Genomic DNA, 144,179 nt, shown 5'->3' on the forward strand with positions numbered 1-144,179 from the left:
GTGTCGAATGGCCTAATTGTGAGCCTCCGAGAGATACCCGGACGAATGGTCCATCAGTTAGAGTCATGGAAAAATACGAGAGAGTAATAACATGGCTAAAAGAGAAAGTGCCGGTGCAAGACATAGACTGGGTTAAGATAGATCGAACTACTCAGGAACCGAAAGAGACAGTTCATGAGTTCTATGAGAGATTACTGAAAGCATTCAAGCAGTACAGCGGGTTAGATGTAATGGATCCTAAGGACATTGGACAGTTTGTTTCAAAGTTTGTCCTCGGATTGAGACCAGAAATATGCCTAATGATCCAACAGCATCTGATCTGTTGGCAGAACAAACCTTTAGATGAAATTCTGAGGTATGCAAGGTACTGCAGTGACGAGATAGACTCTAAGGCAAAGAAGCTTAAAGAAAAGTTAATGCTAGTGCAAATGCAAGCTGCTGGAAAGGATAAACCGCGCCAACAGGGAACAGGAACGCAGGCAAAGAAACAGAATAATCAGAACCGAGATGAGGAAGAAAGACCGAGACCGAGAATGGATATCGCGACACTGAAAAAGACGACGAGATGCCATCAGTGTAACGAAGTGGGACACTGGCGACGCGAGTGTCCTTACAATGTTGAGTCAGGGGAATTAGAGCAGGAGGAGGAAGAGGTTCAGAACAACGTGGTTAAGGGAGCCACAGTCCCGAAGGGCAAGTTTGTCAAAGGGGGGACTCAGACTCCTCGAGCCCCGTTTCCTCAACCACCTCGCATCTCAAACGGAGGGAAAACCTACAGACAGATGCCATTGTTTGTAGGAGGAGAGGAATGCTACTACGTTGATCCACTTACAGGGCAGCGGGCGAATAGGGAGGAAGATTGTACTCTAGGAGCCGCCTTGGAAGTAGATCAGAGAGGACCATACGTAGAGGCTGAAATAGCGGGATGTCCTACAACCTTTTTGGTGGATACGGGGGCCACTCGATCCACGTTGAGATCCGCGGTAGTCCCAGGTCTGCCAATATCAGGTGAAATGGTTCAGGTGGTAGGAGTCGCGAACAAAAGGATGACGAATCCCCTGACCGAACCAGTGTCAGTAAGGATAGGGAATTACAGTGACGAACATCAGTTTGTGATCTGCGATTCTAGTCCTGTGTGCTTACTAGGGAGAGATTTGCTGTGTAAACTGAACTGCACGATACATTGTACACCAGAAGGAGTAGAAGTGCAGACTAATGACGAGGATGCTGATTTTAAAGTCGTAAACTCAAAAGAGTGTGTGGAACTATATCCTACCATAACAGTGGAGGAGCTTCCACAGGACTTGAGGGAGAAAGTCTCAGCTGAGGTATGGGATTTTACAGGGGAAGAAATAGGATTGATCAAGGGAGTAGAACCGGTAAAAATCTTGGTAAGACCCCATGCTGAGTATCCAAGAACACCACAGTATAAGCTAACGCCAGAGACGATTGCAGGAATAAAGCCTGTGATCGAATCCATGGTCAAGCAAGGAATACTGAAGGAGATCGTGGGTAGTCCATGTAACTCCCCGATTATGGGTTTGCAGAAGCCTAGTGGAAAATACAGAATAGTGCAGGATCTTCGAAAGATTAATAACATTGTTGTCTCATGTTGTCCAGTGGTACCGAATCCATCAGTGATATTATTTCAGATACCGTTCCAAGCTGAATGGTTTACCGTGATAGATTTGTGCCAGGCTTTCTTTTCGATACCGTTAGATGAAGAGAGCCAGTATCTTTTCGCTTTCAAACTGGAAGATCGCGTCTTAACATGGTGTCGTATCCCTCAGGGGTATACAGAAAGCCCGTCGATTTTTAACCAGTTATTGAAACGAAATCTTGAAAGTCTAGTACTGCCCAAGAATTCAGTTCTGGTTCAGTACATAGACGACCTCCTAGTTGCGTCAGAAACTGAGGAAGCTTGCAGAGAAGACACCATAACCTTGTTAAATCACTTGGCCGAGAACGGACACAAGGTGTCTCCAAGTAAATTGCAATATTGTAAGACTGAAGTGCAATACTTGGGCCATAGGATTGAAAAGGGAAAGCGAAAGGTGTCTCCAGACAGAATAGAGGCGATTATGAAAATGAACGCGCCTACGACACAAAGAGAAGTCAGGATGTTTCTGGGCATGGTCGGTTATTGTCGACAGTGGATAGCAAACTTTTCACTGAAGGCTAAACCGTTATTACAACTGACGCACAAAGGAGTAAGTGATCCGGTACCATGGGACAAAGATTGTTTGATGGCATTTTTGCAGCTGAGGGAGGACTTATGTCGTGCCCCGGCTTTGGGAATGCCAGATTACACCAAACCCTTTTTGCTTTACTGCTGCGAGAGAGAGGGATGCGCTTTAGCGGTATTAGCTCAGATCCACGGAGATGCGCGCAGGCCAGTGGCGTATTTTTCGGCTACATTAGATCCAGTAGCCGCAGCGTTGCCCGGATGTCTCAAATCCGTAGCTGCAACGGGTGTCAGCATTGAGAGATCGGAGAGTGTAGTAATGGGACACCAGTTAGTGGTGTATGTGCCGCATTCTGTGGAATTGTTAATGACCAGGACCAAGACTCAGCATCTGACGAATAGCAGGCTCACATGCTACGAGCAAGTCATACTGGCTGCCGAGAATGTGACCCTAAAGAGATGCTCTGTCTTGAATCCTGCAACTTTGATGCCACTTCCGAATGAAGTGGACGATGAAAATTGTACAGATCATGACTGTCTTGATGTGACTGAACTATGTACCAAACCGAGACCTGATATCGTAGATGAGCCATTGACAGATCCAGACGAAATTTTCTTCGTTGATGGTTCATGCGTAAGAAACGATGTCGGTCAGCTGAGAGCAGCTTATGCAGTATGCACGATTACCAGAGTTATAGAAGCCGCTTGCCTGGAAGGAGTACACTCCGCACAGGTAGCTGAAATTGTCGCTTTGACTCGTGCTTGCTTAGCAGGCGACAAACTTCGAGTCACCATATACACCGATAGCCAGTATGGTTTCGGGGTAGTTCATGATTACGGGCAGTTATGGTCTCAAAGAGGTTACATGACCTCCTCGGGTTCTCCTATTAGGAATGGAGAATTCGTGAGACTTCTGTTAGAGGCTTTGCAAAAACCTATGGCCATAGCTGTGGTCAAATGTGTGGCACATACAAAGAACCTTGATTTTGTGTCACAAGGAAACCGCTACGCGGATGAGGTAGCACGCTATTGTGCAGAGCAGGGATATTCTCACACTGATGTAAAAGTGGGGGGAATCCAGGAAAGAACTGAATTGACAATGTTACTAGATACTGTAGATACATGGGATGAATTAAGAGCAGTACAAGAAAATGCACCAGATGACGAGAAAAGGAGCTGGGAAACAGCAGGTTGCGGAAAAAGTGAGATGAATTTTTGGGTTTCTGCCGACGGAAGGGCAGTATTACCAAATGAACTTGTTAGTCCAATGGCAAGGAAATTGCATGGATCAGCACACATAGGAAGAGATGCTATGGTGAGAGTATTCAGACAGACGTGGTTCAATCCTAAGTTTAGAGTAGCGGCAGAAGCAGTGTGTCAGCGATGTGCGATCTGTCAGCAACTAAATGTGGGAAAGAGAACACCAGTTACATTGAGTCACATTGGGAGGTCTGGGGGGCCTTTCAATAGGATGCAGATTGACTTTATAGAAATGCCTCCGTGCAACAGACTCAGATACGTTTTAGTGATTGTCTGCATATTTTCTAGATGGGTTGAGGCTTACCCTACACGTAGGTGCGATACACTTACAGTAGCAAAATTGTTACTTAGAGAGTTGATACCGAGGTTTGGGGTGCCATCCTCTTTGGAATCGGACAGAGGAACTCATTTTAATAGCGAAGTGGTGAAGATGCTGTGTTCAGCTTTGAATATCGATCAGAAGTTACACTGCAGCTATCGACCAGAAGCTTCAGGGATTGTAGAACAAATTAACAGTACCATCAAGTCCAGACTGGCTAAAGTTTGTTCATCGACATCCCTGAGTTGGCCAGACGCACTTCCAGTGGTTCTTATGAGCATACGTAGCACACCTGATAGAAGGACAGGCCTCTCTCCACACGAAGTGCTAATGGGGAGAGCTATGAGGTTGCCATCGGTTCCGACTGCAGCGCTAGTGGACATCACAGACGATTTGATCTTGGACTACTGCAAGGGACTATCTGATGCCGTTAATTCTGTGTCCCTCCAGGTCCAGGCTGCAGAGGTTCCATCAGTACAGGACTTGTGTCATGACCTGAGTCCAGGAGACTGGGTCCTGGTGAAGAAGCATGTCAGGAAGAACTGCTTAGACGTGCGTTGGCGAGGACCATTTCAAGTCATTCTTGTAACGAATACCACAGTGAAGTGTGGAGGTCTGCCAAACTGGATACATGCCTCACACACCCAAAGAGTGCCAACACCTCCAGAAGAAACAGCTCCTCTCTCGGATGAGAATCCGGCGGGAAGCGGAGAAGTCATAGAGGGGGAAAACCAAGCTGGGGAGGTGATTGAAGAAACTGAAACTGTGTTGGAACAGGACGACGAAGGTCAGAACACTAGCGGGACCGAAGTCGCCTCAGGAGAAGAAAGTAATTGGGAGTCCGACACAGATATCGAGCAAACTGAGAGTGACCAAGAGACAGGTCCTAGAACAAAGAGTGACGAAGCCAGTTGGCCGGAGAGAAGGAAAAGGCCAAGTACGAAAGAAAAGAAAGAAAGAACTCTTGTTCCGATCGCTGAAGAATCGGATCAGGAGGAAGAAACGACAGACTCAGGAACTGAGAGTCCACGAAGATCGAGAAGGGTACGTGTGCCCTGCAGAAGGTACGCCACCCCAGAGTGGACTTATCTAGCAGATGTATTGGGGACAGAAATCTGGGAGAGTGAAGAGCGTGAAAGTAATCGATCTCGATCCATTTGTGGCAGTGGAGATATGGATGTTGGCGCCTGGACTCGAGACTGAGGGGTTACTGACTTTCACACTTCCCATACCCCCACGTTTGAGTCAAATTCAAGATCTAGTACTAAAAAGATTACAATTTCCAACAGTTGGTCAGCAAATGTCAGAAGAAGAAGAAAAAGTTATTCGCTTTGAATTATTGATAATTGTTGTGAAAGCTGCAGGTCCGAAAATCATTGTTGATGCATAAAAAGGACTTTTGTATGTATGTTATAAAGAAGAAGATAACCTAGCGCCGAGTGGAAAGAAGAATAAAATTAGGGATTACATTTAGAGGACGGAGAAGGGCTAGGGTTGTCTGCTGCTAAAAAGAGAAATGACATTTTTGTGAAAGAAGAGACTTTGTTGATAAAAAGCACTTTAAAGACTGAGAAAGCAACCAAGCAACCAAAGACTGGAAAGGAAACCATTTGCTAGAGAACGAGGTACGCTGTTTGATGACATGGAGAACGGCAACCCAAACAGAAAAGCTAGATGTATAGTAGGTACACTTATAGCGGTAGTGATATTTCTCATAATTACAGTAGTGACAATATCTTACATAATAGGACATGAGAAAGATAAAGAAATAGCGAATGTAAAAACTGTAACGACTTTGAAACCTGCTCTTGTGGGAAAGAAGGAGGAGAGCACTGTTATACGTGAAAAGGCGTTACTTGCAGATGAAGCTCGTAGATTGCACGTAGACGAGTCACAGGGAAATTTTAGGTCAAACGCATACGCTAAACTGTTATATGAGTATATCGATGCCATGGAGGCCAAAGATTGCTACGTTTGTATGCAATTGCCGGCTTCTGTAGACGAAGGCATTAGATATCATCATCTCCCATTGACTTACGGGATAACATGTAGTTTACTGCTTAGTATATTTTATGGTAGAGAAGGATTTGAGTACTACTTTTCAAATTATGATTCGGTACTGCCTGAAGTTCCGAATTATAAGCAAATGAATAAGTGGGACTATTACAAAAAGGAGGATAGACTGGCTAAATTCTTTCTTCCTTGGGATACACTAGATACATCATATGCACGTAGAAATAATCTGACTTGCAAAGTGTCAGAGGTAGAGAAAAGGTTTATTGCACAAGTAGATGACCGATACAGAAGGCAGAAGATTCTAAAAATGTCAGGACAATGGAAAATAGACTGGACAGAAGAAGAGAAGGCACATAAAAAGAAAGGTAGCAATGGTCCAATAGCATTGGATAGAACGCAGAAGGGAAAGTTATGTTTAACTCGAAGCAAGACATATTATGAGAGTGAATTTGTAGGTGAAGTTAGTTGCGAGCACTCTTTTAAACTGGAGTACTACACGAAAGATTTTATGAAGGGGATGCAAGCTATTCCGAATGTGTATTTTGTATGTGGGAGAAATGCCTATGTAAAACTTCCTGATAATTGGTATGGTTCGTGTTACTTGGCAATTGTCTTCCCCAAAATATATCATGCAAAGGATTTGGCGATAATAGAAGAAAAGGCTTCGACGAGAACGAAAAGGGAAGTAGGAGATGCAGAGGTAGTAGGAGATGTATTTGGAGCGATGTTTCCATTGTTAGGCTTGATCCTCAACGATGTTAAAATTAGAAGGTTAGCGACAGTCGTGGATAGATTGTCTGCCAGTACTGCAAGGTCATTAATGTTAGTAGAAGGTGAGATGCAGTCGATCAGAGCAATGGTTTTACAGAACAGACTTGCTTTAGATGTAATACTAGCAAAAGAAGGCGGAGTTTGTAAAGCTTTGAAAGTTCAGGAATGTTGTACTTATATTCCTGATAATTCAAAACCACTTGAGAAAGTCATACGGAACATTACACAGATTCATCAAGAAATTGAAGATTTATCAAAAATAAACGTTTGGGAAAAAGTAGGAAATGGAGTGGGAAAGGTTGGAAGTTGGTTTGCTAATCTTGGCAAAGGTATAGTTTGGTATATTTTAAAGCCTGTATTAATAGTATTAATTTGCATAATTACATTAGTAGGATTAGTAAAATTGTATAAGTGGTATAGGTCGAACCAGTTACAAAGATCGATGAGAGACCAGGAAAGGAGACTAGCTGTTCTACAAGATCAACAGTATAAAAGTCTGAGAGCACTTGAATCGATAAAAAGAGGAACTGATGTAACGAGTTCTGTATAAAAGATGTATTCAAATTGCTTTTAGTGATGACTCCTAAAAGTCATCAAAGGGGGGAACTGAGAGAGCGCAATTTGAATATAAAGTATATCGTAGTCATATCTAGACGCATATGTTATAAACGTAGGAATGAAACGCATATCGTAATGTAAAGTGGACGATTATAGCATAAAGGCCAACTAACGTGATAACATGGTATAGAAAATGTAAATATATTCACGTGTTAAACATGCATTAGATTTAGAAGGCCCGTATACATAATGAGTAAACATAGAAATGTGTAGAAATGCGTAAGAAACGTAGAACGTGCACAGTAGAATTCGTGTACGTGTGTAACTTTATATGGAAAGACGTAGAGAAATGTAACGTGGATAAATGTATAAGAGAACTTACATAACGTTGTAACCAAGGAGAATGCATAAGTTATACTCTACGCAGTCGTATTCTATGTATTATATATTCTATGTAAAAATGTATTCAAGTAGAACTAAGACGAATATATAAATGTATGCCAAAGGTTATACTGTGTAGAGGGGTTTTAGGAATGCTAGAAGAGTTTAGGTCATTTGTGATTGTAACCTGACTGACCAAGAGTTCGAAGGAGCATAGTCAAATGTATGTAATTTAGAGGGCTTGTAAAAGTCGTAAATAGCTTGATGTGGACGTGAGAGCCAAGAAGTCTAGCATTTGTTAGATTTAAGGTGACAATGCCGGACGGAGCTTATTGCTCGAACGTGAGGAGAGACACTTTTGAATGTGAACTGTGTTTTGACAAGACCATTCACAGGATCTAGAAGGTTAAGAGTTGCAGGTATAAGTTAAAGACTTGTCTAAGTTCATATGACATTTGATCCGAAAGAGTCAGTAGAAGTCGCCAATGAGATGATGAAGATGACATCTAAGGAGAAAGGTCAACTTAACGAACGACGCAAGGAATGGACCAATGGAAGAAGCAAGAAGTTGACATCATCGGGGAAAGTCCGTGGTGGGCGTCAAGGGGCGTTCCACCCACACTGTGATTGTGTATTTTAGGGACAGCACCCCGGGGAGGAGGTATCAATTGGCGATTAGGAGAGGGCAATGAGAGAAGGGCGAATTGCTCAGAGCGAAGGCAAGGATAGATGCCTTGAGCAGATGCGCTGAGAGATCAGAGCGCAAGGGAGCAGTAGGCCGAGGACCCTTAGAGAGCGGATGGGTAGGCAGAGAGGGTACTGCTTCTGAGAACTTAAGATTCCTTTAGAGGCTAAGAGAGTTTGAACTTCTTTGGAAGTCAAACTGCTGACACCTTTTTAGGGAAGAAACTTGCGAAGTAGGGATGTCACATAGCATAGAGTAGGGACAGTTTTAACTTGATTATTTTATCTTACTGCAGATGACGCAGAAGGAACCACTTCACACTGAAGCTTTGATTGCGGATCTAGAGACTGATTTTGTATTTTGTGTACTTTGAGATTTTATCCTGAGTGGATTGTATTGCATTCAAAATTACTTCATATAAAACTCTTAAACTTTATCAGTTGTAAGTGGTTCTTCAGAGTGGCGTCAGTTAATGGGGTTTGTCTAACCTATGCGGGGGTGGTCCTTTCCTCAATGACAGATAAAACTCGATCCGAAATTGACGAATGAGATAAGTTATTAAATTGATCATAATCATAAATTGATATCAAAATCTCATTCCCCGCACCTTGATGGCCACCAATTTATTATAAACGTACTGGGTAAGCCTCTGCTAGGAAAGACATAAAAACAAAGTCGTGCCATGATCCAAGATCATTTTCATAACATTCGAATGTTAATTTACAGCTTATTAACAAGCGGTCATTGTGTGAGGCCAGCATATATTTTTTTTAGAATAATTTATGCATTATTTTCTGTGCAATTTATGGAAACGTCATAATTTTTAGCAGTTTACAGTTGTTTGCAATTTCAGTACACAAAATTAAATTTTTATTTCAATTGCATAACAGAAACTTGACTCAGAAAGAGCAGAGCTTTTGTAGAATTTAATATGAGCTGTAATGAGGGTGTCTAAATTTTTACCTGAAGTCACTGGCCAATCCCAATTTAAAAGCTACTAAAATGTGGCATTCAAGTAATTTTTCTTGAGGCAGATTTATAGGCCCATATATTTCAGCCATAGACGGCATTTTCTTACCCCAGCAGACCTCAACATAAATATTAAATAGCACGATAAATCATTACGCATTCCATCTTAAACACTGAAGAATGATAGTAATGTGGCAATGACTTCCATTGTATGCCCGGGGGTTGTAGCAACACACGTTTATCTACTGTTGTATGCCTCTGAAAATAAAAAATAATGTAATAAAGTAAATAACAAACATTGTCCCTTTCATGGCAGAACAAACAGCAACATTCTTCAATTTATGTTGTTTAGCATGCATGAAAAGAAATGTACTTGTTCTTTTTCAACCTCCTCTATCATATAAAAATTGATTATTTGGAGAAAAGTGGCGCTTTCTTGTCTAACACAGAGTCCATGTTATAGATGGCCCTTCGACCTCCAAAATCGTAAGTGAATTTTTGAAGTTACTCTGCAGCATATCACAATGGCACTTGTCACGTTTTTGCATGTTCCTCTGTGAAATGGTGACACTACAATAATTCGAAATGCTTGTCTAGTGAATCTTACTGCAAGTGTGTTAATTTATTTCTGACCGATTTTGCATGCCCTCAATGAGTCTAAAGCTAAATATTTGAAAAGTCATTTCTTCATAGCTTTCTAATTTAGTCACAAAATTTGATTTATTAGCAAATAGTGAAAATATTCTTTTCAATTTACTGACATGGTCTCCTGTAGTTATAGCACATCTAGGGCCTCTTTTTCAAATTTTAAATGAAATAGAGTGTATTGATGTCCTTCCTGCATGTGCCGGTGCACAAATTGGTGCCTAGCGCCAACACAGGCAGCCTTGCTTCCTGCACAAAAACAATCAATGAAAGTTGTTAAAATGAGTCACCGTACCAGGTAAGTTTTGCTCATACTTTGTTTCCACATCAGCCTCCACACCATGGTCACTACAAAGACAGGTTTGCAACTGTCACTGCTAACAGAGACATAGAATGTTGTTTAACACGCGTGACCGGAGCAGAGCAGGAGAGCAGGGAGAGTCCATAGATGGAGAAGGAGTGGGGAAAAGAAGTAATAAGGGACAGCGTACAGGTACAAGGTAAGAATAATAAAAAAGGAAATCACAACACATCTCCCTCCTATCAAAATGAGATGATAATACAGAAAATTCTGGATAACCAGAATTAACAAAGTCATTACTGTGGTATATGCAATAAAATGTGACAGTCTCGTAGTGCCATAACATGTCCCCACAATCCCTTGAGTAGTACGACTAATAAAACAAACGGGAGTACAGACTATGAAAGATCATGTGAGAATCTTGAACAAGGGTATTCCTACAAAACAGGAACTTGCTGATCAAATGTGGGATATAATCTCTGAGCCACCCAGGAGCTCTGTGTGTTCTCGTACTCCTACGATCGGAACATGACCAAGAGTCCCCCCTCCGGAAACTCCTCGAGATTATCCTTAAGTAGTGAAGGATGGCACTCAGACAACCTGTCCATGCTCCATGTTCATCCATCATCCAGGGTAACCACATTCTTAACCACTTAGACTACTCTCATGGGCTTGGAAAACTTGCTCCCTCCTCTCTGACGGAGTACAGGAAATTTGACTAGAACAGTGTCTCCCACCTTCCATCTGCCCACCTGGCATAATATCTCCTTTTGTAGCCATCTTGGTGAAGCTCCCTAAGCCGAATCATCTCCTCCCTTCTCACCGACTTAGGATCCCCACCCCCCAACCAGTTGGGTGACAACTTTGCTCCTAGTAACCTCCATTTTAATGCCAAGAACAGAGAGATATTGGTGACCCAGTCTGCAGGGTTGCTGGACGCAAGGGATGACCTCAAGCATTCCTTTATCATTCAATTAACTCTTTCAACTAGCCTGTTTGCCCTGGGGTAGTATAGTGCAGTCTTGAAATGGCAGACAGACCAATTCTTAAGGAACTCACACATCTCATTGGATGCAAACTGCACACCATCATTGTGCTAGGTCCCTTACATCATGAACACCTCTTTGAGAAAACCATTGAGGGACCTTGTGTTGACACACCTCACAACCTTTGTCATTATCCAATGGGAGTTATAATCCACCAGATCCAGCATAAACTTTCCTTCCCACATAGATATCTTGAGGGACCCAATTATGTCTAGACAAAGTTTATTCCATGGCTTGGAAGGGACAACAACAGGAGACGGGTGCTCTACAAGTGGACTTAGTTTTGTCACTAAGGCCACATGTTAAGCAATCTTTCACCTTCTTCTCCACAACTGAATCCATTCTAGGGAACCAATAGGTAGCTCTGACCTTGGTCTTTGTAATGCTTCTGCCTAAATGTCTCTCATGAGCAATCTCTGCATTCTTTCACACACCTCTCAGAAAGAACCAACCTGTCACCTCTCATGACTCTGTTGGTAATGATGCTTAATTTATGTTGCACAACCGAATAGTCTTTGAGACCGTCGGTTAAATTACCAGGTTTTATGTGCCATCCTTGAATGATTTTTACCTTGACTTTTTTCAGGATCTTGTCTTCTTCCATCCCCAACTCTCACTCCTCCTTAGAAATTCCTGGAACTTCCACTAGTGAAACAATCTCACCTTCCCCATATTTAGCAGCACCATCAATTTCTTTGCAAGGTAGCCTTGATAGATAATTACCACCCAATTCCTGTTACCAGGTGCATATTCCATGTAGAAACGTAACCCTTCTAGACCCAGTAGCCACTTAGCAACCCTGGGGTCATGGTGACCCTACCTTTAATTGAAAACATGAACACCAAGGGCTTGTGGACTTTGCGCACCATAAAAGGAAGACCACACAGGAATTTTTTTAAATGACCAATGACACCTACACAGGCCAAAGCTTCCCTTTCCACCGTAGAGTGGTTACGTTAAGCTTCCCTCAAGACCCTGGACACAAAAGCCACAACTATTCCCTTCCCATCAGCCATTTGCATCAACACAGCGCCAATTTCAATTTCACTTGCATCTGTGGTCAAAATCGTTTTACTTCGGGTATCAAAACAGCCTAAGGAAGGAGCATTTGCAATAGCTTCCATAATAGCCACAAAATTATTCCTGACAACGCTCCTCTCACAGAAAAAATACACTTTCTTAAACAAATTCCTCAGAGGGGCTGTTTCATCTGCAAAATTCCTGACAAACTTTGTCATGTATTTTATCAATCCCCCCCAAAAAACCTTAACTCATCTTTATTTCCTGGAGGGGGAGCTTCTCACAGGGCTTTAACAAGATCCATTTACGGTATGACACCTTTCTTAGAAAGTGTATGACCTAAGCAATCCACTGAATTCACACCAATTCTGCATTTATCCTTGCTCACTTTGAACCAAACCTCTTTGAGTGATTTTAGTACTTCCCTTAAAGATGTGGCATGATGTTGATTAGAATTTCCATATATCAAAATGTCTTCCTGGAAACAAAGGACATCAGCAATGTTCTCTAAAATGCTCTGCATCCCCCGCTGAAAACAGCACCCACAGATGCCAGGCCAAATGGCAGGGGGCAAAACCTGTACACTCCAAAAGGTGTTATAAAGGGTGTGAGCGATCTTGAATCTGGAAATTATTCATTGTGGTGGTAAGCAGGTTGATTACACACAAAAAATCTGCCTTCCCAATCATGTTAATCATTTCATTGATGCGAGGGAGGGCAAACCTATCCACACAAATATTTGCATTCAAGTCTCTGAGGTACACACAGAAATGCAACCCTCTACCATCTAATTTCTGAGCAACCACAATGGGGAAAGCCACAGGGAACTCTCCTTAGGCTCTGTAATGACTTGATAAACTAACTTGTCTAACTCCTCCCTCAACGGTTCTTGCATGAGGTTTGGAATGCTTCAGAGTTTGTGAATTACATAAATGGCATTAAGCTTCACCTTAATTTTATGTTGAAAACGTTTTAAGTGACCAAGTTCTATATTGATCACCTCTGGGAACTCATCACATATGCCTTGAGACCATGGTCGCCCTCCTTTACCACAAACACTGGCTCTAGTTTGTTCGGGTCGAGTCTAATGCCTAAATCTCTCTGGTGAGCCCACCCCAACAAGCAGGATCCCCTTTTTGTCAAATAAACTTTCCCCTGCGTTAAACGATCCTTGAGCCCAATTTACATAGATAACAAGCCTTCCATGAGAATAGGATCCTTATTGTAGCCACCTGTTTCTACACTGGGAGGAATAAAAGTGTAATTTCTTCCCTTGAACTTTTCCTTAATAATGTCTTAATCAATGAGGTTATAGGGAAAGCATGAGTCAACATACACATCGAATTTATTTCCATCTAGTAAAATGTTGCATTTCTGATAATCATTACCCATGCCAGAAGTGTCCGTGTTGATTTGAAAGACATACATATTGTCAACATCGTCAGCAACATTATCTATTGCGTGAACATTTTTTCTTTCTGCACTTATATTTCTACAAATTCTGGTGTAATGCCCCCTTTTGTTACATTTCCTGCACACAATGGATCGAGCATGACAGCATGGGTTGTTGGCTAGGTGATTGTAATTCCCAAAGCTAAAACATTTGAGTCTTTCACTATTTATTTTATTCGATTTATATAGCGCGTTATAACCCAGGGGTCTCTAAGCGCTTGTCAGGTAAGCACAGCAGAAATTCCTAAAAGAGCCCTACCAGGAATTATAGCCCAACCCAGGCCTTCTGGAAAAGAACAGTTTTCAGCTTCTTCCGGAAGGACATCAAATTAGAATCCTTCCGCAGGTCCGCCGATAGATTATTCCAGACTGCTGGGAGAGTATTGGAGATGGCGCGGCCACCCACTGTAGCCAATCTGAAGCGTGGTTGGGTAAGAAAAGTTGCTTCAGCAGATCTTAACAGCCTACCCGGTTTGTATGGAGTCAGGCGGGTCTTAATATATCTTGGCGCCTTTCCATAGAGCGATTTATGTGCGATGCAGAGCCCTTTTAAGAGCACCCTCTGCCTTACTGGCAGCCAGTGTAGCTCGCGCATAAGTGGGGACGCATGCGAGCTCCTTGGTTTCTTAAAAATGAGCCTGGCGGTATCATTCATCACCACTTGAAGTTTGTCCAAGAGTTTTTGGGGCAGTCCAAGATAAAGCGAATTGCCAAAGTCCAACCTTGATAGTATCATTGCGGACACCGCCCGTCTCAAGGTGGAGAAGGACAATAATGGCGCAATTTTTCTAAGTTGTCGGAGAAGGCCGACACAGGTTCCTACCACCGTGGTGACTTGCTTCCGCATGGATAGTTTATCATCCACATGGATGCCTAGGCTTTTTACCTCCACTGCAGGTTCTGGGGGTGGCCCAAGTTCCCTTGGCCAGAACCCGTCGTGCCATGGATTACCAGTGATGGTGATAGGTAGAACCTCCGTCTTGTCAGGGTTGATTTTTAAGGAGTTCAACGACATCCAATTGGCTGTATGCTTGAGGATATTTTGCAGCCTTGCTGACGCCCCAGGAGCATTATCCATTTGGATAATGATTTGGGTGTCGTCAGCGTAGTTATATACCTGACAATCCATTTGATTGAGGAGTGAAATCAATGGTTGGAGATATATATTAAATAAAAGGGGCGACAGGGCAGACCCCTGTGGCACTCCACAAGAAATTGGTGTTGCAGTGGAGAGCAATTCTCCCAGCTGTACTATTTGTGTCCTCCCTTGTAGGAAAGATGCAAACCAGGCATGAGCTGTGCCCTGAATGTCGAAATCCCTCAACCGCGACAAGAGTTGTTTATGACACACGGTGTCAAACGCCGCAGAGAGGTGTAACAACACCAGGGCACCAGGTATCTTCTTATCTGCCCTATTCCTGAGCTCATCCAAGATAGACAGCATGACCAGTTCCGTGCTGTGATTCGCACGGAACCCCGATTGATTTGGTTCCAACAGACCATTCCTTTCCAGATGGTCAGAGAGATTGGACAAAACATGCTGTTCTAGCACTTTGGCAAGGAAAGGAATCTGGGAGATAGGCCTGAAATTTTTCAGGCACTTCACGTCTGCCCCAGTTTTATTTAACAGAGGGATCAGCCGTGCTTCCTTGAAGGCTGTCGGAACCTTGCCTAATACTAAGGATGAGTTCAGGAGAGCCAGGACCTCTTCTTCTATTCCTGGCATAGCCAGTTTTAATACTTCAGGAGGGCATGGATCGGCCTGGGAGCCAGACTTAACTCGCCCCTTAAGCAGGGACAGTTCATCCTTCGTAATCAAGGGTAGGGTGTCCAGAGGTCTGTCCACCAGCTTCTTGGCCGGGGTGGTCTGTAGGGGGCAGGCATGCATGGGAGTACGAGCAATTTCCAAGATGAGGTCTGTGATTTTGCTAGTGAAGAAGTCCTGAAACCTCTGACAGTCCTCTAAAGTGAACTCCGGCCTCTGTTCTTTTGTTTTCCTGAGTTCATTTAGGACTCGAAAGATTTCTTTTTGTGGATCTTTGGCTGTAATGATCCTTTCCTCATAGAACTCAGCCTTCCTAGCTGTTATTGCCCGTTTATAGGTCGCTAGTTCTAGCATATAGAGACTTCGCGTATTAGTGTCATAGGCTCTGCGCCAAGCTCTCTCCGCCTTGCGTAAAGCCCTCTTCTTCTCCATTAGAGAGTCATTATACCAAGGGGATCCCGGGCCTCTGTTTACTAAGTTGACCCTTCGTGCTGGCGCCACGTAATCGGCCGCCCTTCGAAGTCTATCACTACTCTTATCCTCCAGATATTTTCTACCTGGAGGTTCCAAATTATTTTTGCTTATACCACCCTCCCTCTCAACAGAATCGGGCTCAGGTTTACTTTTCACAACATGCATAGTTTCACCACCAATACTTTGTTTTATCTCTTTTATGCATTCAGCTGTATGTTCAATACTTTTAGCGATTTCAACAGCTACTTTTAAATTGGGATTCTCTGTTAGCAACTTTCCTTGTATCTTCGGGTTGTTTGTGCAGCAAACAAGCTGATCTCTACTTAGAAAGTCACCTAAAGTACCAAAGTCACATAAGCTCCCAAGGCCTCTCAAAACTGCAATATATTATGTAACTTTTTCCATTTTTCCTTATGCTCTGCAATTTTATTTTATTTTCTCTAAAACCACATTCACTTTTTGACCAAAGTGTCTCTCTAACTATCACAGTGTTGCTGTGTAAACATCTTGAGAGCGTATCCATCTGATTCACTCTCAAGAATTGTTAAATTCTCGTCGACCTACCTGCCCTTAATACCAATGGTATGTAACAGGATATGTTGTTTACTTAAGGGAGAGAACTTTTCTCCTCCAACTGCGATGAGATAGGAGATAAACAGTTTATCCCAGTCCTTCCAGGCTATAGAAGGTTCCCCAACCTCATCGAGAAAAGGGGGAGGTTGATTCTAGTTAGACATTGCCATAACAACTGTGAAGGTAAGAATATTCAATTGGAAGACTAATTCTAAGGTTCGCGTTACACCCCTAAAGAAAATTTACAGGATAAAATTAAATATGCAAATAACACTGACGTATACTAAATTGTACTAAATCCTTCCCATCAGCTATGCCCAACAACATAATGAACACAGAATAAGGAGTCATTAGACTCAGGCTGTGCCCATCAGTGTAATGAACACAGAATGAGGTGTCATTAGATCCAACAAAAATCAACTTGGATCCTGTCACAATATGCACATGGATAGTTTTAAGCTGTGTATAACAGCGAAACAGGATCTAAATGCAGGACACTGCAACTCCTCCAAGACCATGAACATAGTAACAGTATGAATACTAACAACTGTACCCAGGTTAAAATCAAGACAAGTCAACAGCTGTTCCCTCAATTCGATTTTTTAGAAGCTGGGCCCTTCGTTAATCCATCAGTGTGACAGATTATTGTTGAGACAGGACAACAGCTGTTCCATCAAGTCAATTTATTGGAAGCTGTGACCTTCAGTGTGACGGGCTTCCAAGAGTAGGAAGATATGACAAGGGTGCCCTCCAGTGGCCAAAGGGAGGGATTTATCAATACCGTCCCAGGAAGGAACGTGCACGCGCTTCACCAGATGGCAAGCAGGGTACGTATGTGTTAACAATTGAGAGAGACCCCTTTAGGAAACCAGGGGATTAGGGTACTTTCAAACAGTAAAAGACGAGAATCACTTGGTGGTCCAAACTTTCTTAGACTATTCTGTGTGCTCTTCACACCACTTGTAGCCCACGTATTAGAATTGACACCTAGTACTAACACCATAAATTACAAAATGGCTAGTTAATAAAGATTCTTTATTTTTTTAATTAAAAACAACATCCTAAGCATTACAACCATCAATCCTAAAAATACATACCATTAAAAACATATACTGTAAGATTGCATTGTGTACAGCTGTATTTCATAAATGTAATACAAACACTATATTAAAAAAATACGTTTTTTTTTAAACTAACAAAACAATTGCCTAAACTAAATACTCATAGGCATTAAACCACAAAAGAGAGACAGAAAGCAGACACAATTTTTTGTCAAAAAACCACGCATCAGGGTTAAAGATACTTCTTAGCTTTTCCTCGATTTGCTCAATCTTTCATAGCTACAGTATAGGATGTTTTCCCTTGATTGTGTGCACTAGAGCGTCAGCGTGTTTCTTTTGGCCCTGAGTAATTCCCCATAGGGGATGCTCCATTTCAAGGGGTCTGGATGGACACTCAGGGCGTGGAGGAGACTATTCCCAGCCATCTCTTTTCTATGTAAACTAGAGATGAGTCTACCATTGACCACATTTATCTCTGTGTCCAGGAATTCTACATGATCTTCGCTTATAGTGTAGGTGAGCTGTATGTTGTATACATTTCTGTTAAGTTTTCAATGAAACTAATCGCTTCCTCTTTTGTACCACACCACACTATAAACAGATCGTCAATATATCTGATCCAAGTTTGTACAAAATCTTCTGTCAAAATGTCCTAATTTCTAAGCTCCTCTTCCCATTCCCAGAAAAGAGACGGCTGGGAATAGTCTCCTCCACGCCCTGAGTGCCCATCCAGACCCCTTGAAATGGAGCATCCCCTATGGGGAATTACTCAGGACCAAAAGAAATTGTAGTGACAAAGATGGGTTTGTTTTAGAACAAGAACGTATGCTATCTAGATTTCGGGAAAGAGGTTACCCCCGAATGGGTGTTGAGGAAAGCTGTGAGAAAATATGCAGAAGTAGAGAGATCAGAAACCTTAACCCCTAAATCCAACATAGATAGTGAGACAAACTCAATCAGAATTATAACTACTTTTCTCCAGAGATCAGACAAAGTCCGCAAAATCCTAGTGGATAACTGGAATATCCTACAGTCAGACAACATAATAGGACCAGAGCTGAATGAAAGACCCCAGATCACCTATAGAAGGGGGAGAAATCTCAGAGATATCCTGGTGAAAGGCGATATTTCTGACAATAAAAAACAACATGTGCAGGGCCTCAAAGGGTTTTACCCATGCGGACATTGCCAGGCTTGTAAATCAAGCTACATGGTAAAAGAAGTTAATTTACCTAGACACATAGAAAAACGCAAAATCAAACAATGCAATACAAGTTTTGTTATCTATGTACTCGAATGTCCATGCAAAATGAGATACGTGGGCAGCACAACCTGTATGGCTAAAAAGCGGATACAGGAACTTCTGAGAGCAATAACTAATGTGGATGCCCACTACCCAGTTGCTAGACATTTTCAGGAGTTCCTCCAATCTAATACCTCTCTGCTAAGATACTTTGCAGTTGAACAATTTAATGTAGGCAGAAGAGGAGGCAATCGGGTTATAGCAGAGAGAATCCAAATGGATCATGGAGTGATGAGCAGATTCCCTGGGGGTCACAATTTAGACGAAGAACTTGCAACTCATTTATATGAAGAGTAGTCCATAATTCATGGGGGGTTGTGTAATGCCCCAGGAGGATAAACAAACTAGTTATAATATTAGCCTGTTGATATATGTTAACTGTACTGAACTGCATATAATTAGAATGTTCAAGCAAGTCTTGCTTTATTTTAATGCATATTTTAACTATTGGTATATGTTTTTTTCAGGAGAAAAGGAAGGGAGACATCACTTTTATTAATGCACTGCACATCTTCCCTACCCTTTTTCTTCGGCGAATGATGAAGTCACCTCACTTGATTAAGATAAGTAATTCACTTTTCACTGTTTTATGTTGGACATTTTTTAGGACCCTAATTGTTTTAACCATTTAGGTTGAAACTTTGGGAGGAATGTGGCATGTGCCAAAATGGCATTGTGAGCTTGCTGGGACAAAATGGGAAGGTGGGTGGTAGATATGAGTGGACACATTTTCTTTTAATGGACTGGCTTGGGCCTGGGGTGTGGTGGTGGTCCTCTTAGCCTGCTTCGTCCTCTTTGGTCATCTTGAAAGGATGAAAGAATAGCAGTCCTCCCAATCAAAGAGCATTGTACAAGCAATCCAATCTACTCCCTAAATAACCAGTCCTGTTCCTCCCATCAACCTCCATTCTGAAAATAGTATCCTGTTCAACCCATTGTTTCCTACAAATGATAATGCTCATCTACACACTTCATGTGGTTTTTCTATTTTATCACTTAGAAAGCTATGGGCAAAGTCAGTCTACTTTCGTGTACTGTACCTAACAGAAATGAAGACTGCATTAGTGACTAAAGTGTCATGGAGGAGAGTTGACACACTTGATACTAACCTATCCCCCTCCAACTCATGAAATCATGCCATACATTAGCCAAAGAATACCTGGTTCATCATAGAAGAGAATTTGGTAGGGTCACTTGACATCCACTCCACTCCCATTCCTCCAATCCTACATCCTGTCTGCCCTTCGCCCTTCCTCTAGCCTCTGTAGGGCCTCGGGACCCCAACCCCCAAGGCTGTTTTTTTAATTTAAAGTGGAGGGGGCCCTGGAACCCAATTCTCAAGGCTGTATACAATTTTTAAAAATGGAAGGGGGAACCTTCCTTCTGGAGTCGTATTCAGACCCACGAACCCCATACTCCGGGGCCAACATCAATGTAAGGTGGGTGCCTGCCCGGGGCACCCACCAACCAAGCATTGGTGCAGCTCCAGAGCCCCTACAGCCCCAGTCAGCTCTCCTTATTCTGCAGGAACCGACATTGCTCCCACCTGCAGGGATCATATATTTATGCTGCTCCCACAGGCAGGAGCAACAACTTGATCTGATGTGCATAAGGAAACAGATCAAAGTCTGCTACCAGCTGGCAGGTACATGTTTTAAGCTCCCGCCTGCTGGGAGCAGATTTTGTGTTTTAAACACAAGTTTTCCTGCCCATGCCGGACTGGGCAGGGAGACTGCTGTGTCCCAGGGTTGGGGTCCCTGGGACACAGCAAATGAGCAGACACTGTGAGATAGGCTCAGGGAAGAGGGCTGGGCAGCACCTACTTCATTTTAAATAAAGTAACAGCCCTGGAAGATGGAGTCCCCGGGCCTTCCTACGCATTAAGGAGGCTTCTGCATGCCCTCTTTCCCTTTTTTGGATGTTTAAACCCCAGGGGTGGGCTCCTGCAGCCTATATTAACAGGGGCAGGGCCAGTCCTCTCCCATTATGAAAGGCAGCCCCAGAGGTGGCCTTCCCCTCCCCTTAATTAAGGAATGCAAACTTGGGCTGCCATTTTTCTTTTTTCGATCCCACAGAAGTCCATTGGAATTCCAGCAACAAGTGTTGCTTTTTTATCATTCTGGCCCGAGAGGGTCCATCTGAGTCCCACCCAATGGGACCTAAGGGGGAAGGGTATCCCTACACTGCCCCCTTATATATATAAATAAGTCTCTAAGACCTGGAATGACTGCCAGCAACATTTTTCTCTTGTTGCTAGCAACCAATCAGAGAGCTTGCTGGTGTGGCAGTCTGGGTACTGTGGGAGCAAATCGGCCTAAGGGAAATAAAGCTTCCTGGGCCAATCATAATACTTTGTATTTGAAATCGTGCTCCCATGAAAGTCGTGCCCACCTCTCCCGGACCCAACCATCCAGTCTTGCAAATATTTTTGACTCTTAATCTCCCAAAAACTGCTGAAGGATTTACACCAAATCACAAAAAGCACATCTGTGGATCTAGTTTCCTACCAAATTAAGTGTAATTCGTTCAACAGTTTTTGTTGTAGATCTGCCTAAAGATGCATGGGGATTTTGAGTTTAGAGACCCCCTTTTTACTCGGCACCCACTTCACGGATCAACCCGAAACATTCCAAGCACAAAGATCTATTTTATTTTTAAACAGGAACTCAAATCCGCGGTCCATTTAAAAAAAGAAAATTCTGGCTCCAATGCTTTCTAAAAAATAATCAAATCATCAATTGTCTGGAGGAGGTTAAGGAAGTCTAGCAGGCCATTAAAAGCACCCAGGAGGACATTCTAAAGAGGCTGAAGGCCTTGGAGGGATATTTTTTTAGGGAAGAGCTGGGACTGGTGCAGGTGGTGATGGTGGGAGGAACAGTTATGGACCGGGTAGGCAGTTTTTGATTGATTCATTAAGGGAGATGGGTGCGCCTGTTGCAAGGGGTGATGATGAAAGGAACAGCTGGGGATGGTATAGCTAGTTTAATTGGTTGTTTAGGTTAACTGGTTTTTGGTGGATTTATGAGAAGGAAGTGGACCTATTGAGGGAGGTGAGGGTGGAAGTTTAGATTTAATTTCTTACCTAAATAAACTGATTTTGTTTGGAATATGTTTGTTTTTTAATTTACTACTAGGCATTATTGGTTAATTAAACAGGACTCTCCACCAGCGTAGTCACCACAGAGGCTAAGCCCTGATCCTGGCCCCTAAACGTCAATTGCCAAACTGTATCAATCCCCATCATCCTCTCTTTAGTGTCTCTCTACCTAAGCTCACTCCTTGCCAGGTAAGGTACATTACCATTCCTTACCACCGCCAGTCTACACAGGTAGAACTATTTGAGTACTCTTGCTTCTCTCAGAAGTAGATAGGCATTTGTCCTTCTTCTGGCGGTTGTCAACTGTACTTAAAGATTTTATCCAATAAGAGATTGACCTGTTGAATGAAAAAATAAAAAATAAATTTTGGATTAGTCTAGTCCAGGTAAATTGAGTGATCTCATAAGAAGAAACTTGAGACAAAATACTGAATTAACAAAAGGACAATCGAATAGAGTACCTAGGTCCTGAAAAGCTGGAAACTGGATGGTACCTAGGTCCTGAAAAGCTGGAAACTGTAGAAGAGTACAGGTATCTGGGTATGTGGTTTCAGAAAAATCTAAAATGGAAAACCCACCTAGATGCTTGTAGGACAAGGACATCAGCATCTATAAATGGCCTTAAGAAATGTAATGGAATTTACGGAGAAAAATCAGAAAGGCCAGTTTTAAAGGCTTATCTAGCTATGGTCTCCCCGCAATTCCTGTATGGGGCAGAGTTACTATTCTTGGGTGGCAAACATGGATGGGATGTAGAGGAGGGAAAAGCTTTGAAAAACTTATTCTCACTCCCTAAAAGCTCCATGGTGCAAGCTGTAAGGTTAGAAACATGTGTGACCTCATGGAAAATAACAGTTTGTATGGCCATAGTGAGATTTTGGCAACGCCTGGGTACTGAGGACGAACTAAAGGTCTCGCAATGATGTAAAAGAGAAGTGCTGGTGAGTGAACGAATATGGGCTAAAGGGGTTAGAAATTCCCTCAGTATGTTTGGCAAACTGCTACGTCTTGATGTAAATCCTGTGTCTCTGCAAATGGAGATCACGGGAAAGGCCTTGAGGGAAGTAGGATATGAGGTATCTCGAGCCGAGGACCTAGCTTATCTGGCGACGAAAAAGTTGGTTCAGTTTATGGCCCAGGCCTGGCAAAAAGATACACACTTCCCTTATATGGATAGATTACCAAATAGATGGCTGAGGAGAGAAGTTCTAAGACTAAGATCTGGATTGAACTCCTATTATGGTAATATTAGAGAAAAATCGGAGATGATAGATAGCGCTCGAAACTGTAAGTGTATAGTGGGAACCTCGTGTGATATGATGCATATTTTATTGGACTGTTCAAAGCTCTTAGAACTTCGAAAGGAGATTTTATGTCCAATTTTTAAAAAATATGGTGTCCATAATAGACTTGCTGCAAGTATGTTCCTAACAGAAATGTTTTCTTTGGATATCGCTTGTGCTCTGGGGAGCTTTATGCAAAAAGTTAAACGAACTATGAACTGCAATTAGTCTAAGCCCTGTGCGATGAATTTTAATGAGTTATAGGTGTATATGGTTTTAAAGTTCTTATCTGACAATGAATTGTTTTTAGAATGTTTTATCTGTTTAAGGACAATGGTCCAAATAAACTTGATTTTTGAACTGAACTGAATAGAGTAACAATTCTAGTGAGACATAGAAGGCAACCATTGATATAGGATGATCATTCATACATTATAACATTAATTTACCTGTAAAGAAACTCCCAGTCATCACATGAATCATTATCATTTGGTATTTATTGGTGCAAGATACCTCTTCCGGAAGTGAGCTGTCAACTTACATACGTCTCTTTTTTCTATAGAAGTAATACACAATAAGTACAGTATTTTGAATCTTTATTGGCAGCCCAGCATAGAAATTAAACATGGAAGCCTCCATTGTTGTATATGGTACCATTGCTCTTTTGAAAGTCTACATATAAACCAAAGGTTGAATTAGGCTTTCTCACTGCTCACTGCTCAGTCATCCCCAGCAAAAAAACTGCTGAGTGCTCCTTGATTTGATGTATGCTATTTTTTAAATAGCTATCCCTATTGTTGTGTTACGTATTTAAACAGGAAAGCAGAACTTTTCATCTAACTCTGGCTTTTTCCAGAGGATGAGTGATAAATCATGTGCTACCGAGGTGACTTATTAATAACATTACCTTAGTGGCAATGGCATCAATGCTATGGCTGGTATGTATTACCCATGTAAAGGCATTGCAATTTGGAAAAGCTTTTATTACTTTATTGCTGACAATCCTGCTAGGTACACTGTGGTGATCACAGCTGGTAATCTGGCATAGGGTGGGCACTAATCTAATATTGTCTGTTGTGGTCTCGTTTACATCACTAATATTATTAGTAGCTAAGGACGATTGTCGTTGAACATAATCAGCTTCTATTACAGAAACGTTTAGAGACCCCTTTTGCATATTTCTTCCCAGGATATTTTTGAGTTGACGATGTTCTATGTACAATAAACTTGTATCAAAATATTTGTTCTTTGATATTTTGGTGGAAAAATCCCAAATAAGACATTTAACAGAAGATCCTTCCTTGACAGCCCAATCACTGTCTCTCTCCAGTCAACAAACAATGCTCAGCACAAACTGTTTGTCAGTTGATGATTTAACTTCCCAAAATATGGCTGCCACAATCACAATAGTCCTTCATGAACTTAACCCCATCTACGAAGATGACTGCTGTAGGTGCAAAGACACATAAATGAATAGTGTCTGACACATCTCCCGTCTTAATGGGCAGTAAATTATAGAAGTTCAAGTAAATGGTCAAATTACTTCTTGTTACTTGTATGCTCCTCATCGTGCACCACTGAGAAATCAGTTCCCAGTGGGATCAGATCTAATCAAAAGACCACCATGTGCCCTGCACTTGAGAAACAACTTGTGCTGTCCTACACAAAGTGCCACCCCCGACAAAAGGTGACAAACTCAGAACCAAATAAATAGCTACATTTGAAAGAGGATTTCTATGTTTAAATTGCATTTATATAGTGCTTACTGCATTTACAAAAATAGGGGATGAAAGTAAGTAAAAGTGTCATTGAAGGTCCATTTTGTATGCAGGATTTTAAGTAGTATACCAGGTTGTGAATGTTTGCATGCAATTTGTGTATGTACCCATTTTGAAAGAAACCGTTTAAAATGCTGCCACTAGGAAGGTAGCTTACACAATCTTGCTAGAGACACTTAAGAGGTGACAAAGACACGGCACGCTGTGAAAAAGGAGGCCCTGTGCTTGTTAAGAGGCCCTTACAAGGGACTGTTAAGCAGTGCAACAAATAAGCACATTCTGATGCCTGTACTTAAAATTTGTGAAGACCCTAGAGAGGCTCCTTTTAAGTACCTACTACAGCAATATTCAATACTATAGAGTATCATTACAGTTTATGCAAATCATATGCACCATACATAAACCATACATATAAAATAAAACATGTGTTAGGTTAACACCCACTAACTTAAAAATATATTGATAGACACATTGCAGCAATCATTAGTATATTCAATGCATGCATGTGACTCATCAATGCCTGGCTCAAAGATCCTGTCTCCAGCATCCACCTGAAGAGCACCCCCACAGAACAGACACCATGTCCAACATGATGGATGTGTCCAAGGATACCTTCAAGGATCCCCCTTGCCTCATAGTTTGAAACAAAACAAAACGCTTTACATACAAAATGTAAATCTGATACAGTTGAGAACATTTATCAGCATTTCATGTGCCTCAATTTGTAGAAAGGGGCAATGAAAACAGTAATCTGCATAAACAGACCATTCATATACTCAGCTAACAAAAGTCATGTATATCTAACTCTACTTTTAGAACATTTATAAAAATACAAAACCCAATTAAGCATTGAACTTATTTGTGACTGAGGAGCTACAAGTAGGTGGCTTTAGGTCATGTGGTTTTACACGTGTTCTAGAGAGTTTGACAGACTTGAGTCCGCTCCTTGCTGCTGCTCTGTATGAGAGAAATAAAGGATGTCTGCATAATATTAGTCTCAGTGTCTTCAATAAAATCATGATTTTCTTCCAACTATGCTGTGGGAATTCTGTATTTGTGAGGAGACTGCGTTCTAATGCTAAAGCTATATAGTTTCCAAACTCTAGTTTTCTCTGCAGATATTTCATCCCACTGATCTTTCGTTCCAATGCCTTTAAAATCACCCATTCACAAATCTAGTGATTATCAGTGAGAGGTTTGCCCTGCCCCTGTATTAGGTTAGAAAGGGCCTGGTTTACCATACCTTACGAGACGTGATGAAAATTATTGACAGTGGTTTACTCAGTTCAATCTCTCAAAACAAGGAGAGTCACCCTTTGCTGTTGAAATGGACAGGGTAGTATTGTGCTTAAACCTGAAAAAAAATCCCTTTCATGCACATACATTTCCTTAGGACCCCAGTTTGTATTATCTTGGCTCAATGGACATCATGCACTAAAAATAGGTAAACATTCATAAATTTGTTTAGCAGTAACTGACTAACTCAGTCTCCTTAACCCCTTCCATGCGGCCGCGATTCCCCTGGTGTGCTGTAAACAACACAAACAGGGGCGGGCCGTGACGAACCCCAGCCGTCATCAGCACACAAGCACCGTAGTGCATGACGGCTGGGGTTCGTCATCAGCATGGAAGGGGTTAAAGTACAAAATACTTTGAGCCTTAATCCCTGGTGGCAGTCCCACCACCGCCATACTGTGGGCCTGCCTGCAGTTGGACCACCACAGGACCGCTGTGACCACTGGAGATCAAGGATCCTACAGCGGTCGGGCAGCGGTCAGGAGCTCTAGTATGCTGGCAGTGCTGCAGCAGCACCACCAAACATATTAGGGGTTGCCTGTCTACCACCCTTTTCATGGAAGTGAGCCCACCATGATAAGGGTGGTGGAGAGGCAACAAAAAGGGTCCTATCAGGGGGCTCCTGGGCCTGGGGGTGCATGTGGTGGGGCACAGGTAGTGGCCCCTGGTTTTGCACCCTTGGTTCCTGCATGAAGGTTAAGTTGGTGCCCTGAGAGCAGCATCCTGCTTGTCAGGCTCTTCAATGAGCCTGATAGATCTCCACCACATACCGCTGCAGCATCACCGGCCAGACCAGGATTTAACTCCTAATCTGGTGGGAAACAGCACCATGGCTCTGGCAGTCCTATATCAGAGATGCGAATAAAGCAATTACACAACCCAACTTAATCAAACTTTAGTGCAAATCATTAACCATACCAGATAAAAGTCCTACTTATTTTAGTGCATTTGTTCATGCAAATTATGTATGGGCTAGCATACAGCTCTCAATGTATTACCTGTCTTGGATCCCACAATCTGGGTCTCATATATACATTAGGCCTACTCTTTATTTCCTGATTATCTCATTCTTTTTACTGAACTAGTTTAACAGGCCAGGTTATTCAGTAGTTACTTGGTGGACCCACTCATCTTTTTATTCCTGTACTTATAGCAAGTTATTAATGACACAATCCACACCCCTTTTTTGTGTATAGTTGACTTTCACCCGGTATGGCTAATGGTTTGCACTAAAGTTTGATTAAGTTGGATTGTGCAATTGCTTTCTGTGGCTTGACTGATTACATATCTCATTGTCTCCCAGAATATGTGAATGATTTTTAATATTAAGTTGTCCTGGAGAAGGTGGGGTGAATCATTGCAAGTACCACTGAAACACTGTGTCGATAGAATCTTCTTAGATTATTTTTTAATGTATATGTGTATATAATGCGTTTAAAAAAACATTTTTGTTTGTAATATAATATAAAATAGGTTCCTTTATGTGACTTAGGAGATCAAAAACATTCTGATATTCGTTTTTTAATCTGTGCATAATATGTGATATATGAATGATACACTTGATTGCTTTTAATATGTGGGATCATTAATAAATATGAAGTATTTTGTATTTTAAAAAGATCGAGTCAGTCAGTTATTTATGACAATTCGGTGAATGTGTACTTATTTTTTAATGCATGTCCATTGAGCCCTTAGTACAAACTGTGGTTCTGCGGAAATGTATCTGCACAAAAGGGAATTTTTACTCATTTCAATCTACATAAAAATTACATGTAATTAGGTGTCCTTAAAAAAATTCATACTGGGGCATCAGTATGTCTCTACTATGACAAAAATTGCAACTATATCATTTTTTCTGCACAGCAAAGGCTTAGAAGATATTGGGTGCAAATGACTTTAAATGAATGAAGAGAACCAATTAAAGTCAATCAACAGTGTAATTTACAGTTACTTACTGCAATATCTTTATATTTGCCAAGCTCAACCCGATAGTGTTGATTTCCTTTCCTGTTTCACTGACACGTTTTTTCCTAGTAGACTTCATTATATGCAAAATCAATTTTTAATCTACGTTGAAACCTGAAATTTTAACTATGCCAAAGTTGTAGCTCATGTGTACTGAATCTGTCAACATTGTGGTCTTTTAACTTTGACATATGCTGTTATCAGCCTATTCTTACTTCAAAAGTGTTGCAGGAAGAGCCTGGATATCAGTGAGCAATCATTCACACAATGAGACGACAACAAAAACAGAGGTGCCATTTTTTACTGTGTGCTTCAGTACTTTGCTTTATATAATAGATTATACAATAGATTCCTCCATTTGCTTCAGAATACATCATAGCAAAAAATGCCTGTAGTAGTGATATGTATAAACATAAAGACACACTTTGGGAGGAAAATATAATTACGCAGCACCTAATGAGCCGAAACCACAGATATTGTCTCACATTAATTTAAGCTTGGTGAGTCATGGAAATTCATAAATGAATAATGAAAAGCCCGGAGCCATCATGGAAAAAGTCAAGTTATAATGAGCGTCCATTCAGATTATTCTCTGTGTGAATTCAAGGGGTTTACTATAACTTGTACTTTTGTGGTAAAAGCAACTTGAACCTACGGATTAAGAGATGCGATTAAGCTGAAAAACACACATATTTCAAACCCAAAGTATCTTCTCAATAATGTCACAAAACTTAGCAAGCATATTACATAAAACATGAACATCATGACTAATGAAAACTTTGCACACTTTTACAATGGTGAGGTAATATTGTAACATTCGCAAATATAGTTTGATGCCCAGAGGCTTTCCGTTTTAATGCACACAGCATACCCAAAAAAGACCAATATAAGTAATATATTACATAGGCATGAAAATTGAAAAAAATAGTATTGCTGCAAAGTGTTTTTCAGCCCAATCATAGGGCTTTGTTGATGTATTTTTACTTGGGAATGTAATTCTTGTGTTTGGTAATATATTTATTGTATTTGTACCTTTAACTCTTTTCAGAACCTTGATGTACCTTTTGGTTCCTTATTGTTTGGAACCTTTAGCACGGGTTGCATAGCACAAGCTCAGTTTGACTCTTCTGGCCAGCCTGTATGCTGTCTAGCCATGGGTTCCTCCATTTGATCTTCTTCACAAAATAAAGGATGTCATCCTGCTTTCAGGTCACTGCTTTATGTCATTTCAGCTTCATCCTGATACCACACTTTGGTACCAAGAGTACCAAGCTATTCCTCTTAGTACCGGCTATTCCTCTTCTGTCGATGTGTTGGGCCGGAGTGGCATAACTTTCCATCCTTTTCTTTATATTTTCTTTAAGGATTGCTATTTTCCAAGACATCTCTGCCTTACTACTATCTAACTGTCATCTCTCCTTGCAAGCATCACCTGCGGATTCTGGTCATTGGGAAGCTTCTTCTATTGTCTCTGCACCCGCTGCTGTCCTCCTCACCCGCCGCGCTCCAGCTTGGGTCATCCTTTGGCTGTAGGAGCCTGTGTTTGGCGGGTTCGTCATCATTTTTCCTCAGACTAGTGACGCGTTCCTTTGTCATCTCTCCGCTTGGCATTCTGGAGCACGTACTATCGTAGCATGTTCGGTGGCCATCTTAGTTGAAGACATCCTTGATTTTCACACTGAGATTGCTTCTTACACCGGGATACGGTATCGGTTATCCACACACCAGCTACCGCACACTCTTTTCTGCATTTTAGTGTGAGATATCTTCAGTGATCCGCACACCAGCTGTGCAGTGCACCCTATACTACTCTTGAGCATTTTTATTTGCTCCAGTATTTTAGGCTGTGCCGCATCTGTGATCTGCACACCTGCTGTGCAGCTTTGGATATTCTTCAACGCTTGGTATTTTTTTACCTCTGTGGTTCGCACGACTGCTGCGCGATACTGAGTTACTTTTTTTTCCAAGTACTGCATCTAGCTTTTTCTCATTCCTGCATTAATTGTAAGCATTTTCTTCTCTTACTCTTCAAATATGTTTAGCTGTCATGGAGTCATTCAACCACCACCCTGTTTATAGAAAGCTGGTAAACCGGCCATCAAGTGGTTGCAGTGGATTCGCATTTTCCAAAATTATTTTGCAGCTATTGATGCTAAAGGTTATTCCCCTTCTAGAAAAATGGCTATGTTAAGAGTTTTTGACAATGTTCCTCATTATCCTGCACCAGTTTCTGAAGGCATTCCTTGGAATGTTTACTTGGAAGTAAAGGAATGTATGAGGAAACAATATCCAGATGCGTCCAATCTCTTATTCGAAAGATTTAACTTTGCTATGTGCAGACAATCCTGAGATGAGTCAGTAGAGGACTATATAGCTACGCTTAGGGTGCTGTCTGAAAAATGCGAATTTGGTGCTAATGTTGACACTCAATTTAGGGGCCAATTTGTTTTTTACTCTTTCTCCAAGAAGGTACAAGAACGTTTACTAGCGTGTCGGCATCCTACTCTGGCTGAGGTGTTTGATATTGCCTTAGGCATAGAAAGATGTATCGTTACCTCCAGGGTCCTGTCCAGTCACCCTACTCACTCTCCATTATCAGTCAATGTTTTAACTGATGATGATGCTGTCTGTGCGGTTAGCAATAAACAGGTTTTTGATAGGAAAAATCCAAAGGGTCAACCTGCTCGTGGATAGTTGGTTTGTTTTAGTTGTGTGTCAAAAAATAATATTGGGAACAACCCAATCTGTCCTGCAATTCGTAGAATGTGCAATCGCTGCCGCAGGTTGGGCCACTTTCGAGGTGTGTGTAGAGGGGGACCTAGCAGTGGCAGCACCTTAGGAAAAGTCAACATTTTGAATGTCTGTGTGGACGATTCTGAGTATGAGGTACAAGAATGTGGGAAATAATATCTAATGTTTTACTTACAGTAGATATTCCTGATTGTTCCAATGTTATTGTAGGGAAAAAGATAAAGGAACCTATTGTTTGTGCAATTGTTGATGGGAAGCCCATTTCTGCCATGGCTGATTCCGGTGCCCGGGTTTCCATTCTGCCTGACTGTACCTTTTAAAATGTATGGCCATCTGGAACTCTTGTGTTGACTCCTGACATTAATCCCAAATCATTTGGAGAGCAAGATATGAGCTTGTTGATTTTCTTCTGGGGCCTTGTGGAGTGTTTGGGCAGATCAATTCAAACTAAAGTGTGAATGGGAGAAATATTGTAGGGTGGAAAGATCTTGCACATTTGGGAATTAGTTTGTGCCCAGGGCAAAATTCCCCAATCTTTTTTGGACCTCCTTCAAATGATCTTTTGTCTCTGTTGGGTGCAGTGTGAGTGAGTCTTTCTCTGAGCTCTTAAATGATCTTGTTGGATCTGTAAAAGGGTTTGAGCACTGAATTAAGCTCCAGTATGGTGCTGTACCCGTTGTTCACAAAGTGAGACCCATTTCTCTCAGTATTAGGGATGATCTCAAACATTTATTGAATAAACTCAAATCTGAAGGTATCATTGCACCTATTGATGCCTTGGAATGGATTTCCCTAGTCGTTTTGGCTAAGAAGAAGACTGGGGATCTTAGATTATGCATGGACTTGAGGTCTCTCAATCGTAACATTCCTGTTGATTGTCATCCTCTCCCGCACAAGATGATAGCCAATATTGGTAGTTCTAAATTCTTCTTTACAATTGATTTACACTCAGTGTCGGATTCCCAACCTCTTACCATGTTTGGGTTTCTTTTTGGTGCTTTCAACTACCAAAGGGAATCATTTGGACTAGCATAGGTGGTGAGTGTTTTTCAGAAGCTTATGGATGGATTGTTTGGTGATATGCCACATGTCCAAGCATTCCAAGATGACATTCTTATCTTAACTGAGTCCAAAGATGAACATTTACACACTTTACGTGAGGTTCTGGAAATGCTACAATCTAGAGGCCTGACAGTCAAACCCAATAATTACACATTTTTGGTTAAAGTTTTTTTAGTACTTTGGACATCTCATCTTCATTGAAGTGTGTTAGAAGATGGTTCTGACCATCTGAGCTGCACAGATTTTTCACTTTTTGAACACCTATTTGTTAAGCTTTTACTGTGGTAGAGCCTCATAAGTTGGGACTCATCCACAGAGAATTCATGATGAAAGGGACTGCATGTGTATTTAACTGGTGTCCCCCTGGTACGAGGAGGCCGCTGCTCTGCAGCCAGAGTAAAGGGGCACCGGGCTGGTTACATGCAGACACATGTGTACATGCTTGTGCACATTTGTAAGGGCTGCGCTGGGGAGATTCCTTGTGTGCGTTGGCCAGGAGCAGCTGCAAAGTGAATGGTGTGGCAGGGCTTATGCAGATTTGGGTGGTGACATGGAATATGCTATCCACAATGGGAAGAAACATTTGAGGGAAAGTGAGTGTGCTCTACTGTTTTCACTACATTACTTTCCCATGAGGATGGGGAGCACATGGGCTAGTTTCACTTTCCTATGACCTACAAATTCCAGACATGCACTAAAGACCACTGTAACTTATGTGAGAATAAGTATTCTGCAGAGTCCAAAGTCCTATTTTTACTGCTTTTGGGTTCATCCAGAAATGTCATATTTCTTTGAGTCAACTCATAACCAGGGCCTGACTGGGGCTGACCCTGCCAGGCTGAATTAATGACCTTCCTCCCCAAGCTGTAGCATCAGAAGCCTAGCCCTGCACGACAAGCATTCCAAGGGTGAAGGCCTCCACTCCAAGAAGAGAGTATGGGTGGAGATACATGTTAATCCATCAGCAGCTGTCATCTGGCTTGGCAGTTCGGGCTGGACTGGTCCCATGAGGCACAGGGTCAGACTGATTTGCATATAGCCATGTCTGAACTGGGGTGGCAGAGTGGGCTAAAGAACGGTGATGGATTCAACCCAGATCTTTTGACTGGGTGTGAGTGTTTGATGATTGATTCAGATGCTCCGTCCATCACCACCCCTTTTGTGCCGCTTTTGGCCGCCATAAGTGTGGCGGGGTATGCTCAGACGTGAGTCCCTTGCTCGCTTTGCCACTGGATTCAAGTAGGCCGGGCTAAGGACGGCTAGAATGCCAAAGGCGGGTCCTCGGAAGCTTGTTTCCGGTCCAGGGAAGACATGGCTTGGCAGTTCGGGCTGGACTGTTCCCATGAGGCACAGGGTCAGACTGATTTGCATATAGCCATGTCTGAACTGGGGTGGCAGAGTGGGCTAAAGAACGGTGATGGATTCAACCCAGATCTTTTGACTGGGTGTGCGTGTTTGATTGATTCAGATGCTCCGTCCATCACCACGCCCTTTTGTGCCGCTTTTGGCCACCATAAGTGTGGCGGGGTATGCTCAGACGTGAGTCCCTTGCTCGCTTTGCCACTGGATTCGAACGGGCCGGGCTGAGGACGGTCGGAATGCCAGAGGCCGGTCCTCGGAAGCTTGTTTCCGGTCCAGGGAAGACATGGCTTGGCAGTTCGGGCTGGACTGTTCCCATGAGGCAAAGGGTCAGACTGATTTGCATATAGCCATGTCTGAACTGGGGTGACAGAGTGGGCTAAGGAACGGTGATGGGTTCAACCCAGATCTTTTGACTGGGTGTGAGTGTTTGATTGATTCAGATGCTCCGTCCATCACCACCCCCTTTTGTGCCGTCATCTGGTGCCAGGCACCAAGCTGCTCTGGAGGGAAGGAAGCGAGTGGGGCAGGGACTCTCAGAGACCATGTGGCATGAGACCCCTGGAGGACGCCATTTTTAGTAAACCCAGAGGCCTGGGCAGGAAGGAAGGAGCAGGGGCAGAAAAGTGATGTGTCACTGTTTAATAGGGCAAACAGAGGCTTCCTGCTAGCCCCCGCTCCATTCTTGAAAAGAGTTTGCATAGGAACAGGAGCTCTCTCTGGGGTATGGTCTGCTGAGAAAGATGGGTGCTGGAGCCTGGCACCATGGGCAGCTGGAAAGAAGAACCTACAAACTGGCCCAGGACCATGACTTGTGCCACAAGGGGAGACCAGGACCAGTGAGCAGAATCCTGGGTCTCTGCTCAAGGAAAAGAGAGGCCCAGGAGGAGAGTGATGCAAAAAACAGGTGCAGGGAGCCAGTGAAGTCTACTCCCTGCTGAGTTCACCCTCCTGGAGACCAAGAGAGTGGAAGAAAGTGCTCCCAGTGGCTGTGGAGCACGACCTGGACCAAGAAGAGGCCAGAATGGAGCCGATCAGTCTCCTGGGGGCCGAGATATGCCCCCCAGAGGTAGGCGGCCTTTGACCTTAGCAGGGACCAACAACGAAGGACATGGGGCTCCGCAGCCAGTCCAAGAAATGCCCCCGGAGGGATTGCCTAAATGTGTGGAAGGCTGTGCTGGGGATTGCTGGACAAGAGCATCCCCTGGAAGTGAAGAGGTGCAACTGCACAAGAAGTGCATTTACCAATGTTTTTTCTTTTAGAGGGACTGTAAGTCACATGTGTAATGTGAAGTACCTGTGTACGATGAAGTCATAAGCAAAGTGGGGTTATGTTGCCAGGAAATTCCTGCTAGGGTGTCTGGCTGTATATGCTTATTCCTGTGATTCAACTGTGATGCCTTTTAGGGGCTTTAATTGCAATGCATTACAACTGTTATCAGCTATGATGAGTACCTCATTTAAAGTGATTACCAAACATGTATTCTTGCTACTGCGTTAGGGGAAGAACAACCTAGACTGGTAGCCACTAAGATAAAGAGGTGTATACCGTATGGTCAGTATGAGATGATCAGTCAAGGTTATGTGTGCCCAGGGCAGGTGCGCCTATTTTAATGCTTGTTGAGATAATGGGGTCGGTTGCCACTGGGATGGTGCCCGTGGGCCAGGCCCTTGCTCAAGATTGTGTCGACCCACTGCATTAGGGGACAAGATGATTTGCATACATGGGAGTGGTGGTAGTAGACCCCATCTCCCATGTGGGAGGGGTGGAGATGTTATGCAGTGTCTCAAAGTAATTCCAACAGCTTATCTATATTTGTAAATTGGTGCATAATATTAACCCCTTCCCTGCTCATGACGAGCTCAGCTCGTCATGAGGCACAGTGGAGCTGTGCTTATGACGAGCTCAGCTCGTCATGAACAATGGTATATCTTACTTTGCAGCACAGGAGGGGAAACCTCTAGCAGCCAAGGTGTTAAGTAGTGTGTGTGTTTAATAAATGTTTTTTAAAGCAAGGTACAGACTGGACAATCAATTACTGAGTGTTATTTCTACGTACCTGCCCACACCACCTCCCTTGAGTGAGCCTTAGACTGCTCTGCAACACTACCCTCTGAGTGTCAAGCACTACAATAGGGTGGTTGGTTCCCAGTGAAGGGCAAATGTGACATGTTATTTGTGCAGGCCCCACAGATACTGCCCGTTTTCCAAAAAAGTGATTAAGCCAAAGTTTTGCAATGTAGAGGCCATCAAGAATGCTCCTTTTCCAACGGACTAGGATACGTTGTGTTGTTTCCTTGGTCTTTGTAAATACTACTTTACGTTTGTTCCTGGATATGCTTTAATGGTTCAACCTTTCAGATGTCTGCTCAAGAAAGAAGTGAAATTTGTTTGGCGTGTCTCTATTCGTGAGGTGTTTGAGAAGCTCAAATCTCTTGTTATCAATGCTCCCACTTCACGCTCATTTGAACCCACTGGTAAGTCCTAACTAACTGTGGATGCTAGTCTGAAAGGTCTCGGAGCTGTTTTTAGACAATGGGTAGATGGGCAAGAGAATACCTCTGCTTTTGCTTCTAGATCTTTGCCTGCAGCTGAGTATAATTACAGCACTATTGAAAGAGAGACTTTAGGAATTGTGGGTGCAGTGCAAAAGTTTAAAACTTATATTTGGGGTAAGAAATGCAAAATTCTGACTGATCACCAACCGTTAGCTTTTCTCTTAGCAGTTAATGGTTTGGGCAAGGCTTCTGCTTGCTTGATAAGTTACTATACAAAGTGCAAGAATATGATTTGGAAGTCAAGTACATCCAAGGATGAATAAATGTCAGTGCTAACTGTTTTTCTTGCCTTCCCTTACCTTATAATCCCAATGCTCTGAATGACTTTGAGGATGACTGCGTTGTTGGTTTGGTCAATGTTGCATGTGCCAGTGGTGGAACCTTAACTCAAGATAATTGGCTTATGGCTATGGCAAGCAATGAAGTATTGAAGAAAATTGAAATTTTTATAAGCAGTAAGTGGCTCACTAGTAAGGTGCTCTCAGAGTGTTAAGAAGCTTTGCGCAAATCAGTGGTTAACTTTCTTTTGAAAATGTTATTTGCATTCGTAATGGGTTGTTTGTACCTTCTCTCTTCTTAAGAGAAAAGATTGTTGCCATTGCTCATTAGGGGCATATGGACATTTCCGCTGCTACAAAGAAACTCAAACAAATGTACTGGTGTCCAGGACTGGATGCTTAAGTTGCCAATTTTGTTGCAAAATGTCCTCAATGTGTTGTCTCTGACAAACACTGGAAATTAAACAAAAAAAACTTTATTTCCTGGTCCCCTTCCTGAGATGGTTCGGGAGTAGATTGCCTTAGATTTCTCAGGACCTTTTAATCTACTTCCATCTTATAAGAGGTATGAGAGGTATCTCCTATTGGCTATTGACTATATTTATAAATGACTATATTACTCCTTTGTTCAAGTAACTAACTCCTCCACAATAATTTATTTTCTTGAAAACATTTTTAAAATTGAAGGCGCACCTTGTTCTATAGTTACTGACAACGATGCATCTTTTATTAAAAAGCAAATGACCAGTTTCATGGAAAAGCTTGAAATCAAACATTGTCAGGTTGCTTTGTACAGCCCATCTTCTAATGGACTTATTGAGAGGGCCAATCGCATATTAAAAGATGGGTTTCAAACTGCCATCACAGCCAACTTTGATGTTGCTGATTTCTTACAAGAGATGCTTTGGGCATCTCTCACATCACCTCATTCTACCACTGAAGTCACTCCTTTCAAAACTCTCAGAGGGAGGGAAACAAGGTCCAAATTGATTCCCGAGTGGTTCTCCAATTGTCAGAGACTCTTATTTGAAGTATCCAGAAAACTACTCAGGAACAAAATGACAAACTTTCCCCAATGCCCTCTCGAGTTTCCCTCCACGCGCCAAATGTTAACCTAACTGCGTGAAAGAATTACCGCGGGGGAAAGGGGATGGGACAGAGAAGAGACTTCTGTCTTCAATCAGATGTCTTCAAAGCTACTCTCTATATCTTCTTGAGCGCTGTTCACACTGAATAGTTACAAGCAGAATTAACTAACACCGCCCTAAGAATATTGCTCTTCAGATAAATCTCTTTCACTCTCTATAGGAAGTTATTACCTACCCAATGCTAGACCAGTTTTAGCCACTCCTCTCTATAAGGATATAGTAGTTAGATGTAGAGGTTTTTTTGTTGAACATTATGTATCTATGTATCTTTGTCCTGTAATTAAATGCAATTATCATTAGGACTTGTAACTGTTCTAATCTTTTCTAAAACTGCTTCTTTTATTAACACTGAAAAAATATTACTTATTAACCTTTGTTTTTTCTTCTTGCCTTGTTCTACAGGAAATGAATTTATTTTGGACAGACTCACACTATGAGGTAAGTATAAGTCTTAACTTAATCACTTTTCAACAACAAGAATCTTTCAGAATCGGAATATATTACTAATGACTTTTTCTTTTAAACAGAGTAGAACAGATATGAGTCTCTTCAGAAAGGCTGTAAGGTAATTATTCATTTGCATACTTCGACATTTTAAATCTACTTTAGAGCTGAAATAATATACAGATTTAACCAAACGTCTTTTAAATGACTTCTTTTTCGCTCTAGGTACTTGCGTGACCGGAAAATGCTGAGAGAATGGAGCTTGGAAGCTGAGGTCAAAAGGTTGCCTTTAATGTCTTCACACAGGAGCCTTTCTTTGAAGTAACCGACGTGTAGAGAAAAACTCACTACCGAAGGTAAGAAATTCCCATGTAGTACGCCTGACTACACTCAAACACTACACGAATGCAGGATGAAGTCTTCCGACCTCCATAGCGGTCTTGGTGAAATGCGCGGGACCCAGAGCCAGCGCGCGCCTCAGCTGTGATTTTGAGTCACGCGCAACTCACCAGAAGACTTCAGCGCTGACCTAGTGCTGCGCCGCCACCTTGGACAGATATTTTCTGACCAAAGCGTACCACCTCCCATGCCCTGGGGACTGGGAATAACTGTAGCCCCAACGGAATGTCTTCGGGGAGAATTAAGTTTCCTGACACCAATTTTGCCTCTGGATCTACCTTGATCAGTAAGAGGCTTTTGAGGGAAGATCAACATCTCGTCAGAAATAAGGTGCGTTCAAAACAAATTATGCAACAACAAACTGTATGACAGCAAGTCAGAAGTCAAGCTTGGGCACTTATCTGTCAATGATTGTGTCCTCATTAGGAAACAGACAATCTACCTTTTCTCTTCCATTACGTGTGATGAGAGTTAGTAATCCTTCTGTTCTTTTGGAAGGGAGAGGTTGGTGAAATAAGGATTGTGTCGTGAAGCTCACTAATGAACAAGTAGACATTTTTAGACTTGTACATGCTGACAGTCGAATTATTCCAGTTTGGTTTTTGATGTTCATCTTGCTGTCACATCTGAATCTACTATCATTGAGCATGGTTATTATGAAGCTACAGGTTCTAATTTTTCCCCATCATTTATTTCATTTGGGGATGGGGTTATTGCTCCACTTCCAATCCTCCTGTTGGTGTGGAGAGACTGGTTTCTGATGTGTTCTCTCACAGCCACCGTACCATCAGGCTGCCTTCTAAATTGCATGATTATATCCTTAGCTAATTCTTTATTATTATTTGTGTTTTTTTGTTCTTTTGTTGGAGGAAGGGGGTGTTGTGGTATGTTTTACTTGGGAATGTAATTATTGTGTTCGGGAATGTATTTATTGTGTTTGTTCCAATAACTCTTTTCAGAACCTTGATGTGCCCTTTGGTTCTGATTCTCTGGAACCTTTAGTATGGGTTGCCTAGCAGGAGCTTAGTTTGACTCTGCTGGCCAGCCTGTATGCTGTGTAGCTGTGGGTTCCTGCTTTTGATCTTCTTCCACAAAATAAAGGACGTTATCCTGCTTTCAGGTCTTAGCTTCCTGCCCTTTCAGCTTTACCCCAATACTACAGGCTTGCAATGAGACACTAGTCCCCTTTCACAAATATATATTTGGCTATAAAGATAAGTGTACAACCAAGTTTTCCCAATTTTGCCTTCATATTTATGACCAAAGTAATACCTGGCAGGTCTAATCCTATTCCAAAGGGCAGAGATTGTCATCATAAATGTGGTCTCTGCAGCTATAGATTTCACTCAAGTTGTGGGGAAAACAGACTTAGGGCCAGATGTACGACAGAAAATTGCATGCACAAACGGGTTTGCGACCTTTTTGAGCATACATTTTTTCTCTGGGCCATGTACAAACACTATTTTGCGACTCATAAATAATTATCAACTTGCAAAATACCATTTTGCGATTCGCTATTACGAAGGGGTGTTCCCTCCCTAATACCAGCTAGCAATTTACCGCCCTCTTCAAGGGGTGGTAATGCAGGGGACCCCTTTCCCTTTGAAAATGCAGGGGAAAATATTTTTTAGGGACAGGCAGTATTCTCAGGGAACACTACCTTACCTTAAAAAATTTTAACAAAAATGTTTTTTTTTAAAAATGCATTCTGTTTTCCTTTAAGGAAAATGGACTGCATTTTAAAAAAATACTGCTTTATTAAAAAGCAGTCCCAGACATGGAGGTCTGCTGAGCCCAGCAGGCTACAGCCAGGTTTTCCCAATGTGGTTGCAAATTGCGACTGCCTCATTAATATTCATGAGGCTCGCATTTTGCGACCCCATTGGGAATCGTAAAGTGTGTTTCTGCCACTGTTGTACATTGTAAATTGCGACTCGCAATCGAGCGCAAATTTTGAGTTGCAATTTACACTGGATGTATATCTGGCCCCTAGTCTTGAAACAAAGGGCTTTTTATTCGAGCAAGGGGCTGGAGTAAATATTCAGTTTGCAGGGCGTGGACCTTCGATGTCAATTCACCAAAATGCCTGGGTTAGTGGAAGTGACATCGCACATCATTTGACCTTTACTTTCACTCACACACACACACACACAAACACATGCTTACATATACACATACATACATTCACATATACACACACTCTCACAATAACACTCTCTTACCCACAAGCACACACACCATACATTTAAAAACATTTTGCTTACATCAGCTGCCAAGGAGGGTCATATTCCAGATAATTGTGCTTAAATGTTTTATTAAACCACTAGTGAATAATAAAATGTTATTCACTATTAGTGTAGAACATGAAAAGTGGGATTCAAATGACATCCATAAGTAGGAGCTACCCCTGTGTTCCTGGCAATGATTTTACCACCTCTGAAGCCAGGAGTCACAGAGGTAGTGCAGGGTAGGCAAGATGGAAGCCTGGGGCCTCATCTGCGTTCCTTGGTGGTCTTAAATGACATCCATGGTGAGGGTATGTAGCGGAAAAAGTGCATTTGAACAGAGGGGATCCTAAACACCATAGAGAATGCTGCGCAGTGGCATTTGGAACCTGAGGGGAGTGTCGTTTGACCTTTCTAAATGTATACTTGGTAACCAGAGGCTGCAAATGTTTCCAGCTACTCTTCTGGGAACATTTGTGAATTCCAGAAAGCCCAACAATTATGTTCAAGTGGAGGAAGAGACGTCTGACTGTACTTTATCAACTTTCTTGAGTTTGATAAGCAAAGCTTTTTGCATGTGTATTTAGCTATTGTGACATAATTGTCACAGTTGAGTATAGAACCACTTTTGACTACATCAAAATATGGTTTTACACTAGTAAACTGATGTACTCACAGAAAGGAAGCAATTGATAAATGTAACTCTGCGTGCTCAGATATACAACCAATCACAGAGAGTTATGCCTATATCTGGGAAGAAAACACCACATAGTTGCAATTAATAAACATCAAGTGGTGTTTTATGCCTATTGGTTTGCATACATCAGGGGGTATGCACACACATGACTCAAACATGCTTGTAAAATTACTACCAGTAACTTTATAAGAGTATTTTAGGGGTACATCTGGCACAGTTATTCATAGCATAGGCAAAGAACTACAAATTGGAAATGATTTGGAAAGTGGCATCACTTGATGAAAATCACACTTATCTGCTAATCAGAACAACTGATAATACATAAATAAAGTCTACACCCTGGGTTACTCCTTATGTTACAGACAAAGTAGAGCAGACAAATTCCATATTTATTTTGTGTGTTTATTTGGAAGTTTTGGGATATGCTGTGTGAGTGATGTGTCTTTGTGTAGTTAAATAGTGCTTGATTCTGTGATAAATTGAGTGCATTTTTAGAATTCAGTAAAAATTTGCAAACTTTGTTCAGTATCTGCATATTTTATGGTTACCATTTTTGAATGTAATCTGTACAGTTGTATGCAATGTCTAAAGTTATTATTTTTATTTTATTTTCATATTTGCCATTGTTTTGGTAGTGTTAATACTTGCATCAATACATTTCTATGCAATTCCTTTTCAGTACCTCAGTTGCCCTGCAGACTTACACAAAACCTCTCTGAAATACATTTGAGCCTGTTTGGCCTGTAGTACTACTTGAGTAGTTGTCGTATTGCATAAGTAAATTGCAATCAACTTACCTTTTTGTACATGTTTTTCATTTTCATGACCCTATCTGTGCACCCCCATATTTTTTCTTTACTCCTCACACTTTGTAGTAGATATTTCCTGTTTTCCACTCGCATATTTACACCTCACAAAATTGAACTATTTGTGCATAATGTTCCTCACTCTCAAAGGAGAACACTGCAAAAGAAAGACAGGATAGGCATAAGAGTAGACCTATGCCAGTAGTTTTGTGAATTCCATTCATTAATGCACAAAGTAATACTAAAGGAGTCCAAGTACACATACTCACTTGAATTGCACACAACCTATTGTGTTGTGAGAACTTCTGTTCCCGCGTTGGAGAGTGGGTGCTCAAAGCTGGAATGCCCTAATTGTTTGGAAAGAACTACAAGGAAGTATTTTGTCCCAGAACTTGAAAATGGCTGAAACAAACCAACAACTTTCAGATGGGAATTGGAATGGAACAGCCCTAAATTAGGCGAGGTGAAGAGATAAGGGTAAGTGTGCCTTCAGCAGGAATATATTTTCAAAGAGGACCAAAAAAGAAAATTGCTATTGCTCTCCTGTCACATATACAGTTGTAAAATATCTACAATTACAATTGTGGAAAGTCTTTCAAATAAAAAACTGTCGCTAGGTTCCATGAGTACTCTTGAAAACATTTGTGAATTTTTTATTTAATAAATCTGCACACATGAGAAGTAATAAGACTACAAGTGTAGATTTCAAAAATTGTGTTAAGAATTAAATCAGCTCAGTCAAAAAAAATGATCAAGAAAAGGAAATCAGCAACATCTTATAGCATGGAGTCCTACCAAAGTGGTTGGGGCAGTTGGATTTCTCTAATGTTCCATATACCAGGATTAGCATGGACATTTTTTAATGCTTTCACATTTTAAATTCTAGGCGACCTGGTGCCTGCACAACATGGTGGCTCTCCTTTGAGCTATGACGAACCCACTGCACCTGAATGCACTCATCATCAGAGTAGTAGCCTGGATGTGATCCTACAAGGATAAAATGTAAAGCTAAGGATGCATGCCATATCAAAGCCCTACAATGAAGACTGTAAGCCTGACCTTGATCAATTTGTAGACTCCCTTAACTGTCGGAATAGAAGGAAATATAAAAGTATCTCTGGTAATTGCCAAACTGAACGGGTCACTGCTGCTCTCAGTTCTATATTTGTGCGCAGAACTGGTGTCCTCCTATCTGACCGATACCTACCCCTAGTTTGTTGCAGCTACCATCAGCTGGAGGATAGTGCGATTCCCAGAGAGAGCCATGCTGATCCCCAGAGAGTGCCACACTGATCCCTCTGACCCCACCCGACTGCTTCTGACTTTAAAAGGACACAGCTTCAGGCCTCACATTACTTTTGCTATCTGACATTCTGGACTCTTGCTGGCCCTATTAGCAAGTACTACCTGAGTCCTCACATTAAACGGATCAGCACTAGCATACGTATGGCTAATAGTGACCTATCAGTGACTGTTAATGTGCTACTGCCAATCAATACATATTTACATTATATCCACACCATTTCAACATGTACACTATCTCAACTAGCATCACTCCATTGGTTGTTTAACGCTCCACTGGTCCTCTACGTCTACCTTCCCGGACGCCAGACTACTACATATACAGGATGCTCTTCAACATGCTTGGTCCATAAACAGTGAATCCCTTCCCGGTGGATTTGGTATTGTTTACCAGTATAAGTGGTACCATTTAGTGGCTGCTGGTGTGAAGAGTTCAACCCCTGACTGTCTTGGGTCTCTCTTAAGTAACTTGTTTAGCATATAAGGTGAACCTAGCCACAGTCCTTTATTGAGCCTCAGCAAGGTGTTGGGTAATGCTATCCTTTGTTGTTTTATGCCTATTTCCTACTTGGACAAGTCCCCTCTTGGTTTGTACTCTTTTGGGGCTTCTTTTGTCCGCACTATGGCAAAATCACAGAACCAAAGGGAAGAAGAAAGTAAAGGTATTTTGAAGAGAACTAACCACAAGCCACTGTGCTGGACTCTCCGGTCATGGACAAAGCTGACCATCCGACCACACTTGAGGCTATCTTTAAAAAACGTAACACTCATTACCCAAAGCATCAAAGGGAATATTGATTTATTGCAAGTGGAGGTTGCTGGTATCAGGAAGGATCTTAAGGACTTGAACATCAGGATCACAAAAGGAGAGATCAGGGTAAAAGCCTTTGAGGTCTGTAACAATGTCTATACCAAACAGATACATAAATCAGATTGTTTAACAGCCTCTGTCAAATGTGACATCATTGATCGAGAGGATCGCAATGGGAGGAGAAACATCAGCATATTTGGCCTATCAGAGGGCATTCAGGGTTCTGTGCAGTCGGTGATCACATTCCTTTAACGATGGATCCATGCTACACTGAATATTACCTTCGCTGAAGATTTTGAACTTGAGTGCACTCATCGGATCCCCAAAATTAAGCCCAAGAACTCCACTTCACCAAGGCCAGTAAATAATAAACCTCTACGTCATCATCATTTGGAAATAATTCTTGCTCACATGATGGAGGTCAAATCAATTTCATGGTAAGGTGCCAAAATTCCAAATTCTCGTGACTTTGCCGCAGACGTAGTTACCAAGAAAAAATACTTTATGGCCCTCAGAAAGAAACACATAGATAAAGCAATTCAGTAATCTTCCATTGGCCCATCTATATTTAAACTCATTTTTTATTTTATTTTTTATTTATTTATTGGCATTTGCAAAGACATACAATGTCAAACCATAATGAACAAACAGATCGTTGTACAACAGTACCCTTCGTCCAGATATAACTTATCAGTGTAATATATAAATACAATTAATATTAGCACAGTTTATACATCCAGTTACTCAATTTTATTCGTGTTCAGGTAATCTATTAAATATTTCCAATAATCTTTTGGTCTCGAAACTGCAGGTAATTCTTCTTCATATGTTTGTAGGGTGTCTTTACAGTATACTAGATCTTGAATCCAATGCTTGACCCTTGGAGCCTTATTGCTACCCCAATTCAAAGACACTCTACGCTTGGCCATTAATAAAGCGATGGCGCAAAATTTGCTTTTTACAGCACGTACATCTGGCACCAGACCCAAGAGACATGTACGAACCTCACATGTAATTACAGTTTCCACCATTTTACCCAGCACTTGTGTGATCTTCGCCCAATAGTTTGCCACCGCTACACAATGCCACGCAAGATGTATAAAATCTGCATTATAAACATTGCATCGTGTACACCTGGAGTCCGTGCGTAATCCATACCGGCAAAGTCGCTCTTGTGTATGGTATGTCTGATGTAGGTATTTAAAATGCAATATATGCAGGTTTCCATTGGGCGTCAATAAGATTGTCAGTGCAAAATGTGTAGCCCATTCTTCCTCTGATAAAGGAGTATCTAAGCAGACATTCCACCTCTCCCGTGCCCTATGCATAGTTCCCGCTACGTCCTCCTGTTAGGTAACATACATTTTAGAGACCATGTGAGTAGGCGTTGCCGTAGTGAGTAATAGTTGCAGTGATGCCAATTGTTGTGGTTCCACAGGAAATGCTGGGTAGAGCTTCTTTATCACCCCCTGTAGCCTGTGATACGTGAACCTAAACATTTTCGTTTGATTGCGAATGAAGGAAAGGTCATCCGTCATTTTAAACACACACTTATTGTATGGATCCCCCATGGCGCGAATGCCCACCTGTTTGAGTAACCCATACCCACCTCCTCCTGAGTGACTGAGATAGCGGGATGATGATGTAGTGGAAGTGCTTGAGCATACAGCTGGGTCTTATGTGCCTTACTGGCCATTGTGCGCCAAGCAGCATTTGTAGTGTTTATGGTATTAATGTCTCAGTTGTGTAGCGGGGGCCTGTGATGTGTTATAACTGCCTTTAGTAGAATCGGCTGTGCATCACCCTCTTCAATTGCAACATGAATGAGGAAGGGAATTCTGTGATACCAGAAGTGTGCGAATTGTGCTTGCACACATAAGTAATACAACCAAAAATCCGGGACCTTAAACCCACCCCGCGAGTAAGGTAATGTTAATACACGTGTTTGTATTCGGGCCTGTTTACCCGCCATATCAGACAGAGCACCATGGTGTTTATCCTGCGGAACACCTCCGCTGGTGGCTTAATGAGAACATTAGTAAATAAATAAAGGAATTTAGGCAGAATAACCATTTTCACGATGGCCAACCTATCAGCTAGGGACAGTGGTAGATGGATCCATCTCTCAATCTTATCTTCCAGTGTACTAATCGCCCTGCCATAGTTAGTGCAAATAACTACTTCTGAGTCTCTATGAAACGAGACTACTAGGTAATTTACTGGTTCCGATTGCCATTCTAATGGGTAATCAGTTGGATGTGGATGTGTGGTGTCCGTCAGTGGTATTATTAGTGATTTGGACCAGTTGATTTTTAGTCCTGACTGTTGCCCAAATGTAATATACTCCCTCAATAAAAGATTAAGATGATGCGGTGGGTCCCTAACATATAGCATCATGTCATCTGCATATAGTGATATATGCAAGGGACGTTGCGGGAATTGGAGTGCCGAATAGTGGTGCCCCTGCCTGATTTTACAGGCTAGTGGCTCAAGTGCAATTGCGAATAGCAGGGGGACAGAGGGCATCCCTGCGTGTCCCCCGTGCTATAGTTATGGCTTGGGATTTGTATTTGTTGATCTTGATATGCGCCACTGGGGCTGAATGCAACACTTGAACCCATTGTAAAAAAATCGGGGGGAATCCCATACAACGCAATACTGTATGCAAATATGGCCATTCTATCAAACCAAAGGCTTTAGCCACGTCTAACAGTATCGCAGCAGCTTTGGTGCTAGGGATTAAATAATGAAATAACACGGAGAGTGTTTGGTGTTATGAGCAGTTGACCTAGATGGGATAAAACCCGACTGATCAGGCAAGATCAAATTGGGCATCAGTGGCTGTAACCGAGTGGCGAGTAATTTGGACAAAATCTTTGTGTCTACGTTAATTAGGGACAGAGGTCTGTAAGAGTCACAGTACTCTGGACCTTTATTGGGCTTCAAAAGGGTTATTAATATGGCTTCCCTCAATGTCTGTGGCAAAAACAGTTTATCATGTGCATCTACATACATTTCCACCAGGGGTTCATAAAATTCACAGGTAAACCCGTCAGGACCCGGAGCTTTCCCATTGGGAAGAGATTTAATAATCTCAGTAACCTCTTCCACCGTTATCGGTAGCGACAGATATTCTCGTTGCGCATCAGATAGCCATGCTATTGACACGTCTTTTAGATAGTATACAATTTCGTCCGGGGAAGCAGTCGGTTGCGAAGTGTATAACTCACCATAAGCTGACATGAATTCTTTTAGGATACCTTTGGCATCTCGGTGCCTGAGTCCCCTCCCTTCCCTAATCGCATGTATCACATTTGGCAAGCGTCCAGCACATATTTTGTCTGCTAGTGCCTTTCCGGCCTACCGCCTTTGCCCTAATATCTTGCTATCTTACGTTTTGTAACATATTGAAGTTTGTTTTCAGCGTATGTCTGATATTCTGATAGTACCGACCTAATATCCCCTAGAATTTTCGCATCTTGTGTACGTTCATACTCATGTTCTAAAGTACGAAGCCTATCTTCGCGAAGGGATAGCTGACGTCAAATATCTCTTAAAATACCATCTGTAGTGCTTATGCAGACCCCCCTAATTGTAGCTTTATAAGCTTCCCATAGGGGACCTGGATCATCAGTAGTAGATGTATTTAGCTCAAAATATTCAGTAAGGGCTTTGCTAACGGTGTCAGTGTAGACTGGGTCATATAGTGCTTTCGCAGTGAATCTCCAGCTGTATAGGGGCTGTACATAATGCTGCATCAGTAGTGTGAGTAATACCGGATTTTGATCGGACAATGTCCTGCGTAGATGAGACACAGACCTTGTCGAGTGTGACATGGCATCAGCGCCCAACCAATAGTCTATGCAAGACCAGCTGTTATGTACGGCCGACATATGCGTAGCCTTCATGTCTGTGGGGTGCTGTGCTCTTCAGAGGTCCACAAGCTACATGTCTGCTACTATATCGTTCAATTTGCTCAGAGCTCGTTTATGGGGTTCAGTTGACGCTCCAGATCTATCCAGAGCATCATTTAGTGCAATATTAAAATCCCCTACCCAAATCAATGGAATGTCAGGTGAGTCAAGGATCTTCAGCCAAATATTATGTTAGAAGGTAGGGTCATCAATATTGGGACCGTATATATTTATGAAAGCGAGCCTATGTCCTCTCAAAATTCCAGTTACTGTGACATAACGGCCCTTGACATCCATAACTGTATCCTCTACTTGGAAATTCAAGCCCTTTCTGAACAGTATAAGTACCCCCTTGGAATATGAGGAATATGCATAGCCATGTTAGGATTCCGCCTACCGGTGGCCAATACGATTATTTACAGCAGGGGTGATGTGTGTCTCCTGTAAGAAGGCTATATCAATTCACAGCCTATCAAAGTAAGCTAGGATTTGACGTATCTTTTTCGGGGTTCTTGAGATCTCTGACATTCCAAGTCAGTAGATTTAAATGTCTAGGTAATGAGTTCTCAGTAGACATGTCTATTTTAAGATACCTGTTGCAGCCTGGTGTATCATTTGTCGCATGCACGTGACATATCTACTATGGAGTATAATAATGATGCATAGTGTGATGTTCCTCTGGACTACAGCGGTGCGTCTTAAGTGCATTTATTCGTAAAAACAGTTCCTGACTCCGACCCCCTCCAGCCACCCACTTCAGCATCCCAATTATGCCAAAGACATATCCCCACATTCATAAAGAACATAATTAAATCCCATTCGGGGAACTGCCATGTGGGGGGTCCACCAAATGCACATATCTGCATCCAACATAACGGATGTGGACAGGTGTACATTAGGTATGCAGACTAAGAAAAATTCAGAACCACCCATAAAATATAAGTGATACATTGAACATGGCAGGTAGTATTTGCAGTATGGCAATATACCCTCCCTCATGAAACATCTCAAATAGGAGGTCTCTATGAATCACATGCCAACTTCAAAGGAGCGATCCGCAATCCCAGCAACTTATGTATTCAAAAGGTAGCATGGCCGCACAACAGTGCGCCATCCGGGTGGACAGCATGTAGGCATTCAGTATTCACTAACTCTAGGCCCTGTTGTCTCGTGCAGGCCATCTCTTCTGTGCGAAAACAGTAAATATTGCAAAAGACAGAGCAGAACAACTATCAGAAGTTCGTGGGACTGTCCTCTTATATACATTGCACAGTAATCATGTAGTCCCAAGAACTCAGTCTACACCCCCAGATGATTGGATCAGCAATGCCACATATACTAAATCTGTAACGTTCCCTCCAGCAGCACGTTACAAAAGTGCCTTTTGGCTTACCAGTTCATGACGACAAGGGAACAAATGTCCTACCCTCACAAGCGGTTGTCAGTCAGAGTCCTGATTCTGCTCAGGAGGTTTGTGGTCTTGCCACCTTTGAAGCAATTTCTTCAGAAAGTCTTGTGCGGCTTTCGCAGTAAGAAGGATAGTGGAGTGGCCATTCATGAGTCCCCTTCAGCTGAGCTGGGTAGAGCATAGCGTATTCCACACCCAGCTCTCGCAGTTTCTTTTTAGCCAGAATGAACTCTTTGCGTGCTAGCTGAACTGACATAGTGAAGTCCGGGTTACCCTGATAATGTATTTGCTGCTTCTCACGGGCCATCCTCAAGATCACATCATGGTCTCTATACTTAAGAAGGCGGGCGATAATTGGTCGCGGGGGTGTGCCCAGTTTCGGTCTCGGAGCCAGGGATCTGTGGGCGCGTTCCACCAGCAACACTGAGGAAAGATGCTCCGTGTCGAAGATGTTGCGGATTAGTTCCTCCACGTAGGTTTCCATCTTCCCCGTGTTTGTGGATTCTGGAATACCTGCGATCCTGACGTTATTCCGGCTTGACCTCGCCTCCAAATCTTCTGCTTTGTTTTTTATCACATCCAAGAGTTTTTCCATTTCCGTGCACTTCTTAGTGGTAGTATGGGACTCATCCTCCACTGCAGATATACGGGTTTCTGCTTCAACGAGTCTTTCCCCATGTTTATCTAGTTTCGCCGCCATGTTGTCGCCTCATTGGGTAATGGTGTCCAACTTTCCGTTGATATCCTGTAAGCTCTGTTGAATGGCTTTTAGCACTGCCTCCATGCCGTTAAGTGCCACTGTTTTGCCATCAGGTTCAGAATCGGACCGTGCCGTTTCTCCCTTAGTGTGCTTCTTTGCTTCAAATGTTAGCTTGGCCTGTTGCTTATTCGTTTTCCCCATCTTGCCCGCATACTGGTGCCACCAGCACGGAGAAGTAGAACAGGAGCGTCCAACACAATGGAACGTATGGCGATGTAAGGCAAAGATGAAACAAACTACACCACTCACAGACGTTCAGCTGCAGCCACACTGATGGATGATTCGCCACACATACACCACCTCAGCCCTCCAGCCACAGCCGCATAAGTGCCCGGGCAGGATCGATCCAGGCAACTCAGGGTAGCAGAGCGCAGACACACAGCCCCCATCAGGACAGCATCTTCAGCAATGTACGTTTGTATGAGGATGAGGAACACCACTTGATAAAGAGACGTCACCGGCACCTGGGTCAGGGGGCACGAATGATTGCTTGTGGCATACACCGGTCCATGCCGTGTCAGATACAATAGGTACGGCCACCGTGAGAGGTAGCTGCCACTCTACACTGGATTCTTGCTGCTTCCCCTGTAAGCGATGAACACCGCTGAAAACCTGCTCATATCTCAGGCCTCCAAGAATTTAGTCGGAGCCAGTGCCCATGCGCCCAAATTTGGGAACACACCGGCACACCGACACCGTGAGCACCTAGTCGGAAGCAGTCCCAGCCAGGCACAGCGCAACGGAACCAACAATGCAGGCAGGCACCGACCATCCACCACAGGTATCCATAATCGAAGTAAGATGTGCAATTAGGCCACCAACGCCACTGCAGCCGCCATTTTGAATGAAGGAGCCGTTATCACACTGCTTGGAATCAGCTGACTGTCACTCCCGCCATTGTCCAATCTGTCATATGCCCCTCCTGGCGCCCCAGGTCTTCCTAACCACTCACCTGTGCCTCCCCAGTTACTGCCATGTAGTGCCCCACACGTTCCAGCTCGGGAGCAACACAGCACGCCGCCATTATGTTCAACACTGCTGCATCTCACCCCCAGCACCAGCTCGCAATGTTGCCGGTGCCCCCACGCTGCACTGTACCTCCTTCACAACTCCCGCGGGGATCCTGTATCCTCCGTTACTCACTGTTGGGGCAGGTTCCCACAATCTCCACCAATGCGGGCGGCCGAGAGCAGCTCCAGAACACCGCAGTATTACTGTTATCTAGGGGGCAGTCATTTTCCGTGCCTCCGGCTGACCGCGTCCTCGGAGCAATCTGCCGACCGGGACTCTGCCTCCGGTCTCAGCAATATCACTTTCCCTCGAGGCTCGGGCTGCGACGATGGTCCAGTGTGCTGGACTTTATTATCTGCAGGTCTGAGGATAACATGCCGACAGCGGAGCACATCGATCTTCTGTGACTCGGGCTGCCGCCATGTTATGCTACCGTGATCCCGGGACGCCGGACAGCTGCTCGTGGTTTCTCCGCCTCATTAACTGCTTTGGGGCTCCGACACCGCTCAGTTTATTGGCAAGTCGTTCCGACGTGCATGTCTGCCAATTTTACTCGAATCTGCGACTGATGATAACTTCACCTGTCCGGCGGAGCTGTCTCAATAGGCAGCCATTCCGCTGTGCGCCCTCTAGCGCCCCCTCATCTTTAAAGGCTAAATGCTGGCCTTCACCAAGTCCTCTGACCATGGGGTGTCCCTGGAGAACACCATGTGAAATGTGAAAGGATAAAGATAACACCTCTTCTGAAGACATTATCTATCCCTCCACAGTAGTCTCTCATGGGTTTTATACTCTCACTTGTCCTTCTTGGCATTTAAGGTCTTATTGATATCACTGAAAGTCTTTACCAAGTCTCAAATGTTTAATTTGTTGCTACATGTATCATTTGACGTTCATTATGTCCATACACCCACCTTTCGTCATAAGTTCCTATTTGAGGGTCTTCAATGACAGCTCAATATATCATATGCCCATTACTACTGGCTTTCCCACCACAGGTAGTTGGTATGAGATTTGGATAAACTGTGGCCCCCCCTTGGAGGGTTTTTACTAGATTTGCCTTTGCAATGTTTTTCAAAATAATTTTTATCAGAATAAAATTATGGTATGGTATAGATAACTGTTCCAACCAGCTAGGGAGCAACACAGCACGCCACCATTATGTTCAACACTGCTGCATCTCACCCCCAGCACCAGCTCGCAATGTTGCCGGTGCCCCCACGCTGCACTGTACCTCCTTCACAACTCCTGCGGGGATCCTGTATCCTCCGTTACTCACTGTTGGGGCAGGTTCCCACAATCTCCACCAATGCAGGCGGCCGAGAGCAGCTCCAGAACACCGCAGTATTACTGTTATCTAGGGGGCCGCCATTTTCCGGTCCTCCGGCTGACCGCGTCCTCGGAGCAATCTGCCGACAGGGACTCTGCCTCCGGTCTCAGCAATATCACTTTCCCTCGAGGCTCGGGCTGCGACGATGGTCCTGTGTGCTGGACTTTATTATCTGCAGGTCTGAGGATAACATGCCGACAGCGGAGCACATCGATCTTCTGTGACTCGGGCTGCCGCCATGTTATGCTACCGTGATCCCGGGACGCCGGACAGCTGCTCGTGGTTTCTCTGCCTCATTAACTGCTTTGGGGCTCCGACACCGCTCAGTTTATTGGCAAGTCGTTCCGACGTGCATGTCTGCCAATTTTACTCGAATCTGCGACTGATGATAACTTCACCTGTCCGGCGGAGCTGTCTCAATAGGCAGCCATTCCGCTGTGCGCCCTCTAGCGCCCCCTCATCTTTAAAGGCTAAATGCTGGCCTTCACCAAGTCCTCTGACCATGGGGTGTCCCTGGAGAACACCATGTGAAATGTGAAAGGATAAAGATAACACCTCTTCTGAAGACATTATCTATCCCTCCACAGTAGTCTCTCATGGGTTTTATACTCTCACTTGTCCTTCTTGGCATTTAAGGTCTTATTGATATCACTGAAAGTCTTTACCAAGTCTCAAATGTTTAATTTGTTGCTACATGTATCATTTGACGTTCATTATGTCCATACACCCACCTTTCGTCATAAGTTCCTATTTGAGGGTCTTCAATGACAGCTCAATATATCATATGCCCATTACTACTGGCTTTCCCACCACAGGTAGTTGGTATGAGATTTGGATAAACTGTGGCCCCCCCTTGGAGGGTTTTTACTAGATTTGCCTTTGCAATGTTTTTCAAAATAATTTTTATCAGAATAAAATTATGGTATGGTATAGATAACTGTTCCAACCAGCTAGGGAGCAACACAGCACGCCACCATTATGTTCAACACTGCTGCATCTCACCCCCAGCACCAGCTCGCAATGTTGCCGGTGCCCCCACGCTGCACTGTACCTCCTTCACAACTCCTGCGGGGATCCTGTATCCTCCGTTACTCACTGTTGGGGCAGGTTCCCACAATCTCCACCAATGCAGGCGGCCGAGAGCAGCTCCAGAACACCGCAGTATTACTGTTATCTAGGGGGCCGCCATTTTCCGGTCCTCCGGCTGACCGCGTCCTCGGAGCAATCTGCCGACAGGGACTCTGCCTCCGCTGTCAGCAATATCACTTTCCCTCGCGGCTCGGGCTGCGACGATGGTCTTGTGTGCTGGAATTTATTATCTGCAGGTCCGAGGATAACATGCCGACAGAGGAGCACATCGATCTTCTGTGACTCGGGCTGCCGCCATGTTACGCTACCATGATCCCGGGACGCCAGACAGCTGCTCGTGGTTTCTCCGCCTCATTAACTGCTTTGGGGCTCCGACACCGCTCAGTTTATTGGCAAGTCGTTCCGACGTGCATGTCTGCCAATTTTACTCGGATCTGCGACTGATGATAACTTCACCTGTCCGGCGGAGCTGTCTTAATAGGCAGCTATTCCGCTGTGCGCCATCTAGCGCCCCCTCATCTTTAAAGGCTAAATGCTGGCCTTCACCAAGTCCTCTGACCATGGGGTGTCCCTGGAGAACACCATGTGAAATGTGAAAGGATAACGATAATACCTCTTCTGAAGACATTATCTATCCCTCCACAGTAGTCTCTCATGGGTTTTATACTCTCACTTGTCCTTCTTGACATTTAAGGTCTTATTGATATCACTGAAAGTCTTTACCAAGTCTCAAATGTTCAATTTGTAGCTACATGTATCATTTGACGTTCATTATGTCCATACACCTACCTTTCGTCATAAGTTCCTATTTGAGGGTCTTCAATGACAGCTCAATATATCATATGGCCATTACTACTGGCTTTCCCACCACAGGTAGTTGGTATGAGATTTGGATAAACTGTGGCCCCCCCTTGGAGGGTTTTTACTAGATTTGCCTTTGCAATATTTTTCAAAATAATTTTTATCAGAATAAAATTATGGTATGGTATAGATAACTGTTCCAACCAGCTAGGGAGCAACACAGCATGCCACCATTATGTTCAACACTGCTGCATCTCACCCCCAGCACCAGCTCGCAATGTTGCCGGTGCCCCCATGCTGCACTGTACCTCCTTCACAACTCCCGCGGGGATCCTGTATCCTCCGTTACTCACTGTTGGGGCAGGTTCCCACAATCTCCACCAATGCAGGCGGCCGAGAGCAGCTCCAGAACACCGCAGTATTACTGTTATCTAGGGGCCCGCCATTTTCCGTTCCTCCGGCTGACCGTGTCCTCGGAGCAATCTGCCGACCGGGACTCTGCCTCCGGTCTCAGCAATATCACTTTCCCTCGCGGCTCGGGCTGCGACGATGGTCTTGTGTGCTGGACTTTATTATCTGCAGGTCCGAGGATAACATGCCGACAGAGGAGCACATCGATCTTCTGTGACTCGGGCTGCCGCCATGTTACGCTACTGTGATCCCGGGACGCCAGACATCTGCTCGTGGTTTCTCCGCCTCCTTAACTGCTTTGGGGCTCCGACACTGCTCAGTTTATTGGCAAGTCGTTCCGACGTGCCTGTCTGCCAATTTTACTCGGATCTGCAACTGATGATAGCTTCACCTGTCCGGCAGAGCTGTCTCAATAGGCAGCCATTCCGCTGTGCTCCCTCTAGCGCCCCCCCATCTTTAAAGGCTAAATGCTGGCCTTCACCAAGTCTTCTGACCATGGGGTGTCCCTGGAGAACACCATGTGAAATGTGAAAGGATAAAGATAACACCTCTTCTGAAGAAATTATCTATCCCTCCACAGTAGTCTCTCATGGGTTTTATACTCTCACTTGTCCTTTTTGGCATTTAAGGTCTTATTGATATCACTGAAAGTCTTTACCAAGTCTCAAATGTTCAATTTGTAGCTACATGTATCATTTGACGTTCATTATGTCCATACACCCACCTTTCGTCATAAGTTCCTATTTGAGGGTCTTCAATGACAGCTCAATATATCATATGACCATTACTACTGGCTTACCCACTACAGGTAGTTGGTATGAGATTTGGATAAACTGTGCCCCCCCTTGGAGGGTTTTTACTAGATTTGCCTTTGCAATGTTTTTCAAAATAATGTTTATCAGAATAAAATTATGGTATGGTATAGATAACTGTTCCAATCATTATTAGGTATATCCTATAACGATGCATGGATTACTTGTTTACAAGGTGCAGCTTATTCCCTTTGAGTAGATATCCCCACAGTCCTGTTGGTTAAACTTCATCTCTCTGGTACTGGCCTTTCCTTATTTGGTAGGGTTTCTATTTAGTGGTTCTGCATGTTTATTGCTAACTTACTTACCCATTTTTCTCCCTCCCTCACCCTTCCATGTGATTTATATTCAATTTGTAGTATACTATTCATCTACAGTAAGTATGGGCAAAATTTGCGAATTCGCGATCCGCGAATTTGTGCGAAAGCAGATTTTTTTTGCGTGTTCGCGGGGCGCTTTGCGTGTTCGCAGGCCTCTTGCAGCGCACTGACCACGAAGTTACCCATGCGGTCGTACATGGGCCCGACCATCTTGTCCGCTTTGCGTATTTCCATTTCCGGGCACAGTTGCATGCTCGCGTTGTGCGTGGGGCGCGATTGCGTAGTCGCGTGCGTTTTTGCGTGCTCGTGGGGGAAATATCGCGCAAACTTACCCATGCGGTCCTCTATGGGCGTGGCCATCTTGTTTTTCATTCATTGCTATGGTTCTGGGCATTGTTTTTGAATCCTTCCCTAATCTTTGTAATCCTTTGTTTCTTTAACCTTTTTTGTAATCTTTTTTGCTTATTTTCTATCTCTCTATTTTTCTACCTCTATATTTTGTTTTTTTTACTTTTGCTTACTTTAAAGCTACTTTTTTAAACTCTTTTCTTTACTTTTTCCCTATTCTTTCCTAATCTTTTTTTTAGCTGTCCAGGACCGATGCAAAGGGCGCCGGGAAGAGGAAGGGGAAGGGTCCCACACCCCGTATCCGGCTTCCATGCGGGCGATTGAGGGGGGAGGATGTAGTGGCCAGGGAGATTTTCACTGCGGTGGAGGTGGCCGCTCTTATATTTTTTGTTCTGCGCCACTTCCTTAAGACCGTGGCGGCAGGGGGCTGGCCAAGTCAAGGGTATGGCCTCCGGGAGCGTCGCCAGCGGTGGGATAAGGTGTGCCGGGCCATGCGTAGGGAGTCGGGGGTCCGGCGCACCTATGACCAAGCGACGCACCGGTTGGCCGACATCCTCGACTGGGAGCAAGACCTGCTCCACCTGCTAGGCGTGGAGATCACTGGCCTTAGTGAGTAGCTATTTAATAACTACTTTGTTTTCTTCTGCTCTGTGTTATATTGCTAATATATGTTTTTCCCGAAGAGCAAGAATGCTGCCAATTCGCTTACACTGCAGGTAAAATAATGTTTAAATAGCTTCTGTGATTGCAGGTGCTCGCCTCCTAAGTGGCATTGCTACTATGCTTACTTGTTTGCAACTTTGTGCTCATTTGGCCTGAATATGTATGAGTGTAGTACTTTACAGAACTGCGTAATGCTAGAGAAACTAGAGACTCAAGTCTAGTCCTTCCTTTGTACTCCTGCTGCCACTAAGAAGATGAGATAGTGATGAATTGATAGGTTGAGTATATTATGACTTGTTATTAGTAGAAGGAAATTTTTAGTAGTCTGCAATCATGATGACGAACTGTGTCTGTCACATCGCATGATGCTGAGTGCTCGCAGTCGTAGTAGAACCTTTTTGTTGTTGGCTTAGTTAGTGATTTACATAGCTTTCCAAGTAGAATCCAGCAATACTATACTAGTATCCTCCTAGATGACCAGATCAGATAGGTCAATACATGTAGTGCAATTGTTGCTAATTTGTTTCCCCTAGATAATTTTAAATTGTGGTCAAAGAAATCAAATATTTCAGAAAAACAATCATCCATGTTTGTGTTTATTTCATGATCATCAGCACCTCCCGAGGGCAAGAAGACAGCAACACCCCAGACTCCGGCGGAACAGAGTGGGCAGGAACGGTCCTCTGCAGGCTCTTCTGCTGGCCCCAGTAAGTTGTTCTGTTGTTAATATAATTATACTTCCCTAACTTTTACAGCTCCTATTCATTCCAAACTGTTTCCTAATTCTATTTTTTTTACAAAATAGTCTTTGATCTTCTTGTATACTGTTTTTACATTCTTATCCTGCCTCTCTACCATCACTCGCTGTGCTACTTCTATTTGGCGCTCTGTGTAGGTGGCTAAGCTTGCCCAGTCGGTGTTAAACAAAACTCTGATCCAGCAATAGCTCTAGAGGCACTCAGTGCAGTCCTCTGGGTTACCCTTGCTGTCTATTCCAGTCTTCTTTATGTTAGTGCTTTGACAATTTCCAACAACAAAATGTCAATGTCCACCAAGAATAAGCTAGTAGTTGGCTTTTTGATTTGATAGTAGCACATACCATACTGCTAGTGTTTCAGGGACTATTCTGCACATACAGAAGTATGGACAAGAGAAATAGGACATTGTTGATGATAGGTTCAGTTCGACTTTACATATACCTCAGTCAGAAGTAACAGTGAGGGACTCGGGAGCTCTCACCTTGTTGGAACTTCAAGTCCTCCTGGTGGTGATGAGGAGTAGATGGTTCTGTCTGTAATTATAAAAATGTCGCACGTTAAAGAGCAAGCATTCATCAGTTGTGCCAAAAAGAGTTGCATGTTATGGCTAAGCATATAAGTTAACACCCTCCCCAAAACTGGGACTTCTTTTCAGTCCCAATAATTAAAAATTGTTTAACATGTTCTCTTCCATTATGAGACAAAATAGGGGGTGGTGTATGGCATCTAAAAATATGACTTGTATTTTCTAGGCGTCACAACCTCGGACGCGGCACTTCCCACCACCAGTGCCGGGGCCAGCAGCACTGAGGGTTCCACTCCAGGGGCAGATGCGGCGGCGCCACAAGTGTCACCAGGAGGAGCTGAGGGGGATGGCTCAGCAGCGGCAGACAGTGGTAAGTTATTATTATACTCCTTACTTATTGACATTTTAGAGTAGGCTTGCAAAGGAGTGTATGATGTACTGTGCAGTAGCCAGTACACTACTACAAGTACACTGTACTGTTAAGAACAGTTACTGATTTAGAACTACATTTTAGCCAATCACGGAGAAGACGGTCACCCTTGGTTTAGCAATAGCATTAGCGGTGGTAGTTCTCGAGTAAGCAATGGCCCCCTCTATTTGACTTCAAATCAGCTGGGAAACTTTTATTGTGAAGCCAAGTCATATCAGATGAACTTGAGGGATGTGATGAACGAAAAGGTAAAGAACATAGGGTCAATGGAAAGACGAGCGAGTCGTAACAAGTTTTTGAATGCAGGCAGAGGTGGCTGATAGGAAGGAATCAGATGCATGGCTGCTTTAAGCAAGGATGGTTGGAGGAGAAAGAAAAAATGACTGTCGGTGTGGGTGAATCAGAAAATTCATGTGTGGTGTGCATTGCAATATATCATTTGGGTGAAACTCAAATGCAAGTCAAGACGGTGGTTTACCAAATTAAATGAAAAGGGTGTGATGTGGTTGTTTGAGAAAAGTAAAGTTGTTACAGTTTAGACATTAAGAAGAATGATAGACGTTTACTTTGGAAGCCTGGATGGTATCTTCTTCCTCATACATAGCAGAGGTGTATGTAGAGCAGAAGCTCAGTGCATGAAGAGTGTTAATTTGTTCGAATAGCATGTCCGTGCCAGAGTAGCAAAGCAGAGGAAATCAAAATACTACAAGTTGAGATTGTTCAGAAACTCTCCCTTGCCTAAAATAACAGTACAGTAGTTTACTTTGCAAGCACAGCATATATTGTGTATGTATTGTTGACAATTATATCAAGTCAAGTCCCTTCCTCCGGCAATTATGGTTACCACACTCACTCCCTATGTCGATAATTTTCTTTCTGCTGTGTTAATCATGGGTGGACTATCGCTGTTGTTCACTCAATCTATCACAACAAAGCACCTAAAGTCATCCATCATATAAGCAAAGAGATCATGTGATCGGCTGGATACATGAACAGAAATTAATAATCATCATTTTCCTTATGTAGTACTGAAGGCCCGGGGGGCAGTGCGAAATATAAATTACATTGAGCAGTAGCCCTTGATGTAACCGAGCATGGCCAGTGCCACCCCTATACAAAAGTAAGAGCTTCCCTATCCCCACCTGCATGTACTGCTTAAAGTAATGCATGCAAGTCTGCGTCATCATGGCTTGTGTCTCTTTTTCTTGGGTGCAAGCTGACTGAGCTGGCATTATGCCGGCTACCACAAGTTCACGTACAGGTAATTCTTTTTGCAAAACTAGAGAAAAAAAGAAGAATACTGGTGTACTCTCTGACTCACTGACTATGTATTGATTCCATAGTGCTGCCTGGTAGTAGAATTCCTGAAACTCCCACTGTTACAGGCCTACAAAGACGGCGAAAAGATACATGCCAAAATGTTATACTGTGCTTGCAAATTGCAAGTGTTACTGTGAGACAACTTTCTGTTGAATTATTTTGTGTTATTGTTAAAGAGTATTGGTTAGTATTTTTCTTTCTTTCTTCATATAGATGCTCCAAAAATTCTCACCAGACAGGAGATGGCTGTCTGGGCCAGGGCACGGAAGCTGGAGGCCATTTGTGTGGAATATCGCCGGCTGTGGGCTCGGGAACAGGAGGAGGGGGCGTCAACAACCTCCTCCAGTGTCCCTGTGTCCACCAGCCGGCAGCCTCCAGCATGGCGCTGTGCTCGGACGGCCTCCCGCCGCAGCTCAGCTACAACAACACCAGCAGCTGGCCCCCCCAGAGCCTGGATGGCACACCTGCGCCGCCTAAGCCTCAGAGTGGACTACCTGGAGCGCAAGATGGACAATCTTGAGTAACAGCTCCAGGACCTCCGCAAGGAGTGGCGGGACCATCTGTCCACACACCGCCGGAAGTGACTGTGTCCCTTGCCCTTTTTTTAAAGACTGTTGGGGGGGGTGGGAATCGGGAATTAGGGATTATTTGGGACTTTTCGGAAGACTATTTGAAATGGACAACTGTTTGGGTTAGGGAGGGGTGGGACTAGCTTATTTTTGTTAGGGTAAAAATAAAATTATTTATTTTACATACTTCGACATAGTGTACGCGTTGATGTTATTTTGTGGGGTGGTGGGCGGGGGTTACGGCACGTTTGGTTTCCTCAAAGTTACCAGCATGAATTATCTAAAACGTCCAAAAATGTTCAAAAGTGCCACTAATAGAGTTAGTGAATTCAATAGGCCTACTAGTACTTTACTAGTACTACTGTCAGTCTCTCCTCGGAGTCCTAGCCCATTATTCTACCTCCCCATAAGGCTTATCTTACCTGTGATTCACGTTTGAGAATAGAGCTAGGCACAGCGCTGGCTGCATGGCAAATGGCGATTACGCCATCCAGGACCGAAATTCCATTGTTGTGGTGTTAGTAGGAGTGGTACCACACTAGCAGTAGCAGCATACGAAAAACAAAGTAAAAAAAATGAGACATTGAGTGGCCTGAGAGGAGTATTAGAAGGAACAGTATCCTAAGCAATGCTGAAGATAAGTATAGGGAAAAAAAGAATTACATGGAGGATTATGGCTACTACGAGAACAGTGACACATCAGCGTTACAAGTTGTCTTGACATGTAGGAGGATGATGTTGACGATGGATCCAATAGATGGTGGGCATGAAATTCAGAATTTATTTTAAAATACTCATTGTTGTTTTTTTAACCAGAATTACAATATCCTAGGATTCATCTAGCTGCCTTAAAATTTATTTGAGGAGGTTGCTTGCACCTTATCCTCCCCATCAAGTGTGTGGAATTATTGTTGTAATTTACTCACACCTCAATGAAAACCACACAGCCCGGGGGAAGAGGGTTAGGGTTTGAAACTTGGATGGGAATGGGATTTGTGGGGAAAGTTTTGTGGAGAGAGGGGAAAAAACACAGCATGGACAAACAACAAATGAAGATAAACAAATCTTTGGATACAAAGCTATGGATAAATCTTTTAAGGGACATAAAGGAAGTGCATGCACTACTGCATGCATGAAGTTGTTTGCTAAATGGATAGGTTACTGAAAAGTAAGTAGTACATTCTACAATGTACTAACTATGAAGAAACAATGTGACAGTACATGGCTGCAGTAATTACGCAATTTCACTTGCTTACCTGCCCTCAGAGAGGAAGCACTTAGTACATTAAATTAGTTTAAAAAATAGCAAAGAAATAAGTATACAATGGCTGGAGGGATGAATTGAAGCAGAGAGCAATCAAATGCACAGAGTCACACTCATAGACGTTCACAGCAATAACATTACTTAAAAGATAAGTAGAAATGAAGATGGATACTGTAACTGTATGTTGTTGAAGTTGTCCTGTTGAATTTGGGAAGCTGCATGCATCCAGCCATTCCTGTTTTTCGTGATACTCCACCATTCCATCTGACGCTCAGTCGATCAATGTTGGGGACCAGAAGACACCTTGTCCACTGCCTGCCTGGCGGATGCTGAATTGAGGCTCACTAATGGTAAGCCTGAGTTCATCCTTATTCCCATTGCACAGGGTAAAAGCCGTCCTGTAATTGTTGATGGAAAAACAGGAAGTGATAATAAAACACCACAGAGAAAAAAATATAAGGTACGCTGTGTAGTGCAAAAATAACACTTTCAGTTTCAGAGTCGACAGTATTACAATACATACAAGCATCATTTTGAAAGTGGGTACTCTGAGTCTCCTTTTCAAGGATAAATAAGTGTGGGTGAATTTTGCTGATCTTTCCCCTCAAGCTAGGTGTAAACTGCAATTTTAGAACAAACTTAGACCTTCCCAGCAGTGCTCCCAGACTGCTCAACCCACCCCCAAACATCTAGAAGACCCCCAAGTAGCCCCCCAAAAACATGCGACCTGGCTGAGGCTTACTTGAAAATCGTGCTAAAACGCACTCTGAAAGTAGGCCCAAACACCCCTTTTCCACCATGGATTTTCTTCAAACCACTTGCAATCAAAATTAGACATTCCCAGGGGTGCTGCCAGACCCCTCAATCCACCCCCAAAAATATAGAACACCCCCAAACAGCCCCCCAAAAACATGCAATACTGCTAAAAAAAAAAAACTTTTCCACCATGGATTTTTAGAAATTAGACCTTCCCAGCAGTGCTCCCAGACCCCTCCACCCACCCCCAAAAATCTAGAACACCCCCAAGTAGCCCCCCAAAAACATGCAGTACTGCGACCTGGCTGAGGCCTACTTGAAAATCGTGCTAAAACGCACTCTGAAAGTAGGCCCAAAATACCACTTTTCCACCATGGATTTTCTTCAAACCAATTGCAATCAAAATTAGACAATCCCAGGAGTGCTCCCAGACCCCTCAACCCACCCCCAAAAATCTAGAACACCCCCAAACCGCCCCGCAAAAACATGCAATACTGCTAAGCCTAAGTTTAAACATGCCAAAACGCTCTCTGCAACTAGGCCCAAACCCCCCTTTTCCACCATGGATTTTCTTCAAACCACTTGCAATCAAAATTAGACCTTCCCAGCAGTGCTCCCAGACGCTTAAACCAAGTCAAAAAACTTTAGAACACTCCCAAGTAGACCCCAAAAACATGCAATACTACTACCTGGCACAAGCCCTAACTTAAAATCATGCCCAAACGCTCTCTGCAACTAGGCCCAAACCCCCCTTTTCCACAATGGATTTTCTGCAAACCACTTGCAATCAAAATTAGACATTCCCATGAGTGCTCCCAGACCCCTAAATCCAGTCGCAAAACTCAAGAACACCCCCAAGTAGCCCCTCAAAAACATGCAATACTGCTACCTGGCATCAGCCCTAACTTAAAATCATGCCAAAACGCACCCTGAAACTAGGCCCAAAACCCCCCTTTTCCACCACGGATTTTCTTCAAACCACTTTGTCTGTTTGTGTCAAAGAGCCTAGGTATGTTACATCAGGTTGCTTCACTCAGTGGTGCCTGCCTTGGCCCTCTGCATGGCCCTGCCGCAAGCATGGGGCAAAAATCTGTTACGCTCAAGAATTTGCGAATTTTCGGCAATTTCGCGAGATTCGCGGATTGCGAATTTGCCACCGAAAATCCACAAATTTCGCAAGCGTAACGGATTTTTGCGCCATGCTTGCGGCAGGGCCATGCAGACGGTTAAGGCAGGCACCACTGAGTGAAGCAACCTGATGTAGCATCCCTAGGCTCTTTGACACAGACAGACAAAGCATATCTAATTGTATGCACCAAGCCACATAGCCCCAATTTCACATGAACTGCTGTCTGGACTCTGCCTGGCATAATAACACTACACTGCCTCTACCACTCCATACTACGACTAGACAGACATGTAGCTCTGCTGCAGTAGTTGTTGTAGACTGGTTTACCTGTTTGCCACTCACGGATTGACCATAGTTCTTCCATACAGTAGCAGTTACCACTCACAAAGAGTCCCAAAAAGTTTATATTATTGTTTTTATCCTCACTTTTCCCTGTTAGCATCTTGCATAGGGAAAGCTTCTTAGTGACATACTCCTGAACATGATTGCTCTATTGGCATTACCTCCCTTGGGACACTATATCTCAATCATAAAGGAGCAATGATCCACTCTGGTGGTTCCAGAGATTAGGGTCCTTTAAGTGCAACCCACTGAATGTAAAAACAGTAGTAGGTTTGTATTATACTGTCTTTACAATGATGGCAATGATTACCACAGGTTGGACTCATAGTATCATGAGGATGAATGACAGTACTCTGAACATGACTGGCAGCACCAAAACGTTTGATGAAAAATAGTTTAGTTTTTTCTACTTTAGCACATTTTCTCTTTTCTTTCTACTTTTATATGCAAATTGAATGTATTCCTTATAAATGACCCCCCTCTTCCTCGTTGAATGGAGATCATTGCAAATATTGTGTCTCATTAAGGCCTTAACCTACTTTTTGCAAACAGGGTTAATCCTGATATTGATCTATATACATATTTGTGATGGTAATGAAGAGTTATGAGTAGCAGTGCGTAAAATGGGAAATTAGAAGTGACATTACTAATTAGGCTGGGTAGGCAGTTAGGGTCATGTCTGGGGGCGTTGCTGTGAGCCAGGCATTTAACAATAGCCAAGTTTTTTGGCGTGGATCAAAGGTTGGTGAAGTTTGAACCATTGAAACAGACAACTTATAGCACAACAAAAATTTAGAGATGTAGCACTGCCAAAAGGATGTTGTCTTGATAGATGTAAACTGTCACCATGAGTCCCAGATTCTAATCTTTCTGCCTCTGGAATTGGGCTTAAGAGGGAGTAAAAGGTAGATATCACTTCCAGCTCTGATTCTACATGTGTTCATGTGCCAGGGGACATAGCACATACACATATGAGCCGACCTTAAATTTTTTTTTTTCTACATATGGCTGCGGTCCTGTTACTGGGCCCAATTCACAGAACTAACTTAAGACAAAATCCTAAACTTACCACCATTTTGGTATTCACAGAAGGCACTTACTAATTTTGGTATTCACAGAAGGCACTTGCTCATTTCGGTATTCACAGAATTTAGGAGTCCTAACTTTAGGACTCCTAAATGCCTTCTGGGAATACCGAAAGTCTTACAGTTAGGATTTTTCTCAGCTTAGGAGTAGTAAAGGTAGGACTCCTAACTTTAGGACTCCTAAATGCCTTCTGTGAATACCGAAAGTCTATGGGGCACATGCATCAATCTAGGATTTTGCATTTCCTAAATAGCGAAAATTAAGGAATCGCTATTTTGGAATTGCAAAATCCTATGCATCAAGAAATCCTAATTTTTTTTAGGATTTCTTAAATTTCGGAATTTGCGATTCCTTAATTGCGAATCTCAATTAAGGAATGGCATTACATTGATTCCTATGGGCCTACAGGCCCATAGGAATCAATGCCGTTTTGCATTTCTTTTTTTAGGACATCGCAATTTGTTGATGCATTGCAAGGGTGCAGAGGGGGGTCCAAAGGACCCCCCCCCTGCACCCCTGAAATGTATTTTAAAGTGCATGTTTCACACACACATGTCCTAAGGACATGTCTGTCTGTAACATGACACTTTTCAAAATGCATTTTTGTGCTTTTTGAAACAATTTCGCAAATTAACACGAGGGTCAACCTCGTGTTAATTTGCACTTCCTATTTCAAAATTCGCATTTTTTTTCAAAATGATGCATTGCATTTAAGGAATCGCACAAATGTGATTCCTTAAATGCATTCGCATTTTTAGGAAATGCAAAAAAAAGCGAATTTTGAAAAATTGTTTCATGCATCCCAAAAACTTATTTAGGAAGTGCAAACGGCCGAATTTACCGATTTGCACCGTTTGCACTTCCTAAATAGGTTGATGCATGTGCCCCTTAAAGTTAGGATTTTTCTCAGTTTAGGAGTGGTAAAGGTAGGACTCCTAACTTTAGGACTCCTAAACTGAGACAAATCCTGACTTTAAGACTTTCAGTATTCACAGAAGTCATTTAGGAGTCCTAATGTTAGGACTCCTAACTTCTGTGAACACCGAAATGAGTAAGTGCCTTCTGTAAATACCAAAATGGGTAAGTGCCTTCTGTGAATACTAAAATGGTAGTAAGTTTAGGATTTTGTCTTAAGTTAGTTCTGTGAATCGGGCCCACTGTGTTCTGTGCCTCAGCTCACTACCTCCTTATTCAGCCAAGTCACCCAACACTCTTCTCCCAACACGTACATTAGGAGGCATGGCAAGCATCAGCTTCTATGCATACGTACAGGACCTAATTTTTGGCAGTTTGATATTGCGCAAATTTGGTCCATGAGCATTAGAGTGCTTTAAATGTCGATCAGAACATTTGCATTAAAGCTTACTTTTTTAAGCACTATTGGTTAAGTGAGTTGCCCAGAATCACAGGATGATGAGCCGACATTGGGATTCAAACCTGGTTCGCCAGTTCCACTGTCGGCAGCTCTGGTCACATCCACATTCTTGTTGCGATGCTAATTACAAACTTAAAACTGCAGGAACCCAGCGCACAAATACACTACCCGTTGCCTGCCAGATCAGCACATAAACACGCTCCATCTGAAAGGGTCATTTTCATTAGTTTTTGCGTTTCACGTACCTGTTCTTCAGGGCCTGAGCCCTGCTGGTTTTGGGAGTACCGGTGCTCTCCTTGCCCGAAAAGAAGTTCCGGTACTTAGGGGGAGAAAACTGATTTGTGCCGGCACTCAGTAACAGTGAGTACTAGCCCATTTAAAGCACTGATGAGTAGAATCTTTTTTTTTTGTTTTAATTGACCTCACATGGACTGCATTCTTTCCATGGGTCTGCACTTTGGAAAAGAAATGTGGTCTCTTGCCTGTTTCTGAGGTAGCCTGGGTCTTGCCTATACCATGTGCATCAAGACCCAGGCACACATGTACAGTAGGGGCCATGCCCTCATGGGAGGACACCACCAGAGCATTTTTTTCAAATGTAAATGTAAATGTAAATGTAAATGTATAGGCATTTATATAGCGCACTACTGACCCGTAGGGTCCCAAGGCGCTTCGACCGCTGCGAAACCCTTCCTGGCTTCCCTGAGAGATGGTCCCTTAATGGGTATCTCCAGGGTGAGACCAGGCATCCCCGGCGGTCTGGTGGGGCCGTTAGTGAAGATGAGGCAAGCTAATGCCCAGAGTTGCCGAGTGTGATCGCTGATCAGAGTGGGCACCGAGACGAGAGAATTATCGAGTCCGCTGACCCTGGTCCAGAAACCTGCCGCGCCGGGAATCGAACCCTGGTCCCGGGCCGTCCTCTGCTCTCGGGTCTGCCGCCTCTAACCAGTGAGCCACACTACTTCACAACGTCTTGGTAGTTTGCAACACTAATGTACATGGCGTGACGGGTATAGCAGGTGACAATACTGGTCCGGCTCCTTTCACAAAGTGAGTACCTTTTCCTCTGGGGGTTGGACACAGTCTTTGAAGGGTGCATTTATTTAATGTATTTTTGTTTACAACATTCTTTGCAGTCTATCACAACCTCCACTGCATCCTGTGGGGCCATAGAGAGCCCATTTTTCGGCAGCTTGCCAAATCTTTGCCATTCCACATCACCACTGCATGAATTGACATGTGTGTGAGGATGTCACACTATCTGCATACATCTACGTTTCTGGTATGCATGACATCAACTTGTTTTGCCATCTATACTAGCACTTCCTGTTCTCTGATACAGAAGGAGTCTATCTGCACTTGGCTAGCCTGATGCAAAAGAGACTATCGTGTGCATAAAAGGTGACAGGAACACTCAGTCCCGGTACACATTACACAGTATAAGGTATACTAAAAGGTTTTTCATGCTTCCTCATCTTTTTCTGGTTGTCAGGTATTGTACCCCAGAGGAACTGTAAGTGATTTTGCTTGAATATATTAGCACACTGTTATTCGAATGGCAATAGGTTGTTGTCCTTTGTCCTTACAATTTCATTGGGGATCAGTATGCTTAGATCCTGAATAAGGCCACATGCCCCAATTGGGCAAGGATGGCTGGAACATGTAGACAAGATTGACTTTAGATGTAAGGGATCATTTTCTCATTCCCATTTTTTACATTGTTTAACCTTACTAAAACTCTTGCAAATAAAAATAAAATAAATTAGGAGTTGGAGGTAATTTTAACCACATTAACCACAGACCCAAAAAACCCTTAAAAAATAGAAGTGCTCCCTGGTGAAGGTCAAGCCCAGTTTGAGACATTCGGTATCTGGAGTGCCTACCCAGTGTTGAAGCATGCCACTAGCAAACACTAGTAGATGAGGGTCTCTTAAAAATTCTCATGAAACTTTATATCCATACTCGCTTATCTACGTTCCACTCTCTTGTGATTTTGTTGATTAACCCAACAAGGGTGCCCGCTTCCCCCACTCTTACTCCTCCTAGCTATAGACCCACTATTAGTAATGATAAAAAAGTCCCCCAATAATAAAGGTGTTCACTTTCACCCTTCCAAACTCAATTTAAAAACATACTCTGATGATATTTTTTGGAACAACCAGATTCAGCTATACTAGCCATTTTGAAGATCATACATTCATTTGTTAGCTTCTCAGACTTCTCCTTAACTAAGGATAAAACAGAGGTGTTACCCCTTAACATCCATTGTCATCCCTCTTGAAAGGTGGCCTTCAGTTGCAATAGAAGTTTATTAAATATGTGGCCATCAGTTCTCTGGTGAATTATCAGTCAGTTTCTGATAGTGAACAAACAGCAGTCCATAAAGTTAAAGATTTACTCTTAGTGTAGTCTGCTAAACACATTTCATGGTGGGGTAGGTTGAAAGCTTTAGCTTTGAAAATGATGGCGACTCCTTTAATAAACTTTCTTTCAAGCATGTTACATGTTTGCCTGTCTCAGATGTTTTATTCAACCATTGATAAAGCTACCTTGCATTTCCTCTGGTGTAAAAAGAAAGCCAGAATACTCCTGTTTATGAGACTGCACGCTTATCTGCTCAAGGTGCCCACTGGATTGTTAAGTATCCGAATAAAACGACCCCGTGGCTTTTTACTGAATGCCATTTATATTCCCTCTTCTCATTGAATTTGACAATAACTATGTCCCAACATATTCTAACTCACTCACATTGTATTATACTTGACACAATCCAGGTCTTATGCAATTTCCTTATGGATTAATGAAAAACAGGAACAACAAATGTGATCACTATCAACCTCGTTTGGACAGCCAAGTGTATTATTTTGGTGTTGGATCGCTTCTCGTATACTGTTCCTCTGTCCTTTGCTGTTCTGCAGAAGAAACATTCCCTCATTAATCTCGACTTCTGTGACTTTTTAAAAATGAAATCAAAGATATCCAAACTGAGTCCGCTCCTGAAGCCAATCCTGCTCAAATTCCTTAGCTGGATCTGTCTAGGTGTCCAAAATATATTAAACCCTGAACAAGCCCAAAGGTAATTCCACCCTACCCATTCAGGAGGCGTGGTCTAAATATTTCCAAGATTCCGGTGATCTACTACCCCCCACCTCCCCGGAAGAGGCTTGGCCCAAAATCTGCTCTAACTTGCTCCAGAACAAACGTATCGCATCATAGTCCAAACTAGCTTTTTGCATCGCATTTTCTTTATGAGGAGCCCCAACAAAACTCTTTAAATTAAAACTGAAAAATTCTGATACCTGATTGTCATGGAAAGATGCCTGTACAGAGCCGGATTATATGTTTTTCACATTCAAATGGCTGACCCCATACTGGGATAAAATAAACACTCAAGTTAGTACAGTATTCAATACAAATGTTATTTTAGAGCTTTCATCTACAATGCTGGGAAAACATGCTGCCCCTTACTCCGTCCGTTTTCTGATGCAGATCCAGCTCTTCTGGACATCTGAATAACTATTGCCCTCATAATTACCCTTCTGAATTGGAAATCGACCAACAAATTATTATTCCAAATATGGTGTGCATGAGTCACATCTCATAGAAGAACACACTAAAATTGTATAAGATTCCAGGGATTCCTTTAACTGCACATGAAACTTAAAACACTCGATAATTTCATTTCCAACACACTAAGATCATTGCTTTCCCTAGGATCCCTCCTCATGAGATGTTCTGAAGATGTTCTTTTGCTCTTCTTATAGACTACATAGTTTCCCCCTTCTCAATATGGATTCCTCTTGTCTCCATACACCTCACTCCTATTTTGATCTACTTATTATTCTTTTCAGGTAGGGGTGCTTTTCTGTTTCTATTACCTTTACTTGTTCATTCATGGTTTCAGCCAATTCCTCACCTAATCTGTTTTATTTTTCCTCCTTGCAACTACAAAATATGAAATGTTGAAATATATCACTGGAACTTGCGTACACGACCTCTTACCACCTCTAAGAGCTAGAATTCAATAATAAACTACCCAATAATATTAACTGTTCTGATCATACAATCTGAATGTAAACACCTATGCTCTACGAGACCATTGTTTGTTCTATGCTTTACTTTTTTGAAAAACAGTAACATTCTTTAGAACACAGAAAACTCAGTTACTACATGCCAAAGCACCCTATCATGTGAAATTCATGTAGCTTAATTTACTGAACACTCAACAGTTTGTAGAGGAACCAACAACAGTACTAGGTGGTGTATACCAAAACTATTTTATCTGGCTGGGGTCATGTAGTTATTTAGTGCTGATGGTTACAGGTGGTGGTCATCAAAACTCATTTTATGAGGTGTAGGACTTATTTTCTATCATCAGACTTTGACCCACAGCAAGAGAGAGCAAAATAGATAAAGGATAAAGAAGAATAGGAAGAAATAGAGCACATGTGTAACATTCTGTAACAAAGGGAACAACTGGACAAAAACTGCAAATTTGAGATGGAGAAATAGAAAGCGTATGGTGGAAGAAAGAGACATGAGGTTTAATTAACGAGGAGCAGCATGAGAAATTGCAACTGCAATCCTGCCATTTTGCAGCACCCGAGGCTATCATGTGTCTTCTATTGTTGCTTGGATTCCCACCACCTGTCCACAATTCCGTTATAAGACCAGAAAGGTGTTTTTCTTATGTGCAAATGCTGATTTATTTCTGCATTTCTGCATATTATTGTATAAAAAATGTTGTTAGTATTTTGATTTCTGATATTGTGGTTTTGTTTATATAGTCATATAATAATGTCTATTGTTTCAATAAAGGACTAGAAGTTGAATTGAATTTCTAACATTGTATCAGAATGTTCTTGTGATTATTTTTATGCTACATCACCTATCACATGAACACTTTCTCACAGTAACTCTTAAAATTACCATACACAAGGCTTTGTCATCTCTCTCAGATAATGATGGCCATTTTTGACTTCCAGGTAACTTCTTGTTTCTCCGTCAAGGCTGTTGACGAAGAATACACAAGATTCTCAAACACAGAGCCTGATCTTGCAGCCTCCAGTCTGGATTCCTTTGGCATTGAAGTATGTGACAGATGAATGGAAAGTCTCACAGTGGCAGATCTTTCAGTGCTAATTATTATAGGCAAGGGAATTCATATAATGTAACATCTTTTCTTCCATTATTTATATTTACTTTTTGATCATTCATAATTGGCTAATTTTTTTTATATCTGTGCTAATATTTTTGCATATTATGCACTCTTTTCAGGTTCATATATAGCCATATATAACTCTTGTCCAGATTTTTTTAAAGCACTGTCTCGAGAGAAATTATGAACATAACTCATTTAAATTCCTGTGTCTCTGACAAGCAATGTATTATCCGAAAATAGGCTCTGTTCGGTTACAATAATAGGTGTTTCATGGGAGGCAAACTGTATTTCAGTGCTTTGAAAGTTACGTTGCTATACCTGTAATTCCAGGGAAAATCTACATTGTGTAGTCACTGACCCTGTCAAGCAAGATGGTGGAAAATCATTGGTCCACAGCACTTATTATTTTATTGTTAGACACTGGGCTGCAGGTATAACTAAAGGGAGGGAGGCTTGCCAAGGGAAGTGGCTCTGTTAAATACAATGCCATCACTAGTGTGACTTTCTTTGCTGTGGCCTTTGATTGACTTTAATCCATTTACATTCTGCAAAAGGCATTAGTGTCCATCTGGATTGCAAGGCATACTGAAGTCAAAAGAACAACACCTCTTTTTTAGACACAGTCTAAGAAGTGCCACCTTTTTGCATTTCTTAGTGTGATATCATTTGCCAACAAATTGATTTGAAACAGAAATTTTAAGAGTGTAAATAAATATATGAATCAAGGACACACACAGTGACTTCCAAGAGTGTCGTGGTGCTAACTAGACTAAGCAAAAACAGATGACCCAGGCTTAGTAGTATGCTGCAAATAGATGGGCTTTGGGAGCCCTTCCAAATTGATATTTTATTGAAAACGGCACAGGGAGAACATGGAAGCAGATTTGACTCACCGCTCACAAGGACCATGAAGGAACATTCTCCCATCCTCACCCTGCAAAACCTAGGGGTCGGGGGTGGAATCACTGCTAAAGCAGACCTGAGAGATCTAGATGGATGATCCTGAATGATCCTCTCATTAAGGTACTGTTGACCATTCTTGTAAAAGGCCTATGCCAGGCCCATGCAGGATAGTAGGGCCTTTAGAAAGGATCAGTTTCCTTGACTGGAAGTAAACGTAGATCATGACGATGATGTAAGATGGAATTCCTCTTTGGAATGTCCAAGATGAGGCAGGTGTTGTATTTTGGACAGCTTGAGGTTTTTTGATCTATTTATCAGGGAGACCGAGGTATAGTATATTAACAGAGCCCAGCCTCAATGTTATAAGAGCATTGACAACAGTATCACAAGTAATATATAGAAGTAGAAACTTTCTTCTTTTTAAAAAAAAAAATGTATGCCGTCAGGTACATCATAAGGCGAAAAAAAAGATATTTACATGTCTAAATGTATATATTATATTATGGTAATTCTCATTAGAAAAGGAAAGAAGAAAAAAGAAAAACAAAAGAAAAAACAGCAAACACAGATTAACCAATTCCTGTCCTACTTGCCGGTTCCCCTTGATTTCCTTTAAGCCAGTCTGTCATCGGTGCCCTGATCTTATCCCCTTGCACTCTGGCTCGGTGGCCCTTGTTCTTATAAAGAGCCATTTCGAGAATGTGTATATTCAATAATCGATGTAGCCAAGTAGTATATACGGGGGGTTCCAAATCCTTCCATGCAGCAGCAATTAATAGTCTTGCTACCACAATTGTAAAGAACACAAAGTCCCAATGTGCTGATGGTAGCCCAATTTGGCTATCATATCCAAAAAGCATCAGCGACGCGCTAATAATAATTGCATGCTTAATTGTTTTTTCCAAGAATTTCTCTATACCCTTTTTCAACAAAATCAGAGACTTACATGCGTAAAACATATGTATAGTATCGGCAGGGCTATGCTGATATCTAGGGCATTGATCAGTCTCTTGTTTCCCCAAGCTAAAAAGTTTTGCTGGGGTATAACATAAGTTAAATACGGTTTTGTAGTGTTGCGCTTTAAGGTTTGTTGCCAAAAATATATTTTTCCCTAATTCTAATGACATATCCAGATCAATATCATTATCCCCTATTTTTGACACCCACCTTGCTAAGTTTTACCTAAATCGTCGGGTATTGTTTCCATCAGTATATTATAATAATCCCCGATCCGCCCGTTCCCCAATATAGCTTTTCCATTAGGGGTATTGATCAAAGGTTGTCACATTTAACAACTGAATTTTTTAAACACCTCTTTCTTTGGATATATTTAAAATGTGATCTGTTGTGGATCCCACATTTTTTAACTAACTGCGGGAACAGTAGTATTTCCAATTTTTCACTCATTAAGCTTGCTACCTGATGAATACCAGCCTGTGCCTAATCTCTGGACATACAATCCGATAGCTCTGCTGGAAGAAACACAGTTCCCCATACCATTCTAGTTGCTTTCAAGCACTTAAAGCGGACCTTTTTATAATAACTAGGCTTGAGTTGTCTTATTAAAAGTCCTATTGCTTCCTCCCCAATAGCCAGATGGTATATAGATGGTAAGCCGTCCTCCCGTGCAGAGCTATCTGCTCCCAGCAGGGTACTCATTTGTTATATAAAAGCTGCCCAATAATAAAAAAGTAAGTTTGGAGCAGCCCAACCCCCTCTCTCTCGCGGAAGGGTTAATGATTTTAAAGCACGTCAAGTTGTTTGATAATTCCATATAAAGTTTGAAAAAATAGAATTCATTTTCTGGAATGCATTACCGGTCAGTTCTAAGGGGATGGAGCAGAATGGATATCAAATTCTAGGAAACATATTCATTTTTAAAACATTTACTCTCCCCACTATGGTTAGGTGCAGCTTATGCAACCGTCGGAGTTCGGGGGTAACTTCCTCTAACACTAGATCAAGAATATTTGCCCACAACGTATCTAGATCTGGACCTATCCTTACCCCTAGGTATGTTGCTTATTCAGTCTATCGCTGATCTCGTAGATTAATCGGTTCTGTACATATTATTTGTGTCTTTCTGTTTTCGAACAGTAGCCTGACCGGATCACAAATTTCTCCGCCATATGCTCAAGTTCTAATATTGCCGTTGCTGGGCTCGACGTAACCACAGCAATATCGTCTGCGTAGGCCAGTACCTTTGTCTCATAACCTTTTGTTTGAAAAGGTTTGATCACAGAGTTCTGAATTATCTAGTTTATGAATGGATCAAGATATATGGCGAAGAGAATGAGGGAGCACAGACATCCTTGTCTATTACCTCTTGCCACCACTATTGGGTCTAATGTCTTCTCCATCACCTGTAATCTGGCATAGGGTTTATGGTACATAGCCTGAACAGCAGTAATAATTTTAGGGCCCTCTCTCCACTAAGGCTCGCCACAGATATTGCCATGTCACTTTATCGAAGGCTTTCTCAGCATCCAAGAGGATCACAGCCAGTCCATACACCTAGCACCGGCTATATCCAACAGAGAATCAATCCGTTGTATATGGTCTGTAGTTCCCCTGCCGGGTACGAAGCCATGTTCCTATGGCAAAACCAAACTGGCTATGACCCTCTGAAGCAGAGTCGCTAAACATTTAGAATACACCTTTGCATCTGAATTTATCAGTGAAATGAGGTGATATGAACCAGGCAGTGTAAATGGTTTCCCCTTTTTATGAAATATTGTTATGTCTATTTCCTGCCAAGACTTGGGAGGAAGTCCTGGATATTGAACATCTGAAAAAAGATCATGGAGTAATACAGCTAGATCAGCTTGGAGTATTGTGTATATCTCCACTGGGATTTTATCTGGTCATACAGCTTTCCCAGAAGAGAGTGAGTTTAAAGCCGACACAGTTTTTTCCAGCGTGAGCTCTTCCAGCTCAGAACATATAGCAGGATCTAATCTGCTAAACTGTGGATACACCTCTATGGCAACTGGTTGATTATAGCTGGGATCCACCTGATTCAGCTTACTATAGAACTGCTCAAAACCCCCCATTATCTTGGTAGAAGTAGTTTCCATCTGCCCCTCTGAGTTTTTCATTTTAATTATATTAATGTGAGAGACCTTTTGTCTAGTCTTAAGGGCCAAAAGTCTACCTGTCTTTTCCCCATATTCATATAGCTGTCTACGATGTATTTGATGCGCGTGAGCAACTTGAATCTTAAAAAAAGCTATTCAGCTCTGTTTTAACAATGATTATCTGGTTATTAACTGCAGTTAGACTGACTGGTTCTCCCTCATGTAGCAAATTGATGTGTTCTGTCTCTAGCTGTGCCACCCGGGTCGTAAGGGACTCCTCTGTAGCTTCCGCTGCTGGCCTACAAAGCTTATTCTCCCCCCCCTTAAACACCCTTTATACATATCCCAGAAGCACTATATTGATTAATTAAAAAAAATCTCTAGACCAATTTTTAATATATTTAATAAAATCTTCATCTACTAACAATTTCCTATCAAAAGACCAGGATCGGAGTTCAATTTCCAAGCCTTGACCCGTTATTTCTAGCAAAAGTGGGTTGTAGTCTGAAAAGATTTGAGTCATCTTTGTTATCTCCACTGCCCCAGAATACTAGCTGAAGCCAGAAAGTAGTCTAAGCGAACATATTTTTGATGGGGGCATGAGAAATATGTATAACCTGGATCTCTATTGTGCTTGGCTGCTCACATATCTACCAGACCATGGCTGTTTTTAAAGTTATTTATGGCCCGATTGACCTGGGGTTTTCTCCCCTTATATTTCAGCCCCGTCTCACTTGAAATCCTGAGGTTGATATTAAAGTCTGCACATACTGTTAGAGGTGTTGGCCATGTAGCAAGCTTCAGCTCTAATTCTTCCCAGATCTCGGGATCGTCCTGGTTTGAAGCATATATTACCCCAACCGTCAGCCCCGCATTTAAAGTAGCAATTGCCCATCTACCCCATTTATTCGCCAATGTATGTTTACTAATACCCGCTTGCCATTTAATAAATATCGCTTTTCCCCTAATCATGGAAGTCTGTGTGAAGCAAGCTACCAGGTTGTATCCTATTATCTGAAGGACGACCCTATTATTCCAGGGGATGTGGGTCTCCTGTAAACAAATAATTTCAGGGTCAATGAAGCGCAGGATCTCGAATACCTTAGCTCTTTTTGCTCTGTCATTCAGGCCTGCCACATTGACTGAACAGATCCGTAGTTTATCCATACCCTTCTCCCAAAATGAGCCATCTGTTTAGCCTACAATTCCAATTTCCTTTTGTTTGTTTCTTTTATTTCTGACTCTTCTCATTTTGATGCACCTAGACTGGCTTTTCTTCCCCTTGCTCCTAGTTCTACTCTACCCCTCCTTCACCCCACCCCCTGACTCCCCTGCCACATCTCCCACTCTTCACCCCACCCTTGAAAAGCTACTAGTCCAATGGTCTAGTTCGGATGATGCAGCTCTTTCAATGATCCGTGAGTCACCTCCAGTTTTTTCCCTAATAAATCCCAAAACATCAATACTTCCCCTATTCATATATCGAATATATCTTAAACCGACTCCTCTATCATATAACACCCACCGCCCTACTACTGCCCACCATCACCACTACTAATCAAATGCAAAAATAATCAGCATGCCCAATAACAATAACTACAAAACAGAGAAAGGGGGAGAAAATAAGAGATCTCTTAGCAGTCTCATAGTCGATTTCCTGAAACCTATACAGACCCAGCCTCCCTAGCCTTTCCTATTTAATTCATCCAAAAACTCTTTCGCTTTAATTTCTGATGTGAAGTAGTGGGCACTATCCCAAATTACACCTTTTAATTTTGCCTGGGCCCCCCTTTCTTGAAAAGGATTTATCATCTGTCATAACTTCCATCGTCTTTCAACCGTCACATGACAGAGGTCAGGTCTTGTGAAGAACTCAACATCATCCAGCTGGCGTTTATGATCTGGTCTGGCCTTTTCAAAGATAATCTGACAAAGGAGATAATTTCCAAAAAACACAAGCATTGCTTGAGGTCTGACGTCTTCACCTGCTGTTTCATCACCAAGGGTACCCGTTGCCCTCGTTGGATTCCAACCTTCAACCTCGGGAAATGCCTTGATTAAAAGATTGACCATGTAGCAACAGATATCTGCACCCCCTTTGTTCTCAGGAAGGCCCAAAAACTGCAGATTGTTTCTTCGTTTTCGGTTTTCTTGGTCTTCGAGCTTCCACTGCACATGTGATATAGTCTGCAGCTGCGTTAACACCATTTCGGACTCAATAATACCAGTTCTTGTTTCAAGATCAGTTAGACAATCTGAAATTTCACTGCATACTTTGGCGATTTTTTTCGAACTGAGCCTTGAACTTTTTGAATAGCATCTTGAGAGCGCCTACTATCTTGTCTATCCTACTCACGATGGGCCATGACTGATTGTAAAATTGCATCCAACGTTGCTGTGGACACCACTTCCGTATTGAAGTGAGATTTGGTTGTATCCCCCACTATCAATCTAGAGGGTGAATAGTCCCAGTTCAGATCTTGCTCTCCTAGCTGAGTTCGGGCTGACGGTGCCGCGGTTTTCTTCGACCTCGGTAGAGTTGCAGTGGAATCCTTTCCACTAGTGTCATGGGGGAATTCACTTTCTTCTTCTGCTTTTTACCATATGTTGAGAATGCAGATCCTACCATTGATTCTGGGTCTTCTGACATTGAGTAAAAATAGTCAGTTGCTTCTATATCCGTTTCTTTTCCCTGCTGGGTCTTATGTGCAAAGTGTTTAGCCCGTATGTGAGGTAAACCTTCAAACATACCACCTGTTGGGAGGGGGGGTTTCTTCGCATAGAATTTTCTGAACCTTTATCTTTACCAATGGTTTGACCCAAGTGGCATATTAGCAAGAACCTCGTTAAATTTATTGCAATTTTAGAGGCAGGAAAACTGCCGCTAAAACGGCGATAATATGCGTTATAGAATTCCAATAGAAGCCCAGGTTAAATGTCCTATGAGGTTCTTGCTAATTTGCCCCCAAGTTTTTACTCAACTGAGCTTCTGTCGGAGTTGTCTGGGCTATGTTATCACTGTGCTGGGTTAGCATGTCCCCTACCTGCTGTGTATATTCTCCTCCATCCTGCCCTCCCTCGTCAATGGCAATAGCATTTGCCATGCTTTTCTCCACCCGATCCCACAAGGTCTCAACAGTCTCAACAGTCTCCATTAAACCAGATTTTGCAAGGTTGGTTATATTTGGGATATTAGATGTATCTAGTGCCTTCGAGAGTAGTACGCACGATCGGACCAGCTCCTCCCACCTCCTCTGTTACCTTCCCAGATTCATCCATTGTTAGGGGTCCAGCACCTTGTTGGGTTGAGTCACCTTCCGACACCCCTGTCACGACCTCCTTTGGCGCTTCAGTCGATTCATCCTTGTTACCATTAGCCCGCGTCAGTGCCTTCGTTTGCTCTGTCTGCTTCACGTAACTCTTCAATCCGGCAAAGAGATCCACAATTGTCCGACCAGCCAGACATTGCTGAGGCAGCGTTTTTCCCGGAGGATCCTTTCCGGGTCAGATTTTGACCTCGTCGTCCTGGTGCTCAAGTTGTTCCTGCTCCCAGATCCGTCATGGCCACGGTATCCTCCAATGTTTGGGGCTTCACCGGCATTGCAGTTGCGTACCTCGGAGGTGGGCAATCCGCTTTGAAGTTCTTTGCAGCTTTTGCCCTTGTTGTTGTCGGTGCCTCTTTTGGCTTCATTTCCTTTAGAACCCCGCAGCATTGCTCTCCCAGCAACTCGAGTGGAAATCCTTCCCACTCACATCCAGTAACGCCGCAGAGGCTCAAAGACTCCCAGATCCTCCAGCAGGTAAGGGCCACTTCTTGTCGTAAGTCCTCTTTTTCTGAGAGATATGTACCGTGCTTGATCTTATCTTCTATGATTTTGAGCAGCAGGTTCAGCATTGATAGGATCATCTGCGAGACATCATCAGTAGTAGTTATTCATGTTCACAGGAGGGAGCTCACAGGATCACACCATTGAGCTGCTACAGCACCCTACCCTGCCGCCATCTTGCTTTCCCTCGCGCAAAAAAATTGTTTTTCTATGTCTGATCTAGAAACTTTCCAATGGAGTGAATCAGAGCAAAACACTTCGCGACAACAGGATCTGATGGTTGGAAACACGAGCTTTACATCCAATTTGACAACAAGGTTCTTATCAGTGATGGTAGGCCCAGGAGGAGAAGGGAGGTCATTAGACCAGCAGCTGTCAAACCAATGATTCTTCACCTAACCAAATAGGAGAATGTCTCGTTTCTCAGTGTTTCATTAAAGATTGCTCTCCCTCAGCCAAGGCAGCACATCACACAGGTGTGATTTAAAATTAACTGCTGTGTCTGGGGCTGAATGATCAAAGTGGAGGAGCAGCTGGGTACCATTGGCAAAGGCGATGGTTTTAAAGCTGTACGATTTTATGAGTTGATCTAGTGGGGCCAAGTAGATGTTAAATAATGTAGGGCTTGAGAATCCCTGCATCACCACAAAAAGCGAACTACCTGTAAAATTACTCACCCCTAATGACAACCTCTGTCATGCATTCTAGCAAGATGGGATGGGAGATGATGCAGAATTATACTGACGTAATCAAACAAGAGTGCCTCCCACTAATCAATCACAGCCAAAAATCAAGGCAAGTTGAAGACGCTATTTGTCGTTTTCAACAAGGTACTTTTATTTATACCAGTTACTTTTTTAGTTTATACCATGTTTGTCGAACACAACATATGATAGGCAGAAGAGACCTATACATATCATGAATTTTAAACAAAGTTAGGTTATTCAATGCAACATAATGTCAAAATTAAATGTGGTCCTAAATGTGGTCACAACTGTACAAAAATCAATGTGAAACAGACAGAAACATTGGACATATATTACAAATACATGGTGCAACACATTTTTACATACGTAGAAGGTTTGATTAAAGCAAAAAAAGTGAAATGCAAAGAAAGGAAGAATTAGGAAAAGGAGCACGAAAGTCAATTCGAAACTCTTTTTGTCGCCAGCAATAGCTTGAAATTAGATTGTCCTTTTCTAATTGGCCGACGCGTTTCGAATCCAGAAATTAACTGTCCGGATTCTCATCAGGGCATAGTTAATCTGTCTGTAGAATTACAAAAAGGAAAAAGGGGTTTCAGTGTCATGAATAAGCGAAGAGGCAACACTCCTTACGTTGTGACAATCAGCTAAAACCTACCGCTTTTTAAAGAAGTTAATTCAGCGGGAGGATTTGTCAGTGCAGACTGGAGAATGGGTCCAAAAATTGGAACGCCTACAATCAAAGTGAGTGGGCATTAGCACAAAAATGAACATTTGGATGCTGATGCATAAAAACAAATGAAGAATGAGCGTACCGTCATTAATTTCACGGTTGGTGCTGACGGCTGTCTATTGCGGAAAGAGGGGCTCAGCAGCGTGCTCGCAATTACAGGAAGGCCCGTGGCGCTGTGTGTAAAAAAATATATTTATCGGTATTTGAACACTGCGGACTGGGTATGAAAACAGTTTAGTTCCGACGTGCGGAAATAGTACCTTTTAGGTTTTTCACAGGGATTGGTCCAAAAGGATCCTGATGCCTGGAAAGACTTCGACGTGTCAAAGGTTTTAAACGGGCTCCATCTTCAGCGGAGATGGAGCCCGTTTAAAACCTTTGACACGTCGAAGTCTTTCCAGGCATCAGGATCCTTTTGGACCAATCCCTGTGAAAAACCTAAAAGGTACTATTTCCGCACGTCAGAACTAAACTGTTTTCATACCCAGTCCGCAGTGTTCAAATACCGATAAATATATTTTTTTACACACAGCGCCACGGGCCTTCCTGTAATTGCGAGCACGCCGCTGAGCCCCTCTTTCCGCAATAGACAGTCGTCAGCACCAACCGTGAAATTAATGACGGTACGCTCATTCTTCATTTGTTTTTATGCGTCAGCATCCAAATGTTCATTTTTGTGCTAATGCCCACTCACTTTGATTGTAGGCGTTCCAATTTTTGGACCCATTCTCCAGTCTGCACTGACAAATCCTCCCGCTGAATTAACTTCTTTAAAAAGCGGTAGGTTTTAGCTGATTGTCACAACGTAAGGAGTGTTGCCTCTTCGCTTATTCATCACACTGAAACCCCCTTTTCCTTTTTGTAATTCTACAGACAGATTAACTATGCCCTGATGAGAATCCGGACAGTTAATTTCTGGATTCGAAACGCGTCGGCCAATTAGAAAAGGACAATCTAATTTCAAGCTATTGCTGGCGACAAAAAGAGTTTCGAATTGACTTTCGTGCTCCTTTTCCTAATTCTTCCTTTCTTTGCATTTCACTTTTTTTGCTTTAATCAAACCTTCTACGTATGTAAAAATGTGTTGCACCATGTATTTGTAATATATGTCCAATGTTTCTGTCTGTTTCACATTGATTTTTGTACAGTTGTGACCACATTTAGGACCACATTTAATTTTGACATTATGTTGCATTGAATAACCTAACTTTGTTTAAAATTCATGATATGTATAGGTCTCTTCTGCCTATCATATGTTGTGTTCGACAAACATGGTATAAACTAAAAAAGTAACTGGTATAAATAAAAGTACCTTGTTGAAAACGACAAATAGCGTCTTCAACTTGCCTTGATTTTTGGCTGTGATTGATTAGTGGGAGGCACTCTTGTTTGATTACGTATATATTAGGCCCAGCCTTCTCACTTGTCCTCTTAGGGCCAAGCTCCCCTTGTTCTTCGAATTATACTGACAGCAAATCCAATAGCATCAAGACAACACTTTTCCCTGTAACCCACAAAGTCTTAATCACATCAGTAATCTTCCATTTTATGTCAGGGAGAGAAACCAGACTAGATGCAGTGAAGAAGGTTGTTAGATAGGCTGAAAGCTGGGAACTAACCAGTTTTTCTAGTATTTTGGAGGCAGAGGGAATACAAAACATTAGGTGGAGTAGCGGATAGGCTGGCGAAAGGCTACTTTAAAAGAGGAGCCACTTTAGCCTGTTTCCAGCAATATGGTACCCCTGCAGAGTTCAATGAACTGTTAAAAAGTTGATAGACTACCAGGATGATAACTTCAGTAACATTGTGATGATCACTGGGAGACTTCGATCACATGGAAACCCAGATGCAGTGCAGGCTTGATTTCAATGGAAATAGGACCAAACTTGTCCAAAGAGCATGCAGGAGCAGTGGTCGTCTAAGCACATGTGTCATTGCATGGGGTAGCTAGGGATGATTGGGAAGGTAGCAAAGCTTCTTTAAAATAGTGTCCTTTAAATTATAGCTAGCTTCTTGGAAAAATATAAATAGCTTCTAGCACAGATCAGAGGAAGCTGGGATTTTAGGGCAACAGGTTCTGTGTTTTAGAAATAATTTGGCAATTTAAACAAATTCAAAAGATGACTTTTGGGCTGTGTGAGAAACCAGAGCTTTTTATAGTGTCCCCGAACGTTTTGTCCTCATTTTGGCTACTAGTTTCTGATTTGCTGACTCTGATTGTGCTCTAGGTACTGTTAACCAGACCCAGGGTCTGTGCTCTGATTAAACGTACATGGTAATTAGGTTTTGTAGGACTACGCCCTTGTCCTGGTTCATACAACATTTTCACTCCAATTATTGTAGTGTAGTTTCTATTTTCCCAATAGGCCCTGCGCATTGGAATAACATAAACAGTAGTATCGACGTAGAAGTGCGGATCTTCCAGGCCTCCACTGACTATGCTAAACTTAATTGGGTTTGTTACCAACTAGCTCAGAGGTCACTGGAAACTTTCTTCTCTGAATAGGAAGTGATCAGCTTCCATGGCACAGACAAGAAGGGATTCAGTTTTCCAACAACCGTGCAACATGACAACTTTGCTCCTCAGATCAAGTGTCAATCTCTAGGGTCGTGTGAAACAATAGACAGTTATTTTACTCAGTCAGGTTGGTGCAGATTACTTTCACAATATGTAGAGAATAGAGAGACGGGCGTTTGTCAATAAAGGGTTAACATTTATTGAACAGTCTTTCTTCTCATACAAGAGAAATGAATTGCCACAATTGCAAGACTTGTTATTATAAAGAGTACGTACAGTAAGATAAGTATTGCGAGATAATACTGTAAAAGCATTGATATGGTTTTTTAGCCATACAATGGTTTAAAAGTAATAAAACATATATACATTCATATATACATTCGGCTAAAATACTCAACTGGTGCTTCTAACTACGCCTACCCCAGTGTACCTGACCTAAGCCTAATACGTGGGAGGGGAGTAAGTAAGTAGCTTTAGTTTAATTTGGTTTTGCCAAGGTTTGCTTCAAGAATTCTCACTAAGGGTTTAGTCAACACCATACCTCTGAATAGAATGATGGAGGTCTGGTATCTCCTTCAAGGAAACTCGGTATCCCAGTCACCCGCAAGGGTAGACCAGAAACGCTGGAGCTGGATTTCTCGGCAGGAGAAAGACAGCGTCTCTTCTTCAGTGCGTCGAGGAGGAGAAGGAGGGGGGACAGCGTCCGCTGGCAGCTTGCATCTGCTGGGCTCTTGCAGAGGGACGGCTGTTCAGCTCCTAAGCTCACCACACCATCGTTCGCCAGTTAGCAGCGATAGCAGTAGCGATAGCAGCTATGATATCTTCAGCATAACAGCAGCTTCAGGCGACGGGCAACAGGGTGCTAGCTTCAGCGAACCACAGCTAACAACGGCAATTGCTTAAGGCAACGTTGGTAGTATTTATACCTGAAAGGTGCCATGTTTGACGTAAGTTTGCTGGACATAAGACGTCAATTAAAGATGTCACTAGGAAGTGATCGCCTATCAGTTGCTCATTAGAGTTCTATTACTAATCAAAACACAGCAAGCGGGGATTTCCAGGTTTGCTGAGTTTTTATCTTGTTGAAGAACTCGGAGTGTTAATCTAGGAATCTCAGATATGTTATGTTATGTTATAGCCGTACTTTTAGAGCGCACGGCTACCCCGAGGGGTGTCCCAGCGCTTTTGCAAAGAGGCCTGAAAAACTCAGAAAACACAAAGCAGAGACACAGCAGTCACAGAGATCATGTAGAGAAAAGCACGGTCTTCAGCTCCTTCCTGAAAGCCAGAAGATTATTGGCTTTGCGGAGGGAGAGAGGGAGCTCATTCCAAAAACGAGCCGCCACATATTGGAAGGACCGGCGTCCCATCCGGACTCGTTTCACAGCAGGAACTACCATTTTTGCCAAATCGGCAGACCGCAACATCCTCCGCGGAACATAGGGAGCAATGCGCTTCCTAATGTAGCCGGGGCCAATAGAATGAAGGGCTTTGAATGCCAACGTGAGGATTTTGAACCTAATTCTACTCGAAATAGGTAGCCAGTGCAGCCTTTTAAGCAGCACTGAGGCGCTGGCTCTCATTGGCAGGCCAAATATGGCTCTAGCCGCCGAGTTTTGGACGATTTGCAGTCTGGACAAGAGGTACTTTGGCAGACCTGCAAAGAGCGCATTAGCGTAATCTAATCTAGATCCCACACGCGCCTGGACTACGGTCTTACGGTATTGTAGGAAAAGCAGTGGAAGGAATTTCCTAAGCATCTTAAGGATGCCGAAGCATTTTCCCGATAGCCCCAAAATGTGGGGTCGAAAAGAGAGATCGTCATCGAATACAACTCCAAGGTTTTTCACTTGGGAAGATGACGTCTCAGGAGGAAACATATCCTGGGGCCACCACGACTTCCACCCAGGATCAGGGGCACAGCCGAAAAAGAGCAGCTCAGACTTATCTGAGTTGCATTTCAGGCTGTGCCGCTGAAACCACTTGAAAACTGCACTCAAACAGTCTTTAATTCTGTCTCCGTCAAACACCTCTCCCTTCCTGCATGTAAACAGGAGCTGAGTGTCATCAGCGTATGAGATGACCCGGGCCCCATAAGCCTCCGCTACCCTCGCCAGAGGGGCCATATAGATGTTAAAGATGGTGGGGCTCAGAATGGACCCTTGAGGCACCCCCACCTCTAGCGATGGCATTTCCACAGAGAACGGTGGAGCCCAGATCACCTGCCGACGGTCGGCTAGAAAGGATTGGAACCAGTCCAGCACCGTCCCCCTCAGTCCTATCTCCCTGAGTCTTAAAAGGAGGCCTGCGTGGGGGACGGTGTTGAACGCCGCCGACAGGTCGAGCATGACTAACATAGCCTTTCCCCCCAGACCGAGCGTCTCCCTGATGGCGTCGGTCACCTCCACGAGGGCTGTCTCCGTGCTGTAATTAGCCCGGAAGCCAGATTGAGAATCGTGGAGCAGGTTGTTATTCTCGATAAAGGTGGTGAGAGAGTGTTGAACATGTTTCTCAACCACCTTCGCCAGAGCAGGGAGGAGGGAGATCGGTCTATAGTTAGCCAGCTGCAGGGGATCTAACAGAGGTTTTTTGATCAGCGGCAGAATGAGTGCATGTTTCCATTCTCGAGGTACCACCCCGGAGCTCAGTGACAAATTGAGCAAGGGGTTCAGCAAGCTGTTCACTGCCGAAGCCACCTTGGCCAGCCACTTAGCTGGACAAGCATCCAAAGGTGAACCGGATTGAAGCCGGGATAGTAGCTCAAGTGAGGCTTCACAGGACAACTGGGGAAAAACCGATAGTGTGGGTCCTGGCTCTACCTCTGAGGTAGAAGCCGACCTCCAGTTGGAAACTGGGGCAGCGGCATCCACAGAAGGAGCCACAGGGAGAAAAGAATCCTGAATCTTTGTTATTTTTGTGACAAAAAAGTCAGCAAGCTGCCTAATCCAGTCTTCCGTGTGAGAGTGTGAGAGGGCGCCTGCAGCCGGATCTACAAACTCCTTCACAATTCTGAACAGTTCCCTGCTCGTGTTATCAGCTTGGTCTATTCTATGTTCGAGGTAGTCCAGATAGTGACTTCTGCTCTGTCATTGCACTAATTGGTTGCAAAGGAAGTGGCAGAGAAAACTGTTCTGGAATGTGGCTCTGTTCGTGTGAGGCCAGAGATGACTTTCTGAATATTGTACTTGAACGGTTATGCCAATATAGGGAATAAATGGATTTATAGCCGAATAGGGGCATAAGGTCACAGTATCGATCAGGATCCTAGATAAGCACGCAATACCCACTCCACGCATTCATGTCCATCAAATTACTAAAACTAGAGCAATAAGATGCATGTGTAACATTGCCCACCCCAAAATACATATATGCATTCGAAATAGGCGTATTTGTAATACGTGAAAATTATAGGTACTGTACGTTTTTGAAGCATAGAAATCATTCAAAAATTATAGCATATGAAATCAATGAACGATTATGCCAAAAGAATTACACATGAAATATCTCTGAAACAGAAGAAGGGCGAGATAAATCATCACATATAAATGCATTGCCATAAATGTGCTAGAGGCTGATGTAAAGTTATTATGTCTCTAGATGTGTTTAGAAATAGAAGTTGAAGCTTCTGTTCTCTAAGAATAGTTTTGACCTTAAGCAAAGAATTTTTCGTGCCAAAAAAGGGTGAATATTAAAAAGTGTTCAATTCAAAAGAATTAATGCTTGAACGGGGAAATAGAGTTCCAACGCTTTTAGCAGTTTTTGTTGTTCAAAACTGAAGGCCGAATTTAGAGTTCATGGGAACGCTGTGTGTCGGAATGCTTCTCAAAAGTTATTGTTTCTGTTCGGGTGAGAACATCATATCAGACAGGCTCTCAAAGAATTGGTCTACAAAATCAGGTGACAGTTCGACCAAATTTGATAGTGCTGTAACTTGGCAGGTGTGAGAATGATTGCTGTCATCATAGCCTGGGTCAGCAATGCTCTCAGATCGTTGTACCTGGATGATGTTGCTTTTGTCACTCGCTCCACTGTTACCACTTGGTCGTAGCACAGGAGTCTCAATGAATGCTTTCATCAGGATTGGTAGCCGCTGGGGACAACACAATGCGTGAGCCGTTATCGGACTGAGCAAAGTATCGACGTCCATTGGTACTGCTGATGGAAGTGAAAGACAGATGTCCAACACGCACTCATCTCCGCATAGCATACATCGTAGCACAGGTAAAATGCAGGATCGCCATATAGGTCTGAATGAAAGGAACCAGGTCATGTTTAGATCTCTCAGCCTGGTCAATCCAAGGACTCTAGTTATTCTGTCCCGGTAGCGCATTGCTAGGATTGTCTCTTCCATTCCCATAGGAGCTATGTCTGAGCTTTGGCTTGCCATAACAAAGCAGGACGGTCAAAAATAAAATCCCTGCTACGAGTCCCAAAAATAAGGGTATGCCGCCAAAAACAGAGTGGACAAAATTTGGAACGATTCCCAGAATTGCTTGAAATGGTGTTAGCAGTCCCGTAAAAATCGTCTTAAATATGCCTGGGATGCCTGTGGCACTAGACATGTTAAGGAGTTGGCTAAGCATTTCTACGAAATGCACGGGGCAATTTGTTGATAAAAGGTCATGAACTTCCGTAGCTGTCCTTGCAACTAGAAGATCAAACGTCTCTTTTGATGACGTTATGGGCACTGTTGTCTGTAAAAGCACAGACTTCATTTTGCTTAAAGTATCAATTCTTATAGAATAGAGATTCAGACGAGGCCAGATGGGAGTCTCTGTGTCTACAGGCCCGCTCGGAAACAATGCCTGCATACAGCATTTGACCATGGATGTTACTCTTACAAGATAACTTTTCCCTGGAACAAGGCCACAACATCTGTGATCTGTTCTAAGAATGTAACTCCCGTTTGCAAGTTCCATAAAGAAGGGCTCTATCTGAGTTGCAGGTGTGACAAGCTGGTGGCATGAAAGGCTGTTAGAATTTCCATCACAAGCTCCGTGTAAATTAATACCCTGGCACAAAAGTATACCGCTTAGTGAATGTTTACAATTTTCACCACTAAGAAATACATTTTTGTCGCTGTCACTATAGCAAGAATGTGTGTATGGTAATTTCCATTCTGATTTTACATATCCTTTACCCAATCGTTCATACTGGCCAGTAGGTATGTACTCAAGGCACTTTTTAAATCGGAAAGTTGTTATCGGAATAGTGATAATTCCGTGTATTATCCATTCAATGACAGGACTCTCTGACATTGTCAATGGTAATCTCTCAAGTGTTTCGATGCTCAGGATTGTATAGTCTGCTCCTTTCTGTGCCAAACTGATTTGCTTATCAGTAAGGTTAAAAATTGAAAATAATGACGTTGTGTTGATTAAACGCCAAGGCACATAGCCTGAACGAAGATTTTGCAGCGTCCAGCCTAATTGTACAATAGAACGTAATTGAGATGGGCCATGTTGTAACATTAGCAAGTCTCTGTCTATTATGTCAAAGGCAGAAGATACAATATTGTCTAACGAATATATTCTGGAGGACAGAGTCATTAACCCATTGTCCACTACAGAAAGTGATTTTTCCAAATTAATACGATCAATTTCTCGTATTTTTTCTGCTGTTTCAATTTGTGTGACTTTCCAAGCCTCGTTGTACGCAGCATAGATACTGGTCGCTATGAAACGCTTTTGACGCTGTTTGCGTGGTCCAAGAATGAAATCGCGCAAATCAGCACCATCTTTAAGTTGCTTAATTTCAGCCAGTGTGGATGATCCTAGCCATTCAAGGCAGAGCTTCCCTACACTGTATGTTGTTACTATCCCTGGATGTTGTCTCTGGGAGTATCTAGGGTCTTGTCTGGTCATTTTTAACCCCTGTGTTTTATTCAGGAATCTATCTTGACAGTTGTTTGTGTCAGTAGGCCAGATTAACCACTTTTTCCAATCAGGATGTGTTCTGTTAAAATGTAAAATTTTAGTCACGTCTAACTCAATATCTGTTGTTGCATTTTCAGGTATTGGCTTCGGAATAGACGGTGTTTTAAGGTCTTTGATCTTAGCTAGGCCAAGACAGGATGTTTGGTGAATTGTGTTATTTAAAAACATCATTTTTTCTGGTATCATGCAGGTTCTGAATAGTGCTTCAAGGCCTTGTACCTGCCAATCTTTGGTACCCCAAATGGTTTTTGTTTCAATATTATTTTTCCAATAATCAAAACCAAATGTAATCATTTTGTCATAAAATGCTTCTGAATATATCAATTTAGAATTTGTCAGCATTGTTTTCATTCCTGTTTCATCTAACAGTTTGTAATAAAACGTTTCTGCATCACTGGTGTTAAACCCTGAGAAGTATTTGAATTTCTCAAAAAATGCTTTAGAACTGCTTTTTGGTGGTGTAGCACAATGTTCCCATTGATTATACATAAAAACATTTCTAGGCTGTGCAGATTTATGCAAATAATGATCACCATAATGTGTATAGCAGAATAATTGCTCATAACTAGATGAACCTTGTAAATAATCATGATCTGTGAATCTAGCTGACATTACTAAATCAGACATCATGTCATTAATACTGTTAAAGTCCCAATCATCAGAGAATGTACTAGGTTTTACAAAGTCACTTAAGGAAACCTTCAGTTGATGAGGATACTTCAGGATTTCGACCGGACCATAGATCTCATAGTCAGTTTTCTCCCATACTACCCCACCAGGTATTGGAATGGCTGTGACATTTACTCTTGACAGTTCTCTTTTCTTCACGTGGGATGATCTGTGTGGTTTCAGGACTAAGTTGATGTTCTGACTTGCTGTGTCCATTGTACTATATTTTCCCTCAATGAATTTTCCCAAACAAAGTACCATGATGAGCCAAAGCAGGAGGAAAAATACACCTAGACCGAACCAGAACTCTAACCAAGGGGAAATAAGGTAGATTTTCTTCAGTTGATGAAAGAGTTCCTTTGCTTTTTCTTTAAAAGTCTTTTTTGTTTCTGGCATCACTTCGGGGTAGTTTTGATCTTCAGAGAAGTTGTCGAAGTTGATGAAATAACCAGAGGCAGTTCTGTCAATTGATGGAATTGGATTTTCAATCTGTCTTTCGGTAGCATTTTCTGATGCCACATTATTGTAGACTGGTGTTTCTTGACGAACTGTTTCAATCTTTGTCTCAAGAGGCACGAGTTCCATGGTATTATTGCATAGTCCTTCTCTGTGCACTGCAGGCTGATCGAATGTGATTAGTCTTTCAGTTTGAACCTCTTGGATTGTTGCAAGTTTGGGTATTCTGTTGTTTCTTGGGAGTCCACTGGGCCTACTGTTGATTATAGGCCACATGCTTGTGGTTTTACCAGGTCCATAGACACAACTCTGTTCTCCTTTTTACCAGCAAGGGGCGGTAGTACTACTGATCTTGTTCCGGTGACTGCCAAGACAGGTACTGCTTTTCTGTAAGAAGGCCCAAATTCCTTCTTCACCGCGATTTTTTCTCTGACTAGATCCCCAATCTTTGGAATCCAGACAGGCCTTGCTGGGGCTGTTGCTTGTGGTGCCTCGTCAGTGGTAGATGGCTGTTGCTTTAACTTTATGTTGCTTAAGGTTTTTCTTGTTTCATTCAGTTCCTGTAAAACAGCCAAACGATCTTTTACATCAAAGTCTGTTGTTTTTTCTTGTACCACTGACATCTGACTATCGAGGTCCTGAATGTTCATTCTAATTCCGAACAATAGTTCGTATGGGCTGAAACCTTTTAGAGATTTTCTTGGCAAATTGTTAAGACTGGACTGGACACTTATTAGATGTTTGACCCACCCAGCGCCTGAACCTAATACCTTCGCTGTTATAGATCGCTTTATGTCTCGTTTTTTTCTTTCAACCACACTATTCCCTTCGGGGTGCGACGGACAAGAATACCGCAACCCAATTCCCATGCTGGCCATGGCCTCCTTATAAGCTCGAGAGCTAAAAGCAGGACCCTGGTCAGAATGGAACGTGGTAATTGCGTATGTGCCGATAAAGACTCGCAGATCTTTTACAACCGTTCTAGCGTCAGCCGAGTGCTGGAGGCCACATTTTTTAAGTGTGTTTAGCCTTAAGGATGTACAATGGGACGCGCTTCTCTTCTTTGATTGCGCAGATAGACCGCCTTATGCTGTCTATCAGGGTTCCTGAAACTACACTGGCCTGTTCATTACTGCGATCTCTGTTGCAGTCTTCACAATTTTAAGCAAAACATTGAATATCTATGCTCATTCCAGGCCACCAGTACTCTGATTGTAATTCTTTCAGAGAGTCTTTAATTGTTTGGTGTCTCAGACCCAACCCCATGTGTGCTTCCAGTAAGAGGAAGCCCCTCCTGCTCCTGTTTGGAATCACTCTATCCCCCACTCCAGGGATTCGAGCAAAAGGAACGGAGTTTGCATCGATTACGTATGCATAATTGAGTGGATAGTTCGCGGGTAGTGCTGCACAGTCGCCTTTTAGGGTCGTTTTTACTGCCAGCATGGTTTCCCCGTCTATGTATTTTTCTGTACGCTTTTTTGTGACTACGGAAGCCGGTTTAGTTGCTTCCGCTGTGGCTGTATTAGCCAATGAATTCCCTGCAACGTGAACGCCATCACGTTGAAGACTCTGTGCGTGTATCACGTGAGTCTTTTGTAGTTCTTTCTGTAAAAGAGCTACCTGTTTCCAGAGCAATTTATGCTTTATTGTGGCACCTGTGTCATCTTTGTAATCATTTTCAATCCAGCTCTGCAGTTTATTATTGTAAGAGTTGACGCAAAAAATGAGAATCGCACACGATTAGTGTCGGGAATTCACGTTCTGCATTTTCGAGCGCCATCTTTAAACATCTGATTTCAGTTCTCTGAACCGAACAGTTTCTTACAGATTCAGTTTTTGTTACTTTCGGTCTGAATTTACCGCACAGCCAACGACCTTTAACAATCACACAGGCTGCATCGTAGGATTTGCTCTCTACGTTGAAATGCTGTACAAATCTATCTGTATAGATTATACAGGCGTATTGTGGGAGAGGCAGAAGTTCGATTGGCAGAGGATATATATCTTCGTATTCTAAATCATTCAGTTCTTCGAATTGAGGGGCGAAATAGTATTTCACGTCTTCCGCTCCTAGAGAATCTACACACTGTATCCATTTGAGATCCAGTGACACTGTAGGCAGGTTTACTGGGCTGAATAGCGCCTCGAAGGCGGATTCCGCTGTGAGTATATTAATCCGTTTGCCGTGTGCTAGTTCTCGTTCATTTGCTAATGCAATTTGCACTGCTTTCACAGTTCTTTCTGTGAGACTGAATGCTTTTTCTGCTTGTGTGTACAAGTGAGTTTTAATTGAAATTGGTACCTTTTCTCTTCTCATTAGAGGTCAGGTACGTGAATCCGCATCTTCCTGGGATGACTCGGATTACAAGATTGCCTGTGTTGTCACGTGTATCTAATTTTGTTTTTGCTAACATGTCTGTTTGCAGTGATCTCAAAATTTCTGTGTGTTTTTGAGTCCAGGTGATTTGTTTAAAATCAGGTTTAATTAGTTCGTAGAGAGGTTTAACCCTCTCTGCATAATTAAGAATGTAAATTCTTCCGAAATTCAGAAAACCTAATATGGATTGTAAATTCTTCAGCGTTTTTGGAGCTTGGAGTACAGCGCACTTCTCTAAGAAGTTGTCCGCTAGGCTTTTCCCTTCACTTGATAATTCGTACCCTAAAAATAATACTGTCAGATGGGCAATTCGAGACTTTTTAAAGTTGAATTTGTAACCCTCTGCTGCGAACCCAAGTATAATGGTGTTCACTCTTTTCAAGTGAGTATCCAAGTCGTCGTCTGTGAGATAGATATCATCTACGTAAGATAATGCCTCATCATCATATATTTGTAGTAACTCTGTTACCCTAGCTGAGAATAGTCCTGGGCTGTTCTTGAACCCCTGTGGGAGTCGACAGAATTTTTTCTGCGACCCAAATGCTGAGAAAGCGGTCAAGTATCTGCTTTCTGGTGCAATGTTTTGACAAAAGAAACCATTAGATATGTCTAATGTAGTTTTATATTTTTTCCTAACTATGTTATTCATTAGGGCTGCACTATGCGAGTTTTGTACTGCAAATGTTTTACAACATGCATTAAGGTGTCTGTAGTCCAAAACTAGACGATATGAATTGTCTGGCTTGGAGACAGGAAACAAAGGATTGTTCATTTGAGAGGTGCATGTTTCAATCACCCCCTGGTATTCAAGTTGATCTAAGATCTCCCTGACTTGTTTTTTAGCTTCTTGCTTAATGGGATACTGCCGTTGGGCAGTTGGTTCACTTTTTAATTGGATTTTGTGAGGAGGTGAGTCCTCATCCCATCCTACATGATTTTTATATAATGCCGGTGCCTGGGCTACTGCCCATTTCCTTGCATAAGTATATTTTTTGTGAATCGGAATGTGATTCGAGAAGGCAGGCATAATAATTTCTTCGTCACGAGGGCACTCCCTGACAAACTCTGGGGGCCAATCTTTTTCAGCTAACAGAATATCATAGCCTTTTGAGAGTTTATCCCAAAATAGACCCCTAATTTTCCTAGTCTTATCACCCTCTATACGCAATGGTATTTCGTATATTTTATGGGGCTCGCTAAGTCTGGTGTCGGCAGTTTCAACCTGAATGTATTCATTCGTGTCCACTGTCTCCAGATGACTCATCAAGATCTTGTGGGCTATAGTGATTTCTGCTGCACTGTCCAACATTGTCAATGCCCACTCCCCGTTTTTCAACTGTGTCCTCAGTATTCTCGGCATGGTTGATTACTCTAATACTGGCTACCTTCTTTTTTGGAAATTGAGATTTTTTACTCTGAGCAGGTTCCTTGTCTTTGGACTTGGTATGCTCTCCTGGGTCTGACCGTCCTCTTCTTTCCGATTTCTGCGAAAAAGATCGAGAGGGACGTGTATCAATACTTTGATACCTATCAGGTTTTTTCAGATTATCCCTATTTCTAAGGTTATATCTTTTCTCAGAGGGCTCCCTCTGGGGAGACTGGTGTTCTCGAGTCGGAGTTCTTTCCCTCCGTCGAGGAGACCTTCCTCTGGACTGGAAAACTTTTTCCTTGGGAGTGGATTGTTTATTTCCATCCCAGCTCTTTTTAGGAGTGTTTGAATTATTTTTAACAAATAATTTTACTAACTCTCTATATGCTTTTGTTAATTCTCTTATGTTAACTAAGAGTTCTTCACTTGACATTTTATCAATGTCCGGATGTGGTGTGTAGCTGGCTAGAACCGGCCACGTTGCTCCTGGTCTACCTAGTGGACCGAGCCTGGTAATATGATCATTATGTTTTAGGGCGCCATTAAACCAGAGCAGGTGCTCTTGGAATTTTAGTGGGATTTCAGTCTCCTCGAAAGGAGCGTACTCTTCCGGTGGTTTCTCTATTTTGTAATAGTGAAACTCTTTTGTTCTAGCGTTTGCCACTGGAAAGTTTATCCATGAATAGAATACCTCTGTCTGCCGATATTCGTGTGCCTCTATCACGAAAATTACTGTACCACCTTGTGGTGTCAGTCCGTTTTCTATAAGTTTTAACATTATAGATTTTCTTAAGTGGACCGGGATGTCGATAGCATCCGGGTCTGTCTGTAGGAGACTCGAGTCTTCCTCTATTAGTTGGGCTGCCAGCCTAGCTGCTTCCGTTTCCTCTTCACTGTCTGACATTTTATAAATGCAGGTTTTGCAGAGTTGGTCTCCAAGGAGACAAAGATTAGGTGCACAATATTTTGGAACACTGTATCCTTCAACGTTGAATAAACCAGAGCTTTACATAGGAATCTCTTCCTACTGAGTTTGGGCGGATTTTAACCTTTCACCCACTCCAGACGTCTATTGGAGTATTTACGGGAGAAAGGGGTCTGTGTGAAATATGCACGACTGAGTTACTCTAACGTCCTGCATTAGTTTATCGCCTTACCAAATGTTTGGGCGCCATGTAGTGTAGTTCCTATTTTCCCAATAGGCCCTGCGCATTGGAATAGCATAAACAGTAGTATCGACGTAGAAGTGCTGATCTTCCAGGCCTCCACTGACTATGCTAAACTTAATTGGGTTTGTTACCAACTAGCTCAGAGGTCACTGGAAACTTTCTTCTCTGAATAGGAAGTGATCAGCTTCCCTGGCACAGACAAGAAGGGATTCCGTTTTCCAACAACCGTGCAACATGACAACTTTGCTCCTCAGATCAAGAGTCAATCTCTAGGGTCGTGTGAAACAATAGACAGTTATTTTACTCAGTCAGGTTGGTGCAGATTACTTTCACAATATGTAGAGAATAGAGAGACGGGCGTTTGTCAATAAAGGGTTAACATTTATTGAACAGTCTTTCTTCTCATACAAGAGAAATGAATTGCCACAATTGCAAGACTTGTTATTATAAAGAGTACGTACAGTAAGATAAGTATTGCGAGATAATACTGTAAAAGCATTGATATGGTTTCTTAGCCATACAATGGTTTAAGAGTAATAAAGCATATATACATTCATATATACATTCGGCTAAAATACTCAACTGGTGCTTCTAACTACGCCTACCCCAGTGTACCTGACCTAAGCCTAATACGTGGGAGGGGATTAAGTAAGTAGCTTTAGTTTAAGTTGGTTTTGCCAAGGTTCGCTTCAAGAATTCTCACTAAGGGTTTAGTCAACACCATACCTCTGAATAGAATGATGGAGGTCTGGTATCTCCTTCAGGGAAACTCGGTATTCCAGTCACCCGCAAGGGTAGACCAGAAACGCTGGAGCTGGATTTCTTGGCAGGAGAAAGACAGTGTCTCTTCTTCAGCGCGTCGAGGAGGAGAAGGAGGGGGGACAGCGTCCGCGGGCAGCTTGCATCTGCTGGGCTCTTGCAGAGGGACGGCTGTTCAGCTGCTAAGCTCACCACACCATCGTTCGCCAGTTAGCAGCGATAGCAGTAGCGATAGCAGCTATGATATCTTCAGCATAACAGCAGCTTCAGGCGACGGGCAACAGGGTGCTAGCTTCAGCGAACCACAGCTAACAACGGCAATTGCTTAAGGCAACGTTGGTAGTATTTATACCTGAAAGGTGCCATGTTTGACATACGTTTGCTGGACATAAGACGTCAATTAAAGATGTCACTAGGAAGTGATCACCTATCAGTTGCTCATTAGAGTTCTATTACTAATCAAAACACAGCAAGCGGGGATTTCCAGGTTTGCTGAGTTTTTATCTTGTTGAAGAACTCGGAGTGTTAATCTAGGAATCTCAGATAGTGACTTCTGCTCTATCATTGCACTAATTGGTTGCAAAGGAAGTGGCAGAGAAAACTATTCTGGAATGTGGCTCTGTTCGTGTGAGGCCAGAGATGACTTTCTGAATATTGTACTTGAACGGTTATGCCAATATAGGGAATAAATGGATTTATAGCCGAATAGGGGCATAAGGTCACAGTATCGATCAGGATCCTAGATAAGCATGCAACATTATTTACAACCCTTCTCTAAGGTCAAGAGCACAGGCACAAAGCAGGGAGCAAATAGACCTCTCAGCTTGTCAGTATTATTTTTGATAGGTGCCATACAGCAAGTGGCCACATAAAACCAAGTGTTAACTGACTTAATGTCAGACTCCAAGTTGCAAACCAGCATAGTTGTGATTCTCCTTGTAATTCAATAGGCTCGGATGCCTTAATTTTTATTCCAAGTTCATACCCTCACACTGCCCTTTCTAATAGATTTAGAAGCAGTGAACCTCCTTGTCGAACTGTAGGGGATCAAAAATTGACTAACTAACTTATAGCTACAGGTGTAGGTTGATTGCCTTGCACGAGTCTATCGAAACCCAATCAGCCTTATCACTCACTACATTTACATGTAAATTAAGGTCTCCTAGAATGGTAAAATTAGAGCACCTAAGTACGGCTGGATAAGTAGCTTCATCCCAGGAATAAAATAATTCATATAGGATGCCTGTGGATAGTACATTATAAATGTGGTCTATTATTGTTTAGTGGTCCCAATTATGGAACATAAGTGTTAAACTACAGGTTGAGTTCTCCGACTATGGATGAATATGCTTTCATACTTTTCAGAAACAAGTGTATTGAAAATTTAATCAGGTGCACGTTTTCAGGTTTTTAAGGCTGCATAATCTTTTTGTGTGTACTTTTACATAGTATGCAACTTTGCACAGTGGAAAAGTCAGTCCAAAACGGAAAGGCACATTTTTTCCTTTTTGTCCAGAAAGCTTTTATCCCCACCGTCCCACAAATCTGGTTGCGAGACATTATACTTCACTTCCTGAAAGGGAAATAATGTCAGCCCTTGGCCGGAAAAGGAGTGTTAAATTGTGGTTTGTGATTGCCTTCAATTGTGCATTTGAAGGTGCTCCCAAACCTACAAGGAAAATCACCCATGGAAAGCGGTCTTCTTGCCTTTTGCACAGGATTGACTGTGGTGGATTTCTCTACACTTGAAGGGGAAAAATCAATAGTAATAACATTATGTATGCCTGCCAGGAAGGGATACTTTTGTGATTTCCTGTCAGGCATAAGTAGAGGTATTCCTGCCCTAAGCGTATATTTGCGAGAGAAATCCTTTGTGTGATCTAGTCCATAATTTACTGTTTTAAATTGCATATTTGATTGTTCCTTGATATTTATCAAGCACCAATATATAGCTATTTTTTCATGTTTGTTAAAATGCCTTTCAAATTGAAAATATGAAAAACATTGATGTACAATTAAAGCTTGTTTTTTTAAAATTTTATTTTTATGGTGTGAACAGTAGCCTCAAAGGAGCATATAAGGTTAAGGAATACATTTTGAATACATCATTCGAGAGGAAGAAATATTATTAATAGGAAGATATATGATATGTGCTCAGCATTCACATGCAATTTGAGAGGGAAATAGTTTCATTAATAATTCAAGATCTGCTTTGTATCCACATTGTATTTAATGATAAAGTATTATAATTCTGATGGGTTCAGTGGATATAATACTTTATGCAACTAAAACATTTTCTCAGATCCTGCTGCTTTGTATGAGGAAACACATATGAATTTACTCTAATCCATCAGATTTGTATTAAGTAACTTGGCAGCAGTATTTTATTTACATAGAGGTGGAAACTAATCTAATTAAGTCATTTATCAGTCTGGTGAAGGGTGACATTCTCAAATGTCTCAAAGATGCCCGCATAAGCATCTTTACAGTTGACTGTGTTGTTTGATGTTTTTGTTTGACCCTTAGCAGTTGCTCACAAAGCTTAACTCTTTTAATATTGTAGTGGGCTCAATGAAAATTTTTGTTGAGACTTGGAAGAAGTAGCATTGATGTAAATATTTGTTGAAATACATTCATGTAATTCAGAAAGAACTCCTTGCTAGAATAGTCCAGGTCATCTATGTAATTATGAGGTATCCACAAAAAAACACATTTACTCAAGTAAATGTAACCAGTATGCACTTTTTCATGAGAAAACATAACAAAAATGTACATTTCCTTTGTTTCTCCACAGGTAAATGTGTTTATCTCTAGATAAACCTATTCTTCTACATCCTCCTTAAATGTACGGCATTCGCTCTTCATTCACACACAAACAACCTTTTACATTAGCACCTTACTGGAGTAATTTAGCAAATGTCGTGAGGATCAGAAACTGTCTACAAATATTTCATGTGTAGTCACAAAGTTGTAAAATTGAAATGCTGAAAACTTAGAATTGCAAGGGAGAATCCCAACGTTTCTGATTCTGTAAATTGTGAATGTGATTTTGCCCTTGCAAATGAGATGACCATGATGAGCAAATGGATGTAGGAATCCGGTTTTGAGGTCTTTCTTTCAAACATAGTAAGATTTGAAGCTGCAGAATAGAAGAAGTAATTAATATGGGGTGGCATGTAATGCCTTATGGTGGTAATTTGAGCACAAGCAGGTGACTCTTGGCAACCTATTGAGAGTGAGTGGTTCTGAAAAGTCTAATTTTATTTCTATTGCAGTGGTATATAAAATGTACATGATGCCTCAAGGGAACATACTGCAAAAGTATTCCCAATTTAGAGCATGTATTTGCTGGTTATTATATGCCACCTCTACTCTGAGATAGATTTGAGATAGGGCTAGCAAGGAGGAGAGTGGTGTGCCAATACCTGTAACGCATTTTGTGATGCCTTTTTCTGTCTGGGCCTCAGCTGTGGTACCATTTGAAAGCGACCCCATTTCTCTGCTTTCCTATTAAACATTCTCTGGCTCCAGCTATTGAGTGTGTCTCTTAACTAGTAGTGTTACTCTTATACATGCAAAACCTGGTATGGATTTCTCTGCTTGCCTTTGTGGCTTCTAAACACCTTCAGCAGAATATATTCCGGCACTAGCTCTTCGGATTACCAGACCAGCTGTTCCCAGTACTTAATCCAATTTACTTTTGTGCTATGGTCTATCATGCTTTCAAGTGTAGTGGTATGAGGACTCATCAGCTCACAGTTCTTTCTTCAGTACCATCGCACAGTGCTTTCTTCTGTACTTGCTAGAAGATCAAGATAAAAGTAAGATTAGTTAGAGTGTGAGATAGGGGTTCAGTCTGCATGCTTGGTCTCAATTTTACAGTTTCACACCTCTGTATATCTCTATAAAATTGATCTTATGGAGAACGTTTAAAATCACGTGATTCCGTGCAAGTTGCAGGTTTTCTAGGTGTCTGTTATGCTTTCTTAGGATTTCTTCTGAATTGTGTTTAGTTCTGATTACAGCACTAGCAGAGTTATGTGCTTCCAGCCAGTAGTACATCAGACTTCCAAAATTCAAAATGTTCATCTTAATGCATGATGTAACAGATAATGGCAAATGGAATACCAGACACTTACACCATGAGTGTGTACTACGAAAGGTAATAGTTTGTGTGCAACATTTTTCAAAAAATAATATTTCAGAAGGAACTTTAACAGAGTGTGTTATCCTTGTATTTATTACGGTCATGAAACTATCGAATATCCATAGACGGCTTGTAATGTACACTATGCTTTATATTGAGGGCAGGACAATGTGAATACCCTTTTGTTTTTTGTAGTGTAATAATCTTATGCTCAAAACATAATACATTGGGTTGTTTGATTTATATTACTGTATTTTTATATTAAAATGTTAATTGTTACAATTTTTATTTAAAGAACGTTTTCATGTTCAGTGTTTAAGGAAACACTTTTCTTAATATAATAATATTCTTGAATAAAATGTGTTTGATATTTTTCTTGTTTTTACATTTGTACAGTCTTAATATATATATATATATATATTCACTGAAAAAAACATGGGCTTCAGGGGTGTTATAGTTAATTGGACATTTCTCTTGTACAAAACCATAGAAATTCCCCGTTATAGTTAGTTCAGCTAACTATAACTCGTGCGCCTGCAATGCACTGCTGATGACGTCACATATTACATCACTCATGACATGGTCAGTGACATCACTCATGACATCACTGATGGTGCGGTAGTGTTTTTGGGTTTAAGGTAATGCTGTTGTGTTTGGGTAGTGAAGGGGGTCGTGCTGGGGGTAGTATTTTAGGGTTTAGGGTAGTGCAGTTGTGTTTAGGTAGTGAAGGGGGTCGAGCTGGGGGTACTGTTTTAGGGTTTGGGGTAGTGCAGTGGTGTTTGTGTAGTCCAACTAGCCCACCAGGTACCTCTAGTAAGCGACTCAGAGCTGCAATGCAGAGAGGCGTAGAAAGGGGCATGGTCTGGACCACCTCTCTGCAACACAGCCCTCTGGCGCTTACTGGAGGTACCTGGTGGGCTAGTTGGCCCCCAGGGGCCCCCAGAATTGAAGGGGAATTATTTACCAAATTTAAAACATGCCACAGGGCGCGTTTGCTGGGTGTTTCTGTGAGGGGGCGGGACCTCTGGCACGATCGCTGAGTGGCCTCCCTTCTTTCACCTTTTTTTGGGCCCCAAGAACCCCATACCCCGGGGCATGGCCAAATATATAGTTTTTTTATAGGAAGGGGGGGCTGCATGGCCCCCCTCCTAAGGCCTCTATTGGCCCTGGGGACCCCATCCCCCGGGGCCAGCCCTTATTTAATATTTTTTTGAGAGGGAGGGGGAGGGGGCCTGCGTGGCCCCCCTCCAGGGCCACTTCTGGCCCCGGGGACCCCAACCCCCAGGGTCTGGCCATCCTTTTTTTTGTGAAGGGACCGCATGGCCCCCTTCCTCAGGCCAAATATGGCATGGGGACCCCATCCCCGGGGCATGGCCTCTCCTTTTTAAAAAGAAAAAATGAACAGGGGAGGGGGCCATGTGGCTTCCCTCCTGGGCCACTCCTAGCCCCAAGGACCCCAACCCCGGGGCTGGCCCTCTCTTTTGGGGACGTTGGGGGGAGCCCCAATGCCTCCGCCGTCCGGCATTGCTTTTCCACATAAAGGGCTGCTAATATGCAGCTCCCTACGTGGAAAAGAAATCCGCTTTGCTTCATTGAAGCGAGAGCAGGTTTCCCTGCACCCGCTTCAATGAAGAAAAGCAGTTTACAAACACAGGGCGGGAGCAGCGAGCCTCCTGCCCTGTCCTTGCAAACAGCAGTGTCCCGGGGGTGGGCACCCCGGGACACTGCATGAGCTGGCCCTTGGGGGGTGGTGGTCCCCAAAGCCATCACTGGCTCCATAAGAGGGGCCACGCTGCCCCCTCACAGCCAATGCACGAGGGTGGTAGTCTCCGGGGGCTCGGGGGTCAGTAACGGACTCCCAAATTGAAATATTAATGCCCTGGGGAGGTGGCGGTCCCTGGTGCATGTGGGGGGGCTCAAGCCCCTCCACACAGATATATTTTCTTTTAAAAGCCCGAGGGGTAGCAGGCACTGGGGAGCTGTGTGCCCCCGCAAAAAAATCAATCAAAGCCCCGATGGTGGTGGGCCCCGGGGCTTGGAGGGGCCTTAAAGGCCCCCAGAGATTAAAAAAGAAGCCACGGGGTGGCGGTCCCCGGGGCTGTGTGCCCCCGCAAATGTTTATAGAAAGCCCTAGGGTCGGTAGTCCCCGGGGCTGCGGGGTTCCCCCTGGGCCACCACAAATATTTTTGGGCATGCCCTCGAGACTTGGCCCACCTAGGGGCTAATTATTAACGAAGCTAGGGAGCTCACACTTTGTTTTTTTATTTTTGCAGCCGGATCCGCAGATCCTCCACGCATCTCACCGATTTAAAATAAATATATGCATTTTTTAGCCCTGGGGGCACTTGTGGGACCCCCTAAGCAGGCCTAGGGGGTCAGGGTGTTTCTACCCTGCTCCTGTTTCTTGTTTTGCACGTTTGTGTTACTCTTTTCTTGTGCTTCTGTTCTACCGAGGCACAAGATGGCTGCCAACACTTCCTGGTTTGGAGTGTTGACAGACAATTAGAATATAGCTTGTGGTCGGGAGGTTGCGCTGAACCTCCGTGCATCTATATATCAAAACTTTTATTTTTTTATTTTCTCAGCAACTACTGAACAGATTTACACCATTTAGCAAAAGAGTTCTTTCTGAAAGAAGGGCTACCTTTTTCCAAAATTTGGCGTAATTCCATTCAGCAGTTTGGATTGTAGCCGTGTCTAAAGTTTAATAAGGGAATTAACATAGAGAAAACACGTTTTGGGACCCCCTTTTTTCTCAGTCCCTGCTTGCTGACAGGAGCTGACTGGAGCGCCCCACTAGTTTTGAAAATTTCGCAAAGATTCGTCAACCGGAGCCAAAGTTACTGGATAAAGAAAAAATGCTTTTTGAATAGAAACAAGGTCCTAACTATCACTACCTACTGGCGACCGCCAGTAGGTAATATATATATATATATATATATATATATTCACTGAAAAAACCATAGGTTTCAGGCCTGGTATAGTTAGCTGGACATTTCACTCGGACAAAACCATTGAAATTCCTCTGTTATAGTTAGTTCTGCTAACTATAACTCGCGCGTCCTCAATCCACTGTTGATGATGTCACATATTACATCATGCATAACATGGTCAGTGACATCACTGATGACATCTCAAATGACATCACTGATGACATCATCCAGTGAATATGGTTTGTTTTGTTATTTAAATATGTATTATATATATATAACAATCTGCATTGAAGAATGAGTGGATACATAAATATAAATATCTGAATGGAGGATTTAGTAACAGTGTGATTGACTGTTTACTTGACTAATTTATAGTGTCTCACTAAATATATTGGATAGTGACTAAACTGTGTGAATATCTGTATCACTTTGTCAGTTGTTGTATAAACTGCTGCACCAGTTGGTTACTAGCTATGTGAAAGTCTATATTAGTTTTCTGGTGAGTCTTTATATGTAGCATTATGACGGACATATTGTCCTTGGCAAACTTGGCTATGGGTCTTTTTATTGAATAGAGATTCCCTGTAGCACTTCCCACTCACTGATAGAATATAATAAAATGGTGTGTGGAAAACTTTTTGTGTTCTTTCTTCTTATACACTTCAGCTTTTGGGTAGTTTTTTAGGTTCTTCTGCACTTTTTATCCTTTTAGGACTATCACTTATCTTTCCTCTTTTTTTGATTATATACACTTGGGTGCCTCTGAGAGATAAATAGATCTTATCCTCCACTTGCCTATACCATTAATCTAGGCCTTCCATCTCTCATTAGATGAAAATAAGATGGTAAAACCAAGTATAACATATGTAGTTCTGGTTTTCTTGTGATTGTAGCCCTGAGAAAGTCATTGGGTGTTTTCCTCCCTGGACGAAACACGTGTCGGCTGTTTTCTCTACACTGGATGAATCCAAGCAGAGAGGATCATCCCTTAGAACTTGTGACTTGACTGATCTGCATAAAGAAAATAAAGAACAATTTGTGTAAAGGCATTTTCTGGAGGACTTCTTTTGGACAAAACCTTTGAAAACACATGTTTTGCTATTACTGTAATTTGCTGATCGGGACCAATCATTGTTTATTACCTAACTATAACATGTCTGAAACCTATGTTTTTTTCAGTGACTTTTGAAGGTTTTTTAAATGATAATTTTGAAATGTAATAATAGATGTTTTTTTTATACTGATTTTCTACAGTTTTTTAACTGTTTATTTTTACATATTTTAGTTTTTTAAATTACATGATATATTTTTAATATAAATGGAAATAAACATTTATTTTTAAAATATTGAAACTGAAATATTGTTTTTTGTTGTTGAATGTATAAGTGCAGAACTATAAGTGTGTTGGTTAGTTAGGGAACTGCATGCATAGTGGATAGGGGTTTGAAGCAGTCCATGTGCTAATGCCTGGCTCACTGCATGAGTACTTGGATACTGACTGTCTGGTTAGAGTACTGCAAGGAGAGTGAACGGGTGAATTTATAAGTGTTAGAATTACTTTTCAGGATCAGTACGGGGCTCAAAGATGCAGCACTGAGGTCTCTCCTGATAACTGGTGAGTAAATCGAAATTCGTGGTTCGGATGATTTTAGAGGAATATTTGTAAGTTTCACAAATCGGCACTTAGAAACTTTTTCAGCAAAATGCAGGCAATGATATCCTATGGAAGGAAATTCAAGTTACTGCTAAGTACGGTTAGAATTACTTTTCAAGATCAGTCCTGGGCTCAAAGATACAGCACTGAGGTCTCTGCTGATAACAAGTGAGTAAATCAGAATTCGTAGCACAGCTGATTTTAGAGGAATATTTTAAAGTTACAAAACTCCACACTTTGAAGAATTTCCAAGTGAAACCAGTCAATGTTAGCCTATGGAAGGAAATTCAAGTTACTGGTAAGTACGGTTAAAACTCTGTATCAGGATCAGTACTGGGCTCAAAGATACAGCACTGGGGTCTCTCCTGATTACAGGTGAGTAAATTGGAATTCATAGTTTGGCTGATTTTATAGGAATATTCCAAAACTCCACACTTAGAAGATTTTCCAAGTGAAATCAGTCAATGTTAGCCTATGGAAGGAAATTCAAGTTACTGGTAAGTTCGGTTAGAATTACTTTTCAGGATAAGTACTGGGTTTAAAGATGCAGCACTGAGGTCTCTCCTGATAACAGGTGAGTAAATCGGAATTCGTAGTACGGCTGATTTTAGAGGAATATTTTAAAGTTCCAAAACTCCACACTTAGAAGAATTTCCATGTGAAACCATTCAATGTTAGCCTATGGAAGGAAATTCAAGTTATGGTAAGTACGGTTAGAATTACTTTTCAGGATCAGTACTGGGCTCAAAGATGCAGCACTCTTATCTGTCGTGATAACAGGTGAGTAAATCAGAATTCGTAGTTCGGCTGATTTTACTTTGGTCAACTATATATAGAGCCACTTTTCTACACCATCCCTTCCCTTCACCACTGTGTAAACGTGCCCTGTGGCAGTTTTAATTTGGGAGGTTAAGTCCCCTTGAATCCTGAGTGTCCCTTGGGTCCAAGTAGCCCACTAGTTACCTCCAGTAAGCACCACAGAGCTGCGTTGCAGAGAGGTGTAGAAAGGGCCACCTCTCTGAAACACAGCACAATGGCGCTTCTTGAAAGCGCCTGGTGGGCTAGTTGGCCCCCAGGGGCTCTCAGCATTAAAGGGTAATTATTTTCCCAACTTAAAACACGCCACAGGGCGTGTTTGCACACGTCACCTCAGGCCCGTCTCCTCCCTTCACGCCCTGGGTCCGTTTTAAGTTGGGAGATTAAGTCCCCTTGAATCCTGAGGGTCCCTAGGGTCCAACTAGCCCACTAGGTACCTCCAGTAAGAGCCACAGAGCTGCACTGCAGAGAGGTGTAAAAAAGGGGTGTGGCCTCTGAACACCTCTCTGCAACGCAGCTCCCTGGTGCATACTGGAGGTACCTGGTGGGCTAGTTGGCACCCAGGGACCCTCAATATTGAAGAGGAATTAATTCCTCAACTTAAAATGCACCACAGTCGTCTAATGATTCTGGCACTGCACTTGAAGATCTCCCTTCAGCGTTGGTTTAAAGCAATTCAGCAGGGCGTTGCTTTAGTATAGTGTGCTGCATGGTTCTGCCTCCTCAGTCATAGCATCCAATTATGTAATCAATACATATCATTACACCTACCCAAGAAGACTATTGGCACAACATTCTCTTCAGGAGTCACAGCCCCAACACCAGAAACAGCTGGGCTCACTCCAAACCTATTGATGCTCTGTGTGAATCAACGGCAGGATACATCAGCAGCGTCTCAGAGAAGGCAGCAAGAGCATAAGTGAAATGCACTTTATGAAGCGAGTGTAATGCCTGTTACATACATCGAGACAGCTGCAACTGGCCTAATAGAAGTGACTGTATCAAATAAAAGCTGCTGCATGTGCTGCTGAATGGAAGTAAATGAACTCCTGGCCTCCACCTTCTGGATGCTGCGTTAACGTGTCAACCCTCCCACATGTCCTACAGAAAGCTGTGCCTATGCCGTTGCCTGGTATCTGCCGGTTTGGCATTGCATCCCTGTGTCTAACAAAAGGGGCACTACACCTACGACAAGTCCATCTATTAGTTAATCAATGTTGCTATTTGCATCAGAGAAATAAGCCTTAATTATCGCTCTGTCGCCTAGCCAACCAAGATCTAGCCGCCCCCCTCCCTAGGTGCCAATGTTTCAGATTGCTATGTGTGACCTTTACATCATGTCAGAGCAACTATGAGTGCCATTTAAAAGACTATGACTGAGCTTTCTTGGGAACAAAACCCACCTAAAGATGAGGGAGACATCTTAATACTAGTAATTGCACCCATTAGACCATGAGGAACTCTGAGAACACCGAGGTATAGGCTGCTATTGTGTGCGTTTCCATGCTTGGAGGCGCCTGCAGCGATGTACACATGTTCCATAACTCCTGGTGGCCCCATGACCTGACCAGACTCACCAACCGAGGGGGGGGGAAACGCGCCACACAGTGGGCCCTGCGTTAGAAAGCTGGTGTCAGGGGCCTAGCCCCACAGATCGTGCAGCGACCCAGTAGCGCACCCCACCAAGCTTGGCCAAAAGTTTATGTGCGGGAATCAATCTCCTTCCCAAGCAACCCTACTCCAACACACAAAGGGGGGGTGGCAAAGCACCACACAGTGGGCCCAGAATTGGGGAGCCCCAGGGCAGGGGCATCTAGCCCCAAAAACCGTGCTGGGACCAATCAGCCCCCGAACCTGGGAAAGCCGCCTGCTAAAGGTGAGGCCCGAACTCACAACCTCAGCAATGCGCATGGAAGTACTGCCATGTACGTACTGTGCGCTAAACGTTTGCACCACGGGCGGTGACCAAAATATTTACCAGCAGGGATCAATCTCCCGCCGAAGCAAACTCCATCCCTCCCCCAGTGGGGGGCGGCAACGCACCTCACAGTAATTGAACACCTTGAGGCAGGGGTATGTAGCCCATATATCGCGCTGTGACCCATCAGCTCCCCAGGCCTGGCCAATAATAAATATTTAACTCGTGGACCAATCCACCGACCAAGGCCCAGCTCCCCTATTAAGGGGGGCGCAACAAGACGCACAGTGGGCCCGACATTGAAACGCCTCGGGGAAGGGGCCTAGCCCCAAAGACCGTGCTGCGACCTACCCGACTCCGTACACACAGAATTAAGATGCCTTAATGGATTAACGGTGGAAGCAGTGTCTTCCTCTCCACCAAAGGGGTACCCGGAGTAAATGCGCCAACTTTAGTGACCTGTTTAAGAATCACCATAGCGAGTGCAAACTTCCAATTGATCAAACCACCTATGGACCAGCATGCACGTTATTAAAGTATGTTTGCTGATAACCTTATTGTTACGCCTATCACGTGAATCACTCTAAATATACAGAAGCTATCCAATGTTATGCCACGTCCAATAGCGCCACCCGCTCGACCGTGCCAGCCTCCATGGTACTGCGGAATAGATAGATGCCCAGCTCAATGTCATGGGTAGCGGGCAACCCCGGCTCCGGTAACCACCTCCCCACTGGGTTAGTGACAGAGTGTGCAGCGTCATTGCCTCGAAACGGTGAGATTACTCCCCATTCCTCTAAGGGTGCCCCCTACTTTGGCACGGGCTGCCTCAGTATCGGAAATAAGTGCTGGCTAAACACAGCCTTCTTTAATCAATGGCATACCATAAAAGGCGCGCTAGCGAAATCTCAGCGACACCTTCCATGACTGTGTCACTCTAATGAGAACTCTCTGGCTAAAGCAGACCCATCCTACAACCGGAGAAGACATGAATTAACTAAACCCAGATCATGCTCCAAAAAGCGCACTGTCTGCGGGGAACATGCTGGCTGAAACCAACGTACTGGTAACAGAATGCACGCCCATCAGATCTCAAGATAAGCCCGGTCACATCCCGACTGCCGCTTTAACTATTTATCAAAGCAGCAGCAGCCTGGAGGAATGCAGCCAAAAGAGAATACATTGACCCGTACGGGGATCGAACCGGCGACCTTGGTGTGACTAGCACCACGCTGTACCAGCGGAGCTAACCAGCCTCCAGACCACGAGGAACTCTGGGAACACAGAGGTATAGGCTGCTATGATGTGCGTTTCCAAGCTTGGACCTAACCCCTGGTGGCCTCATGACCTTGCATGACCTCCTGAATAAGAATGCCAGGGAAAAGCTGCCCTTGCATCACTAAGATAAGCGAGTACGCCAGGCACTTCCGGGGCCAAAGCAATCTGCATGTAATCAACATCCCCTGCATGGCCACAGCAGACATGTTGGGAACCTGGGACGGCTAGAGCCCCCCAAGCCTGGCAAAATGTTCACCGGTGGGGAAAATCCCCCGTCCAAGCAACCAAACTCGCCAACCGAGGGTGGGGAACATGCCACACAGTGGGCCCTGCACTAGAAAGCTGGTGTCAGGGGCCTAGCCCCACAGAACGTGCAGTGACCCACTAGCCCGCCCCCGAGCTTGGTCAAACGTTTATGTGCGGGAATCAATCTCCCGCCCAAGCAACACTACTCCACCACAAAAAGGGGGGTGTGTGGCAAAGCGCTGCACAGTGGTCCCAGAATTGGGGAGCCCTGGGAGTAGGGAACTCTAGCCCCAAAGACCGTGCCGGGACCAATCAGCCCCGGACCTGGGAAAGCCACCTGCTCCACGTGAGGCCCGAACCCACAACCTCGGCAATGCGCAAGTACTGCCATATAAGTACTGTGCGCTAACCGATTGCGCCACTGGCGGTGACCAAAATATTTACCGGCAGGGATCAATCTCCTGCTGAAGCAAACCACATCCCTCCCCTAGTGGGGGGCAGCAACACACCTCACAGTAAATGAACACCTTGTGCCAGGGGTATGTAGCCCATATATTGCGCCGTGAGCCATCAGCTCCCCATGTCTGGACAATAATGAATATTTTACGGCGGGGACCAACCCCCCAACGATGGCCCGGCTCCCCAATAAGGGGGTCGCGCAACTAATCGCACAGTGGACCCTACATTGGAATGCCTCGGGGCAGGGGCCTAGCCCCAAAGACTGTCACGACCCACCGACTCCGTACACACAGAATTAAGCTGCCTTAATGGATTAACAGTGGAAGCAGTGTCCCATAATCTCTCTTCCTTTCCACCAAAGGAGTACCTGGAGTAAATGCGCCAACTTTAGTGACCCATTTAAGAATCACCTCCCGCACTGTAGCGAGTGCAAACCTCCAGTTGATCAAACTGCCAATGGACCAGCATGAACGTTATTAAAGTATGTGTGCTGATAACTGTTGGACTTGGGTCTTTTTTGCAGGTTCACCCCCAGACTTTTTGCCTTTAGCCTCTGGCATGGTGGTAGTGCTTTTAAACCTCTGTGCACTTTAGCACTGTGGCCCAGTGTAAAGTGCATGTGCACTCTGAGTGCGTGTGCTGAGGGTGGCCTGCCCTCCCATAGGAATGCATGGGGGATATGTGTGTCCATGGTAGTTCCTGATATGTGGGGAGTGCAGGGTCGAGTTTGGTATGTGCGAGATCGTGAGGATAAATGCTGTGTGATGGTGTATGTAGATTTACTGTGTCTAGTGGAGAAGTGCCACTTTTAGAAGTTGGCATTTCTGTGTGCTGTGAGATGTGAATTACCTGTCTGGCTTGTGAGTGAGAGGGGCTGGCTGGTGTGGTTGACTCCATGAGCCAGGTTGAATCTGCCCAGTGGTGAACAGGGAGATCTGCATGTAGATGGGAGGGAGGAGTTGCACCTGGGACCTGAATAGGGCTGTGCCTTTCCTCCACAATGCTGGCTCCACCCCCTGTGGTGAGTCTGATGTCCCGGTCTTGTGAATAGAGAGGGGAGCTGAGCAAAACAAAGTGCTCGAGAAATAGTTGTATCTGGTTCTCCCCTTGCCTGCACCTTTGAGAACAAAGGATTTAGCTGTATAAAAGGAGAGGCTGTGACCCCATGAAGATGTTCTTGTTTATGGACTTGAATCTACCAGGGGCGTGCTGCTGCTGGGGCGCAGGGGAGCCCTGCTCTGCCCCACGATGCCTGAAGGACTTCTCCTTGGGAACCTTCTGCCTTGCCCCCTTCATTCTGAAGGACTCTTTTACCCCTGGGCTGCGCCTTCGGAATGCTTCCCTTTCCCTTCCACAAGCACCTGGCCCTTTTTGATGTTGCTGGAGGGAGCGTGGGCTTTGTAGCACGGCGCTGCAACCCCTGGTGAGGGAACCCCTCCCAAAGGGATTCCCCCGTGATGCCTGCCTGGCGAGTGCCTACCCCACTCCTGTTCAAGTTTCATGGCAGGTGTCCATCCTGCTTTATATTTTAACTCATGCGGGAGCCTACCCCGCTTATTTAAATATTTTGTATGCACGGGTGCCCACCGTGCGACTTTGCCTGAGTTCTCATTTTAAACTATCAGTAAAGCGGGTGCCCACCTAGCGTTTCCCTGCGCAGCCCGAGCTGCGTTTGAAACCTGCCGCCGACAGACGAGGAGTCCCCTCCCCCACAGGAGCCCGGTGAGTGAGGGCTGGGAAGGGGACATGGCTGCATCCTTTCCCGAGCTGGCCCCGCCTGATAGGGGGCTCGCTCCACCAAAGGGGGCACACCATTGTTTATAGGGTCCTGAAAGACCCATGTCCGTTCCCGCATTTTCACCCCCATTGCTCCCAGAGCCTAGATGGCTCCAACGTGTGGCCATACTTATTTGCCCAGGCCCAGAGGGGCCCATGCTTTATTTGGGGGCCTAATTTGTTCTAAAGAGCCTAGGCGGCTCCAACGGTGGCCAATATTATTTCAGGAGCCAGAGTGCTCTGAGACACCTGTTTATTTTAGAGCCTAGAGGGCTCCCCTGTTTAGCACATTTTGTCCTGAGGGCCAGTGAGAGCCCATACCGCATTTTCTAACTTAATAAGCTCCCCATCAAGTAGTGGGCAGCTGCACCGTTTATGTATTTTTATTGTAGAGGGACATGTTTTTAAACTCAGGAGTGAGGCGCACTCCTTCGCCCTACCTTGGCCTGCACAGCTGCGCAGCACTGAGTGCCAGCTGCAACGTTTAGGCCCTTTAGTGAAGACTCCCAGCTGCCCAGCAAATAGTGGCCACGTTTAGGTTTGCGTCAAGTGCGCCCCCATGACTTTTGCTGCATTGGCAGCACGCTCTGACTTTGGACAGAGGGTATTTGAGCCCCTTATAGATGGCCAGTTGGCCCAGGGGACTATTAGGTTTGTAGGGCGCAAAGCCCTGGTGTACTTTTTATAGGTGCAAGGAAATGTGATGTTTATCGTATGTGTTATGCACCTGGATTTATGCTTAAAGATGTGCTTTTAGTGCTTGTTAGGTTTTACCTATTGTCTTAGGTTTCATTGTGATTCTCTACTGTGGTCTAGGTGTGATTTATTCCCTATCTTAGGTTATGTTATTAAGTTTCTTTCCTAATGCGAGTTACGTTTAGAAGATGATGGTCTACCAGACTTTAGCCTATGAGGCTGGCGCAGAATAGAGTTCTCGCCTTATGTGATACTGTGCCTGTTATGATTTATGTTACAGGTTGACGATGAGTATGGTGTCTGCCAGTGATACTGGCTGTGTACAAAGTTCCTGAAATAGTCTTTCCTTTACTATTTTTACCACATGACAATTTTGACAGTGGCCCACGTGGCCCTGTCCTATGTAAATACTCCCCTGTAAATATTGCCAGTGCCAGTGGGCACAATGTATATTGTGTGATAACTATCTAATGTGTTTAATTATAATTCAAAGGCTATTTTTATAAATAACCTTGTGTGGAGTTCCTTTTGTGGTGTGCCTAGTAGGTTGTTACTGTGTGTGTTGTGCAAATGCCTTACACATCGCCACCGGAATAAGCCTGACTGCTCGTGCCAAGCTACCAAGGGGGTGAGCAGGGGTTATCTTTGGCGTGTAATTCCCAAGCCCTGACTAGAATGGTGGTCTCTGCCTGGCTTTGGCGCAAGCCTAGGCCAACCAGAGATCCCCATTTCTAACAATAACCTTATTGTTACGCCTATCACATCAATCACCCTCAATATACAGGTGCTATCCAACGTTATGCCATGTCCAATAAAGCCACCCGCTCAACCGTGCCAGCCCCCCAGGGCACTGCGGCCTGGATAGATGCCCAGCTCAATGTCATGGGTTGCGGGAACAACTGGCTCCGGTAACCCCGTCCCCACAGGGTTGGGGACAGCGTCATTGCCTCATAACGGTGAGATTACTCCCCATCCCTCTGAGGGTGCCCCTACTTGGGCGCGGGCAGCCTCAGTATCGGAAATTAGTGCTGCCTAAAAACAGGCGCCATTCTTCAAGCAATGGCATACCATGAAAGACGCTCTAGAGAAATCTCAGCGACACCTTCCATGACAGTGACACTCTAATGAGAACTCCCTGCAGAACACCAGCTTTGATTTCAAACACGCTGGCAGCATTCCTTTCCTGACGCATTTCGGCTGTCCCATGCAGCCTTTGTTCACAGGTGAGTCGCATCAAAAAGCACTTGCCCCAGATGCATCAAGCATCCGTTTTGCAATTCCTTATTAGCGAAAAATAAGGAGCCGCTAATAAGGAATAGCAAAATGCTATGCAAGAAGAACTCGCTCAAAAAATAGCGAATTCTTAAAATTCCTTAATTGCGAGTCGCACATTGCAAGTTGCAATTAAGGAATACCTCCCTATTCATAGGAATGAATGGGAAGACATTCCAATTTGCGAATCGCAATTAGTGAATCGCAAATTGAGAATGCGATTTCAAGGGTGAATGGGTGTCCAAAGGACACCCTGTTGCACCCCTGAAATTGATCTGTGCACATGTGTGCGCAACATGAAACTTGCAAATTTCGGTCACCCACCGACAAGGCCTGGCTGGTCACCCACCGCCCGCACCCAGTGGTGGGTGACCGGCCAGGGCCATCCATGCCAGGCTAACATCAATACACAGGGCGGTCACCCACCGCCCGCACCCGACGGTCACCCACCGCCCGTACCCGGCGGTGGGTGACCGGCCAGGGCCATCCATGCCAGGCTAACATCAATACACAGGGCGGTCACCCACCGCCCACACCCAGCGGTCACCCATCGCCTGCACTCGGCGGTGGGTGAATGCCCGCACCCGGCAGTCACCCGCACCCGGCGGTGGATGACTGGCCAGGGCCATCCATGCCAGGCTAACATCAATACACAGGGCGGTCACCCTCCACCCGCACCCGGCAGTCACCCACCTCCCGCTCCCGGCGGTGGGTGACCGGCCAGGCCCAGCGGTCTGCGGTGGGTGCTGCAATGTGACTGAAAGGGGGGTACCAACTGCCATTCCCACTTGCACAATCAAATGTATGTGTTAGCCTGCCCCACCCACGCGGATTGCGTGCTCCGCCATTGCGATGCCAGTGAGTGATGATTTTCAAAAGATGCACCGTTGAGGTAGTGCGCACATGCGGTTTGCGGGGTGTGACTGTGATGGTCCTTGATCATGCAGCAAATGTTATGCACTATTGCAGTATCAAGGATCATCTTCTGTGTTGGGGAAAGGCGTACCCGGATGGCGTGTGTACACACACTGCATGTCTCCGCACACATGTAATGTTCATAGTTGTACATGTGTGTCAGGACATGTCCAGAATGCGTCATGAATCATTATGTCATGTCAATGGCCCGTGTACAAGTGTCTCATTTATGTCCATTACTTACATGTGTGGTCATACTATTGACCTTGCCAGTGGTTAACAAAGGCCAGTGATGTGAGCCCAAGTTGCGTCAGATGTGCATGGCTATGTGTTGACGTCTTGGTTTTGAGGTCACACGTTTCTATTAGTACACATCTACACAGTACATCAAGGCTGTGTACCCACATTCTGAAGCTGTCGTGAGTGTGTGGTTTGTGTGTGCAAGTAGCATCAATGGGGGTATACATGCATACTGTGTATGCGTATGTGTGCCGCCTGTTGTATGTCCATGCCTGTCATGTGAGGATGCAGAGCATTGTAGGTGGGGTCATGGGTGCATGATGACAAGAAGGGTGTAGTCCATGTTTGTGTTGTGTGTGCACGTCCATGTGTGTCTGTGGGGATGCTTGTCCACACTTGGGCACTCAGTCATGTGATGTTGGCTGTTCTTTTAACATGTGTGCACGTAACATTGGACATGTTTGCACACAGGATGTTGTATGTGGGTGAACATTGTGTGTGTAGTCAGCTGTAGTGCCTTATATTTCAGTCACGTCACACACACAATCAGTGTCTGCAACATGTATTATTTGTATTGTGTTGTTCAAGATGTGATAGTGTGACACAGCTGTGCGTTGTTGGTCAATTGACATCTGCTCCTATCTACTCTCACACAGGAGGGCTCCAAATGTGCATCGACCATACACTGTGCTGGAGGACATGGTTGAAGAGGAGGTAATCCGCAAATTCCGGCTGGACAGACGGAGATTGCAGGACCTTGTAGCCCAATTGTCATCTCATCTGCAGCCACGTAGGCCATATCCAGGAGCAATTACACCCACACCAAAGGTGATGGCAGCACTTCACTTATTCGCAACAGGCACTTTCCAGTACACAGTTGGTTATGCCGGGGGGATGTCCCAATCCATGTTCAGCATGGTACTGTGGGATGTGCTGGATGCCATGATGCGTTACAAGGATAATTACATCCATTTTCCACGTCCGGAAGAGCTGGCTGCAGTGAAAGGTGACTTCTATGCCCTGGGCCAGATCCCACACTTAGTGGGTTCCATTGATGGGACACATATTGGTCTGATTCCACCCCAGGCACGTGAAGCCGTCTATCGCAATCGGAAGCACTACCATTCTATCAATGTGCAAGTGGTGTGCCTGGGTGACAACATCATCTCCCATGTGTGTGCAAGATTTCCTGGGTCTGCACATGACTCCCACATCCTGCGAAGCAGCATTGTCCCCCAACTGATGGCTAATCTGCGTCAAGAACGTGCGTGGCTTGTAGGTGAGTGTGCTGTGATGACTACTGTGTTGTATGTGTGCCATGCTGTTCCCACCAATCCTGGTGATGATGTATGTGTCTGTCATCCCCCCACCTAGGCGTCTCTGCATACCCCAACCGACCGTGGCTGCTAAGCCCCCGACGGAATCCTACTACCCCAGGTGAACTGCGCTATAATGAGGCCCATGGGAGGACACGTCAGGTGGTGGAACGTACATTTGAACTGCTGAAGTCTAGGTTTCACTGCCTGGATAGAACCGGAGGGGCCCTACAATACTCATCCGGAAAAGTATGCAAAATCGTGATTGCATGCTGCATGCTCCACAATCTGGCCTTAGGCAATAATTTTGCACTGATCATGGACCCTGCAGACCAACAGGTTGCTCCGTCTCCCATACGACCCATGTCCAGTGATGAGGAGTGTGGGGAGGAAGAAGGTGTGGACCAGAGGCGTCAGCTCATTGCTCGCTACTTTCCTTGAATGTGAGTAACTACCTCTTGTGCTGGTGTTCAAAGCGTGATGTGTGTTTGCTGGTGATGTGTGGATGTGGTGTGTGAATGCTGCCTGTTCTGGTATGTTCTGTTCGCAAATGGGTGTGGGAGATGGTGTACATGCAATGCTCCCTGATGTGTGTCCTGTGATCCGCTTAATTAGTGATGAGTGTGGTTTGTGGGATGTTGCTGTACGGTGTGGAGTGATGGGTGTGATTCAGTTTCCTGACCTGTGCTTGTTGTTCTCTCATTATCCCTAGGTCACTCCCACAGAGGCATGATTCTCAAGAACATTGATCCCTGCAACTGGTAATAACAATTACTAAGACAAGCCTGTGTTTGAAACATGGAGGTCACACAGCATTGAGTGTTTACGTGGTGTTTATTTACAGGGTGTGGATTACTGTTTGTGCATATTTTCAAATAGGTGTTGGGGGAAGTGAGAGTTGAAGGTCATGTCAGATGAAAACACTGTGGGGACACCACATTCTGTGATGTACACCTAGTCCAACAGATGTGTGCCAATGCTTGGCTTTGTGGGGCAAGATAGTTTGCAGAGTGATTGCCAGGCTCAAGGAAGGGTGAAGTTCGTGGCGGCCCTTCTTCGAGCGGGTGGATGGTGCATTGCCACTGCTCTCAGCTGGATCCAGCCTCGGACGGCCCCTCCATCTTGGAGCCGGAGCGGGACCAGCTGTGGGGGCAGGTTGTTCAGTGACGACATCCCTGTCAGTGGCCTCTGGTGATGGTGGCGGTGGTGTTGGTGCCCTGTCCCGCTGGCCACTTGGGGGAGGGGGAGGTGGTGTTGGTGCCCTGTCCCGCTGGCCACTTGGGGGAGGGGGAGCTGGTGTTGGTGCCCTGTCCCGCTGGTAACTTGGGGGAGGGGGAGGTGGAGTGGCGCGGGATAACAACTCCCTCTAAAGAGCTGTTTGCTGCCCCATGAGGTCAACAATTTGTCCCATTCGGGTGTCCACGGACCGCAACAGCTGGAAGGTCTGTAGCGAGTCTTGGTGTGCCCGATCCGCCTGTGCCTGCGACCGCTCCTAGGAGGCTTCCACTCTGGCAATGGCATCCAGGGTCTCAGTACCAGGATGGGCTGGGTGTTGTTCCCGACCTCGCCTTGCACCTGCACTCCTGTTTGTGACCTGTGGCCTCACCTGTGTCCTCCCCGTCCACTCTCCCTGCTAGCCTGAGATGTCGATGGCCCATCATCGGACGATGGGTCAAGCTGGGTGGCACAGGCAGGAGTGGTGGTGGTGGTGGTGGTGGTGGTAGCTGCACAACTCACAATGGCAGGTGTTGGTGTTGTGACACTGGCCAAGGTGGTGGAGGCAGGGATGTCCTGGGAGTCTGATGGCCCTGGGAGTGTGCTTGGGCCAGCATCGTCCTCTGCACCCGAGGTGTCCATGGAATCTTCACCGGAGAGTCCTGGCTGTGAGCGAGGCGACTGGTGCTGGCGGTTGCTGGTTTTGCCTGTCAAGTTGCGATCACCTGAGGGACAAAAATTTAACAATAAATGCTGTGGACATGACAGTTTTGTTGTTACATTACAAATTACTATGGAATCAGGACATGGTTGGTGGTGTCATCATGTTGGTGTGGTAGACAGTACTGGGCATTATGGTGGTGTGGAGGTAGGGAGACAATACTTGGATACGTGTGGTCCGGTCTTGCTATTGGATGGTGCCCCTTTGAAGATGGCTACCTACCTGTAGGTTTGAAGGAGGAGATGCATTGGTCAGCAAATGGTGGGCAGACTCCATATTGCTCTGGGATGGAACATGGGGGCCTGTTGGTAGTTGTAGTGCTGGATCCCCACCCTCCCTGTAGACATGGGGGCCTGTTAGGAGTTGTAGTGCTGGTCTCTCATCCACCCCCCCACCCCTACCCTTCCTGTAGACATGGGGGCCTGTTGGGAGTTGTAGTGCTGGACCTACCCCCCCAGGCACCCCCACCCTCCCTGTAGACATGGGAGCCTGTTGGGAGTTGAAGTGCTGGACCCACCCCTCACCCACCCCCATCCTCACCCTCCCTGTAGACATGGGGGCCTGTTAAGAGTTGTAGTGCTGGTCTCTCAAACCACCCTCCCTGTAGACATGGGGGCATGTTGGGAGTTGTATTGCTGGACCCACCCCCCACACACCCCCACCCTCCCTGTAGACATGGGGGACTGTTGGGAGTTGTAGTGCTGGTCCCACCCCCACCCACCCACACCCTCCCTGTAGACATGGGGGCCTGTTGGGAGTTGTAGTGCTGGACCCACCCCCCCAGGCACCCCACCCTCCCTGTAGACATGGGGGCCTTTGGGAGTTGTAGTGCTGGACCCACCCCCACCCACCCCCCATCCCCACCCTCCCTGTAGACATGGGGGCCTGTTGGGAGTTGTAGTACTGGTCTCTCAAACCACCCTCCCTGTAGACATGGGGGCCTGCTGGGAGTTGTATTGCGGACCCACCCCCCCCCACCCACCCCCACCCTCCCTGTAGACATAGGGGCCTGTTAGGAGTTGTAGTGCTGGTCCTACCCCCCAAACCCACCCCCTCCCTGTAGACATGGGGGCCTGTTGGGAGTTGTAGTGCTGGACCCACCCACCCCCACCCTCCCTGTAGACATGGGCACCTGTTAGGAGTTGTTGTGCTGGACCCCCCCCCCACCCTCCCTGTAGACATGGGGGCCTGTTGGGAGTTGTAGTGCTGGACCCACATCCCACCCACCCCCACCCTCCCTGTAGACATGTGGGCCTGTTGGGAGTAGTAGTGCTGGACCCACCCATTCCCTACCCCCACCCTCCCTGTAGACATGGGGGCTGTTGGGAGTTGTAGTGCTGGAACCCACACCCTCCCTGTAAACATGGGGGCCTGTTGGGAGTTGTAGTGCTGGAAGCCCCCCACCCTCCCTGTAGACATGGGGGCCTGTTGGGAGTTGTAGTGCTGGACCCACCCCTACCCACCCCCACCCTCCCTGTAGACATGGGCGCCTGTTGGGAGTTGTTGTGCTGGACCCATCCCCCCACCCACCCCCACCTTTCCTGTAGACATGGGGGCCTGTTGGAAGTTGTAGTGCTGGACCCACATCCCACCCACCCCCACCCTCCCTGTAGACATGGGGACCTGTTGGGAGTTGTAGTGCTGGACCCACCCATCCCCCACCCCCACTCTCCCTGTAGACATGGGGGCCTGTTGGGAGTTGTAGTGCTGGACCCACCCCAACCACCCACCCCTAACCTCCCTGTACGCATGGGGGCCTGTTGGGAGTTGTAGTGCTGGACCCCACTCTCCCTTTAGACATGGGGGCCTGTTGGGAGTTGTAGTGCTGGAAGCCCCCCACCCTCCGTGCCACGGAGCGGTCAGGAGTATTTTTGCAGTTTCCATGGCGGATGGAACACGTTTTCGTCCGCCATCCTAATGACTCCCTAAGTCCGAACACAGTTCTCCAATTTTCCTAGGAGCCCCATTCCTGCAGGTCGGATTTCTTTTGCGGGCATGGAGAGTCCGTCATTCAAACACAAAAAGAAAAGGAATTTCAAAGTCCAAATCTGCAGAAGAAGGGCATTTCTTTCAAACAAACTTCCAGCATTCTTTTCCTGATGTGTTTCGGCTATCCCATATATCAAAAGAAATTACAGAAGCCAATTCACAGTTGCACCACCACATTTATTTTCACACTGTAGTGGTGGCATGTTCAAATTCTTTTCTTTCCTGACGAGTTTTGCCAATGATGCCTTAGTCATAGGTGTAGCGGTTTCCAGTAATCACACCCAGGTGCTTTAAATTCATTTCGCCAAGTGACCTCAGGACACAGAAACACAAGTCACAGGATGCATCAGTGTTGTCTTTAATGTATCTCTCTACTGTAGTGCAATTTATATACTGCTTAATAGCGTTACGTCACCACATGTAAAACACATTTCTTAATTAGTGCATCCAGTTTCTTCAACTGCACTGGCCACGTGCAGTTTGTGAAGTGCAGTCTGGGCAGTTCCAGTTCAGAGAGGACCTGACCTTGTAGTTTGGACTGGAGTATTCCCAGGGAGAACCAGGTCAAGACTGATTTGCATATGGCTGGATCTAAACGAAGGTGGCATCATGAGGCAAAGAAAGATGGATTGGAGTGCAAACCTGAGCTATTGCAAGTGGTTATACATATTTCAGGCAGCCTCCCATTACATGTTGTGCGTTTAATTCCCTTTTTTCTTAACCTGACCTTTTTTCTAAGCCTAAGAGTCATGTCCTTCTCAACCCTCTGGTGATCATACTCTACCTTAATATGAAGTTCCATTTCTTTTTTGGAAGCCCTGCTAAACTCTATATTCCCCAGTTTACCTTATCAGACGATGGCACTGATAAGTGTCATAACTGATTCAAGACTTCGATAGATACTATTACCCCTCTCAAACTTCAGTATTTTAACAAGACAGACGAATGCACTTGCAAAAGATTGCAAATATCTGGAGATGTAGCTATGAAATTAATGAGCACCTCACTTATTCATGCTCCCTGAGTAACTACAAGGAAAAATCTAACAAAAAGAGAGGTAGTGAGCACGAAACCTTGCAACCAATAAGATCATAGTAAATATACTCGAGAGCATAAAATACTTACTAATTGTTTGTTCTGTCTCCTTTATGTATGTCTTTGTCATTTCTTCCACAGGTGCATTACACCAATTTTTAGGTCTCTCAAATCGAGAGTACCATAGAGGGAATTTTTCCTTCCAATGCACTTTTTTAAATAATTTTCACTTTCACGCCCCCAGGTTAGGGTGTGCCTTAGCGTGCCCATACCGCCGGGGTTTAGTCCACTCATGGTCCTGACGAATGCCTGGTAAATTCAGACCTTTTCATGGCAGAAACATGTTGACCGACCCACTTATAAGCTATTGGAAATAGCCAAACAATCTATCTGGACAATTTTCCTACGCATCGTTTTTAATATGTCCAATTGATCAAACAAAAAAACATTTTTGATACAACTCAGACATTTTTAAACCTCACTATCACTATTATCACTTACCACTAACTAATTCACAAAAACCTGCTCCTCAGTAAATCTGGCGTTGAAGCACACTGGGGAGGCATTCGGCCTCTCCCAGTGGGGCCCGATGATGAAGCATGTCACCAACCAGGTTGGTGAGTGAGGGCCTTCCATACAAACCATAATTGGGTTTTGTATTTCTATTTTTCCTTGCTCTTGTTGTTACTATGTGATTGATTTTTACACTCTTATTTTGTTTGAAATAACTACAAGGAAAGAAAACTCCGGGCCATCTTATCAAGAACGGTGATAACATTATCGTAGCTTTAGCGGCATTTGTTTTTGTTTCAAATAGAACTGATAATAATGCCGCTCTTGAGCTCTTTCAAGTAGCAAGAACTATCTGATACAGCGGTAAATGCCACCTCTTTCCTCCCCTTAAGGCTCATTAACCACTTCGGCACTGATGACGAGCTCAGCTCGTCAAGAGGTTTACCTGTTGTGCACTCATGACGAGCTGAGCTTGTCATGAACCGCTGGATTTCGCATTTTTCAGCGCACAGCGGGAAAATGCGCTGCAGCGATGCGGTTAAAATGTCTCCCTATTTTATGGACAATTTTAACAACATATGTGCAATTTTTCTCTCACAGGGCATGCCACAGTCCCTGCACCCTTCTGATGAACAGTCTCAGGCCTATCTCCTTTGTCTATTACTCAATAAAATACTATACTTCTCATAAAAAATTATATATTCTGGCTGCCCCATGGCTCTGTCTCCATCCTCTCTCTTGTTCCTGATATTGTAAGTCCCTCTATCATGATATCTCACTTACCCTATTTTCCCTTCCCGCTGAAAAAGCTCTGGTGGTGCTCTTGTTAAAGAGGCTGATGGCTGATCCCACCATCATTCACTCTCGTTTCTCTTACCCTTTCAAGCTACAATTCTTGAAAAAGATGTTTATTTATAGCTCTCTCATTTTTTTTCTCTGAAAGCAATCTATTTGATGTTGATGTGGCTAGTTGGGATTTTGCCCCTGTATGGAACAGAATCAGCTTGTGTCCCTGCATCAGATGATCTTAAAATCATCGTAGACCAAGGAGGAAAAGCAGCCTTCATTTTACTTAAGTGCTTCATTTGACACTGTTTTTCATGACTTCTTATGCTCTCAAGTTCAGATGAGCATCCAAGGACCAACTCTGAAATGGATTAAAATTAAATCCTTCCATTATGAAAGACATCAGCCAGTACAATTTGCCCCCATTGATGAACTAGCTCTCATGGAGTTCTGTAGGAGTTTTTATTAAGCCCCGTTCTCTTAAAGCACTACATAAACCCTCTGGTAGTGCTCATAGGGTCTCTTGGGTTATCACTTCTATCATTTGCTGACATCACCTACATTCTTGCATGAACCAAGGAAAGTGTTACAAAGGTTCAATGCACAGTCAGAGCATGTTAGTCTAATATTTCTTACTAGATTACCAAAACCCTCTAAAACGTACCAGCGACAACACTGAAGTGATCATTTTTGTGCTTCCCCCCTCAATCTGAACTTCAGCCTGGGGGCTAGCTGAACTTGCCAAACCTCATTGTCCTGTCATCGCTCCTCATAACTTAATCATCATTTTTTTGTATAAATTATTTCTTCATCATCCAGATCAACAGGATTTCTACCATTTGTTTCATGATGCTTCAGTTTTAATCAACATTTCTTCAAAATCACATTTTTACTCATCAGCCCTGTCATACTCTTAACCCATCATTTGATAATATGTTGCAGCCTCCCAAAATCGTGTGTGCCTGTCTGCATGATCACATCTTTTATTGTCTTTGAGTCAAGCATTTAAGGGTCTTTCCGAGACATGTTTGGCTCCTTACTATTGAACTTTTCTTTTATATATCTAATAATAGCTGTCTCTTTCAAGTGAAACATTTTCACTTCATCTTCTGTTCTGAATTATGAATGTGCAAGGAACAACATCTTGATGGTATTTGTCCACGTTACTTATTCTTTAACATTAACATAAGATAAATAACATAACAAAAGACAACATGGCATAACATAACATAAGAGTTAGAAACTGAGTCTCTAGTTGGCTGAGGTTAGCACCCTGTCCAAGCAGGAACCACAATCTTAGTCAAGGTAAGGCAGATGCAAAACATAAATTAAACACTTCTCACACTCTGGTAGCTTTGCATAGACCAATCCAGCTTAATTTAAGAGGCAACATGTAAAGTATTTGTGCAACACTTGAATTACAGTAACGCAGTGAAAACAGCACAAAAAGACTCTACACCTGTTTTGAAAAATAGAGAATATTTATTGAGTAAAACAAGATCAAAACAACAACATTCAATAAGTAGGTAAGGTAAGGTAAATGTTTATTTGCAGATTAATAAAAAATGTTGCAAAAAGTACAATAGAGTTTTTTTTTAAAATGTTCTTGTTGTATAGAGTGTGAAAGTTGCAATAATTTCAAAAATATACAATATGCATTATGAGTGAAAAACATAAAATACTGAAAACTCATTGATCCCTAAAAAAGAATCGCAAACAATGCAAAATGTAGTAGAGATGTCTTTACTCCAGAAGCAAGAATGCAAAAAAGAGGGGCAAAAGACAAAGGAGAAGAATATATGATGGCAGAGGTCACCTACTGTGCTGGTAGCAGTCTTTCGACTTGTAGTAAAATATTTGTTGCCCTACAGGAGAGGATGTTATAGCCATTTAGTAGTGCCATCACTGCTGAATGCAGGATCATTTCGGGAAAGCTCTTAGGGCAGGACGTAACAGTTTCTGTCTGAGGTGAATGACGGCGGGGCAAATGTACAAGAAATGTAATACACTCCCCAAGAATAAGACAGCATAGTGGACAGGAAGAGTCCGGTCAGGTTTGCTTCCACGCTGGAAACTGATCTTTTGATGGGATGGCACCCATACGGTTTAGGAGAAGAGAGTGTTCGATGATCTGTGAAATATGATTTGTGAGGTAAGTTTGTGGGCTCCGGTTGGTGTGGGTATATAGAATTGACCATCCATGATTCTTACAAGCTATCTCCGCTTTGTCAAGTGACCAAGAATGTTGTTTGACAGCCTTATTGGTGATTTTTTGATGGTGGTGAAGCTGATGTTTAAATCTTAGGTTTTGGAAAGGTTAAATGTGGTTAAGGCTTGCTGAAACACTGTTGGCCCATTATTTTTTGTGTGTTGGCTGGTTCTTAATTTCTGACTAGCAGAGGGCAGCCAGTGAATCGGCTGGAGCTGATCTCATCTTCCAGCACAGTTTGATGATTGTCGCCATTCTTACGGGGGATTGATGGAATAATCCAAAATCCATTCACACCTGTGCTTGTGAGATATATTGCAGAAGGTGGAAAGTGCATTTGAACAAGTAGGACTAGAGAAATTAATGTTTCAAGATTAAATCTAAAAACAGTGTTTAGAAGTCAATAGCACTAATAGATTATTTGAGATCACGCTATACCGGGATAAATCCAAAGTTTCAGGCCGACCGCGATGGAGATCAGGCCGGCTACAGGATCCACGCAGGGTCCACTGAAAAAGTACATTGGATGGAGCAAGCTTTGGCGTCGAAGACTTAATGTGTTGGTTCTGATCGACGCTATCAGGTCAATGCTTGGAGCCTTGCAGTCAGGCATCATGTCATTGTTGAAACCCTTACATTTCAGGCGCTGCGTCATCGCAGTCGCAGTCAAGACTTTGGATTGGCACTGCTTTGCTATTAAACCTTGTTGTCAGGTCCTGCATTATCATTGAGCCATGCAGGGATGTTCTTGGATCGGCAATGGGTTGGCCTCGACGGGCACTGTGTCGGTTCCGATCAGCGCAGAGGTGATGATGCATCAATTTTGGAGTTAAACAGCTGCATAACCTACTTCTGAGGCCCAGGACTAGAGGGGCACCTTAGGCAAAGGAGGACTCAAAGGTGGCAGAGTCCAGCTGCTTAAGCAGAGTCGAAGGAAGTCCATGATGGTACTGAGACGTCAAGAAAAGAGGGCAGGCCAGCAAGCCCTTGGTAAACCTGGGTTCAAGTATGTAGAGAGCAAGTCCAGTCCTTCTCACTCCCAGCCAAGTAGCAGCAGGCCAACACTGCAAAAAAGGTAGAAAAGTGGCAGTCCATCATACAGCACAGCAGTCAGCAGGCAGCAGGCCAACCCAGCAAAGTGGTTAGCCAAGTGGCAGTCCCTCCTGTAGCACAGCAGCTCTTCATCCAGGAAGAACTTCCTTGATTACAGCAAAGTTCTGATTTGATAGTGGCAGGGATCTAGTACTGACACCCAAATGTGCCTTTGAAATGGGAAAGACTTCAGAAAGGTATTTGAATACCACAAGATCCTGCCTTTTCTGCCCTGGCTCCAGACTCACTACAGGGAGTCTAAGCAGCTCTTTGCGTGGGTATAAGCACAGCTCTATTTAGGTGCAAGTGTCGGCTCATCCCTCTCAATCTACCTCACGAAGGCCCATCGGACTGGTGAAGGGCTATCAGGATGCAAATGTAACACCCCAGCTCCATTTGTGGGACTGTCTAGAAGGAATGCACAACGCCAGCTGTCACTCAACTCAGATGTGTATTCAGAGTATTTTGTGTATTTTGCAACACAAAATGGTTAAAGTAAGAAAATGTCAACTTTTTAAAAGTGCCATTTTCAGACTTCACCATAAGTTGTGATTTTACATTGTGAGTCAAGAGACACCAAACTCTCAATATTTATCTTTTCCGAACTGGACATTACACTTAAAAGATGCTTTAATGCAATACCATTATTAACCTATGGGAGAGACAGGCCTTGCTGTAGTGGAAAATGAATTTAGGAGTTGTTTGCTTCCAGTACATGTAAAACTCAAATGTATATGTCCTGACATATTTAACTAAAGGGAAGGTTTGGGCCTGGCAAGTAGGTTATCTTGCCATTTCAAAATTGCAGTTTAAACTCCACACACAGTCTCTGCAGTGGCATGCCTAAGCCATGTCTAAAGGGCTACTGTAGTGGGTGGCACAATCAGTGCTGCAGACCAATTGGTACCATTTAATATACAGGCCCTGGGCACATATAGAGCATTTTATTAGGGGCTTATAAGTAAACTAAATATACCATTTATGGATAAGCCAGTGTTAGCATGTACAGAGCATATGCATTTTAGCATTGGTTAGCAGTGGTAAAGTGGCTAGAATCCTAAAGTCAGCAAAATGAAGTCCACATAGCAGAAGGTCAGATGGCAAACACTCAGGAAAAACCACACCAAGGATGCCAGGTCTAACAATAATGTTGACTGGCTAAAATATTCTACAAAGTATGCTTCCTCACCAACAAATGGCACCCACTGTAAAACCCAACATTACTGCCAAAGCTGTGATAATGTCGGAATGGAAAAGAAAAGGTTTGACAAAATTCAAGGGAGTAAAATCAACATTCTCAGGTTAGACACCAAGGTTTTCAAATATTTGTATGTGTGAATGTTGTAATACACTCACACAATTTCAGAATTTCACATTATGCAAAATTCTTGATTAGCTCAAATGTTTGCATTATATTAAATATTGCCTCTTGTCAGTCTGCAGAAAATGTTTTATGGGAGTCATTTTTCCCCTAAGCAGACCCTGTGCCTGAATATATTGTGTGAATTTTGAACATGGGGTATGGGCCATACGGTATGATTTTGTATTCGATTTTAGTGGGAGATTCTGCTAAATTTTGTTTCATAATCATTTGCATAATATAGCATAAATGTCTTCAAAATGTTCAAAATACCAGTACCACTAACCACACTCAGTCGTTTACTTTTCTTCTTCAAAAAGTAGCTAAAATCAGATCTCTACAATGTGCAACTCATCTTCCTTTAATAAGGAACTTCCGTTCCTCCTAATCCATAGTGCCAACAAGAAAAAAAACCTTGAACTCTTGCAATAAGTTCTGAATAGCTCTGTCCTAATTATCAAGTCCTGATAATTTCTGTTCCAGTTGAACCACATCATTCCAAAGCATAAATCTATACAATTATGTCGAGTGAGGATGACACGTGAGTCTGAGGCAGTATAAGACCTGCAGCTCAAATGTCTGAATCCTTAGGTCAACTCTGCATTCCATTTTTCCTAGGTCAGAAAATTTACTATCATAATATAAGTTAATACCATAATGTGTTATTTCCAAAATACTAGGCATGAACTGTCAGAGGCAATCCAAATCCAAAATATTAAAATTAAAATTGTTATTGTTATTATTACCGCTTTATTGTAACAATAATAAAAATAATAATAAAAATAACAATATTGTTATTTTAGCTAATAACAACAACAATAATAATAATAATAATAATAATAATAACAATATTGTCATTATAGTTAATGATAACACTATTATTAATAATACGTGTTATTAATAATAGTATTATTATTATTAATAATATGAACGCTGTTATCGTTACTAGTAATATTAGTAGTCATAGTTTTACTCTTAATATACTGCTAATAATAATACTAATAATAATCAACATAATCATAATCCTAAACATCATCATCATCATCATTATTAGATTTCAGACAGTGCGGTGAATGTTACAAGGGTAGGTTGCCCTCTTAACATCATGAGTTGAATAAGGAAAAGCAAGGATCTATATACAGAAGATCAGCTGTCTGTAATCCAGGCATTTTCCTTAGCTATACGACCTCGTAATTAAAGTATTCTTATGGCAGGATATTACCCCCAGGTCCCTCCTGTCCTCGTCCCCTTCATTAATTAACCATTGAGATTTACTATCTCGCAGACAGAAAAAAAAGAAAGTAGGAATGCTGGTACGCCCCTCCCTCTCCTAATAGGGAGTACATAAGGGTACAGTACCCAGCATGCCTCTTGTTCTTTTTTTCTGTCTGTAGACTGTTTCTTCTGTTTGGATTCAGGAGCCGACGGGCTCCTGGGGCTTACTTGATGCTGGGCTTCGGGTGCTGGCTGGTTTCCCGGGTCTCTCCTCCTGCTGGGCTGGGGGAGTTTCCTGTGGGCACTTCGGGCTGTGCTGTGGATGTCCTATGGTCCTGGTGGTGTCCGCGCCGTGTCTCCGTTCTGCCGGGCTTTTCGGAGACGCAGCGCTCTGGAAGGAAGTCTGCGGTGCTGCGGCGGCTCTGGTGCGGCTGGGGCGCTTCCTTCCGGTTTCTGCCTGACTTCCTTTGATTGGGGACAGGAAGTCAGGCGTTTTCCATGGCGGCCGGCAGCAGTGTTTGCAGGTGTTGCCGGTCCTGCTGGTGAGTACCGCGTTGCGGTTTTTCTTCCCCCTTTTAAAAGCCCCTGGGGTTTTCATTTGCCTGCATTCGTTTTTTGCGTTGGCTAGGACGTGGTGTTGCTTTTGGCTCGTTATAAGGCTGCCTCAAGTAGTTTTCTGTGCCTCGCTCCCTGGCTTGATTCCTGGTGCTGACTGACTTGGCTGCAGGGCTGCTTTGCTCTGTCCTTCCTATGTGGTTTTCTTGGCCTTGGACATGGGGAAGCATGCTAGGAAGAGCAGGCATGTTGCGGTGTCCTCTTCTGCTTCTTCATCATCTTCTCCTTCTCCTGCCCGTTCTCGGCATCGTTCCAGGGGTGGGGATGCCAGATTGAAGGCTCTTATTAAGGAGACTCTTTTGGAGTTGGGGGGTCCCAGTTCTAAGGGGTCCTCGGCCAGATCCAAGTCAAGGTCCAGGTGTGCTCCCCCTCCGTCTTCTTCTTCTTCTTCTTCTGCTTCGGACTCTGAGGATGGGGGTTTGGATGCTGATCCTGTGAAGGACAAATATGTCGATAAGGAGATGTTGCCGGACTTGTTGAGGGGGAACATTGTTTACGACGCGGTTTTTACACCGCAGTGCCTTTACCCCGCAGCTATTACAACGCAAGTCGTTACTACGACTTGCGCTGGATGGCGCTGTGGGATAAGGAATTTTGCAATTTTATATTCCAACACCTTCCCTCCTGTTACGGGGACTGGTGTTGGAATATAAAATTATAAGATTCCTAAATCCGCGCCCTCCAACGCAAGTCGTTGTAACGACTTGCGTTGTAAGACTTGCTTGGTAAAGGCATGCGTTGTTACAACATGCGTTGTAACAACATACATCCCTTGTTGAGCCATGTTAAGGCTAATATGGGGTTGCCTGCGGATGATGTCCCTGGTACTTCTGGGGATTCCTTGCTTCGACAGTTCCAGTACTCTGCGCCTGTGGTGATGCCTGTTCATCCCTGTGTGAAGGAGGTTTTGGATCGAGAGTGGAAGGATCCGGATCGCATCATGCTTCCTCGCTTCATGGCCAAGTTGTATCCTCTTCAGGATATGTCTAAAGATTTACTGGACTCTGTTCCTGTGGATTCGTTTGTGGCGAGTCTGGTGGGGCGCACCTCTTTGGCTGAGGATGCAGTTGTCCTGGATCCTGTTGATAAGAGAGTGGATGCTTCCCTTCGTAAAGTGTATTCTGGTTCCCATCTGGCGCTGCGTGCTGGCATTTACGGGACTTATGTGGCGCAGTCTTTGCTTTCTGACTTAAAGACTTTGTATGGTTCCATGGATAATGCCACTGACCGTTCTGACATTCTGGCTCACATTGAGCGTCAGGTGGAGTTTCTGTCTGACGTGTCTTTCGACGTGGTGCGTGCCTCTGCTCTGTCAGGGGGTGCTTGCATTGCTGCTCGTCGGAACGTGGTACTCAAAGACTGGAAGACTGATTCGGCCCAGAAATCGGCTGCGCTGCGGTTACCCTTTCAGGGTTCCATGTTGTTTGGTGCTGAGTTGGAGGGCAAGCTTCATAGGCTTTTCAAGAAGAAGGAACATTCCTCCTCTTTCAAGATGCCCTCGGCTGCTCCGGCGTTCTCTAAGCCTAAGCATTTCTTTCGCCCCTCTTATCACCGGCAGTTTTACAGGGGTCGTGGTCGTTTTCAGCCTGGTCGGGGTCGTGACAAGAAGGCGAAGTCCCCTCCTGCGAAGCCTCGTTCCTGACTATCTGGGGTCCGAGGTCAGATCCTTGGTAGGTGGTCGGCTTAGGTTGTTTCTTCCGGCCTGGATGTCCTCCTGTTCAGACTTTGGGTCCTGGACGTGATCCGTTTGGGGTACCGTGTGGAGTTCTCCAGCCTGCCTCCGGATTCAGGGGTCCGTCTGACTCCTTGGCCGTCCTGCCCATCCAGACGTGCGGAACTGTTGTTGGGTGTTCAGTCTCTGTTGGACAAGGGGGCGGTTCAGGTGGTTCCTCTGGGGGAGTTGGGTTGGGGGTTTTACTCCATCATTTTTCTGGTGCCCAAGGTGACTGGAGGGTTTTGCCTTGTTCTGGATCTCAAGGCCCTGAACAAATTTGTGTTGTGGATTCTGTTCAAAATGGACACTCTTCAGAGGGTGATTCCCCTGGTTCTGCAGGGTCATTACATGTGCACTCTGGACCTCCAGGGTGCCTAATATCACGTCCCTGCCCATCCTCTCTCCAGTCCCTTCCTGCGCTTTTACCTTCTGGGGGTCCATTACCAGTTTGTAGTTCTCCCGTTTGGCCCGAGGTCGGCTCCCAGGGTGTTTACGAAGGTGGTTGCTCCCTTGGTGGCTTTCTTGCATCTCCAGGGGATGATGGTTAACCTGTATCTGGACGACTGGCTCCTGCATTCCCCCACAGCGGAGCGGTTGTTGTCGGATCAGCGGGTGGTGTGTGCTGCGTTGAGGGACCATGGGTTCCTGTTGAATCTCCCCAAGTGCCGGCTCCCCCCTTCTCAGGACTTGCAGTTCATTGGGGCCCGTTTCCGCACGGATCTGAATCGGGTGTTCCTGCCGGTGGATCGAGCTGTGACCCTGTGTTCTCTGGCTCATCGGTTTCTTGTGGGGAGGTCGTTTCAGGTCCGTCTGTGGTTACGCCTTCTGGGGATGATGGCCGCCACTGTGTTCACGGTTCCGTGGGCACGTTTCCATCTTCGTCCTCTGTGGTCCTACCTGCTGTCTCGGTGGGATCCCTTGTCGGGGGATTTGTCCCTTCTGGTTCCTGTGTCTCTGCATATCCTTCCTGCCCTGCGTTGGTGGTCTCTGTCTTCCAATCTGGACAAGGGCTTGCCTCTGCAGTCTCCTCCTCCGGTGGTGCTTACGACGGATGCCAGCGCTCTGGGCTGGGGTGCGACTTTGGGGTCGTACTGCTTTCAGGGTCGTTGGTCCCTTCTGGTGGGTCGTCGGTCTTCGAACTGGCGGGAGTTGTCTGCTGTGTGTCGAGCTGTCAGGGGGTTTCGACTTCTTCTGGTGGGCCGCCATGTGTTGGTTCGGTCGGACAATTCAGTGATGGTGTCCTACCTAAATCACCAGGGCCGGATCCGTTCTCTGTCCCTGAACGCGGTGGTGTCCCCGTTGTTTTGCTGGGCGGAGTGCCATCTGTTGTCCCTGGTGGCTGTACATGTTCGGGGGGTGGACAATGGGGTGGCGGATGCCCTCAGTCGTTTTTTTCCTGCCTCCCTGGAGTTGGCATTGACTCCGGTGGCCTTTCGTCTGGTGTGCGAGAGGTTTGGTCGGCCCTTTCTGGACCTCTTTGCTTCCCGGCTCAATGCGCAGCTTCCCCGCTTCTTCTCCCGGATTCCTCAGGAGGGGTCTTGGGGGGTGGATGCTCTGTACCTTCCCTGGTCGTCTCGCCTGCTGTACGCCTTTCCTCCTCTGGTTCTGATCTCTCGCTTTCTGTCCCGGCTGTTGCGGGAGGATCAGGAGGTGGTGGTGCCCTTCTGGCCCCGCAGGTCTTGGTTCCCCACGCTGATGCTGTTGGCTGTTCAGGGTCCGTGGTTCTTCCCCTTCCTTCCGTCTCCCTTGCGGTCGTCTCCGATGTTGCCCCTCCGGCGGCTTCGGCTGTCGGTTTGGCGGTTGGGAGGCAGGGGTGGAGGTGTAGGGGTCTCCCGGAGCATTTAGCCTTGGCTATTTAGCAGTCTCGGAAGCCTTCTACCCTTCAATCCTATGGTAGGCATTGGGACAACTTTGAGCGTTGGTGTCTTGGCCTGGCTTTGTCTCCCTTGGTTTGTCCTTTGCCGGATGTTCTCCAGTTCCTTTGGGATGGGTTCGAGAAGCGTTTGTCCGTTTCTACTTTGCGGGCTCAGTGGGCTGCTATCAGGGCTTTTCGGGCTCCTTGGGGGAACCTGCCGGATGTGGATGGTCTGGTTTCCCGGCTGTTGCGTAGTTTTTCTAATTCCCGCCCTGTGGTGCGTCCTTCTTTTCCTCTCTGGGATCTTCCCTTGGTTTTGAAGGTTCTGGTTGCCACTCCCTTCGAACCTTTGAGGAGGTGGATATTAAGTTTGTCACACTGAAGGTTGTTTTTTTGGTGGCTATCACTTCTGCTCGTCGCCTGGGGGAGCTGGGTGCCTTGATGGCTCGGGAGCCCTTTCTGTCCTTTTCTGCTGACAGGGTGGTCCTTCGTTTGGATTCCTCTTTCGTCCCTAAGGCTTCCTCCCAATTCCATCGCTCTCAGGAGCTGGTCCTCCCTGCTTTGCTTTCGGCTCCAGTGGACGGGGACGACCTCCCTTGTTCCTTGCTGAATGTTTGCCGGGCTTTGCGAGTTTATTTGGATCGGACCCGGGATTTTCGGCTTTCTGACTCCCTGTTTGTTTCTTTTAGTGCTGTCTCCAGGGGTGGTCGTGCTTCTTCTTCCATTGGGCGTTGGTTGAAGCAGGTTATTGTTCTGGCCTATTCCCTTTCTGGTTCCCCTCCCACGGCTGGGGTTCAGGGGCGTTCTACTAGGGGGATGGCTGCTTCCTGGGCGGAGGTTCGTGGGGTGTCCCTTTCTGAAATTTGTAGGGCCGCTACTTGGACTTCTGCTAATACCTTTGTTAGGCATTACAGTATTCAGAATGTTCTGGGGGATGACACTAACTTTGGTTTGGGGGTTCTTCGGGCTGTGTGTACCTGATTCCCTTTGTTTTCTTTTGTGCTGTGCTGTTGTTTGCAATACATTGCTGGGTTTTGCTGTTCTGCTATGTCCTGGTGGTTTGTTGTTTGATGATGGCCGGTTGCTGCTTGGGTATTCTCAATGGTTAATTAATGAAGGGGACGAGGACAGGAGGTACCTGGGGGTAATGTCCTATTACTTACCGGTAATCTTCATTACTCCGGGTCCCGTTGTCCTCGTCCCCTTCATTACATCCCTCCCTCCCTCCCGGGCTTTCCGGCCCTCATCTTGGGCTTGGTGGTTCAGGAGGCATGCTGGGTACTGTACCCTTATGTACTCCCTATAGGGAGAGGGAGGGGCGTACCAGCATTCCTACTTTCTTTTTTTTCCGTCTGCGAGATAGTAAATCTTAATGGTTAATTAATGAAGGGGACGAGGACAACGGGACCCGGAGTAATGAAGATTACCGGTAAGTAATAGGACATTATCAAGTTCAACTGGACTACATTACGAATGATTCAATGAACACATTATAAGGAGAAATTGTCCACAAAACTCTAAAAATGCCCCAGCCTGAAACGTTGAAAGTGAGTGGTTGAGGACATTAAGGTGTATATTCCATTACAAGAGTAATTGATGATCCTGCCTTCTAGAGGTGTGTAAGGCAGCGGCGTAGTGGGGGTTGCCAGCACCCGGAGTAAGGCAAGTATCCTTCTACTTTTCTTTTCGAATGTTACACCCCTAATAATTTTGCGCCCGGGAAAACAGCCCCTTTGGCCGCCAGTGCTACATCACTAATGTAAGGAACATCTCTATACTTATGTGAAAGCCAGCACTTTTCTACATCTACATTTGGACCGCAACCTATAAGTGAGCTGTGTATCCCTCATGCGCATCTGCTATATGGCTCTTTAAGCCTTCAATACAAAATACATTGGGAAAGGGATGCACACATGCAAGGTCGACTATAGAGCTGGTGGCACCCGATGCGACAATAGTTATTGGCGCTCCCCGCATACATTTAATTTTTTTTACTATCCACCGGACAGTGACCTGGGGCGGGTGTAAAATACGGGTAACGGACGATTACAGGTAAGTAACGTAAAAATAAATAAAACAAATTTTGCTGCGCGCGCAGCATCGCATTTGGCATTGCAGTATGCGCAACGAAATTCGTTTTTTTTTTTTTATGTTACTTACCTGTAATCGTCCGTTTCCCGTATTGTACACCCCCCACCCAGCCCCTTCCCCCGCCCCACGTCACCCCCCAGTGGAACGTCCTACACGGGCCGTCGCTGATCTGTTCTTTATAGCAGGTAAATTAAACCCCTGCGCTACTATATGGTGAAAACTACCACTAGACAGAACTCTGATCTCTCGCTAGCAGGAAGATTAATAAAAAGTTATTTTGACATTTTGATTGCTGCTTGAAACTTTTGATGCACAAGGAACTCTTCAGCAGGTGTTTTTCTACCTTAAATTATTGCTCACCCAGCGTCCTTCACCCGAAGTCAGTTCCCCCCTTCAGTTCAGCACCCAGTGCTGCCGTACCAGTCGTACTGCCCTAAAGCTGGCCCTGCAAATATTCTGGCTTGCACCCAGGTACTTCCTTTTGCTCTGGCACATTAATGTTCTTTTCCATGAAAAGGCAAAAGGAATAAAGGAGATAGAGATAAAAACAAGTCTTGAGCAATGCCAAAACAAGTTTATCAGGACTTGGCTATTCCATTCAGTGGTAAAGGTTTTCGTAGGTTCCTTCAGGGAAAAACCTATTCTTGGTATACTTTTTTCCTCATAAATGCACTCAAGGGATGAGAACTCCATATTTTACAAGCACTACACTAGCTCATACTGACTTTGTACACGTTTTGGAACTTCCTAGGGTCTGGGACTTGAAGGGCAACAAAGCCCATGCACATGAAGACCCATGCCAGATGAAACGTCTTATTGGGTCTCCTCCAGGAATACTTATTTCCTTTGCAACTCGGCTCTACAATGGGGAGGAGAAACTTGTGTTTGTTCACCATCACTACTCAAAGCACAGTTACACGCATTTTAATGCTAGTGCAAGCACTATAATCTACTGGCTAAAGGTCAACACAATTGAGCAACACTAAGCCATTGCATTTTTGGCACGTCTATAACTAGCTTTGCAATCATTTATTGCGTTCTCTCAAGTCGACCAGATAATTGTTTTATATATTTCAAAATTTCCATTCCTTTTTTCTGTTCAGTGCCCTTTCAGCCCCCTCTCACTTTTAATTTGTCATCAAAACACATTTATTGATTTAAATTTTGTTATAAGCTCATCGGGGACGACCGTGTCCTTGAATAATCAAGTCATGGAGTATATAAGACCCTCTACCCCATGACAATTCATTTAGCAGTAGTTTTATTTGTATTCAATTTAATGACATACAATGTCATTTATAACTCAGCGTTGCCCTTTCTTTAATTATGTTACCAGAGAATATGACTACACTTGGGTTGTATACATTGTAGTCGAATTTCCCATATGATTGGTTTGTTGAAAATAAAAACTGAAAGATAATGGCTAGAGCATGAAGAATGCTTAATTTTTATCCTGGTTTAATTCAACCAAAAAATATACGCCAAAGTTTCTTTAAATTTTATAAAACCTTGCTTGATATTTGTAGTGTCCTGCCACAGTCTAGTTGTTACAGCCCTGTACTACACTGATCACCCACCCACCACAGACGTCACTTGGTCAGGTGACGCTGCAAATAAAAGAGGCCGAGCGCACGTGCTCGTGGCCATAGTTGTACTATCTAACTGGTGTCCTGTGTCGTCCTTTCATTCAGCATGCGGGCCTAGTTCCCCATCTTTACAATAATATGGCCCCCGGTGACGGATTTTCCAACCTTGTGGCGTTTCTTCGGTGAAGGACGTTCGTCCCATTATATGTGTGCTGAAAATACTTGTGCATGATTTTATGTCTGTACTGCACAATAGACTTCATAGATTGCCTCCTTGGACCTCTCCCAATCAAAGATGGCCGAATTTCATAAGGTGCCTGTAGTGACATCTTCATCAATAAGTTGACATCCAAGAAGTGGTATTAAGTATTTATTTGTATCGTAGTACAGAAGATAAAAGTGCATGCAGCAGATCAAGCAGGTAACAGTATAATGAAGTCATGACATTCTTACAATCTTCAGAACACCACAACAAGATTCTATTGCATAGTACAATTCTAATAATCATTAAAGAAACATACAATCACCACAGTGCCCTTGGGTTATGACTATCAAGCTTTCGTAATTGTTGCCGGTTTTGTATATTTTGTTTAGTAACATCTTATAATTTTCGGACATTTTTAAATGGTATTGCTGAGATGAGGGTCGGTTGTTACTTAAAGCTAAAGCGAAATGGCTTCTGCGTCACAGTTTGGCAATGAGAATTGCCTAAAACTTTTTTAGAATTAAAATAATGCTAGCCCCGACTGATAGAACATGATGGTGTGCAATTTGGTGCTACCTGCTAATGCAAAAGAGTGTGACATTTCTTGGAGATAAACTGATATACTGGTGACAGAAACACTTCAAATATACTGGCCAAAGTTGCAATCAGAAGCACCTACCTATTTCTCATTTGGCCACTCGGACCAGCACGCCAGGGTACATGCAGGTTCTGTTTGCTTTGTTATAATACATTACAAAGCAAGAGATTAGAAAGGTAAAGGAATTTCTTTGAAATGTGAAGGTTTACATAATCGTAAAATGACGAAGCTCAATTGTCCGATGAAAATATTTTACCTTTAAAGTTCAACAAACCGAGGGGCATATTATCAAGGGGGTTTATCTCCGCTTTTGATAAAATGTTCTCCCTATAACCTAGCTGTCGCTAACACCAATTAGCGACAGCTAGTAGGAGATAGCGACCATCTTGGGCCCACTTTGCATGTCAGAGAAATGTATCACTAATGACATGCAAAGTGGGCGTGCCAAGATGTTAGCGACTGGAAACAGTCGCTAACATCGCTATCTCCTATTACCAACTTTTGGAGATATTCGCGCTAAGCGCGAATATCTCCAAAAGCTAACACCTGCCCTGAGCAGTTCTTAGCCATGTTATCCAATGGTAGGTGGATAACATGGCTAAGAGCATTAGCTCGGTAATGGCTGAATATCGCTGACTTTTCAGCGATATTCATGCATTGCGGCCGATTTTTATTGCATTTGCGATAAACCTTGGTAATACCAAGGTTTATCTGCGATAAAAATCGCCACTCGTCGGCGATACATTTTTGTCTCTAACCAAGCAATAGCGATAATTATCGCTATTGCTTGGTAATATGCCCCCATGACTTTAGAGTCTTAGAACAACCGATTGAAATATGCCAACTTTGCACATATGGTGGGAGCTAGAATACTTTGACTGACTGCTCTTTTGCTACATTGTTAAGGGTGGGCTCTTTCATTCGATTCCAATTTTGCTTTCTAAAAAATAATGGAGAAGAAATCTGCTAAACTGCTATGTAGTACAATATATCTTTTTGATGTCGTTAATGTTGTCTTATTGCAACTAAAAAGTAGAAGCCAAGTGCAGGACTGCTTGGATCAAATTGCAGAGGCTACATTTGCACGTTTGCTAATTTGGCACAGCAAAAGAAGCCCATTGGCTACCAAGGTTTTTTCTCCAAGGGCCAGATGTACAACCGTTTTTTGTGGTTACAAACTGGTAATCAGCCCGTTTGCGACCGCAAAAAAGGTGTGGCCCATGTAAAACCCCTATTTTGTGAGTCGGTAACCTATTACCATCTCACAAAATAGGGTTTGCGACTCGCTATTAGGAAGGGACGCGCCAAGGGAGTACCTTCCTAATAGGGAGTCCCAATGGTATGTACCATTGTTTTGCAACCGTAATTGAGGTCACAGAAAACTCACAGATTACCACCTCTTAAAAAATGAAACAGTAACATTTCATTTTTCTTTTTTTAATGCATCCTGTTATCCTTTAAGGAAAACAGGCTGCATTTTAAAAATACTGCTTTATTTAAAAAGCAGTCACAGACATGGTGGTCTGCTGACCCCACCAGGCCACCATCCCTTGGAGTGCTAGCAATTCCTAATGGGTCGCAAATTGCACCTACTACATGAATATTGATGAGGCAGGCAATTTGCGACCCCATTAGGAATTGCAAACAGTGTCTGAGACACTGTTGTACATTCCTATTTGCAAGTCACAAATTGCGAGTCGGAAAACGACACAATTTGCGACTCGTAATTTGGTAGGGTTATACATCTGGCCCTAAATGAGTGACTTCCTGAATCCTTCTCAAATCAAACATATTTCTGTGGTTCTGTATAAATGTAGGTGATATAAAATTAAAGGTCATGGTTAAAGCATTGAAGAATTCTGTCCTGAAAAGTAATTATTAGTTTCTAAAAATATCCTCCAGAGAAGAGCCAATTAATGTGATTCGGATTGTAAATAGCTGAAACAGGTCAGTGACTGGGATCACCTTCCTGAGTTGTTTTCAAAGGATTCAGTCAACGTGGTGTCGTGAATTCTGACCTCACATTTTATTCCAGTTGGAAGAATGGTTTCCTGAATACGTAAATGAGTGAGTACATTAAAAGGTATCAAGTGTTATACCACTGCCCTTGACGGGATCACCGCAGACCCTTGCCTGACTCACTCAGTAATAACTCTTGAACGTGCAACTGACGCTGAGTTTTGTGAGTAGGGGAGAATGATACAATCTGGATCCATGAACAATAATGCTTCTAAGATTGCAGATTTATAATACCCTTTGTGATTCATAAAAAGTATGTTGTCGGCACCATATTGAATAATGTTGTGAAGATGAAATAATGCTTGTATGATGATGTGCTTATAAGGAATAATACAAACATGATGGTATCTGTCATTTCATACTTTCTCAATAAAAGAGAATTATAGGTTAAGAGGCTGCTAAAACTAATCTCGTCAGCCATAAATAAATGGAGAAGCTTAGATTCTGATTACATTTTTCTCGTCTGTAAATGTTAAAAAAAATCTTTTTGATTCGATGATTCAGTATAACCTTTATAAAATCAGCATTGTCCTCGAGTCAGCGATTTGTCGTTGCCATGACAAATACTGGTAAGTACCTATTCTTAAGAGATATTATTTGAATAAAGATTGATGAAAGCATCATATGTCCCTGCTTTTCTTGGTCTAAACGTTTAGGCTTATGTGATATGATATATTATTGGTTCATTTTAAATATTTGTCAGAAATGTATTTTGAATCCTTCAAGTACATTTTTGGTCATTTACTACTATTTGTTTAGTTTCCTTTCAAAGGGTGTCAAATGTAAAAACTGTATATATTAGTACTGTATATTTTGCCTCAATAGTGCATTACTTGTTATCTTAAGATCCTCACAGTTTAAATCTACTTCCATTTGCTATCCATTCCTTACTGTTAATTAAAAGTTATGTTATGCACTGTTTAAAAAATTCATGAACAGAAGAACTTTTTTTGAAAGACAAACTATTCCTCTGGTATTCTAATTTCTAGATCGCTAAAATTGGGGCTGAATACAGCAGTGGTAAATACTTCTTAATTTGATGCTCATTTCCTTTGAGGGGGCATTGTTTCTAAGGGCTTATGCCTGAGAGGCTAGAAAATATCAGAGCCACGTACTGATGTTCCCTCTCCATGTCTGAATGCTGCACTTCAAAACAGAGACTCCTGCCCCCAGTGTAATTTAGCACGCTTTAACTTAGTACATTGGGAGCCTCCATGCTTGATCCTAAATATGCATGTCCCATTAAGTATTCCGGTTGCAAAAAGGGGGGTTCACCCAATATCGTCACTGGGACCTGGGTATGTATATTGCTGAGAGAGAGGGGTCCCAGTAAACACACAGAAAATTATTTATAAACCATCAAGAAAAGTCAATTATGAAGACAGAAGGTCAGTCTGCTAGCATTGTTTTTATTTACAATGTAGCTAAGCCACTTATTAAGGGAAACATTCTAGATATAACATTTGCAATTTTAGTAAAGTGCCCTGGAAAAAGGGAAAGGGGAAGTGTGCAGTGAGTGTAGGAAAGGGTAAGTGACATAAAAACAAAGCCAGAAGGCTACAATCAATCAAAGACTCTTAGACTGATTCAGATTGTCAGTGACCTAAGTTCAATGATAATACTACAAACTAACATGCTTCATACATGTGCTCAATAGCGTAATTGTTGGAATGAAGCTGAAAAACACAGAAAACAGTCGACGTTTCGACCCCTGTTATGAAGGCAGGCTGAAATTGATCCCTTGCATTGGGGTCTTCATTAGGACGGGAGAAAGGGACACAAACCTATTTAGTGCAAAAGAGGGTTTTTGCCATTAGGAACAAATCCACAGTAATATATACTGTGTATTCTGTGTTTTTAGATCACTCACTTGCACTTTACTTCTGGCTCCACCGCACTGCAGACTCTAACGCTGCCGTGGTCACCTGGCTAGGCTGCCGCCACCCTCGGCACGCTGAGGCCACGCCCACCAACAAATAGGCCACGCTCCTTTTTTGTCATCCGGGTATTTAGGGCGCGCTGAACCACAAGCGCGACCCTAGAATCCATACCTCCTGAGGCGGAAGCCGGAGTTTCCATCTTGCTGCTTTTATTTTAAAATTGTACTGTGTACTCTGTGTTTTTAGATCACTCACTTGCACTTTACTTCTGGCTCCACCGTGCTGCAGACTCTAACGCTGCCGTGGCCACCTGGCTAGGCTGCCGCCACCCTCGGCACGCTGAGGCCACGCCCACCAACACATAGGCCACGCCCCTTTTTGTCATCCGGGAATTTAGGGCACTCTGAATCACAAGCGCGACCCTAGAATCCATACCTCCTGAGGCAGAAGCCGGGAGTTTCCATCTTGCTGCTTTTATTTTAAAATTGTACTGTGTATTCTGTGTTTTTAGATCACTCACTTGCATTTTACTTCTGGCTCCACCGCGCTGCAGACTCTAACGCTGCCGTGGTCACCTGGCTAGGCTGTCGCCACCCTCTGCACGCGGAGGCCACGCCCACCAACAAATAGGCCACGCCCTTTTTTAATACTCACACCCAATATAACATGTGTCTCTTCCGGAGGCGCAGCGGACGAGCGCAGCGGGCGCGCCGTTTGCGCGCCTAAGGCGCGCTTAAGGCAAGCTTGTCAGCGCTCGTCCGCGCCGAGGTAGCGCCATGGGCCACCTATGCTGCCGGATTTGATCCCTCATTCCAGGAGCCTTCACCTCCCGGGCCACCCTACTCTAGAGAGCAGCTTATTCAAATGGGTCAGCTACACGCAGACAAAGGTACTATTTCATTTGCTCCTACGTCCTATCCCCGAGCTGATATAATATGTGACGACCTTTTGAACTGTGGTCTATTAAACGTTAGATCCTTGCCTAAACATTGCACGGAGATCCAGCTTTTAGTGGAATCTCATGAACTAGATATTCTGTTCATGACAGAAACATGGACCCGACCAGATTGCTGGGTTGATCCTGGCTTTACTTGCCCTGACGGGTTCAAATTTCTCAACTCTCCTAGGCCCACTGGCAAGGGCGGGGGTGTGGGAGTGATTTTCAGATCTTCTTGTAACATTAAGGTCTTTAATTTAGACCCTACCCCGGGTATCGAGATGCTGGGGCTCTCTATTTTGACTCGCCCTGGGTCAATTGTTACCTGCCTAGTCTGCTATCGCCCTCCAGGTGCATTCAACTTGGCACAGCAACAAGCGGTAACTACCACCCTGACCAATACTGCCTTTTCCCATCAAAAGTTACTTATTATTGGGGATTTTAATCTTTGGCGTAATGGTCCACTCGACTCAGCTCTTGGAAACCTCCTTCAAACCTGTGTCAGTTGTGGTCTCTCCCAACTGGTTTTTACAGCCACCCACAAAGCAGGCCACCTTTTGGATTTGGTCTTTGCGGGACCAGACTTGGTGGTCATGGGAGACACCCTGCCAATGGATTGGACAGACCACTCCTTAATTAAATTCTTCCTATATAAGAAACTGGCCTCATATAAGCTACAAGTTCCATCTAGAGAAATCAAATGTAGAGACTGGAAAACGCTCTCTCGATTGTATTCTTCTGGCGAACTGTTCCATTTGGACTCGCTTTTTGATGTAAACAAGGGTGTGGACGAAAACTATAATGCTTTTTACACCAGCATTTCATCGGTCGTTGACTCACGGGCTCCTCTAAAGAATCGTATCCTTCGAGGCAGAGTCTCTGCCCCCTGGTTCAACGACGCTCTTAAAACTGCTAAACTGGACTGCAAGCAAGCAGAGCGGAAATGGAGACGCGACTACAATGAATCCTTTAAAGAAATATGGAAAACTAAAATTCTTGCTTATAAAAGCCTCATCGTGAGAGCAAAAGCTGACTATTACTCCTCTCTGATTTGTAATCCCAACAATAATGCCAGGAGTATTTTTAACATCTCAAACAGCGTTACCAATCCAGACGTGTGCAAGAGCGAGATTGTCCCGTCTCAAGATCTTTGTGACAATCTTGCCGTATTCTTTAAAGAAAAAATCGATCTGATTCTTCAAGATTTGGACATCTCCCTTGACAGTGACTCCTCCCTGGAATCTAGACCAGCTCCACTGGCTAACCAGGTACCCAACCCGGTTTTGACTCTGGAACGCCCCTTGCTCAGTTTCCAGCAACTCACCTTTGAAAAATTTTCATATATAGCGAGAGAGATTGTTTCCGGCTCTCCTCTGGACCCGCTCCCTCCTAATATTTGGAAGGAGTTTGCTGTCGAGATTTTTCCCTCCCTCCATCTCATCTGCAATCAATCTCTGATAACCGGCACCGTTCCTGCCCACTGGAAGCGTGCGCTCGTCTCTCCCCTGTTGAAAAAACCCTCTCTGGACCCAGAGTGTTCAAAAAACTACCGACCCATTTCACTGTTGCCTTTTCCCGCCAAGATACTTGAGCGAGTGGTTAGTAACACTCTTTCCACCCACTTAGAACAACTTCTCCTACTTGACGAGGACCAATTTGGCTTCCGGCCGACCCATGGGACCGAAACAGCCCTCATCACCGCCATGGATGAACTTCAGAGGCGTGCAGACAGAAATCAGGCTTCTTTTTTGATTCTGCTTGATATGTCTGCCGCCTTTGACAAGGTTAATCATAAGATCTTGTTAAGGCGGTTGTTTGAGACAGGGGTGAGAGACTCGGCTCTGAGTTGGTTCCATTTTTTTTTTGCAGGGCAGGCAGCAGGCGGTTTCTATGCCTCCTTTTCAATCCCCCTTCTCCCCGGTCCTGCATGGTGTGCCCCAGGGCTCTGCCATCATCCCTATCCTGTTTAATATTTACCTTAGGCCACTAATCTCGCTCATTAAAGGTTTTGGCATTCGAATTATTAATTATGCCGATGACACGCAGATGATCCTTTCCTTGGAAGGAGAGGAGTTCATCTCTGTGGAGGTTTTACACAACTGCCTCAGGAATACGGCCAGCTGGTTAAAGGCAAACTCGCTTCAGTTTAATGCCGGGAAAACTGAAGTACTTTTTAGCTCTGGAACAAGGATCCCTCGCCCGTTTCCCAACAATTTTTGGCCCCCGGAATCCGGCTCTACCGTCCGGCCTTCGGACTCTGTCCGTAACCTGGGAGTCATGCTGAACCATGGGCTCAGTATGGACACCCATGTTCAGAAAACATCGGCCTGTTGTTTTTCCATCCTTCGCTCACTCAGGAAGGTTCTGCCCCTGCTACCATCTCATGCCTGCGTCCAGGTGGTTAGATGTACCATCCTGAGCAGGTTGGACTATTGTAATGCCCTCCTGCTCGGGTCCCCTGAGTATCTACTGGACAGACTCCAAAGGGTTCAATCTGCGGCGGCTAAATTGGCGTAGGGGCTGCCTAGGAGATCTCATGGTCCATCTGCCCTTGCAAAACTACATTGGCTTCCTCTTAGACAGAGCATTCAATTTAAAACCCTTTGCATTGTGTTTAGGGCTCTTCACGGATGTGGCCCAGTCCCCCTCAGGTCCAAGTTTGTCTGGTACACTCCTTCCAGACACCTTCGCTCATCGGAGGCTAAACTGGTAGTCGTTCCCAGATTTAAGAAGGTCAGAGCTGGTGGCAGATCC

The sequence above is a fragment of the Lissotriton vulgaris genome, chromosome 8 (genome assembly GCF_964263255.1).
Source record: "Lissotriton vulgaris chromosome 8, aLisVul1.2, whole genome shotgun sequence".
Lineage (NCBI taxonomy): Eukaryota > Metazoa > Chordata > Amphibia > Caudata > Salamandridae > Lissotriton > Lissotriton vulgaris.